This window comes from Camelus ferus, chromosome 1 (genome assembly GCF_009834535.1).
Source record: "Camelus ferus isolate YT-003-E chromosome 1, BCGSAC_Cfer_1.0, whole genome shotgun sequence".
In the NCBI taxonomy this organism is placed as follows: domain Eukaryota; kingdom Metazoa; phylum Chordata; class Mammalia; order Artiodactyla; family Camelidae; genus Camelus; species Camelus ferus.
In genome coordinates, this window is record NC_045696.1 from 92,598,922 (window position 1) to 92,703,506 (window position 104,585).

Consider the following 104,585-nt stretch of genomic DNA (forward strand, 5'->3'; position numbering starts at 1 on the left):
TTGTTCTTGGGCCCCAGGGGACTAAGAATGCAGTACAATTTGGCTGAATTTCTCAACCTCAAAGACTGAACTAGTAAAAAGTATTTGGAAATCCAAATGGTGAATGAAGGAAAGTGAAAAATCCAATAAATCCAGCCTGCTGGGAGGACCCCTGCTGCGAAGACAGGTGTCCCCTCCATTTCCGTCCTGCCTGCTTGTTCTCTCTAAATATCAGAGTTGCTGCAAAACTTTAATTTGGCAAAGGCCAGAAGGGACTTCCCAGACTCCACAGATGAAAGGCAGTGTGACTCTTTAGAGACCTAGATTTGGGCTTATCATTAACACAGTTCCTTGGAGGTGCTTCACACACTTAGCCAGATCGGCACGGAGAGGATTAATGTAAAAGCAGGCAGAAAATGAAGGCAGAGGGCGAAGGGGACTTGTAAAATCCAACCACCATCTGCCACTTCAAATTCAGCAGCACTAAAGTAGCTTAATTCGCAGGAATTTCCCTTCTGGTTTCTAGGAAAAAACATTGCTTAGGCCAAGGTGGCGTAGATCACCTGGCAGTTATGCACAGGAGGAGTTTATTGAGTGGAGATAAAAGAACACACAGAAAACAACAAAATAGGAGGATCACAAATGTGTGCCTGGATGACAGGAAATTGCAACCGCTATATTAGTGTTTTGCATTGGAGCTGCTCAAATCAGGCCAAACTCTGGAATTTATTCCATCTTTACAAATTAAAAAAAAAAAAATTAAAAGAGTTATCTTTGAACAAAATGTAAAGGAACAGTAACTCCTTCTGGTTAATGACTTTTATAACTTTAGGTTTACAGGTGAATGGATCATACTCTTCAGTTCATAGTGTGCTGTCTCGGTGGCACCTGCAAGGCTATCATATTCTATTTCAATTGGTTTTTTTTAATTCTCTTTATTCCCCATTCCAAGTCCCAATCTCTTCTCAGGTATTGACACCAACTCTAGTATATTTAAAGTTTGTTCTTTCAAACAATCTTTCATACGTATTTATTGAGATATATGTATACATATAATGATATGTAAATCTTATTTATTAAGCTTCTGCCTGCTGCATAGTATTTCATTAAATGCATTACCACATTTTACTTAGACATTCCCCTAGAGATAGACATCTATGCTATTTCTGACCTTTATTTGTTAGAACAAGTAATACTGCCACAAACATTCTCAGAAGTCTTTCTGAGGATATCTTTTTGCAAAACTATGCAAGTGGTTCTCTGGATGTTAACATTTCTCTGGGCGTGGAATTTCTAGGAACAGGACATACATATTCTTAATTTCACTCTGCATTGCCAAGCTTGCTTACTGGAATAGCTGTTTATACTTCCACTAGCAACACAGGAAGATTCTCACATCCCCACAAATTTGGTCAGTATTTGATGATATCTGACTTCCTAATTTTGTCAACTATATTGCTGGGAAATGGAGTCATGTTAGTCTAAATTGCATTTTTCTGATTATATTCACTTAAGCTATTTCATAGTTACACAATTTTTCCTTTCTATTAATTACTTATCAGTGTGTTTTCTGACTTTCCTTGCTATAAGTTAAAATTATGCTCAAGAATTCCTTGAATATTCTAAATATTAATTCTTTGTTTGTTTCATACATTTAAATTAGCTTATCCAAACTGCTTTCCTATAGGTTGCTTGTCTGATGATCACTGTTGAATAAGAATCCTTACTTTTGATAAAAAATAATTTTTAATGGATATGGTAGAAGATCTGGAGTCATTTTAAGAAATCTGTCCTCAAATAGTATGACAAAAACATTCTCCTGTGTTTTCTTCCATACACTCTATTTTTTAAAGTTTTATTTTTCATATTAAGGTCTTTAATCCCCCTAGATTCCATGCAGAGAACGGGAGATTCATGCTACTGCCCAAGGGGATGACAGCAATGCAGCTCCAGCCAACGTTATCAAATCCAGGAATGTCAGCAAAAATTGAAAATATTTCATTTTTCACAAGAAACCAGAAACCTGTATTCTTTCTATGTAAAATCTCTTGATATTTAAAACATAGTATCCCCCCCGACACACACACACACACACACACACAAACATGTAAAGGGCCCAGACGCATCCTTGTGAGCTGCCAGCCTGTGAACTTTAAGTCACAGAATTTCTCTTTAATATTTTGACCTGACTTTTGAAGCTTTGTACTCTAGTTATTGCCAGAACAGTTTTGGCTTTTACTGCTTTGCATTTTCTCTACCCATTTATTTCATACAGCTTACCTAACCCTAACCTGTTCCTAATTCTTCCCACTTATTAATTTTATCCCCATCTCTGTACAGATGAAGTAACTGACCATCATTCAGTCAACGTATTTCTTCATCATTACACGAATGCAACCTGACGGCAATAGGGGTAGCCACATGCTTCTCAAGATCCAAACTCTGATGTGGCATAAAAGAGGAATCATTTTTCCATTATGTCTCACAATGCAGATTCCAGGAATGTATGCTTACGTCAAGGACTGGCTGCAGAGTGCTGTTTTGTAAATGAGAGCAAGTGCTGAGCCTTCACTCCCACCCAACACCTAAAAGCCCCTCACAGAAGCATTTAACTGAGGATTCCTTTGTCTCCTCATCCTCTAGCAAGAGAATGTTACCAAAAAAAAAAAAAAAAAAAAAAAAAACTCACCTGCAAAGTAGGTATGAAGGAGGCCAATATAAACTTTGCACAGTAGTAAGCACAGTCCTAGAACAACTTAGGTAAGAGAATTCTAGTTGGCCAACTCAAAATAAACTAGAAAAGAATTTGGTAGGAACTATATGATAAATTGTATTAATACTCAAAATATCTGACATCCTTTCTGTAGGAAAATTTCACCTATCTTCCACCATACTGACATCATACGTGACTTTTCCCCTTTTATGGAGCCTACCTTATTGAACTCAGGAGTAGCCACATGACTTGCTTTGGCAAAGAAATGTGAACCGAGATTCTGTGTGCCTCTTGAACAACATCTTCTCTTTTCCTTTGACTGGCATGTTGCAGAGAGAGCCCATTCCTCCAACCTGGGTTATAAAATAAAGATGACATGGAGCAGCAAAGCTTCTGCTGAACTGCAGTGGAAATGCAGCATGAGTGAAAAAGAGACCTTTGTTGTCACAAGCTACGGAGATCTGGGGGCTGTTTGTTGCCACAGCATAACATAGTGTAAGGTGACAGATAAAATGTACAAAAACCAATTCATGATACTTTGCATTTAAGACATTTTTCTTCCAAACTATCCAAAGTGCTTCATGTTCCTTCACTAATTCCCCTAAAAACAGTGATTTTGTTTTGTTTTGAAATTATCTTTTAATAGACACAATTACTTTTATGCTACATCTGCCTCCTAACACCAAGTACTCTTTTCCCCAGACTACTAAGCACACTACTTAATGTCCCTGAAAAGTACTTTGAGAATTTAGGAATAAGTTAAAGTTTTTAATTTTAAAGACTTCTTTGACATACCAACTTCTACTTTCCAGTCTTAAAAGTACTTAAAAGTCTCTGCCAACAAGTAAAAAGCTGAACAAATGGAGAAACTAACTATTCTTCTTAGATCCACCAGAAAAGAGAGGTCACAGGGCAAATTGCTACTTCTCAAATTACAGAGATAGACAGGCAGATACATAGAACCACAACTTACAAGAGCAGAACCAGGCGGGCAGACACCTCCGCAGGAAACAGCTCCAGGGTAGGAAAAACCAGAACTGTAACTGATGAATTGCTTCAGGCTCAGTGTGGACAACTCTGAGAGCTAAAGCTCCGGGGGGCAGAGAGGGAGTCTCCACACTTTTGTGAGTTTTACCTCTTGAAGCTGAACTAGGTTCTCACAGTGAGTATCAGAGGAAAATCCTCTTCCAGCAAAGGGAAGAGCAACTGAACCATCTTGAAATATAGCAGAGATTCTATTCTTTTTAACAAAGCCAGCCCGCGAGACAATGTTTTACCAGAGCCTAATCTACTGGCGTTTAATCAGAGCCTAACTGGCCTGGGGGAAGGGAAATAGCCAAGTCTAGCTCACACCAGCCATCTCATCCCACCTAAGGGAGTGGGGAGTTGGGGGTGGGACAAGAAGCACTTGTGAAGTTCAGAGCCCTGGGCCACAGGCTCACTAAAACACTGAAACCTACTGACAGGAATAGGGAACATTGCTCTTACCCCACACCTTATCACCACATCACGAAAGGCATCTTTGTTAGAGTTCCTTTCACTCAGTACATCATGTCTGACTTTCAGCAAAATTACAAGTCATACCAAAAGGAAAAAAACACAGTTTGAAGAGGCAGAACAAGGATCAGAACCAGACTCAGATATGGCAGGGATGCTGGAATTACCCAATCATGAACTTGAAATATCTGTGATTAATATGCTGAGAGGTCTAGTGAAAAAAGTAGACAACATGCAAGAATAGATGGGTAAAGTAAGCAGAGAGATGGAAGTTCTAAGAAAGAATGGAAAAGAAACGCCACAGATCAAAAACACTGTAACGGAATGAAGGATGCCTCCCATGGGCTTATTAGTAGACTGAACATGGCTGAGGAAAGAATCTCTGTGCTTGAAGATATGGCAAGAGTTCTATTACTAGGGGCTTTAAATATAAAAATATAAATTAAAAAAAATAGAAATCTCTCCACTTGGAATCCTTGAGTTTCAAAACGTCATCTCTATAGGGCAGTTTCCCTTTGAACATCATTCAAAATTATGAGATGGAAGAATATGGGGGAAAAAAAAACACACAGCCAACACAGCTCTGAATAGTCCAACAACCATTTCTGCCAGTAGAAAAGTAAGGTTCTGCTTGCTATTGCATTTGTCACCCTCTAAGGTAGAGGAGCCAGTGGCATAGTGAAAATGAACCACTGAAACACCAGTAAAGTACCTTACAATACTCTCCCCAACATCTGTTTGGTCCTGAAGCTCTGGAGACAATCTTGCCAACAAACAAAGGTTTAGCTTCTTGTAGACATTTAGAGGAATACAGAGCACACACAAAGGAAATTCATAGATTTTATGGATTTTATGTCCATCTTTGAAAATTCTTCTTTATATCCCATCTGACTTCCTAGACAGAAAACATATCTTCTGGGCATCCAGTTGTTACAATCAGTATTTCAACATTCCATAGTTATTTTATAAGGATACTGAATCACACCTACACTTTGACACTGACATTTCTAAGGTTTATAATATTCTAAATTTATGATTCAAGTGGAAACATTGAGAAAATTTAGAACTTTGGATCATAGCCAGCAGCATCATTCAACAGTAAGTAACACCTGTTTTTTTTTTTTTTTAAGGATTATAAGCATATTATTTTTTCTAGCTTTTAACTTAATAGACTTTATCATTTGGGGATTTCTGAGAAGGAATTTGAGTTTGGGCATTATAGACCCACTGGCCTCATCACCGCATTATTCTCACAGTACCTGGGAATTACAACTATGTGACTCAACACAGTCTGGCACCTTAGGAATCGTGTCCTTTACCACTATACTACAATGCCTTTTCCAGAGAACAGAAAAAGAGGATATACTTCCCCAATTCATTCTATGAAGTTAGTATAAGCTCAAGATCAAATCAGACAAGTAGAATATGGGAAAGGAATATTACCCACTCATGAACACAAAGCCACTCATGAATATAAATGCAAATATCTTAAACAAAGCATTAACACAACACACCCATAAAAATTATAGTATAGTTGACCTTCGAACAACTTGGGGGTTGGAGCATCACCCCCCAATCCCAGATATTTAAAATCTGCTTGTAACTTTATAGTCAGCCCTTTGTATCTACCATTACACATCCATGGATTCAACCAACCTTAGATCATCTAGTACTGTAGTAGGTATTTATTGAAAAAAATCCATGTGTAGGTGGATCTGTGCAGTTCAAACCCATATTGTTCAAGGGTCAACTGTACATCTTGATCAAGTTGGGTTAATACCAGAATTGCAAGGACAGTTAAACTCTGTAAAATCTATGTATGTGTCTATCATGTTAATGGATTAACAGAGAAAAAACATACATATAATCATTTCAATAGAGGCATAAAAAGCATTTGATAAAATCCAATATGCAATCAGAATTTAACAACAACAAAAACCCTCTTACCAAACTAGGAATAAAAAGAAACTTGCTTACTTTGATAAAATACATCTAACAAAAACCAAGAGCAAACATAATTCTAAATGATAAAAGTATTCCCTTTAAAGACAAGAAAAAGATAAAGACACCCTCTGCTATAAACTGAACTGTGTCCCCCCAAAATTCATATGTCAAAGCCCTAACTCATAATGTGACTGTATATGGAGATAAGACCTATAAGGATGTAAAAAAAAGTTAGGTGATGTAATAAGGTTAGGGCCCTAATCCAACAGAACCAATGTTCTTATAAAAAGAGGAAGAAAGTTGTGGTATATTTATACAATGGAATACTATTCGGCCATTAAAAATAAAATAATGCCATTTGCAGCAACACGGATGGATCTGGAGATTGTCATTTTAAGTTAAGTAAGCCGGAAACAGAAAAAAAAAAATCACACGATGTCACTCATATGTGGAATTTTTAAAAGAACAGACACAAATGAATTTATTTACAAAGCAGAAACAGACTCACAGACATAGAAAACAAACTTATAGTTACCGGGGGAAAAGGGTGGGAAGGGATAAATTGGGAGTTTGAGATTTGCAGATACTAACTACTATATATAAAATAGATAAACAACAAGTTTTTACTGTATAGCACTTACAATGAAAAAGAAGATGAAAAGGAATATATGTATGTACGTGTATGACTGAAACATGATGCTGTACACCAAAAATTGACACAACATTGTAAACTGACTATAGTTCAATAAAAAAAATCAATTAAATTAAAAAAAGAGGAAGAGCTCACTCTCCCTTGATGTGCACAGAGAAGAAGCCATGTGAGGACACAGTGTAAAAATGGCCATCTGAAAGCCAGGAAGAGTCTCACCAGAAAACCTCCTGGCATCTCTGCCTGAGACTCCCAGCTTCCAGACCTATAAGAAAATTAATTTATGTTGCTTAAGCCACCCAGTGTGTGGTGTTTTGTTATGCAGCCCCAGCAGACTAATGACATTCTCAATAATTGTTTCAGTTCAACTCTGTATTGCAGGCCTCAGCCAGACAGATTAACAGGAGAACACTCTATGACTTCAGGATAGGGATGTAAGCAATACAAAAGAGTGCTATCCATAAAACAAAATATTGATAACTTTGAAACGGAAAAGACAAGCCACAAACTGGGAGAAGATATTAGCAACACATATATCGAACAAAAAATCAATACCAAGAATAAAAAGACTAGAAATCAATGAAAAAGGATACAATAGAAAAATGTACAAAAGAAAGCAACAAGTGTTTCAAGGAAGATGAAGCAAGAGTGGTGAATATAAATACAGAAAGATGTTCAATCTTCTCAAGGTAACAGAAAGTAAATAAGACACCATGGTATACCCACTGCTTTGTCTGACAATAGCAAGTATTGGGAAGGAGTAGATGAGTGGAGTTGTTTTTTTTTTTTTTTCACACATACACACACCCCTATAGACTATCTGGAACTATAAACTGGTACAGAAACTTTAAAAGATAATTTGACATAATCTTGTAAAGGTTAAGTATATGTGTATCTTACAACTCAGCAATCCCACCCCTAGTTACATACCCAAAAGAAAGTCTTATACATATGTAGCAGGAGACATGTATAACTATTTTTATACTAGCATTGTTCATGATAGCAAAAAACTTGGAACACTCAAAGGACCACTGACAAGAGAATGGATAAGTAAATTGTGGGGTATTCCTACAATGCAATACTATATAGCAATGAAAATCAATGGCTCACAGCCACAAGCAACATGAATGAATCTTAGAAACAAAGTTGACTGAAAAAAAAACATGTTTTAAAAGACTACATGCAGTATAAAAACCATTTTATAAAGCACTAAAATAAATGATTTAGTGATGTGTATGTGACAAAAATATTTTTTTTAAAAAGCAAGGGAATAATAAATCTAAAATGTAGGATAATGTCTACCTATGGTGGGAAAGGCAGAGGGATAGGCTAGAGAACACTGACAGGTTAAATAGCACTGGCAAAGCTCTTAAACTGGGTTGTGAACTTGCCAGTGCTCATTTTATTATTATGCCTTATAACTTTGTTGTATATATTTATATATAAATTAAATATTAAATAATTTTTAAAATTTTTAAATACTAAACTGACTTCTGACTGGAAAATTCAGGCTGAAGTTGAATTCTGAAATAGCCTTGTGAAGTAGGGCAGCTCCTTGGTCCTTCAGTATACGACTCCTTAAGAGCCTTATGTCTTACCTCTAAAGCAAGTCCTGTATAAGACATGTTATGTGCTATCTGTAATCTGAATTTTGATTGCTGAGGGTGTTACGATCTACTGCTAAGGCTTCAGAAGTTCTGATTTTTCCTTTAAACATTTTATTTCAATTGATCACATTTGCATGGATATAAAGTGATTTTGTAGACTCCTGTTTTGTGTGTTCAGAAGATTTTAATATATCTACTTTATACAGCACTGTAGCTCATCACATGTGTGTTACTGAGTTGAGTATCTGATAGATGCTTACTCTGGTTTTTGCTTTTTCCACTAGAAGAATAGTTCTTAAAATGTGGTTTGCAGATCCCTGGGAAGACCAAGACCCTTTCAAGAATTTCACAAGGTCAAAACTGCTTTCACAATAACACTAAAAAATTATTTGCATTTTTAAAGGATGTTAACACTTGCACTGATGATGCAAAAGCAATAGTAGGTAAAATGCAGGCTCTTCAGCATGAATCAGGACAGTGGCACCAAACTATGCTGGTGGTATTGCATTCTTCACCTCCACGTACGTGCAGGGTCTAGGGCCTGGTGGGGAGGAGCCAGGGCACTTATTAATGTCCTTGATGAAGCAGTAAAAGCAATTACATTTTATTATAGCCGACTTGAGCACATGTCTCTTACACACTCTGTGGCATGAAATGGGGAGTACACACAGAGCCCTTCTGCCTCATACCCATGTCTGGTAGCTGTCTCGAGGAAAGTACTTGCACAACTGTTTGATTTGCAAGCTGAACTGTTTTTCGCATGGAACACCACTTTTACTTGAAAAATAGCTGACAGATAAACTAGGTTATTCAGATTTGAGTCTGGTAGACATTTTCTCAGAAATGAACAAAGTGAGCCTGTCACCTCAAGGAAAACAATTGACAGCATTTGTTGCTAATAATAAAATTCAAGTTTTAAAGATGACATTAGAATTTTTGGAAACTTATGATCGCCACCACAAACTGGACAGTTAGTTTCCCAGTCCTCAAGGGCTTTTCTGATGAGATTGGTGGTGACGTTAACAACTATGATTTCCTTTTATTGTATGTGGAAATGCGCCACATTCAGAAGACCTGTATAACAGCAAGCCAATATTTTCCAAGTGACTAATGCGTGACATTACAAAATTATGCACGGGTCAAAGGTCAATTCATATTGCAAAATAGATTAATTCGAAAGTAAGACAGCAGGAAAAATAATAATCCTGTGAATATTACCAAATCAGACTATTTTAACAAGTTTAACAAAGTTATTTCCCTCTGTAACTGCAGAGGAGAGGGACCGTCTCTGCTTTCCTTTGGTTAATAATGAAGACTTGGGGGTTTTTGGGGGGTTTTTTGGTTTTTTTAGGATCTTAGCAGTTATAAACCAAAACAAAGCCTATGTAAAACTATAATGACATAAAGCAGATCAGTTGTTCCCTGGTCCTGGGGGCGGGGGACAGAGACGGGGGTTGACTGTAAGGAGCCAGGAGGAACCTTCTTAGAGTAAAGGATCTATGCTATACCTACATTATGGTGGTGTTACATGGCTTTGTGCAATTACCAAAATTCATCAAAATAATATCGTAAACAGTAAGAGGGGAATAACTAGCCAGTAGGGCTCAATTATACTGTCAGAAGTTGAGTAAGAGATGAATAGATTTTACTTAAAAAGATGAAATAACGCACATAGAGCTTTTTCTTTCTATGAAAAAGCTTTTTTTGCAGGCCCAGGTGTCTATCCTGGAGGTGGAATGCATAGTGGTTACAAATTCAGATGTTCTAGTTGGACAGTCCTGAGCTTGAAACCTGGTGTTGCCATGTACTATCCATGTGACCATGGGAAGGTCACTTTTTCTAAGTCTCACTTTATCTGTAAAGTGGGGATCAACATACTACGTAGCTCATTATTTTAAGAAGGTAACGTATATAAAATACCCAGCCCACAGGAAATGCTCAATAACATTTGTAATTACTTTACTGAACCATGTAGACACTTGATTGATGCATGCGTATCCCCTTAGATGCTATGGTTTGAACTGTGTCTCCCCACAAAAAGATGTTGAAGTCTTAACTCTAAGAATGTGACCTGATTTTTGGAAAGGAGGTATTTACAGAGGAAATCAAGTTAAAATGAGATGATTTAGGGGCAGGCCCTAATCCAATATGACTGGTATCTTTATGAAAAGGGGAAATTTGGACACAGATACAGACATGTACACAGCGAGAACACCATGTGACCTGAAGACAGACAGAGGATGCAGCTAAAGCAAAGGAACGCCAACGATTGCTAGCAAAACACCAGGAGCTGGGGGAGAGGCAGGAAATAGATTCTCCGTCACAGTCCTCAGAAGGAACTCATCCTGCCAACACCTTGATCTTGAACTTCCAGCCTCCAGAACCAACAGACAATTTGCTTCTGTCATTAAGCCACTCAGATTGTGGTACTCTGTTACAGCAGCCCTAGCAAAGTAATAAAAGTGCTAACTGTATAGAGGCCAACCCTTATTAACTCCGGGTCACCAAATAACTCAGAGAGACTGTACAATATGAACATATATAAGTCACTGCAGGCAGAGTGAAAGAAAGGAGAGGGGGAAGGGAAAGGAAGGAGAAGAAACACAGAAACAATGATTGGGACTCCAAAGGCAAAAGAGGAAAAGCTGAGAAGGGAGCAGTTTGCATTTACAAGAAAGGGGAAAAAAAAATAAAAGCACAGAATCTTACCCACTGCCTCTATAGGCTTCCAGGGGCACCTCATCATGGATCACAATCAGTGTCTGTATAACAACTCACCCCCAGCTGGAATCCATTTACTGGGTGAATCAGGATGTCTGAAGATCAGGTTTTTGCTTCTCTTTTCTGCTAGAATTTCTTCATGGGAGGAAGGTCTCAGCTCACTTCCCCTTTATTAAACCACCTTCTAACCCCTGTCACCAAGCTCTGACTAAAACAATTAGACCCAATGCTTCCAGCAAGTATGTCCTTTCCCTACAGACTCAGAGGGAAAGGTTTCCCAGCCAACCTTTATCACTGCACAGCAGTCACAAATCTCCACAATTCACTGGCTGCACAGATAATGGACTGTCTCCTAAGGTTTTTTTTAACAAGAAATATTCCTATTTTTGTTATAAATTGCCCTGCACCTTGAATTCAATTGAATAGGTCTGATTGAGGAAACTAGAATATCCACTTTCACAATTTTCTTAAAAACATGGCCTAGGAGAAACAGCCCTTTAAAATAATCTGGTTTAATTCGATCACCAAATATTTAAATTCTGGTCAAGAATACAGGAGTGATAGAGTCAGGACAAGGATTAAAGTCCACTCAAACTTTTAGTACAGTGATTTTTCCTATATATCATGCACTCCCTGTAACTTTACAGTAAAATAATTGGGTTTCACGATTAAATAGGGCCAGTCTGGATGCTGAAGTTGCCCTATTAAACAGAGTATAAACTCTCTCCTTTTACAAGAAAAGCTAGTTTTACATATACCTTTGCCTGTTGTATGAAAAGTAGGAAGCAAATGTTTGACAAATGTTCATACAGATGTTGGCAGCTATCTGTCCCTTTCTGTTATAAGAACTCCGAAGGCCAAGTCACCGTGCCTCCGGGCACCAAGGCAATCACAGAATGCACAGACCAGTGGCAGGGCTCGAAAATGCCCGTGGCATGCACTGTCTATAGGGTCGTGCCGAGAAATAGGTCAAGGAGAGACCAGAGGAAGAAAGATACATATTCAAGCAGAACCCTTACTCTCTGGCTATTGTTGGGACTAGGCCTCCAGCAGCTGAGACTCTGAGCTGTATTCATTCTAAGGTGAAAATATGAAATGACAATTAGCAAATCACTAGCTCCCACAGCATCTAAAAAGGTATCTGTGCTTTCTATGTACTACACCCTGTTCCAAGCACTTTACACATACTAACTTGTTTTCTCATCAACACTCTCCAGAGGTAAATATTATTATCCCTATTAAACTGATGAAGAAATTGAGGCACAGAAGGGTTAAGTAATTTGCCTGACATACCAAAGCTAGCAGCAGCAAACCCAGGATTCAGAGGCAGTCCGGCTCTGGGGTCCACATTCTACATTACCTTCCTATTACCCTTACCTCTCTCCTACCCGCAGTGGTGTGCTGGTAGATGTTTAACAACCAGTTCTCAGGGAAGGGGAGCTAATTTATAGCATTTGCCCGTTTCCACCATGTAGCTTCTCCCACTATGGCCAATTCCAAGCTACCAACATGATATCACTGAATATAAAATGGGTGAGAGCCAGCTCCAACACACCAGTGAGTTGAGCCAGAGAGTAAGTGAATGAATGAATGAAGATTGGGAGGCAGGGACTAGAATAATAAAGCATGCCTTCACCATGCTACCCCTCCTAGCAGCAAGGCCTGAGGAATTTGCAGCTATCACAGGGAGGATCCCATTGTTTCTGACACCTTATTCACTAATAGGTTCTTTCTCACCACCAGCCTGAGACATGGCAGTCTTGGGAATGTAACCAAAACATGCTGTTGCCAAACCATGAATAAAAGTTTGAAGGCAGCTGGGGGAAGGGTTTTTGAGGCAGTGGGAGAAGTGTAAAGCCATGGAAATGAGAAAATATCATGTTTTCAAAGAAAGTAAAGGGTATATACAAAACTGTATGGTTTATCATGTATTTTTCATATGCAATTTCTCATTTTTTCTTCCACAGATTACCTTCTCCATGGAACAGATAAAAAGCAAGTTATAGCAAGTTTGAATTCCCTGCTCAAAAACCCAGAGGACCTTAAATGCAGGAACATATCTATAATCCAAAAAAAGCTGGGTTTAGTGGAATATTTGCAAGCACAGAAAGCCATGGGCCGTCTCAGTAAGAGTTTCTTGGGAAAAGGTTATTATATGATTTGGGCTTGTGTTAGATGTTTGGGGGAAAATCAGATGAAGCATGGTTTTGTTCTGGATTGAGTGCTCCCAGGTAGTGGGGACAATTGTATACTTGGATATGTTGCTTATTTGTGTCTAGTAGGCAGAAGGAACACAGTGGGGAGAATGCTGTCATCGGTAGAGAAGCAATGGTCATTTGTCAGAGCCAGGTAAGGGGATGTTTGGTATTTTTGCATTTTGCACCACTTTCTTATTTTTGTCTGTGTTTAGACACGATTACAGAGTGGTCTTGTTTGTCTCCCTCTATTGCAGACACAGAAGGCCCTTGTCAGATACTCGTTTTGTAAAACTGTTAACATTCAACAGGAGAACACCACAGACTAGCAGTGCGGACCAGGCCAGCTCCCAGCAGCTGCTTGTATCTTTCTCATGTAGCTGGGCTCAAACCCCTATCTTGTCAAATTGGTACAGCCACTATGGAGGACAGTATGGAGGATCCTTAAAAAGCTAAAAATAGACTTACTATATGATCCAGCAATCCCACTCCTGGGCATATATCTGGAGAAAACTGTAATTTGAAAAGACACATACACCACAATGCTCATAGCAGCACTATTTACCATAGCTAAGACATGGAAACAACCTAAATGTCCATCGGCAGATGACTGGATAAGGAAGATGTGGTGTATTTATACGATGGGATATTACTCAGCCATAAAAAAGAATGAAATAATGCCATTTACAGCAACATGAATGGACTTAGAGATTATCACTTATATGGGGAATCTAAAAAAAAAGATACAAATTCTATTTACAAACCCAAAACAGACTCACAGACATAGAAAACAAACTATGGTTACCAAAGGGGAAAGAGAGGGAGGGATAAATTAGGGGTTGGGGATTTACAGACACACATTACTATATATAAAATAGATAAACAAGGAGTATATAGCACAGGAAACTATACACAATGTCTTGTAGTAACATATAATGGAAAAGACTCTGAAAGGAAAACATATCTGCATGTATAGGTATAACTGAATCAGTTTGCTGTACACCTGAAACTAACATTGTAAATCAACTACACTTCAATAAAAATTTTTAGAAGCAACCCTATCCTGTGGTGGCAGGCCCCCTGCTCCTCCTGCTTCACGCCCGCTCACCAGCCTCTCAGGTTTGCCGAGCTGCAGCAGTTACTGGGCCTTATTTGGCAGTTCTCCTAATCTCCCTTCTTTTCTGTTCCAGTTCCTTCTCCCACTTTTTTTTTCATTTCCACTTTCTGATTATACTGTATATATTTTGCACAAAAATGAAAAATTGTAACCACAAAGGAGAACAAATTTGTACAATACAATCACTTACGAACCCACCTCCCTAACAAACCGTATGGTTCAGTTTTGTATTCCCTTCCAGCTCTGGCCTACGAGCATCCACATTTCTATCCAGGCATGATGACAGGGTAAATATAATTCTGCATTTTGCTCTTTTCATTCAATGCTACATGAGAACTTTATTTTCCCAGTTACAAAATTACACAGCATAATGAAGAGCAGATTTGAATAACTGCCCTTTTAAAGTATCCACACATTTTGGTTGGCTGTCAGTGGGATTCCACACCCAGGATGAAAAACATGAGGTAGAAAGTACACAAGTGGGTCTAGTGGTGGGGCTAAGCAGAGCTGCTGACTGACTGAATGACATCCGAACCCCCAAGCTTTGGAAATCCCATAACTGGGTTCTTGAGCGTTGGAGCACCTTTGGAGATATGAGAGTTCCCTGGAGGCAAGGATAATCTGGGGATCTCTTCTCCTGGCTCAGAGAACAGTAAAAGGAAAGCTTAAAAGGAAACTTAAAAGATGATTGCTCCCTTAACACCAATCCAGAAGAGAATGAATAAACTCTCAGGAATTTGGATGAGGTCCACTGCCAGGGAACTTAGTAGGTGTTGCTCAGGCCATGGGACGGTAAAAGTGGAATTCAGAGTTGTAGGGCCTGCTGGAACCCAGTAGCCAGAGAAACACCGCACCCTGGGGACTGAAGACAGGCCTGTGTTTTAGAAACCAACTTCTCAAGGAGAAAGTCCTCCCACAGGGACTGCAAGGTGTTTGAGGGTTGGGTACCATGTGTCCTAGCCATCTTCTAGAACTGTGCTTAGTAGGGTCCCCTTAAATGATTGCTGAATGACTGAAACTGGCCCACAAGAGTGGCTACAAAGGGCAGCACCAAAAAAAAAGCTCTCCTGATAAACAAGCTGCTGCTCCCCAGCACCACCTGCCGAAGTCCTCGGGAACTGTGACAGGAGCCCCTGCCTAGAAACCCTGATGGGAAGCTCTAGGCTCTGCTCAGAAGCTAGGGAACTGTGGGCAGGAGAGCACTACCAGCTTCAGGACTGAAGCAGCACCGCTCTTGATTCCCAGTGAGCTCCCTGGCCATATTTCCTACTGGGAAAACGAGGGAGCAGAGACTACTGATTTCTTTATAATCAACAGATAATGGTGGGGAGGGCAGCACATCCAACTATGAAGTGCTCTGGGAGCTGGGCTGATCAAGGTGGTTGGAACTAGATGCGTGGCTGACACAGATCCACAGAGTAGATAAGTGTATAAGGACTGTTTCGGGGAAAGAGATTCATGAAAAATATTTAACTCATTGCAAGATATTGTAATTTCAATTCACTTCATAATCTGTGTATATGTACGTAATGGTCAGTTCCTTAACTAGCTAGTGACTTTGGCTCTGGCTGCTGTAAAAGACATTTATTTACCTTGGAGATCTGAGGTTTCTGGGTTCCTCTTCTTTACGCAGGAAAGAAATTTTCTGAGGATTGAGCTGGGTATTGAGATATAAAGAAAAATGAGACATAAAGAAAAATCACTGCACATGGTATAGTTAAGGAACTCCTCTCTTCTAGGAGAAAAACTGTTGCCAGCCTTAGGATATGACAGAGGATTGATGCTCCAGAACCTTAAGGTTTCTCTTAAGAAGGCAGAGTTTCTCAAGTGTCTGAGGGAGCTCTGTGGAATGGAGGGGCCACAGGATAATTGCAGATTCAGTAACAGTGGGCTGGGTTGGGAGGGGAGATGTAGTGTCTGTTTTTCCTTTGCTCATGATACAGAGAAGGTAAAGGTAGGGGCAGGGGATGGAAAAAAGGCACATGGCCATCAAAACCATATATTGAAGCATGAAGTGGTCCAAGACTAGCTTTTGGAGAACTAGCCACTTCTTTCTAAGTCTGGAATCAGATCATAAGAACGGCTCTGTTGAGTTTTAAGAGAGTAGCACTCACTTCACTCTAACAAGAAAGATTGTCTAAACCTATGTAGACAATGGGAAGGAAAGAGGTGAAGGTGTCAAAAAGCAATGAGATAAGAGGGTGCAAGGAAAGGGAGAAGCTATCAGACAATGGCTATGTCACAAGGGTTCTAGTTTTACCCCTTGAGTATCACCTCTGGGGCGATTGGGAGGATGTCCAGTTTGGAATCCAAACTAGATCTGGGAGCACTGGACTGACAAGTATCAACACTGGTGGGTTGGTTTCTGAGTATGGATGGGTAGGGGGGGATCTAAGGACAGAGGCTGTGGTGTTGCATGGGGAGTCCTCTTCAGCATGTAGAGAACTAGGATCTTAATTGGGCAAAGAATTGGGTCCTGGAGTTACCTCTTTATAAAAACAGTATGCTTGAATCCAGAGAGCCAGGTGGGGCCATGTTAGTGAGGACTGAACCCCAGAAAATGTCAGCTCCCTTGCTAATGATAATTGCAGGAGTCTAGGAGAGACTACAGAGGGAGGTAGAGTGAAACTTTGATATGACAAAATTTGGGTGACCAATCTTGGTTAACAGGGACAAGCCAGGGAGTGGTCATATTAGGTAAGGAAGTGGTGCTGGAAAATGTTAGCTCCTTTGTTGATGGTAATGGGAAGAGCTTTAAGGCAACGAAAGAGATTGAAGTCAATAGTAGGGAAAAACTTGGCCATTTATACGTAGGAACCAACTATTTAGTGCTCACATTAGGTGAGGAGCTGGGCTCCCAGAAACATTAGTTCCTTTGTTAATGATAATTGGACGAACTTTACGGTGATTACAGAGGAACCTAGAGAGAAACTGGGTTGGGATAAAACCTAGATATTCAAGTTGGGTTCAAAAGGATGAGACTGGGAAAGAACTAATTTCTTAAATCTACTGGGACAATGATCTCTGCCCTTATGGGTGGTCAAATGGGGAGGTTTCCCATGAGATCTGCTCCTTATAGTTTAAAATTTTTTTCTAAGATAATAAAGTGAGACAGACCAAGAGTTTGTCACACAGAAAGAAGCTTGAAACAAACAGTAGAGTTGAAGTTGATATTGAGAATAAAAAAAAGAAATGTAGATACAGGAAGAGAGAAGGAAAAAATGCATACTAGGAGAAAGAGTCACAGTATTGAAAAGATGCTGCTATCCAAGTGCCTTTAGACACAACTTCAAGAGGATCACTCAACGCTGCAGGGTGTAAGGGCAAATTTGCTACATCCATACTTGTGTCTAGGGTTTGGACTGGGCCAATTAGAGCATCACCAAACTTCAATCTGGGGCAACCTGAAGCAGACAGCTGAGAAAAGTTCACATTCTTAGCATTACCAGCTAATATATTATTCTTTAATATATTATTGATTGGTGCTCTATTTCCAAAAGGCTTTTGAGGTAGCTTCTGTTGGTACTGGCTTCCCATTGTCACTTAATAAGGAGGAATCCTCTCCAGGAGAAAGAGATGAAGACAGATACATTTTAATGGGAGCAAGTGGAACAATAAAGTTGGAGTGTTAACATCACAATGGAGGCTCTTCAGAGGCTACAGGCCACTGGAGAAGAGTGGCCCATGTACCAGATCACTGCTCAGAAAGAGGAATGGGAAAAAGGATTTCAAGAGCGAGAAAAACTTCTCTTCAGAGTCTTACAATATTCTATCCATCCACTCAAAAGATTAGGGAACACTGTATCCCTAGTGTGGACTTAAAAAAATAGTAATACAGAAATGGAAATAATACATTGAGTTATTCTCTTGAAAGGTTCTTGAATATAGAATACAAAGTAAAATGTTGAAGCCCTAATTTCCCCCTCCACTGACCTATCCCAAATGTAACTACTTTAGACAGTTTACAGTTCTTTTTTTATGCATTTACATAATTATATTTTTTCAAATGTAAGTATGATTAGCTATATGAGTTTTTCTAACAGTACATAGAGCTTGTTCTTTTTAGCAGCTACGTGAATACTAGACTATACATGAACCCTATTTTGTTGGCCATTCTCTGGATGGAAAATGAGTTTTTCCCTATCATATATTATTGAACACATTTCTGTCATGATAATCCTTATGTAAGTCAAGGATCTGTGTGTCTTAAATCATTACATAAACTTAAGGTGAATGTGAAATTAAAGCCAACTCAATAGTTTTCCTTTATAAAGAGAATTGTGAAAAGTCACAATAGAATTAAGCCCAAGAAACACACTTTTCATTAAATATTTATAAGTAATTTTTAAAATAGATATCATTTCTCTAGTATGCATAGAGAAGATAGTCCAACAAGGGAGAAATAGGGACAAGTAGTGAAGTAGAAAGGAAGAGACAGATAAAATCAGTACTCTTTCTGAAGCTCAGTGGGCCAGCTATTAATAACACACTTGGTCAACACATTTTCTAAAACAAAGCTTCTTAGCTTTTGAAAGTTCAAAAATATGGATAAATTTGCCAAGTTTTAAAATTCTTACTTAAAATAATGAGAGCAGAAACTTTCCTCAGACCCCCCATTTTCTGGATTTTCAATGAGAAATATAGCTCTGTGGACTAGAGAAAATGACTTTTCAGATTTTAGGAACCAGAAATTGAATTTCACAGAATACCACCCTTGTCCTACAATCCCCTAAATTCTAGAATATTGTTACAAAATACTTTGGAAAACTGCATTTTTGTCGACATACGTGGGCCAGCTCATATTAAAACCAAGGTAGAGATCATATGGGGGCTAATTTCTCCTCTCCTTCAGGCCTAGTCACCAAACTTGGAGTTCTTTCAAGACTGTGTTTACCAAGAATGTGTGATATTGAGTGATCAAGAAGCAACTGAGGATTTGAATTTTATTATTAGTCTGAACTTAATTCACTTTATTCTTTATTCTTCAGAGGCTGAAAGACAAAAAAGGTCACAGACACAATATGGTCTTAATCAACTCTAATATAGAACTTTCTACAGCCCAGGCTCTGATCAAGGGCTTTGTGCTATGCCTGTTCCTTGTCTGTAAACTAGGGATAATGATAATAATACCTACTTCGCAGAGCTGTCATGAGGTTATATGAGCTTGAGTAACTTGTCCGAGGCATATATCCAGTGTCATGCTTCACCACCTTTACAATTGGTTCAACTTCTGCTTCCATTCACTACTGGTGCATTCATTCTCCAATTTACTGCAAAGAATGATGGAGGTGAGATGTGACCTAAAAGTTCATTCAATACTCTTTTTACTCATCTGCAAGTTTTTTAGCATATGTTCTTAATGAGTGCTCAATTGCAACTAAGGATATAAAAAAAACTTTTTAATATTCATTTAAATCTTGATCTAAAAATCTCGTAGTGGGGAGGGTATAGCTCAGTGGTAGAGCGAATATTTAGCATGCTCGAGGTCCTGGGTTCAATCCCCAGTACCTCCATTAAATAAATAAACAAACCTAATTCCCTCCCCTCTACAAGAAAAAAGAAAAAAGAAAAAATCCTAAAAATCTCATCATAAATACAAAACCTAAATGAAAACCTAAATGAAAAAAAAAAAATAAGGAATCCTAAAATAATTTTGAGTAATTGGAATTTTTATGTAATTTTGAGTAATTATGAAAGCTTCCTCCCTTTCCTTTAACCTTTATGTGACAAGATTTGATACTTGGAATAGAAAAGGAGTTTGTGCGGGCTCTGGTTGATTTGGATCAACTGTAAACCAGTTTGGGTTTTCCTAAATAAACTTTCCTGGTTAGGGCAACTGTTAACCTCATGTTAATTAGTGACAGTGATTCAATACTAAAATTCAAAAAACCTAACCAAGAATAAAACAATGCATGTCCAAGTATGTCATTACATGTAAGTCCCCTACACTCATTCCTCTGTGTGCACCTCTCAAGAGCCACTGCTTACCTTCTATAGAATGGCATGAGCGTACTCCCCACTTATCCAGACCCCTGGCTGTGTGGCTTCTAGCTATGGATTTAATCACATTAAATAACAGGGAGCTCATTCCACTTCACAAGGTGCCCAGGGTCCCCAGGCACAATAGTTTCAGTTTCCAACAAATGTATCAGGCCAAAACACAAGGCTGGAAGTTTCCTGTTAGGCCACTGCTTTTCTGTTTTGTTTTTTGGTTTTTTTTTTTTCCCCCATCTTTTCTTGGGCTTTCAGAGAATTCATACTCCCTTACCAAGTACCAAAGTCTTTTATCAAGACATGTCCTTTCCCATATACCCCGAGGCTCTGAAAAATCTCTTTTAACCCATTAATTTCATCAAAAAGTCCTATTCCTGGTTTTCAGCTAACGGTTAAACAAAATTATAGTCTAATTAAAGTACCATTAGGCCTTCTTCTCAGAGGATTATCTACTTCTGTTTGGTGAGAATTTTTTTTTCTTACTGTAAAAGCATGTGTTAATTTTGGGTAATGTAGAAAATTCAAGCAAAAATGAGAAAATTTAGAGTTCCCTCTAATCTCCTTATCCTGAGGTAACACAGCATTAACATTTTAGTGAATATCCTTACAATTTTTCCATATGAACATTTTTGCAGAAATGGGTTCACTTAGCACATTTTGTATACAAAAACTACTTTCTTACAACAATGATTTTCTGTAATATCAATGATCATGAATGTGCTTTAATTCATTTAACCAATATGCTATTGTCCTCAGGTTACCAGACCCTGAGGACTTGCACCTAGAAGAGAATGGACATCAACTAAAGCCCCTGAGAATGGAAGCCCCATGGTGTGATGGCAGTTGTCTTCTGATGCAGAGGGAGAGTCCATCTGTGGTTAAATGTGGTTAAAAGTCATGTCCGGTGGAGAATTCTTTAGCCAATTCCACTTATGCAACAAACAGTTCCATCCTGTGCCAAGAAGCCATAGTGTTTAAACACTAAACCTTTCTTGAGGTGTTTGCCCATCTCACTGTGTATTTCTTTAAAAGTTGATCTTACTTCAAAGTCATGTTTCGTGTTAGACACAGACACTGAAATAATTATAGACACATATATATGCATGGGCACATACATGCATTTCCTAGCTTGTCCACTGAGAGCACCCAGAAACAGCAGCACAACACGCAGAAGCAACAAGCACACCCAGCACCCAGACCTTCTAATATCATTATTTAATGAAAGAACCCAGGCTCCTTGGAGAAATGGATAATTCTAGGGCTGGGGCAAGGAATATACAAGATGAGCCAGAAATATCTTACAGTGACAGGTAAAAAGGCTTTAAAAAGGGCAGGAGTGGGTGCACATGTCAAAAAGACACAACCCAGGAGCCAACCTAAAAGGGCTTCCAGTGGCTAAAACTGCAACACTCTGCATAACAAAATAAACAGCATGGCCCCAAAGTATAAAATCAATATCCATGAAATATCTAAGACATGAGGTAAATATACTAGTATAAATAAATGACCGAATGGGAGCAAACCAAATCTCCCACACAGAACTCCAAATAATTTATGTAAATACTCCCACCTTCCACTCCCCACCCCCACCCCAATTGCCTCCTAAAAGTAGGGTATGGAAAGAAGGGGAAAAGCAACTTTACAGTGAAAAAGCCTGGCAAACACTACCCTGACCAGGTAATCAAGATTAGTATCACCAGTGATAAGTCACACAGATAGCACGTACCCCTTGTTAGGATGTCATGAGGGTGCTTCACCCATGTGCTCTTCCTCCAAAAAAAAACAAACAAAAACCAAAAACAAAACTATAACTCCATTCTAAGTAGAAGAAAAAAACATCAGAAAAATCCAAATTAAGGAAATACTATTTGGCCATAAAAAGGAATGAAGAACAGATGAACCTTGAAAATACTATGCCAAATCAAAGAAGTCAGTTGTAAAAAGACTTATCGTATAATTCCATTTATACGAAGTGTCCAGAATAGGCAAATCCATAGAGACAGAAAGTAGATTAGTGTTTGCCTAGGGCAGGGGTGTTGGGGTGGGGGAGGGAGCACTGGGAATGACTACTGTTGAGTATGGGGTGTCTTTTTGGAGTAATGAAAATGTACTAAAACTGATTGTGGAAGTTGTTGCACAACTTTGTGAATATACTTAAAACCACTGAATTGTACACTTTAAATGGGTGGATATTATAGTGTAATTTCTATCACAGTAAGGCCATTACTAAAAGAAGAAAGAAAAAACAAACTGAGGCATACTGAACAAAATACCTGACCAGTACATCTCAAAGCCATCAGGTAATCAAGAACAAAATGTCTTAAACACTGTTACAGACAAGAGTGGGCTGAAGCGACATGACAGCTAAAAGTAAGGTAGTATTCTGGATAGGATCCTGGAACAGAAAAAAGATATGAGGGACAAACTCGTGAAATATGAATAAAATGTGTTTAGTTAACAGTAATGCACCAGTGTTAGCTCCTTAGCTGTGATAAATGTAGCTCAAAAAATGCACTCCAGTCTGACTCAAGTTGGTGTTTAATCCTTGAACACCTTGCCTCTCTCTCTTGCAGCCCAACCTGTGGGAGTTGAGCCTTGTTCCTGCTCAGGTACTGCTTCAGTTTGGGGCCACCCCCCCACACTGACGCTGGGATTCGTGGACAGTGGGGGTTGGAGATAGGCCTAAACCATCATAGGTAGCCAGCCTGACCCCAGCCTTGTTGGAAGCTTACCCCTCTCATCCAGGCCTACCACTGAGATTCCAGGGGTCCTCATCAAAAAATCCTCACGAGTTAAAAAAGGAAACATCACTTCCTTAGCTCTATCTAGAAAGAGATTAAAATACAAAGTAGAATCAAAGTATCTGAGAATCATACCATGATTCTCTTCTGTTTGAGTGTCATGAGATGATTCAAGCATGGAGTGAGCATTCAAATGCTGAATTATTAAATTAGCTTTTGAAGGCATTAAATATCCTTTTTCCAAACATAAAAAGTTAAAATTTTACCTTCTAAAAAGACCTCTAAAAATTGAAAAATCAGTCTCTATAATCTGATAAAAGTTAGCTTGAAAGAGATCTTGAGGTAGTGGTTCTCTCTCCGCTAAAAGGACTCTGGTCCTTCTTTCAAGAAGCAAGCAGGATGAGTTTCTTAGTTTTAAACTACACTTGACAGGGAGGCCCCAAATGATATGTCAGTGACCCAAGACATAGACTAATGGGAACAGACACCTGTTCTCAAGTGGGGTGGTAGGTGGTGGGAGGTGGGAGTCTCTCCCTGACCACTAGGTTCTACAGGGCTGAGAATCTCATGCAGAGAGAAGTGTTCCCTAGAATGGAGTTCTATGTGCAGCTCCACCTTTAACCAGCTGTGCAGTCTTCCTATCGCTAGACATGAGAACTTCCTTTGGGATAAAATACAACTCTTTTTCCTTACCAATTCTCTTTTAGAAATCTGAATGAACTCAATAAGCCTCGAATAACCTTGAGGTCAACAGTATTTCCTCCCCCACTAAAGTTCTTTATAGGTTAAAGTTATCAAGAAGTAAAATTTAGTGTTCCTATGGCTTTTCCTCTTCTTTCCTTCCCAGTGACCAAGAAGGTAACAGGCAGTTCAATAGCTAAAGACAGGCAGTAAGAAGACAGGGAGCAGAGGACATAAATAATTAGGCTTGCATAGCTGAGGGATAGATAGATATCAAAAAGCATTTTAAACAACTTATAATTGGACCAGGTCACACTATATGAGCACCAACAGCTTGTACCCACCAATCAATACACACTATTTTTGCTTTTCCTAGAAGCCAAAGGCTCCAAAAGAATGATAAAAATCCAATTGTTTAAAACAAAGAAAAACTGACTTCACATCACTTTTTTTTCAGGCATCTGGTAGCAAATGTGTTTTAAATTGAGACAGTCTGACTTCTGATGTTAAAGGATGAAAGGAAAAGGAACCAATTAAAATAGAAACTCTTTTGTAGGCTGAATCAGAAACTAAGCTGGTAAAGAGTTCTGTGTCTCAATCTGGGTGTGGCAGGAAGGAGACGGGGAGAAGGAGATACGGGGAGTGCTTAACCCTTCTTGTACAAAGAGAACACTTAGATAAATCTTAGCGTTACTTCTGAACTATCAGACCAGGATAGGTGGATTTTATTAGCCGAGAGTTTCACTGCCTAAACTGCAAGACTGAACTAAGATTTTTTTTCCCTTTGTTGCTCAAATTTTCAGCATTTGCAGTATCATTTTGATCATTCAACTTCAGCTACAAATTGCATAATCTGTGTACCACTGCTCTCCGGGTTTGGTTCCTTTGGATTCTAATGCCAAGCTTCTATCCATCATAGGAGTTGTGACTGGGTTCTAGCTGCCTGGCACCCTATACCCTGGTGCCCCAAATGACCATATTTGAGCCTCCCAGGGAACCAAGACTGCTCCTGTCATGAACCTCCAGTGCTGTAAGGACTGGGTCCCAAAGGCAAATGGACCAGAAGATCACATGCAGAAAATTCCTCAAAAACCCCGTCTAGAGTAGCACACCAGGCAGCAACTAGTAGAGCACAGCCTGGATATATGAAAGGGGCAGAAAGATGCCTAAAGTTTTAAGAGATCCATTGGCTGGAGGATAGAGTCTCAGAAGATGAAGATGGAAAAATAATTGTGTGTCAGGTAAAGCAGTCTGGGCATTATTCCACAGACACATGAGGTTACTGATGTGTTTTAAGCAGATGAATATGATGATCAAAACTTTTTTTAAAAAATTTTTTTAACATTTTTTATTGATTTATAATCATTTTACAATGCTGTGGACCAAAACTTTTTATGAGTCCATCATCTGTGTTTTGAAATGGAGATACCAATTTGGAAAGGGAAGAAACCAGGAGCAAAGAAAACCCGTAGGCTGCACTGCAGTGAGGTAGATCTGAGACAACCAAGGGCCTGGACTAGGGTGGAGGCTGCGAATGGAAAGAAGATGACTGAAGAGACATCTTGGAAGGAGGAGCAGTCATTTAAAAACAAACTAGATACAATGTGGAGGGTTGGGTATGATGAGGGAATCAGAGGAATCAAACATGACAAGATCTCCTTCAGGCGTGAAGCCTTGTTCTCTGGAATCTAGTGCAGTGCCAGGCAGGTACAGAACAAGTGCTCAACCAGTAGTTACTGCCATGAATGAACTCATGCTTGCTTCTTGAAGGATAATAAATGTCAAGTCACGTACACCTTCTCTTTACTGAATAAATGCAAAATGTTTAAATTATTATGATAGATAATAAAATCTCTTTTACTCTTCTACCACTAAGCCACAACATAAATGCAGCCTATAGTTGCCTCACATTTGCCAGGCCACCCAGCAGCACCCACTTTTGTGAGTAATGAACTTAGTATCCCCCTGCTGCCACAGAAGCTGAAATACTCTCAACATTAACTGCTTAAACTTCTTTTCCAAAATTCTTTTATCTTCTGAAAAAAGAGTGCTTATAAAATGTCCAGAGAACTAAAGAGCAAAACATTTTCTAAAGGAAACCTGGCCTGCCAACTGGCGTGTCTAACCATAAGCACCACGGAAATTGTTCAGACCACCTGAAGTCAGGCCCACCATCCCACTTCTTTGAATTCTGTAGTTTTCTGCTTCCCAGACAGGGAAGCCCTTAACCACCCAATCTCACTGAACAAATACTCAATAACTGAATGCTATTCTCCAAGGACTCATATTTTAATTTGTAATTCAAACAGAATTTGCCACCAAAAACAGACTGCCTAGAGTTTTTTTAAAAAAGCAACAAAAAAGGGTGAAGCTACATATATAGGGAAAAAATATAAGTGGTTTCCCATTTGGTGGTATCGGTGTGGAAGCAAGGGTGCAGGGTAGGCTACCTAACAGCCTAGCTTCTTCACTTAGGTGTCTGTTATCTGGAATTCTACTATTAGACATTTATTCCTTTAAGTAAGCTTTGTCTTCTTCTTGAAGGTCTTTTTTTTTTAATCATTTTTATGTTTTATGAACCAAGCTCTGAAAGTTCAAAGATGAGTAAATCACTAACCTGCCTTCAAAAGTTTGTATTTATTTTCTTCAGCCAGACTGTAAACAAGAGAGAAATAAGAAATAAAATATACACAAATAGTGATGGAATTCCTCAACAAGTAGTAGGAACTTGAGAAAGGATATTGCATCCTACAGATGTGAGGAGGGACTGTGAAGTTTCCACAGACGAGACCCCCATGAGTATTGGAAATTGTGGCTAAGTGCAGACATTAAGGGTCCTGGGGCTGCCACTCCAGGCAGAGGAGCAGTGGGGCAAAGGTGAGAAGTGGAACAAAAAGGGGCATGAAGGACCCACAAGTGGACCCACCTGGCTGCGGAAGGCAAAGTCAGGCCTGGCTGGTGGGCAAGAGTTAGGCTGCGGAGGGCCTTACAAGCCACACTAAGCACTTTTCTCAAAGATACAGCATGTCACTTGAACCACGTAAGTAGCATGGAAATAGTTCATGTGATTGACTAGACTGACTAGAGATTATCACAGACCACATTTACAGCAAAGGAAATGGGTCGATGCTACTTTCTTACAGAGTAGCTGGGCCATCAGTTCTCCACTCCTTCTGGCTTCTCCAGTACACACTCCCAAATGAACACAATTCAAACCCTTGACTCAATCACAGCCCTCCACAGTTTTACACCAGCTCTCCAGTTCTACCTCTTAAACAACACAGGCTGGTCAAAGTTTATTCACTTTTGGCTCCTTCTGGCCTCCACCCACGAGAATACTCAACACTTTCTACCTCTCCATAGCCTACCTCCGAGACTCAGCTCCAATCCAAAGGGTAACGTAAGGCACTTGAACATCATATGAGCTTCAGGTGTTCTCCCTCACCTCTCAACATCTTACGGAAATTATTGCTTGAATATTTTATTCTACAGCTACTCATATGCTGACTTACCACATCTATTATTGTCCCAAACTTCTCTCCCCAACCACAAGATTTATAGAGAGGACAAATGTTTCATTATTGCACACACCACTAGAATCAGAAGAGAAACTGGACATACAATTTTAGTACTTTTCAAGTACAAAATTGGAGATTAAAAGACGGACCTGTTCCCTTATGGCAGGGTTAATATCAGGTGGTATAAATTTCATAAAAATGAATATATAGCCCTTGTACAACTGAAAGCTATAACTCTCACCCCACCCTCAAAATCTGAAGACCTGGCATAGTGTAAATGTATCTGAATTGTCCCAGCTAATTGAGCACAATGGAATTATTAATCCATAGCATTTGTTTCATCTGCACTGCCATCTGTTTTAAATAACAGATCATGCTTATACTAGCATTTTACAGATAAAACATTTTCACACATAATGTATTCATTTTTTCATACTTAACCCAAACAGGTTTGAGTTAACAGGTATTTGAGTTAACTGTTGCCCAAGAGATTGGTGCCTTGCCCAAAGTAATATAGCTACATGGAGTTAGAGTCAGAAATAAATCAAGTTTATTAGATTTCAGGCTGATGTTGAATCAGCAGAGTTAGGAACAAGTATTATTTCTAAAATACATTCTCAAAATTATACCTAACAACTAAACTAGGAATCTTACTCTATGTCATCAATACTCTTAAGATTTCATGGTAGATTCTTATTCTCATGCCTCAGGAAATTTTTACATTTTCTACAAAGGTTCTCTTCTGAGATTTAAGGTTAAGAAAGCACACAAAGGTGAAACTATATACAAGAGAACTATGCTCCTTTAGTAAGTTTTAAGTTCAATCTATTCCCAAACTAATGTGAGCTGCGCTGATTCCCCGCTCTGCCTTTTCTTACAAAGAGAAATTAATGTAGTAACAAATGTGTAGATAGCACATTAGCACAGTCTAAATCCAGTAAATTAAAATATTCACTTCTGTAGCATACGATAGTTTTAAGCCTCTGTAGCAACAAGTTATCTGACAAAGCAAGCTCCAAGGTGAACAGCAGTATACATCCAACTTGGATCCAGGCACATTCTATACACGCATACTTTATGTAATATATGGCATGCCTGTTTCTACACTCCTAGGAAGATGCATTACGATTTTAAAGTATCTTTATTTTTGCAAAATACTTCAATTCTTAAATGTCAAAACCAAAGACAATTCTTTCAATATTAAAGACACAAGTATATTTTAGATGTACCCTTCGAAATTAAGGAAAAAAAAAAAAAACATTAAAGCACTGAGACCCATGGTTCTCAACCTGTTCACTGAAGCACTCCAAGCCACTGCAAACTCAGACACAAGAACTACTAGCGTACGGTAGTTACGGGACCATGCTACATTCCTTTCGATGATGCCGTATCTTTGCAAAGCCGGGTTTTTAGTGGTTGTTGTGATAAAAAGTACTATTCAAAAGTCAGCATGGAATGGAAAATGAAGACCGCAGTATTCAACCTATTCCAAGGTTTAGTAAGTTGTCCAATACCCAAGAAATACATACACCCCAATAAAGATTAACTCTAGTTACTTATGAAGTTTTTTTTTTTCTTTCAATGTATATATAATATATTTTTTCAAACAGCTACTATGTTGTTAGGACCTAAATACTTTTTATGTTGTTTGAACATTACTATCACTTTAAGAAATTTAACTGTTAGATACTTATTTTGGCCTAGGGTCATTATGAAAAAAAATTACCAGTAGAACTGTGAAAGGAGAAAGTTTGAGAACCTCTAAATTCACATCAGGTACTTTTAAGAGCTGAACTAGAAAAGAAAGAAAGAAGTAAAAATGATCTTTCAAAATGTTTCCTATTCAATGGTAAAGCCTTAACTGTTTCTCTTTAAGCACAAATCTGACAGAAAATAGGCTAGGAACGCAGCATAAATATTGAATTACTTAAGGAAAAAATAATCCAAGATACCTCACCTATTTAAAAATCTCTGGGTACTTATTACCAGCTTTTGGGAAGTCTCAACTATGTGCTGTATGTTTTTTTTCAGTCATTAAAGTATTATTCTAATTCTTGAATCTGAGTATTAGAAATATGGAAAAATGCTAAATGTTCTACTCTACGTTTGTGTATGCTTGAAAAACTTTAAGATTGTTGAAAACACAACGGTCATTTTATATATAATTCTTGGTACTTTTCTTTCCCCACAAAATAAAATCAGCACTATAAATTAGAGTTCAATTCATTACATCCTTACCACCCACATTGTAACAGAAGTTGCTTTCCAAAGAATCAGAAGATAGAATTTTCTTGCATTTTGCTAAATACTAAAATTTAGTCCATTGAGACTTTTCTTATTTAAAGCAAATATCAGTATCCTAATGTAATTAGGGAAAGGCATCTTGACAAAAGGCTCTCATGTTCTCTACTATTTAATGTAGCCACATTAAGTGGAGATTTTAAAATAGTTTTATCTATGGTGTTCATTTTTTTAGAAAGTATGTGTTGGCAGGTTACATATTGTCTAAAATGGTAATATACAACTACATATGGAACAGCATCCTAAAATATTTAAAAAGCATTTAATTAGAATTCAACACTATATTTGGATATCAGTGAGGTTTAAGTGGGATTCCTAACTGCTTTTCCTAGTATCTAATTTAATATAACTCATAACTCACTAAAATAATTCACTAACACTCTACCAAAAAAAAAAAAAAAAAACCTTAGCTATGGTGTGAAATATAGCTTTTGATAAAAGTAGAATTTTTTAAAAAGGCAAAATGACATATTTATGAGGATAAAAGATAAAACTCAGTAATATTTTTTGTTTTGAGTAATGTTAAAACAGTAAAAATTTACCAAATACAGTTGAATCAAGTACTGTCTTCCCAGACAGCAGAAGGCCAGACTAGGTCATTGATCTGAAAGGACTGAGCTACCAGAGGAATGTAGCTACCTGGAAGTAATTCCTGAATTCCGTTTCTGAACATTGCTATTTCCTCTAATCTTCATTAGTAACTCATTAATACAAACATCTATTTTGATGGGTTTGATCAACTCTGATAACATAGTTCCAAACAATGAAAAGGACCCAATTTTTGAATTAAATTAATAAGCAATTTATGTTTTAAGAAATTGAGAACAGTTTTGATCAAATATTAATGAATATTCAAGAAATCAAATAAGTATATGTGTACATACATATGACTTTAATTTTGGAAACACAAACATCTTTAGCTAGTCATTTAAGTATCTACCCAGTATTTTATATTCACTGTGTCCACTGTTAACACTCTGGGCAAAACACTGACACCCTCCTATATATCTAAGAGAAACAGGTTAATTTTATTACCCAGAACCCCCTGATAGCATATGCAATTTCTTATTTCCCACATCCTGATAGTGTCCACCCTATCTGCTCTTGCTTCTCTAATGAACACTGACATTTAATGACAAATTACAAAAGTCATCATTTCCTCCTTTATGAAGTTTAGTGAAGACAAAAAAAGCATTGAAGTCATTTGACATTAATTTAGCAAAGCTATTTTATGCCAACAATATTGCCACAACATACAATAGACATTTCAGTATACCATGAACAATTAGTGATTTCACAACTAGTTACTCCAATTAACAAAATATTTTATAAAAAATCTGTTCAAAAAGACATTACATTCACTTTTTCATTTAGTATAAGGTTGCAACAATGGTCATAGTAGATTCAAAACCAGAAAATTACTTACCTTGGACATTTGTATTCTCCAAAGGCATATACTCCACTTGAATTATTCAAGGTTCAGGTTTCCTGGAACACTCACTCAGAGGACTTTGGAGCTACTGAACTTAGCATACCCAAGAAATAGCCAAACTCCCCCCACAAAGTCTTGATTTTGCTAATCAATGGGCTTCTAGCAAGGTCAAAAGAAGCCACAGGATTCACCAGTGAACAAACACCCTAAATGAAAAAATTAAGATGGAGCTACTCAAAAGATTTTCATTCAGGAAACTCAGGTTACAGGTTGGTCATCTCTAGCTCTCTAGAGAATTATATCCAAATGGTACAGCTCCAGAAGCATTTCTAAGTAAGTGTAGTAATCGTTTCAGCTCCATAATCTGGCTTAAATCTGATCTGGAGACTTGGCTGCAGCCTAGGGGTCATTCCTCCTCTTTACAAAGGCAAAAAGCAGTAGGAAGAAAGAGATTCTCAAAGAAGCCTGTATAGTTGTTGCAGAGACTTCAAAGCAAGTACTATCTATGTCCACTGCACTATTACCAAACAAGCCCTTGGAGTGTCTCATCTACAACACAACACAGGTATTCCCTGGTTTGAAAGTTCACTTTACGCCACTTCACTTTTGCAAAGATCTACATTAATACCTGTTTTCACAAACCAAAAGAAATCCAGAAAGGATTTAAGCTTTTATGAAAAAGGACAAAATGTAAAAACAGCATTCAGCGTTTTGTTTTGCAGGTCAGTAGAGACAGCGTAAACCTCAAGCAGCAAGAGTGGAACAGCCAAGCTCCTTCCCCAGGGAACCACACTCAGCATCAAGCTGCCATAGCTTTGAACTATGTGTATAAACACCTGTTCTTTATCTAGATTTATTTTGTGCATCGTTAGCAAGATGTGTTCTAAAGTAATTGTTCCTTTGCTTTACATCATTTTGGCTTATGGAAGGGTTTCATAGGAATGCTCTACTTTCAGATATCAGGGAAAACCTGTATAGGTAGCATCATTCCAGAGTCTGGTCTGTAGCTTTAAACTAATTTAGCTACAAGATCTTTAGCAAATCAGTATCTTTGGCCACCTCTTTTCACCTATATGTTTGACTAAGATTTTAAGCTGTAACTAGAGAGGCCAGGTATGTCCCTCAGTAACAACTTATTCCAGCTGGGATATGGTTAACCATCAATGCTTGGGCCCCACCAAGATACTAGTTTAACTGACTTGATTGTAGGGTCTGAGCATTATACAGAATTAACCCAAGTGGTAATAACAGGTATTCCGGGTTGAGAACCGCTAGAAAAGTTAGAATTGGGTGGAATACCTGGGCCTCTTCAATATATAAGACTAGGATTGGGTGCTGGCATTTTGGTAATTTTGGGGAGATTCCAAATCTCTTCACTTGTCACTAAATGAAATATTTGGGAATATAAGAGCCAAGGATGCCACCATTACTGTTGTCAAAGCCCTACATTGGTAAAAAAGATTTCCTGGCTCCCAGTATCACCTGTGTGGCAGCTAAATTACCTAAGGACAAAAGGGGTGCTTTCCAAATGTAGAGACATCCACCTTGCATTCAGTTCCCTGTTAAAATCTAAACTGAGCCAATGAAAGGAACATCCACCATGGTAATGACTAAGATGTCTTCTCACCACATTCCAACGAGAATTCAGGAAATGGGGAGAGGGGGGTAAGAAAGCAGTAGGGGGAGTAGCAGAGGAGAGTTGTGTGGAAAGGTAGGAAGAAACAGAGGTGTAACATTGGGCATAAAATTATCAGAGGATTTCCGAGAGACAGTACTATCTCCAGAAACCACTCACTCACTTATTGTAACTAAGATGATTAATACTTTGGAAGCACATTTATCCCTGATGGTCAGTTACACACTGAGAACTTCTTGTTAAGCCTTGCCTTGAAGGGCTCTGGAGCATTGCCTCTTCAACACAGAGAGCACAAAGCCTGGATTCTGGCTCTGTCGACAGCTGTATATAACTGAGTATGGGAGAATTTTCATTAGTCTCAAAGTCAAAGCATATTCTCTGTCAACTTTTCCAAAAACACATAGTAAAGAGACTGCCACTGGGAACATGTTGACGAGTATCTTCCAAGTGTCATGGTCACAACAGAAGAAAGATTCTCAGGTGGTCAAACCTTGCTGATCCATGCCTCAGTTTCAAAAAAACGGGTAATTAATACCTGATTTTACAATGTATTTTGATGCTTACTGTTGACTGGGTCATATCTGATGCTAAAAGCACTTTAAGAAAGAAAACTATCCCATTTTTCAACTCATCTCCTGCCACGTTTTTTCTTGTTAATAAGAATTTAGGGCTGGATTTGGTGTAAATATAATTCAACTGCCTCATCTTACATGTAAAAAACAAAAAACAAAAGAAAACAAAAATTCTGAAATGACCAGTTTCATACAGCTGTTTAATGGCAAGACAAAGCACTAGAGATGAACAGCCCACCTACCTAACCTGAAAGCCCTCATTCTCTAGAGGTTTGATTCAAGTTACTCAATAAAACAGACTAACAGGAGATAAGCCCAAACACAGCAAGGAAATAAACTTTTATGACGCTTGTTTGGCTACATGCATGCAGCTACCTTAGGATAAAGGAGCGGCAAAAGATGGAAAAACTTGGATAACCCTATCTCCCAGATATATTTAAAGACCTGCTCTCAGAAATTATGCCAGGCTGTTACTTCTAACAGAGCTGACGATCATAGATGGGGCCATTAAGGTGAGACTAGGTATTTGGTTCTTGAAAACTTTTGCACCTACCAATCTTAGGAATAGATGATGCTTTCACTAACCTGTCTCCCTTCTTCTATAGGTACAAAGAAACAAAATACGTCTCTTAGATGGAGAGGTAAGTAGGTGAGGGGAATGCAGTCAAGAGCTGCCAAGGATAATCAATGATAAATGTTATTGGTCAGGGAGTCACTGTCTTAGACTTGGTCAAAAATAACCATTCCGTAATTTTATATAATTTTAGGTGCCAGAATTTACTTAAACAAAGGATAACTGGGAATACGGAAACCCTACGTTTAATTCTGAAACTCATTAGGTGACCATTACTAAGTTGACCTTGTTTTCTTAACTGTAAAAGGGGACTGCAATCTTAACTTTTCTCAGGTCCTCAGATAAAATACTGTGACGGTACAGAGTAAATGTCATATGGCACAAAGCAAAAAGTGCTTTGTAAAAAAAGAAAAGACACTAAACATTAGGAAATTTGAGTTCTGGAATTTTTTTTTTTACTATATTATATAAAGATATGTTTTGGAGAAACCATTTTTCAGTATTAAGATTATATAAAAGGGGTTTAGTGGACAAGTATGAGGAAAACAATAGGTTTAAAAAGTTTAACCATTATTTCTAACTTTAAAATTTCTCAGAGCTCTGAATATAATGTATACCATAAATGTCCAAGACGGAAGAACAAGTGAGCAGCACTTTCCAAACTTATATGACCACCCTACCTTGTATCTCTGTGGAATACTATTACACAGAACATACTTGATGGGAAAAAAAAATTCTAACTATATATTCTTCCCAGATTCCTATTATTTGCTTGAATACAAAATCGTAAGACACTTTTGCTAGAAGAATTCTTTGCACATAAATGCAAATGTTTCTAAGCCTTTTATAGGTTGTCTGTTTCACCTCTAAAATAAATTGACTCCAAATCTGTTAAGGCCAGGCCACTAACAAACATATCCTCTTTGCAAAAGGATCCTCTCTGCATTATGAGTATCTCATCATCGGGACAGAAAATGAACCCTTCAAGTTTTGTAGAAGTCAAATACTCCTTTGTCTCAGATACAAATATCTGTTACAGTACACAGAAGCTTCTCCGTTGCTGGCCAATCAACACAATTTTCTTATCCTCTAGGCCAACCAGAATGAAAGGAAGACTTCTGCCATGTGTATTTTATTGTTCAGCTAACACTGAATCCCAAACAAAATTGTGTACCTGATCCAATGCCAAAGATCCAGAAAATCAGGTAAGAGGCAGCAACCTGAGATGAAACTGGTATGAGAAATATATGGTAATGTTTTTAAATAGTAACATGAGCTAAAATACTGAGAGAGAAATGGTTGTAGAATTTAAATCCAGTGCTGTCTATTTTTATAGTGCTTACATGAATGTTATAAAAGCGTCTGTTAGAAACTGGCAGCAATGGCAGAGCCCTACACCAGTTCTTGGATCTTCTCTTACAGCTGGTAGAGAAAAGTACAAAGTTTGGCAATACTCTGCATGGACCCAGACTGGTCACAATCTTCAGAGCAGTAGGTAATAAGCTCGTCTACCGATTACATGTAAGAGTTCATCTTACAGCTCTTTACTAGAGCATGCAAACTGCAGGCATGCATTTGTAAGCTGTGCGCATGCATGATGGTTTCTGTGATCTCAGAGATATCCTCTGACCAAACAACATTAAAATGCTCAAATTTATCTATGCTAGACCACAGTCTCTTCTGGAGAGAGAACAGGTAACTTCCTCTGCAAGGCTATGGAAGTTGGCAATATAAGGCTGGGAAGATAAAGCTCCTTTACTAATGAACAGGTTGACAGCAATATGGAGCATGATTTGAAAACATTTTAAACTAAGACTACTCAGTTCCTTCCTCCCATGGCTGTGATGACATAAAATTCAAATTAACTCAACAAATTCCTGGTCTTTTCCATCTTAAGGTAGCTTACCACTTCATAGCCCCAGTGTCATGCAAAAGTGGCTGCAACAGATACACGTTTATCTGATATGTTGATCCCTTCCCAGAACCTTTGGAGGAATAAGGTTACTTAAAAGGAAACTCAGATTCTCCAAAAGGTATACATACTAATTCACACTGGTAGATAATGGGTGTTTCTACCATCACTTGGAAACTGGCAAGAGGACAGAAATCTATTACTAGATCGCAAACTCACCCACATCCACACATTTTCGTTGACAGACATTTCAACAGCAATAGTGAGTTTATACATAAAAAACAAGTGAGGCAAAGGCAAAAGCAGTGTCAATCTGAGTGTAGGCAATGGTGCTTTGATTATACCCGTACAAACTCTTCAGTCCCTTTTAGTTATCCCCAACTCAGCTCTTAAGCCATAGGTTTTTGCTGTGGAGAACTCAGATGTGATGTAGTCGTTTCAGTAACTCTTTCGACAGTACTGCACTTCAATACTGGGAATGGTTTCTAATCAATTTAAACTCACACGGTACTTTAGTAGAACAAGTTTATTACTCCCACTCAGTAGTTCCTGGGGGCTTTGATGTTAAGTCGTACATAATTCGAGAAATGCCAGGAATCTTCTTAATCTCAGTGACCATCTTTAACACCACCTGTTATAAAACAAAGATTATAAATACAGAGCCAGGGTCCACTGCATGTCCAACAGACCTAGAAGGCTTGCGTTTGTAATCTGAAATTAAAATGTGATCTATTTTTACTATAATCCTCTATGTATAGGAGATAATCCCGGATTAATTCATGTAGTGACCCTTTATAGATTTAAGTGACTTAAACTCAACACTACTCAAAGTGTAGTCAGCAAACTGGTGTCAGTCTGCAAATTATGTTTATTACTGGTCCATAACAAGTGCTTAGAAACATTTATAGCAGTTTGACATTGCTGTGGCATCCAAGCATGTGATTTTATGGGCGTAAGCCAATGCTTCACAAATGACCTGTGGCCTACAACTCCAAGGCCAACAAGATGGCACATGATGCACTATAGTAATAACCACTGCTGTGTGGACATAAGAAGGCCTGGTCACTTGACTGTCCAGAGAGACTTGGCAAATGTGAGCCTAAGGGAAAACAGACTCTAAGACACATTCCCCTACCCAGCTATCTAGCTATAATCAGAGCCTTGGAGCAGTGGTCCAACTAATAAAGTCTGACTTTGATTTTTATTTGCTATCATGCAAATAGCTCCTTTGAAATACTCTGGTTGAAGAATAACAGGAGAGGGAGACGGTGATCAAAAGTGCAACTGACAGTAACACGGGCATTAAGAAATTCAAGGGTGCTTGGCCATAATGCCGTCAAATCTCATCCTTGGGGGAAGGGTACAGCTCAGTGGTAGAGCGCATGCTGTCTGTACGAGGTCCTGGGTTCAATCCCCAGTACCTCTGTTAAATTAAAAAATAAATAAACAAACAAACCTAATTACCTTCCCTGCAAAAAACAAAAACAAAAAAATCTCATCCTTATTTCTGATAAACTCTTCTTCATTCCAAGGATTTTCTTTTTTACTTGGAGAATACTATTTATAAAGTAGAGGTTGGTAAGATTAGATAAAATGATAGATTAGAGTTGGTTACTCTCCACATAGTAATCAGAAATCTGGAGGGTTTTAATAAATGTAAGGCCTTTTCCTACTATAGTGCATTAAGTAATCAATTACGTGGAGATAAAGAAAAAAAAGAACCTGTCTTGTGAACAGAAGACCAACCTCAGAAACATCGACACTGTCACAGCCTATCCCATTCACCATTATTGTAAAATGTATAAGGTATTAAAAATGTACATTAAGAAAAAATACATAAATTACCTCCACAGGGATCTCATTGCCAGGGGTTGCAGGTATACCAGTCATGAAATCACTAGTAATAAAGGTTCTAATAACCACAGATCTCTGGCATGAAGGTTGCTTCTGAAGTGGGTCCCGATCAAAATGTAATGGTGTCAAAATCACCGGCATCTGGCTGATTTTCCCAGCATACCCTAGAGAAATGAAGGTAACATGCAGAACCAATCACTACATCATGGAAAAGCACTCTAACCTAGTTCAATTAAATCCTCCCGGACAATATCTAAAATTGCCTACATACACACACCACTTCTTCAGACTGTCATCATGTACTATTCTCAGTTACTCTCATAGCATTTTAAGTAAACTCAATCACAAATACAAGTAACAGAATCTGATAACAGCAGTGGTATGTGACAGTGATGTGAGATATATATATATATATACAGTCAATTCATTATTCATGGTAGTTATGTTCTGTACCGCAGACACTAAGTTAGGGAATACTGAACCACTACTCCTAGGGGAAACAGAGTTGGGTTCCTGCAGGCCTCTGGTCATAACATTTTCATCAACTGATCAATACACAACCTTGCTTAATGTGTGTTTCTGTTTAAAGACATCTTATTCAATATTTATTGTGGATTCATTAACATTGGACTCACAGCCAACAACACCATAACTCATGGCTGAATGAAGCTTATCTAACACACGTATTTTCTCAGTAAGGCACTGCACAGCCTTCCTGTGCTTATCCCAGACAGCACCTCAGCACTATGCTTGGGGAACATTTTAAAGTGAAATCACCAGCAAAAAGCACAAAAATGCAAAAAACATGACCTTAAATAGACTATAAAAAGGATACATGTTTATAGCAAGAGAGCTGAAACAAGAAGACAGAGGGTCGCCTTGTTCAGCCTCAGCTGGGAACATGCAAGTTGGGCAACTCAAATTTTCTGCCACTTTGTGCATGTCCACAAAAGACCACAAAGATGAATAAATTTTATATAGATAAGGCAGTATCAAAGAACTACCCAGAATTTAATAATAAAACTAAAAGCTGCATCTTCCTACTAGACATCATAATGCCATGCTTCCAAAACCTAGTTAGAACGTGCAGTGATAAACAAAATGGGCAACCTACCAGACTCCCTGAGAATGTTATGGGCCTCAAAATCAGCTTGGCGTAAAGTACTGAGCACCCCTGTTGTCAAGAAAGTGGGAGTAACGTCTGTAGGAGGTTCTTTAACTGGAGGGCCAAATATATAGACAACTCTAGAAGTGGGGGAGGTGAAAATTATACAGAAATTATGTTTTAGTATGAGAACCAAGACACATAAAGTAACATTCTTTCCATTTATTCTTAGGCCTCTCTCTTACCCACTTCAAATCCCCAAATGAGTAGGACAGGATCTAAGATTATAGAAGGTCTATATTCTATGCACCTTCTCAAAGTATATTCTCTGGTATACTCGTATCTCAGAATGTGCAAAGACTTTTGAGTATCACAATCATCTTTTCATATAATGTACTGGATTCAAGAGTATCCCCAGAACTTCATGTCCATCTGGAATCTGTGGATGGAAACAGGGTCTCTGCAAGGTCAAAAAAAGGTCATAATGGCTTGGGGGTAGGGAGGGCGTTAATCCAATGATTGGTGGGTGTCTTTCTAAGAAAAAGGAAATCTGGAAACACAGACACACAGAGAAAAGAGGGCCATGTGAAGACGGAGACAAAGACTGGACTTAAACTGTCACAAGTCAATGACTGCCAGCAAACACCAGAAACCAGGAAGAGGCAAGGAAGGATCCTTGCCTAGAGTTTTCAGAGAGAGCATAGCCCTGCTGACACCACCCTTGATTTCAGATTTCTGGCCTCCAGAAATGCCAGAGAATAAGTTTCTGTTGTTTTAAGCTTCCCAGTTTGTTGTAATTTGTTACAGTAGCCCTGGGAAATTAATCCACATAAGGCTGGGGAAACAATGAATAAACAGGTTTTATGACAAAACTTCAGAAACTGCAATATGCTAGTATGCACTGGAAACCTCCAATATGAGGCTACAGTGAATTGCCCAAACTTAGTTGGCTGTCAACTCAACCTTCTTTATCATTTTGGGAAACACTAATCCAAGAAAGATTCTTATTTCCACTTTATTAAAAATGTCACCAAAGTAAGATCCTTCCAAAAGGAATGACTGACTACTGCTTTAAGCAAATGTCTGTTTGAAAGATATGAAGATACACTGCAGGTGTTAATAAAAGTACAATTTGAAAGACAGCTTGAGGAAATTAGACTCAAATAATTACAACTTAAGGGGACTCCTGCCACTAGTTAGGGCAATCCGTTTCACAACCTTCTCCCAGAAAACAAGAGGCAGCAGGGGTAGAACTGAGTGCCACCTAGCTCTTCCCAATCCAACTCTAGCCAGCAGGCAACTGTCCCTTTTCCTTAGCCCTGTCTTTAGCAGAGAAAATAAACCCCCCCTGCAACTACCACAGTTGAGGTTTAGTAATGTTTTTTCTTTTTTCTTAATATGTATTTAGAATAAAACGTAAGAAAACAGCATCAGGTCAAAACCACCACTACCACCAACTACTTCATTGCCTCCTTCCAAACATATTGCAGCAGGAAGGTTTTTGTGTCATGCACAGAAAGCCACAATTTTAAACAATACAGTTCCTAGAGCTCATAAAAAATCCTTAGAGGAAAAAGCTACTAGGCAAAAAAAAAAAAAAAAAAAAAAAAAAAGCCATGAACTTATTCTTTTTATCTTATTTCTTTCAAACAAGAGTGACCAGATTGTACAGGGATAGGCAGTCTTCCACACTGTATAGAACAATAAAACTGCAACAGTTCTTCTCTGTACAAAGATTCAATCATACGAATTGGGGGGGGGGGGGGGGGGACGGTGCTGGCAAAAATTGAAAACTTTTAAAAAAGTTCTTTAAATTCCAAAAGGACTCTGGCAAAGAAATAGAAAATTCACCAAGACTCTTTAATGGCCTGCTAGGTTCATATCTTAAAATCTAGTTTTTTGTTTATTGGTTATTAGACTGTATTTTTTTTTCTCTTTTGGGGAGGAAGGAAGGGTTAAGAAAGGAGGGAGAGACAAACAGAGAAAAAAGAAAAGATAGGCAGAGAAACCAGCATATAAAAGGACAAAGATAAAGTGTAAGCATGAGTGAGTACGTTTAGCAAAAGAAAAAGAGAGAGATGAAACTATAAGAATGTTGTGAAATGAAAAACATACTAATTATACAGTAAAAGCAGTGGAGCCAAACTTAAGGAAAAGGAACTTTCTGTATGACCTATAAAGTTTATTTAGGTAGTAACATTTTTCAAAAGATGAATGATGAACTATTACTTTAACCATGACAGTTACCTCCATTCAAAATAGGCAATTACAAATCTACCATTATTCATTAATAAGTCACTTTTTTCAGTATATTAAACATGCTTCTGTATCTGAGGGCTTTGGATTCATCTGAGTAAGTTTTTTAAAGGGCGTGTTCCTATCAGTAAAAATGTGATTTTTCTTTAACTCTCTGTCTTAAAGGTCACACCAGCAGACAGGTATAAAATATACACACCCTGTTAGGTGAACATCAATAGGTAGATTTATAATTTCTGTAGCTAATTTGAGTAAACTGAAGTTTCAAATAATACTTTTTGGCTGTTATCTGCCTGATACTCATTAAGAAAATAGAAAAGAGTAAACAACTGTGAAATAAGAACATTTAATTAGCATCCGGTACTAAACAAGTATGATTTTTTTAACTATACATGAAACAATGCAACCATTACACACAGATTATAAATCAGCTGTTGATATACCCAACAGAAGAAATTAATGTGCAAATTAAAGGAAAACTGGATCTGAAAAACTAAATTCAACGTCAGTTATATATTTAATGCAGTTATTTTAATGATATCTGGCATATGTTTTTCTTTTGATTTACTCTAGGATTATTATTAAATTGACCAAGTCTCTAATGGTAATTCTATAACCTGTATAATTTTTTCAGTCCTTCTGGAATAAAACATGTTACCATTAAACAAATAGGTAGTCTAAGCTCCTAATCAGGAAGACATGTTTTAAAGCTGTTTTTTAATACTGTATACCAAAATGCAAGACTTTCGTATTTCTCCCTTAAACAACAAAAAATTTTAATAAGCAGATGACTGCACTGTAATGAGAAAACAAAATACAAGGTATTACCAAATACCTGCTGGATTGTGACCTCAGCACATACCTGTATCTACACTTGAGCCACTGGTCTCTCAACAGTGGGGAGACCTTAAAAAAACACATCCTTCCATTACATCTCTCCCCCACCCGCTGCAGAACACACCTGTTAATGTTGTGACACATGCGAGGTATAAGCCTAGCCAGAAAAATAAGGGATTCCCAGTCAGGCTCATCCTTACTGGAGATTCCACACACGTAACTGTAAGAACGACAGTCACCCTAAAAATAAAAATATAATTGATCACTTTTCATGGTTTTATAGAAGCCAAAAGGTGAATTGGAAAATACTTCATGCATGGTAACACCATTAATAGTAATTTAAAAAATCTTTTGAACAAAAACATACTTGAATAAAAGTATATATGGATAGTTTACTAATAATATAAATAAATCCTAAAATTAAATCCCCTAGTAAATCATACCTAAATCAGTTCAGACATAAAGAAAGTGTCAAAGTAATTTCAAGAATTTATTCAACATGCACCAGAGATCCATTGCGATTTCATTCCAAATACCTGCCCAACTGTAGGTGGCCAGCACACTTAATTTGGCAGACAAGATCTGCCCATGTTTATTAGGTGGATAAAGGATTTTCACGTCAGAGATAAAAATAATTTCATAAATATTTACTTATTAATTCCTTTAAAATGAGCAAAGAAAGTTAATTTTAAAGGAAGTGAATAAAACTGGTAATACTGATTCTCATTTCCTTTGTCCTGTTTAATCCAAATAATTTGCTTTAAAACAAAAAAAGCCAAAAAAATTAAACTGAAAAGCAACTGAAGAGTAAGAGTCATTAGATAACTACCTAATACCCAGTATACTGAGAATATGAGAATTCAGGCTATTTTAATGCTAATAGTATCTATCGAAGTTTAAAATGTATATGCTCTTTCATTAAGGAGATATTACTGAAACACATGAATAACTGCTTGAAGAAATAAGATATTTCTTATTTGTTACTTGCTGAAACACCTATAATAGTGAAAAAGTAAAAATTATTTACATGTCCGTTGGTAAAAAATGGTTAAACAAATTATGGTATAACCATACATGAAATGTAAGGCAGCAGTTAAGAATAAGAGTCTACTGGTAATGGCATGAAAAGATAAGAAGTTCATGATGCTCAGTTAAAAGAAAAAAGTGATGAACAATGTGTCCATAATTCCCTTTCATTTTCTTTCCAAAATGTTTCTAGAAAGAACATTTAACTGGTGAGCAGAAACAGAGAGAATCTTTTTAAATGTACTGCATTTTGAATTTTTTTCTTTACAAGTACAGTTTGATATTTAGAAAATAAACTTCACTGCTATCATAATCATGAATTATGATTTTTATCTGGGTTTATAAGGGTCTCAGCTTCAAGGGCCTAAGAGACTAGATAAAGTTAAATAACTAACAACAAAAGAAACTTTTATTTTGAAAGGAAAAGTAGTGGAAATTGAGTAAGTTTTATTTTTTAGAAAAAGAAATCCCTCATCCAACCAATTGTATTACCTCAAACATTTATTTATCTATGACATTATCTACGACACTTATCCAAAAAGGGGAGTGAAGAACTAGGTCAGTTCAACTCCCTGTCTAGCAGTATACAGAGCTGGAAGTTCTCTGTAATAGATCCATTTAGGACTGAGGAAAAAAAGAAAGAAAGAAAAAAAAAAAATCAACCTATCTGCTCTTCTATTTTTAAATAGTAGAGTAATTTCTGCCTGTAAATCTCGTATCTTGAACTTTAAAATGAATTTGTTTATGATAAATGAGATAATCTATACACCATTGAAAGAAAATTATTTCTACAATTCCGGGAAGGGTTATTTCAACAGTGATTTAAAAACAACATATGTAGCTTACACACAGGGCCTTTAAAAAGGGGAAGAAAGAGGGGGAAAGAGTTCTGTAAACAAAATAGCTGGCCCTATCATTTCCCTAAACCAAAATATTTTAGTTTAATTTTAAAATAATGAATTTTTATTGTCTTATTTATAGACAGAGCTACATGAATTCAGGAGGAGGAATTTAAATGGATAGCTCAGATTCAGATATTTAAGAAAAAGTATATTTATCAAGTTTTAGATGAATCTCTAAAACAGATTTAACTTCTTTCCACACATAATTTTACTATAATAGAACATTATAATATAAACATATTAACCCACTAACTGGCACTCATGCCATTTTGAGTTGAATTATTGACACGATTTCTAGTTTTCAAATTCTAAATCACAGAAAAGAAACCTTCCTCTTCCTTCGTCTCCCAAGCATCTTCCCCCTCAGAAACTCACTTGAGGGTCACATAAATAAAGGAGAACTTAATATAATCTATTTATGAATAGCATTTCAATAGTGAGAACTATATTATCCTCACATGCTTTAACACCTGGAAAGACAACAATAAATACAGAAAATGTTAGCTGTACATTATCACAGCTAAGAGAGCAAGCAAGGACACAATGAAAAGGCAGAGGGCACTGGTTTCAGGAATACACAATCTGAGAACAAGACCTAAACGGTTTAACGTGTTCATCCAGGGACCTTCTTGCAGTTAAAGACTTCTAAAGCCACAGACCATTTCATATCAAGAAAGATAAAATGAGGACATGACCTCTCGGTACCTGTCCTTCAAGGCAGAAGCAAGCAAGCCAATCCTATAGCAAATCATTCTTTGAATCTTTTTAACTACAGATGACATGTTTCAAAACTACAAAATCTCAGTCTGTATGTTTCATTCCTATTACCTTACTCACTTCATAAACATTCTTTAAATTTTGCCTTTTTACATCTAAATTTGGTGTATACACTTTCATATTTCATTTGCCTAAGTCATTCCTATTTTAATATGAGCAGAAACAGCAGCAGAAAGTTATGTCACAGGTCAATGAATTCACACAACTCACCTGCACACCCACAGTTTTAATTGGTAGCAGAAAGGCATTCAGTGAATGCAGGCTTGTAATTTGCATCAGCTTCTCCTGATCCTCTTCGGTCGTGCAGGCTTTGACTCTTTGTAATAATGTATGTGGCTGGGAAAACCAAAGACACACTTCTTGGGGTTTCAGGAAATAAAGTACTCACTCTTTTGGTACCTATTACTATTTTATGTGTCTATAATTACTGGTTTATAGCAATAGATCCTATTTGGCATTTCTCTCTGACTTGTGTGTGCTATACATTGTATCAGGCAAGTCAAACTTTCTCCTTATCTCTAATAAAACTTTCTGCCATAAAGTCAACTTTGTCTGAAATTATTATCTTCATCTATTTCCTTGTTTTCCCTGGTGTAGGTTTTCCTTTTCTTTTTTTTTTTTACCTTCACTCCTTCTATCCCTAGATAAACAAACTAGTTAGAGTTATTAGTCCTTTTTAATCGTGGGTTAATAATATAGTTGAATGCCATCCTACCATTTTATTCAGTAGCTTCTATTTGCCACACTTTTTGTTTCTTTCTCCTTTTTTATTTTCTTCTGAACTGATGATTTCTGACAGTTCATTTATTTCCCCTTTGCTAGTTTTGAAATTAAACTTTCTATTTTTATTCTTTAACAGTTCCCCTTCAATGTTATCAGGATTAAGTTATTAAGGATACTTAACAAAAGAGAATCAACCTCTCTGTCCACCTGGCGAACAATACAAAGCATCTTCGAATGCTTTAACTCCCATCAGCCCCCACTGTGACTTATACGTTACTTTAGCTATACAATGTTATACTGTTTTTAAAAATAAACATCAAAAATCAGACCATTATTTTATACAGTCCATGTCTGTTTAATTTTATCCACTTACCATTTTATTTGCTTACCACTCCATTTTGTATCTCAGACCTTTCAACCAGGATCCTTTTGATTCTCCTAAAGTCAGTTCTTTAAAACAGTGGTTCTTAACCCTAGCTGTACACAAATTACTTAGTATGCTCAGGTACCATCCCACATCAATTAAGTAAGAAATTCTAGAGAGAAGGGGCCCAAGCATGGATACTTCAAAAGCTCCCCCTGTTGAATCTAATACACAGCCAGGGTTGAGAACCACTGCCTTTATCCTTAAGTAACAGACTGCTCGTAATAAATTCTGTTTATCTGAAAATATCCTTATTTTGCCCTAGTTCTTTGAGACAGTTTATCTGTTCACTATTATTCATAATTATTTTCTCTTGGCACTTTGAAGTCTTTCTGCTTTTACTGTTGCTTTCAGTAATAGTCTTTCCTTTATGTGGAAATCAATCTTTTTTCTGCAGCTGCTTTGTCTTTCACATTCTGCAGTTTCCATAGGTAAGCCTACTGGATGCCAAATTCTTTTCCTTTATCCTGGTTGGGATGTTATTATGTTTCCTGAATCTGAGGCACGGTGCTTTCACCAATGTGGAAGAATTAAAATACTTTTGTCTATTATCTCCTTCTAGACACACATTAAAGTTGACATTCTCATTCTCTCTTAACCTCTTCTAACCATATTTTCTCTTTGATGCTTTGTTCCAATTTCCGGATAATTTAACATCTGTCTTCAAGTTCACTAATTCTCTCATTAGCTTTTTTTAATTCCAGTTATTTCTAGAACTTAATTTTTTTTCCAAAGCACCCTAGCCATTTTTTTATTCTCTTATCATACACTTTATTCTTATATCAATAGCTTCTTTTAATTCTATGTACTTTACACATTGTCAGTCTGCTAATTCCAATACCTGAAGTGCTTGAGGGTCTTCTGCTAGTTGTTCCCACTAGCTCTCATTCATGGTGCCTTACTTTTTATACATATTTTATAGTTTTTTATTGTAAGCTCATACTTGTTGGAACTCTATCTACAGGAATTCTTTGAGACCTAGTTGAAGATATTCCAAAGAGAATTTACACTGCTTCTTGCCTGACACCTGGAAGCACTACCAACCAAAGTTTAACACAGATAATAAATTTAGGCACCAAATATATAAAGAACTGGAGACTTTTCCATCATCCTCAATTTAGAACTAAAATGATTTCCCTTACTTTCTTGCAATACGTATGGAAAGGTGTTTTAAAATACTTTATATCTAGCATTTTTACCGATTGAAGGTATCTGTTAAAATATATGGAATGGCTGGAAAGAGAAGTCTGCATTTAAGAATCTCTGTAGAATACTTTCTTCATAGTCATTTCAAAGATTAAATTACTTAGAAATTTCAAATAATGAAACCCTAATCACTTCACTATAAAAACTGGAGTAAAACAAGAATCCATTCAATTCCTTGTACTGATTATCTGTGTCTGTTTAAAGCTCCTATAATATACATATTCAATGTAAATTACTACCTTTTTAACACTTGCAGAAAAATCAGCTACTATTTTCAAAATATTGTTGGTTTCAGGAAAATCCTTACAAATATAAGGTTCTTCAGCACATATTACTCTGATTGCCAGGCCAGGACCTATAGAGAACAGTTAACAGTGGTATTTAATTTAAAGGTTATGTTAAATATAAAAAACTGACTTAAAGTCACTATTCCCAAAATATATTTTTATATTGTATTTTTTACCAATCTTACTGAAATATAATTGACATATACAGTGTAGGTTTTTTCAAGTGTTTAATTTCAAATGTAGCTATTACTTTCCCATCCAACTCTTCATTTTTTAAGAATGCTTCAATTCTCTTTAAATCAATGATTTCTGTCTCCTATCCCGAAAGTTCATGTATTAAGTGTCACAGAATTCTCCAATAAATATTTTTAATTCACAATATGTATGTCAATCTGTTTAAAATTACTTATATACACAATCCTTTGCCAACATACATGTTAGGGACTGAGAAACTTAAATTACTAGAGTTTAAGTTAATAATGTAAACAAGTGCTAATATCCACATGGGTTATACCTTTGTGACATTGTTCATGGAGATAATACAGTAGCTAGGAGTAACAAGCTCTGAGGTGAGATTTTTGGGACTAGAATCCTATTTCCAAACCCAACCTGCATAACCCTTGGCAAACTATCCTCTGTCCCTAAATTTCCTCATCTGCAAAACAGATTCTATTGTGAGGATCAAATAAGACAATGTGTGTAAAATACTCAGCAGAATGCCTAGAACTTGTTAGTATGCAAGAAATGTTAACTATTATTATGTTTTTTAATTTAATTAGACCATTCTCTCAATTCATCACCTAATGACTATGTAGAGGCCTAGAAACTGAAGTGTAAGACTTGTCCAAGCTCAAGAACCATAACAAAAATATGTTTAAGACTCTCAATTCTAACTTTCAACAAATATTAACTCTAATTATCTATTTTTTTATACAGCAAAGTATTTTAAAAACTGACTATTTTTATTTGTTCATGAATTAGTTACATAAAGCACTGTTCAAAGAAATCGTTCCTCCATGTAGACAAGTCGGCCATGGGATAAGGGATTTCAGAGAACCAAGTTTTAACCCCATCTTCCATGGAATATGTCGTAGTATAGTAGAAGGAACATAAAAATCCCAGCTCTAACACTAAGAGCTGTGTAGCAGTGTTATTAAAATATCTCTATTTCTTGGTTTTCTCATCTGATGGCAACATTACATGCCAATCTATACAAAAATGGTTAGATGAGTATTTAATAAAAAATGAAATATATACAGTAGGCACTAAAAAGAATGTTTATTCCCTACCCATCCTTTCCTTTCTCTCAAGTTACATATGTCCTAAGATGATAAATTACTTCAAAAACTGTCTGAGTTGATTTTTCTTCAACATTAAGGCCTAATAACAAATCAAACAGAACTCAGTTCTGTTTTTTCACCTGGAAACGGATGCCTGGAAACTAACTCTTCTGGAAGTCCAAGTTCTCTGCCTAAAATTCTTACTTCATCTTTATGAAAATCTTTCAGAGGTTCTATTACTTTTCCCTACAAAGAAGAAAAAGGCCAATTAATACAAAGTAGTAACCAAAATGACATGGAAAACAAAAAGTAATTACTGGCTTTTCCTGTTGTCTTTTACCTTAAAAAATCATTTTTCAAAACTCGACCTTTTAAAGTATTTCCTCCTATATGCTTATAAAGAGTTAGATGAATATTTTAGTGATCTTCATATTTCTCTTTGAAACACATTTTAAACATAAACCTCTTAAATAGAAATAAATCAGAGCAAACATACCCACTCAACTCTGATCTAGTTCTCATCTGAAAACAAGGCAATTAGAAAATACCGTGCTAGTGCTTAAAAAACTCACCAAATGATACCATGAATAAGTGAAGACAATCCACAGAAGGCAAATCATATATCTAATAAAGGATGTGTAACCAGATTATACAAAAAACACGAATCAATAATAAAATGATAAATAAGCCAATCTAAAAATAGGCAAAAGATCTGAATAGGTATTTCTCCACAGAAGATATACAAATGACCAATAAGCACATAAAGATGACTGACATTACTAGCTACTAGGGAAATGTAAATCAAAACCACAACGAGATACCACTTCTCATCCACTAGGATGCCCAAAATAAAAAGGGACAGATAATCCTCAACCCTTAGAATGGCTACTCTCAAAACGAAAACAAAAACCAAGCAGAAAATAACAAGTGTTGGGCATGCTGTAGAGAAAGTGGAAGCTCTGTGCATTGTTTGGTGGGACTGTAATATGGTGTAACTGTTATGAAAACATTTAAGGAGGTTGCTCAAAAAATTAAAAATAGAACTACTGTAAGATTCAGAAATCCCACTTCTTGGTATATATCCAAGAAACTGAAAGCAGGGGCTCCAAGAGATATTTGCAAACCCATGTTCATAGCAGCACAATTCATAACAGCCAGAAAGTGGAAACAAACCAAATGTGCATTGACAGATAAATGAACAAAATATGTATATACATACAATAGAATATTATTCAATTAAAAAAGGAAGGAAATCCTGTCACAGGCTACAACATGGAAGAACCTTGAGGATCTATTATACTAAGTGAAATAAGCCAGTCACAAAAAGACAAACACTGATTTCACTTATATGAGGTATCCAAAGTAGTCAAATTCACTGAAACAAAGTAAAGTGGTAGGTTACTGGGGTCAAGGAGAAGGAGAAAAGGGTAGCTGTTGTTCAATAGGTATATAGTTTCAGTTTGGGAAGATGGAAAAGTTGTGGAGATCTGTTTCACAATACAAATATGCTTAACATTACTGAACTGTACACTTAAAAAATGATTAAGGGAGCGGGGAAGGGAGGGAGGATTTATGGCACAAGTTCTCATAAGCTCTTACCTCCTCTCTCAACTTTCTGATAAGCTCTGTGTCGTTGTGATGGGTTTTGATGAGTTCAGCTTTGCCACTTGCAACAAGGGATGCACTTTCAATTAGATCAGGCCGTAAAGTACCTTGGGCAAGGAAAACCTCCTCTGGTTTCAGGTTCATTTCTCCAATTACTTCATTGGCAATCTATAATCAACGGGAGTAAACAGCCTTTTAAGAAGTGAATTTTTTCTAAAAGACAACAGAAGTTTATACTTTCAGCTAAATTTTTCAACAGTCCTTTTGCAATACTGACCAGGAGATGAAATCCACCAGTCCCCAAAATAAACTCCTTTAGAACATATCCTTGACATGATTCAAAAAGTTATGCCAATATTCCCATCAAAAGCCTAAAAAAAAAACTAGCCACTGAAATACCCAAAGAACTAAAATATAATATCAAGTGAAAACACCTATCCTTAAACAATTAAACCAATAGCCTGACAAAATAAGTACACTTGTTTTTTAAAACATAAAACGCTTTCTACTGGTCAGTAGGATAGCAATACACAGTAAAACTCTTAGCTAACAAAGGAATTAACATTAGCCAGAAAATGTGGTTATCTGGTATAATGACAAGAAAAAAATACTAAAATTCACATCAAAAATAGTACACGTTGAGGATGTTAAAAAGGTACCTTAACAAAAGTATCCCCAATGATTTTTCTTTTCTCCTCAGGACTCGTAGTCATATTTAATGTTTTGCTTATTCTTTTTCGTGGAGTTCTGTCTTCATCTGATATTGGTAGAGTTGTTGTTCCATTATAAAAAGAATGAGCAGCATTTATCACTGGGGAAGAGGGGAAAAGCATGTTTTAAACTCATAGAAGATTGTTTTAAATCATAAATAATAGGTCAAACTACAAAAAGAAAACCTAGACAGATCCTCTGATCTCCCTTTAGTTTGCCTACATATTTCAGAACCACCAATAAACCATGAGTCCACACACAGGCACTCATTAAATTTTATTCTTTTGAGAATCCTGTCGCATTTAATGATCTTGGCCCATAATATCACAAATTATGCTAATTGCTTTCCCTCTATTCAGTGTTTCACCAGAGCAACAGCAAAAGCCCCAGCAAGAAGCAAAGCCCCAAAGGAATTAAAGCAGTAGCAGATATACAGGGATCAGAGTTCTCAGAATTTCATACTGACCAAGTCTCTTAAAAACTTGATGTCTATGAACATATATTCAGCGATCCTTGGCTGTCCTTTTATATTTAAGAGTGAAATATTTAAAAACAACTAACTAAAATCTCTATTTGGTAATAAAGCTGAACAACTGCTGGGCTTCGCTGTAAGATGCCAAGGCAGCTGGCTACTTCACTCGGGACCACCAGTGAATTTGCAGGTCTTTCTCTTAAGCTGGTCATTTATCCCAGAGAAGGTATCTCCAGTTTCCTGCCTATCAGCATTTTGGTAGTTGAACAGAGGAAGTTGTGGGAGGAGGGAGATACCAGGAAATTTTTACTTAATTTTACTGTTTTTAATGTAGAATATTACTTCCACCCTCAACTCTGCCTGGAATTAATATGCCCAAGTCCAGAGTTTCTCTTGTTTAGCCTCTCTTGATGAAAAGGGATAGCAGCAGTGTGTTCCTGTTTTAAGGAAAAAGATCTGCTCTCAGATTTTTAACAAATCAGTTTTAAAATGACTCAGTGAGCCAGGCCCAACAGGGAAGCCAATGTTCCAACTCCTGAGCTTCCCCAGAAGTGTTGCTTTTTGTTGGCTTCCTTCCCTTACTCCCCACACCAAGGTTGTGAAGTTTCTCCTATGTCAGTTAACAGGGACAGATGCAGGTTTTTGTGGGGCTGAAACATTTACAATTTGGAGGCTTCCTTCGAGAAAAAGAATTAACAAGAGACGCATTTTTTTAAATCACAAGTTAAGACTAGGATAGCTAACACAAACTATATACAGAAACAATTGCACATTGCATATATAGCACGAAACCCCAACTAAGTGTACCCCCAACTCAACTTTTCCTTAGCCTAATCTTAAAATGCCTACACCCCAAAACCACCCAAAAGAAAGCGAGTTAGATGGAAAGATTCAGTAAACTAAATTAATTACAAATTATTAAAATATCTTACTTGCGAATTTCATAAAATTTATGACCACGTGAAGGACACTACTAGGGTCTTTCCCCAGGTTTTAGAAAAGGCTTCGCTAATGAGGATCCTGAAATTTAAGTTTCATTAGCTTATCAGAGAAACTTTGCATTATCCGTCTACTTTCCACATTCCAACATTTTGTTGAAACCATTAGACTGCTATCACCTCCTCTCTATTCCTTATTATCCTTGTGGCATTACACTTGTTTTAATGCCTATACTGTTATTTTAGTGAAGTTTCAAAAGGGGAAAAGAAACAGATTCATCTTTACTTCATTTTTAACTCTGTCTTCATTTTATATTCGCATCTTTTAGCAACAATTCCAATTAAATCAATAATATGTAGTTTATATCATTAAACTATTGACTTAATTTCACTCTATTGATTATGTCTTGTCTTTAAAAAGTATACAAGATATCCACAAATGTAAATGCAGTTAAGGCTTAAAAAGTTTACTAGTGGCCCTAAAAAAAGTGACTTATAGACGCTTCACTCCTTTTCTCTATATAAGCTCTTTTATCTGTAAAATAATCTGTACATCTGTATCTGTAACAGGAAAGTTTGGATATTCTCATGCACAGATATTATGGGTGGGAAAACATAATTTAAAAAAGAATGAATAGAAAGAACAGAATGGTAGCTAGAAAATGGTAACTTGTTGATCCATATAAAACATTAGGAGTAATCAACAGTTTTAAAATTTACACTGGAACCCCTCTTGAACCAGAATTGTAATGTAAAATTAAGAAACATTTTCAACCATAAGCTTATTGGGAAAACTGTACTTGGTTAAGGTAATGCACTTACTTAAACCATAGGCTAGATTTGATTTAATAAGCCCTGACACGTAAACTAACTTTTCTGGAGTTCATCAATACCTTTCACTTGAATTCCAAGCTTTTTGAGGGCCTCTTCTACAGACTGACTTTCTCGTTTTCTCATAAATCCATTATCAATGTGCACAGCAATGACCTGATCTTGGTTCAAAGCACGATTCAACAAAGCTGTACAAACTGTTGAGTCTACTCCACCACTGAGTAAAACCTAAAAGGTGAAATGAAAAGAAAAACTGAGTAGAATAAGGAAAAAGATGACAAAAGCTATCATCTTAAATCACTACCTAAAAAACACTGTTATCAAAGGTAGGTACGGTAACTGGAAAAGCGCTCTGAAAGAGTGCAACTCACAAAGCACATGATCACGCAGCCAACATTTAAGGGCTATGTTGAGGAAGCCAATTCTGAGTTCCAACATTATTGACAAAAATTTAGACTTACAGGTGTAAATCGCTTACCAAAACTTTTGATGTGCCCACTCTCTCTTTGATCTCTCGAATGCACTCAAGTTCTCTGTTCTGCACAGTGAAGGTCCCACTGCACCCAGCTATATCATAGAGGAAATTCTTCAGTATTACTTTCCCATTTTCTGTAAGGCCAACTTCAGGGTGGAACTGTGCTCCATATAATTTTTTAGACTCATTTGCTATACCTTTATAGAGAAAAATAACAAATTAATTTTTTTTCGCATTGAAAGGACTCAGCCATCGCTTCTCGGCCTTTTGGCTAAGATCAAGTGTGAAAGGACTCAGCCAGTACCCACAGTAATTCCTCACAATTTCTTCCCCTATAAATGTGAAAACTGACACAAATTAGTCAACTTTTAGCTATAAGGGGAAAAAAACACAATACAAAGAAAGTCTACATTGTCATGATCTATCTTTATAAAAGTCTTTCTTTATGTAGTAATTAATGAACAGTATATATATGACAGTAAGAAAAGTTCTACAGAGATTATTTCATAGCACCCTCACTTCTCCACCCAGGTTACTGCAATTGTCTTGTCTATTTAATGCACTGATACTCAATTTTGGTTCTCAGTCCCATATGCTTCTCACATGCAATGTGCAGCTACCAATTTTCTATATTATAAGATCCTGAAACATTAAACCTATCAGAATAATCTAGTGTGTTTCTTCCTCAGATATTATTAACCACAAATATAACTTCAGGGACTTGATTAATGTTTCTGACAAATTATTATCTATAAAGCAGCAGATGTTAGGCTAGATGTTTTTACATACAGCCCCTGTTTATGGCTCTGAGATATCAAGAAACTTGCCTGAATTCCCAGCTAGTTAAGTAGTAAAATCAGGCCTGCCAGACTCCCAAACTTATACTCATCGTACTCTATCAGGGAACCTCACACTTTCTTTACTCAGCTTCTAGGACACCACTCTCTTGGTTCATTTCTTATCCCTTCTGAATCTTCTTTGCTAGCTCTTCATCTTATCCATCTCTACACATGAAAGTCACCAAGTACTCAGCCCTTACATCTCTTCTCAAAACACTTTGAGTGATCCCAAACTCTCATGACCTTAAATTCTGTCCATATGTTGGTATACCCCCCAATTTATTTCTCTAGCCCAGTTTTCTCTTCTACTGTCTTGACTCAAATATACAACTGCCTATTCATACCTTCATTTCAATGTTCAATAAGGCATCTAGAACCTCATAAGCTAGCTCAAACTCTTGCATTCCCTCCCATCAGATAAACAGAAATTCCATCCTTCTGATTGTTTAGGCTGAGAAATTTGGAAGTTAAAACTCAACTGTCTATCTCTCTTTCCCACACCACATGCAATCCAACAGCAGATCCTTTGCCTCTGCCTTCAAAGCATATCAGAATCAATAATCAAACACCTCCCCAAAACTGGCAGGACCAGATGGCTTCACCAGTGAATTCTACCAAACATTTAAAGAAATAATACCAACTCTTATCCAACTCTTCCAAAAAAATAAGAAAGACAAGAACACTTCCAAACTCATTCTATGAGGCAAGCAATACTCGGATATCAAAGCCAGACAAGAAAAGATGACAAGAAAAGAAAATCACAGGCCAATTATCTCTGATAAATATAGTTGTAAAAAGTCCTCAACAAAGTATTAGCAAACCAAATACAATATATTAAAAGGATCACATGACATAATCAAGTGGGATTTATTCCAGGGATGCAGAGATGGTTCAACATCTGCCAATCAAGTGATACACCACATTAACAAAATGAAGGATGAAAGTAATATGGTCATTTCAACAGATGCAGAAAGAGCAACAGATAAAATTCAACACCCATACATGACACAAACTCTCAACAAACTGGAGACAGAAGGAATGTACCTCAACATAACGAAGGCCATATACAACAAGCCCACAATTAACATCACACTCAATGGTGAAAAGCCTTTCCTCTAAGATCAGGAACAAGACAAGGATGCCCACTCTGGTCACTTTCATTCAACATAGTACTGGAAATCCTACCCAGACCAATCAGTTATGGAAAAGAAATAAAAGTGATCCAAACTGGAAATGAAGAAGTAAAACTGTCTATTTGTCTCTATTTGCAGATGATGTGACATTACATCTAGAAAACCCTAAAGACTCCACCAAAACACTATTATTACTAATAAATTATTTTAGCAAAGTTGCAGGATAGAAAAATCAACATATAGAAATCAACTGTGAATGCACCAACAACAAACTATCAGAAGGAGAAATAAGAAAACATTCCCATCAACAAAATTAAAAAGAATAAAACAGGAATAAATTTAACCAAAAAGGAGAAAAATCTGTACACAGAACACTCTAATACCTTGATGAAAGAAACTGGAGGCATAAATAAAAAGATATTTCATGTCCAAGGATTAGAATTAATATTGTTAAAATGTAAATTCTATCCAAAGTAATCTACAGATTCAATTCGATCTCTATCCAAATTCCAATAACTTTTTTCACAATATAAAAAACAATCCCAAAATGTGTATGGAATCGCAAAAGATCCCAAATAGCTAAATCAATCTTGAGAAAGAATAATAAATCTGGAAGCATCACATTTCAAAGTATACTACAAAGGTTGCGTCATCAAAACAGTATGGTATTGGGATAAAAACAGACCTATGGAACAGAATCAAAGGCCCAAAAATAAACCCACAGACATACAGTCAATTTATGACAAAGGAGCCAAGAATACATAATGAGCAAAGGATAGTCCCTTCAATAAATGGTGTTGGGAAAACTGGATAGCCACATGTAACAGAATGAAACTGGATCCCTGTCTTAAACCATACACAAAATTCAATTCAAAATGCATCACAGACTTTAATATGAAACCTGAAATCATAAAATTCCTAGAAAAAAACATAGGGGCAAAGTTCCTTGACAATGACCTTGGTAATGGTTTTTTGGATTTGACACCAAAAGAAAAGGCAACAAAAGCAAAAATAAACAAATCGGACCACCTCAAACTAAAAAGTCTTTGCACAGCAAAAACTATCAACAAAACAAAAAGACAAACTATGAAATGAGAGAAAATACTTGCAAACTATCCAGTAAGAAGTTAATACCTAAAACATACAAAGAATTCACACAATTCAATAGCAAAAAAAAAAAACCAAATAACCCAAATAAAAAGTGGGCAAAGGATCTGAATAGACATTTTTCCAAAGAAGGCCTACAAATGGCCAACAGGTACATAAAAAGGTCCTCAACACCACTAATCATTAAGGAAATGCAAATCAAGCCCACAATGACATATCACCTCACACCTGTTAGGATGTCTATTATAAAAAAGACAACATACCAAATGCTGGCAAAGATACGGAGGAAAGTGAATCCTTGTAGACTGTTGGTAGAAATGTATACTGTAAACTGGCAGAGCCACTATGAAAAACAATATGGAGATTCCACAAAAAATTAAAAATAGAACTACCATATGATCCAACAATCCCACTACTAGATATATATCCAAAGGAAATAAAGCAAAATCTCAAAGAAATATCTGTATGTTCACTGTAGCATTATTCACAATGGCCAAGGTGTAGAAACATACTAAGTGTTCACTGACAGATGAATGGATAAAGAAAATGTGATAGACAGACAGACAAACAGACAGAATACACACACACACTCTCTGGAATAGTACACAGCCTCAAAAAAGGAAATCCTGTCATTTGCAACAACATGGATGAACCTAGAGAGCTATAAACTAAGTAAGCCAGACAGAGAAAGACAAACAATGCATGATATCACTTAGTAGAATCTTTAAAAAAAAAAAAAAAAAAGCTGAATTCTAAACAGAAAATGGAAAAGTGGCAGCCAGGGGTTGGGGGATGGAGTGAATACAAAGAGGTTGGTAAAAGGGTACAAACTCTCAGAAGATAAAGTCTGAGGATCTAATGTATAATATGGTGACTATAGCTGATAACACTGTATTAGATGATGGAAACTTGCTAAGCCAGTAGAACTTAAATGTTCTCACCAAAAAAAAAAAAGAAAGAAAGAAAAAGAAAAGGAAATACAATTGACCCTTGAAAAATGAAAAATGTGGGGCTTAGGGGTCCCTAACCTTAGTGCAAACAAAAACCTACATACAACTTTACTGTTGGCCTTCTGTACCCACAATTTCAACCAACCACAGATTACACAGTACTGTGATTTAGTGAAAAAAATCCACATATAAATTGACCCACACAGTTAAAGCCTGTGCTGTGTAAGGATCAGCCATATGTGATGTGATGGATGGGTTAGATTAACTCAGTGGGGGAAAATCCTTTCACAATGTATATGTACATCAAATCATCACACTGTACACTTTAAATATCTTATAATTTTGTCAATTATAATTCAATAAAGCAGGAAAAGTTAAATTTTTTTTAAATGTTAGGAGAAAAAAAACCACCAACCCAGAAGTCTGTGCCCTGAGACATTATCCTTCAAAAGTACTGGAAAAATAAAAGATTTTCTCAAACAAAAATTGAGGCAATTTGTTGCCAGTAGACTGTCTTGCAAGAAATGTTAAAAGAAGTTCTTTAGAGAGAAGAAAAATGATAAAGATCAAAAACTTGGATCTACCTAAAAAAAGGAACATCAAAAAAGGAATGTAGGCAAAATAAAACCTTTTCCTTCCTAATTGATTTAACAGATAAGTTCATTCGAAATAATAGCAACAATGTATAGTTATGTATGCTTATATATACAGATAATCTTATTCATGCTTACTTCTAAGTGACATGAATGACAGCAATGTAAAGGGAATAAGAGGGAAGAATTAGTTTTATTTTGTTATTATAAGGTACACTACCTGTGAAGTGGTGTAACATTATTTGAAAGTGAACCTGGGTTAGTTGTAAATGTATATTGTAAAATCTAGGGCAACTTTTTCTGAGAAAAGTAAAAAAAAAAAAAAAAAGAAGTATAACTTACATGTTATGAAAAAAGAAAATGGAATCATACAAAATGCTCAATTAAAACCATAAAAGGCAGAAAAAGAACAGAAAAACAAAATAGGAACAAAGAACAAAAACAACAAATATAAGACAGTAACAGATAAGAAAGATATTAATCCAATCTTATCAACAATCACTTTAAACACCAATGGTCTAAATGCACCAATAAAATACAGAGATTGTTACCGTGGATCAAGAAGCAAAACCTAAATATGTATTGTCTACGAGAAATGCACTTTAAATATAAGAACACATACAGATTAAAAGACAATAGACAGAAAAAAGTATTATCATGGTAACACTAATTATAAGACAGCATGAGTAGCTATATTAATATCAGAGCAGACTTCAGCCAAGAAAAGTTATCAAGAATAGAGGCATATATACATATATATGTAAATATAAAGGAGTCGTCCATTCTCAAAGAAGAGATGAATCCATTACTGTATTACAAACAAAAAAACTAAACACCAATATCTTTCATAAACACAGATGTAAAAATCCTCCCCAAAAATGAAACTAACAATGTATAAAAAGAATTATACACCATGACCAAGCAGGATTTATCCCAGCAAGGCTAGTTCAACATTCAAAAATCAGTTAATGTAATCCATCACATCAGTAGGCTAAAAGAAACATTACATGATCATATCAACAGACGCAGAAAAAGCATCTGAAAAATATCCAAACACCCACTAATGATTAAAAACTCTCCACAGATTAGGAATAGAGGGGAACTTCTCCAACTAATGAAGAGTATCTTTTAAAAAACCTACAGCTAAACATCATACCTAACCATAGAAACTCAAAACTTTCCCACTAAGATCAAAAACGAAGCAAGCATGTTCCCTCTCACCACCGCTTTTCAACATACTAGAAGTCCTAGCTAATACAATAGGAGAAGAAAAGGAAATGAAAGATATACAGAATGGGAAAAAAGAAATAAAACAGACTTTGTTCACAGATGACATGATCGTCTACATATAAAATTTGAAAAAATCAACCAAAAACACTTGGAATCAGTAAGTGATTACAATTACATAAAAGTTCACTGCTTTCCCATGTACCAGCAATGAAAAAGTGGAATTTAAAATTAAAAATACAATTCAATTAATATTAGCACCTCCCCCCCAAAATGAAATACTTAGGTATCAGTCTAACAAAATATGTAAAATATCTGTATGAGAATTCAATCACCCCTGAGCACTTGCACCTCCACCACCCGGTTCCTTGCACATAGTCTCCTTTCCTGATTACTGTAATATATAATAGACTTCTAGCTGGTCTCTCTGCTTCTACATTTAACTCTGTCTCTTTTTTCCTCACTATAACCAGGGTAATCCTGAAATCAGATCATGTCTCTCCCTCCTTTGTTCAAAACTCCACCTTACTATGAGTAAAGCCAACATTTTCACAATGGCCTCAAAGGTCATGTTCTAACTTTCAAAATCTCTCTGACCTCAACTACCACACTCCCCTATGCTTACTCTGCTCTAACCACACGGTTTCCCTGCTGCTCCTCAAACATGGTCCCATTCCAGGAGCTTTGTACTGCCATATACTCTTTCCCCAAATATCCAGAGAGATCAGCACTTACTTCCTCCATGTCCAATATCGTCTAATAGAAACACCTTCTCAGAATATCCTATATAAAAGAGTAACTCAACCCTAATCATACATTTCACAACACTCCTCTCTTCTGTTTTTTCAATGAACTTCAACATTGTCTAACATCTGACATTCTGCATTTATCTGTGTACTGTCAGACCCATCCATAACCCACCCCTGCCCTCACCAACTAGCACATTAAACAGAGATTTTTGTCCATTTTGTTCATTGGCACCCGGAACTTTGCCTGGCATATGTGGGTACGCAAATATTTGCTGAGTGAATAAAAATAAATAAACCTACCTACCACTTTTGATCTTTCATATGAAATTAAAACCTGACAACATGAAAACCATTCTTGATAATTCTGATGCTAATATATTAGTCTATCATTGAATTGCAGGCAAATTACTCAATTCAATTTATTCACAAATCTTTTTTCCAATTTTTCAGGTGTGGCATTTCAAACAAGAACTTCACTGATAAACTCACTTTTTTATTTTACTGATATCCAGGATTACTGGTGATTATTTATGTTACAATTATTCAAGCAAGCAAGGGAAAAATCAGAAACTGTCAGAAAATCAACTCCTTTTCCTCAAAAAAAAAAAAAAAAAAAAAAAAAGAGAGAGAGAGAACAAAAAATGGTTTAGAACGTGAGTTGGCAAACTTCCTACAAAGGGCCAGATAGTATAAATTTTAAGCTTGGTGGGACACATACATACAAGTCCCTGTCTTTTATTACTACCTTTTAATAAGGTAAAAATCATTCTTAGTTCCTGGAAATAAACAAAAACAGACTACAGATAGATCTGACTCACAGGTAACAGTCTGCCAACCCTGGTTCAGAGAAATGTCCTGAATGCTTAGTCTGGTATATACATGCCTATATATACCTAAGAAAGTCATTAAAGGTGGGGGGGGGCAATTATGAATATAGCATGCTAGAAAGACAGTTCTCAAATTTTTCCTGAGTTGTAATAGCTGTATTTTATATCTGAAAAACATATCAGAATAAACATTTTTAAAAGTATTTTATAGCAAACTAGTGACTTCTAAATAATCCTTCTAATATTAAATAAATACCTTTCGTAAATTAATGGTTGACCTCATGACATTTACATTATCTTTACAAAATAAGAAACATCAAAAACTGTACCTCGTACAGAAACATAGCTTAGACTCTTCAGATAAACTTTTAAAAATTAAATTTGCAAAAGTTTTAGAATTTTCACCTGCCACAATGTTCCCAGAACGTGCCACAACCTTGAATCCATCAGCTACTTTGTCTACACTATCTCCATGGGTAAGCAAAACAATTTCTTCCTTCTGAAGGCCCCTAAACACATAAAAAATAAAACACAATACACAAATAGCTTAATTATAAGACAAGATTAATGGAATATTTTGCTTTGTTTCTAGCTTTATTGAGATATAAATGACATATAACATTATGTAAATATGCAATGTGATGATTTGATATACATAATGTAAAATGATTACCACAATAAAGGTTAGTTAACACATCCACCACCTCACATAGTTAGCATTTTTTGTGTGTGGTGGGAACATTTAAGATCTACTCTCTTAGCAACTTTCAAGTGTACAAATACAGTATTGTTAACTGCAGCCAACACATTGTACATTAGATTCCTAGAACTTATTCTTCTTATAATTAGAAGTTTTGGGCTTTAGAAATACTAGCTTGTTCTATGTATAAATCAAGAAAATAGAGAAAGTATGTAACAGTGCAACACTGATAGAATTTGTTTATTCTGTCCATTATAAAACCCATAATAATATGTAATCTCAAAAAAAGACAATCCATAAAAACTGAAAACTGAAACATATAAAGTTGGTGGTATAACCATACACATAGAAAAAGTTTCAAGAGGCCATAAAATTAATAATTTCAAAATTACATCTCTGTTGGGATTTATCTTAAGAACAGCCATCATTAATGGCATAGTTTAAAACGGATGTAAGTAACATCAAATGCAACTGTGTGAACTTTCTTTGGACTCAGATTCAAACCAATCAACCATAAAAAGGTATTTTCTACATTATGAAAAAGTCTGAACAAGAACTTGGTATCAAATAAGATTAAGAAATTAAAAATTAAAAATAAAACAAGAAGATAAAGTACATTAAAGACAAAAGGATATTTTGGGGTGGTTATTATCATTACCATTGTTAGGAAGGATTAGTGTAGGTTGTAACTGAGTACCAGAATTTTACAATTAGAAACACAGAAAAACTTTAAATCTTAGCCAGATCTTTACATTTAAAGCCTCTTGTAGTATCACATACCACCAGCAAGATTCCTGAAGCAGTTCTCACAAGCAGTCACTTGAAATACAGCTGAATGCAAGCAACACTTCTCCATTATGAAGTAGAAAAAGCATCGGATATCAAAATGTATTTTGGGAATGAGTAGCTTCAGTTCATAAAATTATTTTGAGCAACTTTTGCTTTTTTATTAATATTCCTTTGAAAAATGAGAATCTTTGAACACAGATACTTTTATCTTTGCTCCTTCTAATATTGAAGAAGAGCCAGCCACAGCCAATTTTGTGTAAAAACTGGGATCATATCTCCATTTCAAATAAAAACAAATTCTTAACTTGGACTTTAAAATTTCTGATATGTCTAATTTGGAGAAAACTATTCACTAAAAATTAACTTCGGCACAACTCAATAGAGCCTTAAGAATATCTGTAAATAAACAAATCTGTAACTAATAATAATTAGCACAGCTATAAGAAATGAAAATAAAAACTACATGTGCTCAGTCGTTGATATCAGCCTGCATTTTACAGATTTAATACAGTTAGGGGGAAATGTGATTTTTAAATAAAAATGAAATTTAGGTTAAAAAAAAAAAAAGTAACTCCACCAATACACCAGTACACCTAAATGGGCAATACTCAAAACATGGGAAAACCCAGAAAAGGAAAGCAAGTGACCAAAGCTTAAGTTTTCTAGTCTTTGAGAAAACTGAATGAAAACTCAGCCTTTTTATTTTTTTAAGTAAAGAAAATAAATGACTGTAAGAAGCTACTGAACAGCTCATTCACCAATTTTTAAATATATTAAAGCTACTGTACCTAATCGATTATCACCTAGCAATAAAAGCAATTAATGCACTTGCTGTATTTAAAAGAGAATATATCAGGTACAGTTATGCTCAGGTACAGTAGAGAAAGTGAAGAAGAGAGAAATAAAACACATGTTTAGTAATGAGTCCAGCAAATGGGTACCTTGCTAAGTACCGAGAGCAAGAACATGGAACAGAGGCAGAGGTACACAAGTGCAGGACAGTTTAACTTCCAGCTGCCACATGTGTCACTGTAATGTTTAGAACCACAATTCACAGGAGTGAAAAGGGAAAAACTACAAATGCTGGCATCACAATACGTAATCCCAAATGGGGGTCCAAGAAAGTAGTGCTTTTAAATTATATCATTAAGTGCTTTTCTTATTCCTTATTAGTATCACCATCCTCTGCCATCTTGACACTCAATTGGAAGACAAATATGACAATTAACACCTTTGGCCACTACTGTAGCCTTAATTTTGTCTCAGAACTACAGAATCTCCAATTTTGAAGAATAACATTCCCAGCTTTAAGTTAATCTACTAACATTCTTATTTATCTAAAAATATCTGTAATACCTGAATAACGAGCATGTGTTATCCACACTAACACTGAAGACTCCATCTTCTCTAACACTTTTTTTGTGCACAGTACCTCCAAATACCTTATTCATCATCTGTTCCAAAAGAAAATAAATTGATGTTAATATAAATCAAAAGAAAATTATCCAATTTATTTTGCTAATTTAATCATTTATATTTCTTGTTTTTAGAATAGCTGTTATTTTTGTGCCCAAAAAATAAAGGAAGTTTGTGAAATGTAGATAACTTGGAATTATTATATATAATTATACAGTTCTTAAAAGGCCTAGTTACAAAACAAAACTAGATTAGAAATTTGACCTGAGGTTAATTTCTATTAAACACTGGCAAATTTTCCACTTAATGTACTTTAAATTAATTCATCTGTTTAAAATAAAGATTTCTTTAATACTTACATCTGAGTTTAATTTAAAAGCATTTTAAAAGGTACTCTGAGCTTAGAAAGTACCTAAGTTGGTATTAAAACTAGGCAGATATAAATTCCTCCAAGCTTTGGCCCCAAAGGAATAGTCTGCAGAAAGCTGTGCTGTGGAGATAGGATATTAAAGCCAAAAGATGGGCAACAGAGAAAAGAGGTCAAGACAATTCACAAACAAATGAATCCATAATTACTATATTTATTTGGCTATTCTTATCATGGAAGAAAATTCTGAGTTGAAAAGAACTTGCTTCTGACACTAGAAAAAGCAAAATACTGTAACATGTCAATTAATAATAATACTATTTAACTCAGGGAATACTTTCCTAGCCAACTCAATTTCCAGATGATGTAGTTAAATAAGACACATTGTCAAAAATTATCTCAATTAGAAAATAATTTTGATTACAGGAACCAGGGATAACTTTTCTTAAATGTATTTATTTATATTGTCACCTCCTCAGTAAATAGATCTTACTGAATAAATCATTCTTTGATAAATGAGAAATCATCATGTTACTGGCTCAGTAAGATCTTTCTTACTCAATAATCACACTCATCTGATAAGCCTATAGTGCACTGTTTGAAAATGAAGGAAGCAGAAAAGGTATCAAAGTAGCCAAAACAGATTTCCAAACATTTAACTCATAGAAGACCGGCGTATATGAAGACTTCAATTAGTCTCTATTTAGTCTTGCTTTTGATACGACTCCAAGGAACATATACTTATTTTTTCCTTCCAGTTCTATTGAGATATTATAGAAGTTTAAGGTGTACAGCATAATGATTTGACCTTCATACGTCATGAAATGATTACCATGATAAGTTTAGTGAACATCCATCACCTCATATAGTTATGAAATTTTTAAAAAACAGAAAAAATATTTATCCTTCTGACAAGAACTCTTAGGATTTATTCTCTTAGCTTTTATATATAACATACAGCAGTGTTAACTGTATTTATACATGTTGTAGATTACATCTCTAGTACACATTTATCTTAAACCAGAAGTATGTACCTTTTGATTGCCTTCATCCAATTCCCCCTCTCCCTATACCCTGGGTCCAGGTAACCACAAATCTGATCTCTTTTCTGAGTTACTTTTTGAAGTATAATTGACCTACAAGACTGTATTAGTTCCTGTTACACAACACCCTGATTCAGTATTTCTAAACATTTCAAGGTCATCACCACAGTAAGTCTCATGACCATCCATCAGCATACTACCTAAGAATTGACTATTTTTCTCACTGTACACTTCATACTCATGACTTTTGCATCTGAAAGTTTGTACCTCTTAATTTACCTCACTTATTTCTCTCCTCTTCCCATCCTCTCCCCTCTGGCAAACACTTGCTTCTTCTCTGTAATAACTCTGTTTCTGCTTTGTTATGTTTGTTCATTTGTTTTGTTTTTTAGATTCCACATATCAATCTGATTCTGTCAGACTTATTAGCATAATACCCTCTAGGTCCATCCATGTTATGGCAAATGGCAAATGGCAGATTGCAATCTTTTTTATGACTGACTAACATTCCTCCGTGTGTTTGTGTGTGTGTGTGTGACATCTTATTTATCCACTCATCCGTTGATGGGCACTTAGGTTGCTTGGCTACTAATAATAATAGTAAATAATGCTACAATAAACATAAAGGTACACGTTTTCTAATTAGTATTTTTGTTTTCTTCAGATAAATATCCAGCAGCACACCCTGCTCTAGTCACCAGAGCTATATGTTCTAGGGGTGCCCCTGAAGTGGGTTGTACATGCTCTTCTGTTGTGCTCTTCTGCTGACTACTGTGTGCAGTCGGGCAGGCATGGCTCGTCCCCAGTCCTGTTGGTTGTTGCCAGGCCTTGCCCTGCATAGAGGCTGCTGGTGGGCAGGGACAGATATGAGGCAGCTGATTGCAGAGCCCCGGAGGTCCCAGGGCTAGTGCTGGTTGCAGAGCCAGGGGTACCAGATAGTGTCAGCCTGTTGGTGAGCCAGGCTGGCCCCTGACATGGCTGGCTATGGGGTTCAGGGTGTCCCAAAACTGATGTTGGCCTGCTAGTAAGTGGGGCTAGATCCCAGGGCAGCTGGTTAAGGGTCCCAAGTCGTCCCAGAGCTGTTTCAACCCCCTGGTAGGCGGGGCCAAGCCTTGGGCCCTCTGGTGGGTTGTCCAGATCCCAGGGTGCTGGGTGGTCAGGGGGTCCTAATCCCTGGCCCATTTGTGGGTGGAGCTGTGTTTCTGCCCAGCTAGCTGCTTGATCTGAGGCATTCTAGCACCGGTGCTCAGAGGCTGGTGGGTGGGGCCCATTCCCAGCACTAATAAGCTAGAGAGAGGATTCCAAAATGATCTTTGCCAACACCACTGTGCTCCTGGAAGAGTGAGCTCCTCAAAATGGCTTCCACCACCCCCACATTCCAGGAGTGTTCATCTACATGAGCTTTCCTGGAGGCTGACATCTTGATTGGATCATTAGCACCAAGACGCAGTCCCACCCAATAGCCTGTAGGGAAGCCTCAGGCCAAACAACACACAGGGTGGGAACACAGCCCCACCCATCAGCAGACTTCCTAAACCACAAAGGCCTCTAGACACAGCCCTATCCACCAGAGGTGCAGGACCAAGGTTCATCCAGCAGTGGCCAGGAAACCTATATAATCCTCTAGTTCAGCCTCATCCACCAGGAGCAGATACCAGAAATAAGAAAACAACAATCCCAAAGCCTGTGGAAGGAATCCACAAACACAGGCCAGACTCTAAACTGGGACTGGCTGGACCCTGGCCTGTGATAAGAGAGGAGTGTACTGCTGGGGGTATACCTCTCCAAGGTTAAGAAACGTAACTAATCTACCTAAAAATACAAATAGATAGACAATATGAGGTGGCAGAGGAATATTTCCCAGGCCAAGGCACAAGATAAAATCCCAGAAGAAGAAATAAGTGATGAGCAGATAGGCAATTTATCTGAGAAGTTTACAGTAATGATGGCAAAGATGTTCAGAGAACTCAGAAGGAGTACAGATGCACAGAGCGAAGTTTTTAGCAAAGAGTTGGAAAATATAAAGAATACCCAGAGCTGAAGAATAAAATCACTGAAATGAATAGCACACTAGAAGGAACCAAAAATAGACTAAATGAAGCAGAAGAAGACAGATTAGTGGAAATTTATACTGCAGAATAGAAAAAAGAAAGAATGAAAAGAAATGAGGCTAGTTTAAGAGAATTCTAGGACAACATGAAGTGCACTAATATTCACATTATAGGGGTCCCAGAAAGAAAAAAGAGAGAAAGAACCTGAGAACATATTTGGAGAGTTAACTGAAAACTTCCCCAACCTGGGAAAGGAAACAGTCACCCAAGTCCAGGAAGTGCAGAGAGTTCCACACAGGATCAACCCAAAGAGGAAAACACCAAGGCACATAGTCATCAAATTGACAAAAATTAAGGATAAGGAGAAAATATTAAAATTAGCAAGAGAAAAGCAACAAGTAACATACAAGGAAGCTCCCATAAGGTTATCAGCTGATTTTTCAGCAGAAACTCTAGACCAGAAAGTAGTGGCACAATATATTTAAAGTGATGAAAGGGGAAACCAACCAAGAACACTCTATCCAGCAAGTCTCTTGTTTAGATTTGATGGAGAAATCAAAAGCTTAACAGATAAACAAAAGCTAAAAGAATTCAGCACCACCAAACCAGCTTTTACAACAAATGCTAAAGGACCTTCTCTAGTCATCAAACCACAAGAAAAGATAACAAAAAGAAGAGGCAAAAAAAGACCTACAAAAGATTGCTTTGGCAGTTCAGGGTCTTTTATGGTAAATTTGGAATTGTTTGTTCTAGTTCTGTGAAGAATGCCAATAAGTATTTTGACAGGGGTTGCATTGGATCTGTAGATTGCTTTGGGTAAAATACGGCCATTTTGATAATGTTGATTCTTCCAAGAGCACAAGATATCTTTTCATTTCTCTGTATCATCTTCAATTTCCTTCATCAATGTTTTACAGTTTTCAGAGTATAGGTAACCTCCTCAGATAAGTTCACTTCTAGGTGTTTTGTTGTTTTTAATGCAATGGAAATGTTAATGCCAGTTATAAAATTCTGGTTTTTGAAGTAAAAAAAAGAAAGTGAATGAAGGGCTACAAATGGCAGAATATCCTTTTTTATGGGTGAGTCGTATTCCATTACATATATATGCTGCATCTTCTTTATCTATTCATCTATTGATGTGCACTTACGATGCTTCCATATCGTGGTAATTATAAATAATGCTGCTGTTAGTAGCGGGGTGTATGTATCTTTCTGAATTAACTCTTACTTTGTGGTTGGCTTAATTCTTTTGATAACTATGTAAGTTTAAAAAGATAAAGCTCTAAACATTCTTAGAAACAATGAACAGTACATATATATAAATTTTTTTAAATGTGCAGTATATTGTGTATATGTATTTACATGCAATATATTGTATATGTGCACTCAAATTATAACAATTCTACTTAAACTGAAAAATGAAAAAAATGGGGAAGAAAAAAAAAAAAAGGCCACCACCAGCGTCTGTGTCTCCATGGTGAGTTTCAGTTGCCTCCTGCCTCTCTGGGAAACTCTCTAAGATGTGCAGGTAGGTTTGACCCAGGCTCTTTTTAAATCACTGCTTCTGCCCTGGGTTTTGGATCTTTTAAAGATTGTGTTTGTACCCTTTAAGAGTGGAGTCTCCATTTCCCACAGCCCCCTGGCTCTCCTTAAAGTAAGCCCTATTGACCTTGAAAACCAAACATTGTGGGAGCTCATCTCCCCACTGCACGACCCAGGGCTGGGGAGTCCAATGTAGGGCTCCAAATTGTTGCTCCTTGGGGAGAATCTCTGCAGTGGTAATTAACCTCCCAGTCTGTGAGTTGCCCACCTAGGGGTATGTGTTTTGACTATACTGCAACTCTGCCCCTCCTACCCATCTTGTTGTGGTTCTTTCTTTATTTTATTTAGTTGTAGAAGATCTTTTCTGCTAGATTCTTGTCAACAGTTGCTCTATAAATAGTTGAAATTTTCATGTGCCCGTGAGAGGAGGTGGGCTTAGGGTTTTCCTACTTCACCATCTTGGCTACTCCCTAGATATAATTAATTAACTAACTTTACAGTGAAGACACCTGGCAAACACCATCTTAACCAAATGATGGAAATTAACATCACCTATCATGGTATTAATTGACATTTTGTGCCTCCTAAAGAGATGCTCTAACAGGAGCACAGCATCACTTCTGTGGCATTCCTGCCCCAAAATACATAACCTGAATCTAACAATAAGGAAACATCAAACAAACCAAAATTGAGAGCTATTCTACAAGGTCACTGAAATGTACTTCTTAAAAAACTGCCAAGGTCACAAAAGAGAAGGAAAGATTGAGGAATGATTCCAAACTAAAGGAATGCAAAGAGACATGACAACTAAAGACAATATACGTTCCTAGACTGAATTCATGACTTATAACAGACACTAATGAGACAACAGTAAAATGTGAATGGAGTCTGTGGATTAGACATTAACAATGAATCAATATTAAGTTCTTCATTCTGATAACTGTATTGTGGTTACATAGGAGAGAATCCTAGTGCTTAGATAATACAGGTAACAGAAATCATGTCTGCAATTTACTCTCAAAATGGTTAATAATGCCAACAATTGGGGAATTGAGTAAAAGTGTACAGGAGCTCTGTGTACTGTTTCTGCAACTTTTATGTATGTCTGAATGTCTAAATTTTGTTTGTTTGTTTTTTAATGGACAGTGTTTTGTTGTATGCAGTAATATAATTAGCTTCTTCTCTTAAAAATCCCCTCTCAGGTCAGTTCTGCCATACTAGTATTCATAAACAGTTGTAATATAAACAAATTACCTCATACAACTAAATATCCTAAATACTCTAAAGACAAAAAATACTAGTATGGTAGGAGTGATACAGAAAAAAATTAAGGCAACTCAAGGCAAATTCACAGATATATGTACCTGCATGCCATAGCAAATTCCAAGAACAGGCTTGCCAATGGTGAATATTGCTGGATCAAACCAAGGAGCATCTTCTGCATACACAGAATTAGGTCCTCCAGAAATGATAATGGCACTGTAGATTTAAGGAAGAGAATCAGTGAAGAATCTCTAGCTGCTCATTTTTATACAAAGTCTATGCCCTCTCCTGCATGTACCACTGAGAAAAAGACTCAATACAGGTTCTGAGATTTTGTTATGTTTCCAGTGTATTGTAGCAGATCCAGATTCAATCACAGCTAATTAACAGCCTCCTATACAGCTTAATTATGTTTACTTATTGCAATATGTGAAAGTTTATCAATTAAACAATCACCCGTTAATAAGCACAAACGTCCAAATATGTAACACCAATGTATCTATGAAGGTTAGCCTGAATTTGTTTTGTTTTCCTCATCAATGGAGAAAGTAAACAAGAATTCTCAAAGGAGACGGAGAAAACAGAGGTCTTCTGCAAGGTAAGGAGTAAAGTAGGTCACAGGAGGACAACTGACAGTATTATGAAGGCCCTGAAAGACTCAGAGCACAATACTTTACAATAAAGAATGGCAGAGAATGTGAAGAATTACCTAACTTTGCCTGTTTAAAACCTGTCCAACGTTCCCAACAGTTTTACCTGTGACCCAGGAATGGAAGCTAACATGATTTGCCTCACATGCCCTGCTCTCAGAGCCCAAGTCAAAATTATTACTTAGCTACATTATAATTTATGGAACATTCTATGGGTTAATTTGGGAATAGAACTATTATTATAAAGAAAGTTGAACACTGAGGCCTATATCTCTCAACCTCTGATACATCTAACTTTGGTCCTCAGCATTCAACCAAAAGAATTTTACAATACTTCAAATATTTTGAATTTTACATAAAAATTCAGATTTTGAGGTTTCCTTTAGGAAAAAGGAGGGGGGAAAACCTGTCAACACTGGACCTTCACCCTCACGTGGCTACAAATAACTGGAATCACAGGGAGACTTGCACCTTCAGACTACTCATGCTCTCCAGTTTGCCACACATGCCCAGTTACACAGTACAGGCATACTTATGCTCTTTACTCAATTTAAGGTATTTTCAAACTCTTTTTAAGTTTGAATTTGTAGAAATTCTAATTTATCTGTATTTCTAAAAGAAAATGCATTCCAAGATCTAACTAAAATCTACTTACAAATAAATTTGGACTACAATTCACTTTATAATCAGCAGTTGCTTGCCACATAAAAACATATAAACCAAAATGTTAGACTTATAATACATCCAGAAAAATAATGTAACTCAATTTCATAAAAATTACAAGCTAGCATATAGTTTTTTAATATATAACAATAATTTCAGGGAGCGCAAAAGCCCTAATCTTTGAACTTTGTACTGGTAACATGAATTATGGTACACATTACATCAGTTAGCTTATTTCCTGGCAAAAGAAACTGATAACAACCTACTCAGATGATAAATGGGACATCTTTAAGATAACAATTTTAAAGGGATGCGGGGTTAGCCCAAAGGGTAAATATATAACATAGCTCCTTAAAAATGCAGAAGATAGAATTCTATAAAACATGTTTAATAATCAAGATCTCTAGAATTTCAGTATGTTTTATTTAGTTTTATAAAGGATAAGCACCATGGGACTGCCCAGCATTCCTCATTAATCTGCTAAACAACTCAAGGCTGTAAGATTCTTAATACTATTAAAAAGAAAAGGCAATGGACTTAGTCAAGGATAAAACTCAAGCAGCACTTAAACCAATTATGAAAATTCTTATCTCAATAAGTCTTAAGATGAGCTAATTACCCATTCTGAGTTTTCTATTTCTATTGTGCTATTATTTTGAAATTAAATTGCAATTACCAGGCCCAGTAAGCCCCCCAAGGCATTCGATACCAATTTTATGTATTAGACAGATGAAGGTTCTGAAAACAGGTTAAGATGTCTCTCATGTCATAAACCTAAAACTTATTCTAGAAAAAGGGTGTCAAATAGCTATCTCAGCAAAAAGGATTATAGCAATGAAGGCCTCAGTACTATAGTTCCTACTCTTCTACACAGAGAAGAAGCTCTAGGCATGAGCAGGACCTAAGAACCATTTATGAACAGGTAATTAGGTGACAAGAAAAAAAAAAATTAGACTTCTATTACCACGAATTGGTTACCCTATTCTAAAACATCTGGTCTAGATTAGTTTGCTGGGGCTTTGTTTGTTTTGTTTGTTTGTGGTGGCGGGAATGAAGGAGCTTGGATTTAACATTCATATTTCTTGCAATTTTTTGATTCCCTTAAAACTGGTTCTCTCTGGCAAATCAAGACAGTTGAATTAGATGAACTCAAAGGATCCCTTCTTGCCCTAAAATTCTACAGTTTAAAAGGGATAGCTGTTTTAAATCTGCATCCTAAAACTAGAATAGGGTTAAATTTAAGCCTGCCTTTTCTGATTTCCAATTCACTCTATTTCAGAAATAAGAATCACAAGAAAATTTATACACGTCTATGGAGTTTTAAAGTTAACCATTTTTCTAATGGAAAAAAATGTGTTTTTAAAAAGAACACATTATATTTTGAAAGAAACATAGCATTAAGGTTTAAGAGCCATTTAAGGATATAAACTGCAGTTGCCTGCTTCTGAATAATGCTCTTTATAAAGAATGAACATTAATTCCATGAGAGAAGACACTGCATCAACCCGAAATAGTTGTTAAAGGAAAAAGCTATGTAAGTTAGATGTCGTTTTGACTAGATTTAAGAGTACATGCTGTGGAATTAGCCCTTATATTAGACTTAGGAAGTCTTCATACTAGAAACTAGTCTCTGGGGATAAGAAGCAGAGACATATTGTACACAGGATCTAATCCAGGTATTCTAGCTATTATATATGTTCCTTTGATCAAATGCACTGGGATCAATGAATGAGTGAATGACCATAATAGTAAATCTAAGCCTGACCGAGAAATCCTATAAAACATAAGATATTTAAAATATGATATGATAAATTCTTGTAACTGTGCATTTAAAATTAAGGTAATCTTTTCCTTTTTTTTTTTTAAATCAGAGCCATGAGAAATTTCTTGTAAAACCATTCCATGTCTTATTTTCATTAAAAAATTCAGCACCCTGGCAAATTAATAATAAAATATCCCACAATCTAAGCTCAACCTTCTCAGAAAAACGTAAGTGAAAAGTCTACCGGAACCCTTGCTCCTTTATGGCAAACGCTGGTGTTTCCAAGGGGAAGATTTCAGACTGCACAAACAGTTCCCTCACTCTTCGGTCTATGACTTTCCCGTATTGAGCACCCGCATCCAGAATGACAACAGCTCCTTCATAGTGGTGGTGGCCATCCTTAAGGTCTCCTCCGGCATTCTCCAGCTGCAAATATTAACACAAATGTCTACTTAATTATAAAAATTAGAGCTACTTTCAAAAATTGTGATCACAGCAGCTCCAAAAACACACAGAAACAAAAATGGTTAATTTAGGATTTTGAGTTGCCAACTCAAAATACTTCTTTTAAAGGAAAGAGTTTTACATATATTCATCCACAGGAATAAATAAAAGCTACCATCTATTGACTACATGATATAGTCACTTTATGTTTAAAGAATCTTCTGCACATTATCCAGTAATAGGGTAAGCATACAACCCAGCTAAGTCAAAATATAGTACTGGTTTATGCCATGCCTGTTATACTGGCATTATCATTAATAGTGCCTCCTTCAAATTTCAAAAGCATCCCAGTTTGGACAATAAATTATATGACCGCCCTATCTAATAGTCACAGCATCCCTGTGAGGGACATACTGATGAGGAACTGAAAGTTCCCTGCCAGAGTATAAGCATGCCCAAATTCACTTTACTAGCATTTTTATATTACCTGAGAAAAATTATACATATGCATCTAACCCACAAGAGTAAAATTTTAAAAACATTTTTTAATCTTATCTCTGACAAGTGTGCATTGAGAACATTTTTTTGGGAGAGCAATTCAGAAAAACGTAAAACCTTAACTCTGTGTGCTGAAATATTTAGCCGGAGTGTGCTAAAATATTTACCTGGAACTGGTTTCAAAATAAAGCAAAAGTAGGTAGGTATGGATGAAACAAGATTGCCTACGTACTGAAATCATTGAAACTGGGTGATACATACATTGTGTTTACTTTAGTCTCTCTCCTGTTTTTATAAATTTTACATGAGAAAAAGCTTTAAAATGTTTATGTACCCTGGAAAGTCACTTGGAGAAAGCATATACAATATGATCCCATTTCAAAACATTTTGTGTAAAAGTGCAAGAGTGTATATGTATGAGAAGAAAATGTATAGACAGATTACACACTAAAAGATTAACAGAGGCTGTATCTGAGTAACGAAACTAGTAAGCTATTTAAAATTTGTCTTTTAGACTCTTCAGTATGTTCTAAATGTTTACAACAGATGTATTTTTGGAGTTTTCCCCCCTCCAGTTGTAAAATTTGTACATTAGAAAACCTTATAAACCAGTTCTTAAAGGCACTTACACAATCCTTTCACCCTTCTTGCGTCTCCATTTATGTGAGATGCAGACCTCACACCACCACTCACCCTTCTGCAGTAAGCGAAAAAGCAACAATCATAGCCACATCTACAGAGGAGGATTTGTGAGAGGGACCTAACCACAGTCCAGAAGGAATTACTCAGATCACAAAAATGAAGGTTTTAATCACATGAACACTGAACAATGTAGAAAAATCTGATCATGGAAAACAGAAGTTTATAGAATATATTAGTTCAAGAAATGCTAAAACTTTCTCCTTTCATACCATTACCTTTAGTCTTTCTGTATACACACCCTTTAAGATTAAGGAATTTATCTAAAAATTCTTAATCTATTTTTAGTAAAGATTAAAGTATTTTTAAAAGATTACTATGTTATTGTGTAAGTTTCTGATACGGTTCCATTATCACCTTCAAAATTTTCATCAAATACAAGGACAACCTATTTTTTTCATATTACAAGCAGAGTTCTCACTATGTATAATTTTGAAATGCATGAATTTCATGCTATGTTTTATATCAAGGTTTAGTTAACGAAAAACAGTCCCTAACATCATGGTTCAAATTTCAGTTAACATATATTAACTGTAATTACATACAGTACAAACCTTGCTCATCAATCCACAAGTTATCAAGTAAACAGCAGGTGAACATCATGATCAGTGACCAAGCCCGTTCTTTCTTTCAAAGTCTGTTGGTGACTAGTCACTGCACAACAAACAGCCAAGAGTGTGGTAGTGTTGCCTCCTTGTTGTCCGGCGGTAAGTCCACATCACATTTTACACATATGGATAAACCAAAGAAGTGGTCTGACAAGCAAAATCAAAGTGCAGCAAAGAAATGAAAAGTGATATGCTGGAAGTGAAATTCGAGTCCAGCGTGAATGGAGTTATAGAAGAAATAGCTGGCCGCGGCAATGTTGGCACTGCTGCTGTGTGAGCCCCTCTAGATGTGCAGTCAGACCCACTTAGTGAAGGAAAACTTATCAACATCAATGAGGGAAGCAGTTGTGATAAAAAGGATGACAATGTCCCAGAGGAAATGACTCCAGGGAATTATTCCCAATTAAAGAAACTCTGAGATATTTCATGACATGCAAAGGATAAAATATTGAAAACCATCAAAGCACAGAAAAGATCTGAAGGGAAACACTGTGTAAAAAACTTATCAAGAGTAGTTTAAAAAGAAAAGCAATTCTCAGTGTTTCTAATGTTTTAAGTCATACCAAATAGTAGTTTCACTATTTTCCCTATCCTTTTATAATTAATAGTAAGACTTAATATGTCAACAAAGTTTTGTAAAAGTCACAAAACCATCGTAATTTTTCCATTGATTTTAAGATTGCTTTGCATGGTTTCAGCTGGTAAGATCATTTTTATGATCATTTTACTATTGTGCAGCAAGGACTGTCTATTTGTTTAAATCAACAAATTTTTACTTAAATAAATTGATTTTAAAAGAAAAGTTTTGTTTCCTTAGTATGTTTTAAAATGTTCAATCAAATGACACCAGAGATCACTGAGGAAACACGGTATCCTTGGCCTCATATCTTTCTACCTCAGCTATCAACTTGCCTATCCAGCACAAAGCTTCAACAACTCAGGGAAAAGCAAAAAGGTCACCAGTAATAAAAGCAAAAGTTTCTTTCTCTTTCCCTAAAAACCTTGAATCTATTTACTCCTACTTCACATAAAGTTGAAAGTTTGATCATTAGACTTACAAAACTTCACCAGATTAGAAAAAGTAGCCTAATGAGAAAAATAGCTCAGTAGTCACATCAATAGTAGAGACAAATGAAATTCCACATCGCAAGACAGAAAAACCTATTTTATCTATTTATAGCATCTATTAAAAAGTAAAAACGAAAGTCTAAAGGTTTAAGGTTAACCCCCCTCTCAAGTGACCTAGGTAATCACAATAAAGTAAGTGATGTTCATAAAGATATCTTTTAAGACAGCAAAAAAAAAAAACATTAAGGAAAAACTAAACCATATTCAGAACCCTATTGAAGAATAAAGCAAAAGAATCTTGCAGATTCTGTAGAGATGGAAATGGCACTGGGGAAGGGTATATATAGCTCAAGTAACAGAATGCATGCTAAGCATACATGAGGTCCTGGGTGCAGTCTTCAGTTATCTCCATTAAAAAAAAAAACCTAATTAATAAATAACTAGACCTAATGACCTCCCCACCTCCAAAAAAAAAAAAAAAAAAAAAAAGATGGAAATGGCATCATTTGGGGATCTTCTTGAATTCCCAAATATCACTGAACAACCAGACAGCAAACCAAAACCCAAGACATACATAACTAAATGACAAGTTATTCCCCCAAGAATCCCAAAATGCAAGCTGGTGGGAACTAAACAGTCACAATCCCTAGTGTTAACAGCAGCTGTGTGCCTCATGTAACAACCAGGTCTCATAAAAGAATCTGAGGATAGAATTCCAAAATAGCCAACAGGTACTAGCTAGAAAGCACAGGGGCCAATGTAAGAACAGTAGCTGCACTGGGAAGTGTGCCCACTCTTAACGGTGCACAGGTGGCAACAAACAGGCCAGAGCTCCCTTCCAGGTCAGAGCTCACAGTAAGGAGCAACTGCTGGGAGCAGAATCAAAATTAAGTAGGATAAGGACAAGGCAAAAGGAAAACAGAAGGGCCAGACTTAAGGAGAATGAATCAGTGCCAGGAATGCTCAGAAAACAAACTGCCATGATTTAACATAAGAGGGAACTCTATCAAAAGTTGCAGACATTATCTGAATATTCGTTCTAAAAATTCAAGAGATTAAATTTACATAAAAGAGAAACAATAAGCAGAGAAGTTAAATCCCATACAAAGTTACTAAAAGTAAAAAAGGAAATAAGGAATAAAATAATATTTCTAAAGAGAGTAAGTCAGAAAGACATACTCAACAGATCAAAACTGGAATGTATTATTTCTAAGTGAGCTAAAGACATTAAGCAAATTATGCAAAGCATGAAAGAATATGAATCAAAATTTGACTATGAACACAGAATGACCAATCCCAAGACATCCTCTTAATAGTATTATGGGGCTTTAAAGAAAAAATTTTTTAAATATTTTGGGTAAAAAGCACACAACTTCTAATTCACTCAACTGAACACTCGTTACGTGTAGATTTCCTTATCTATGTTTCATTTTACAATAAAGAAAAAGAAGGGAATTAATATTTAGTTTGTACCTATTATTTAAGGTGTTTTACATATTTTCTTATTCATAAAGTATTTCTGTTTTACAGACAAAGAAAATGTTACTTCCCTGGTAACAGGACTAAAATGGTAGGTCTTTTCAAACTCCAAGACAATTAGCACTACAGAAGGTAGTAATATAAATATGCATCGTATTTTTGGAAGACTACCTTCAAAGTTACTTTTTTAATATCTTGGTGCCTTATTAAAAGGGGTAAAGCGTTATTATTTTTAAGTTTGCTTACATGAGTGAAATAATGTTCTGCTGATGTCTGAGAAAATATATAAATGATTTTGGAAACTGAATTTCATCAACACTAAACTTACTTGGGTAGATGCCTTTGAAAGGCCTTTCAAAATAGAAGACTTCAATTGTTGAAACAAAATTAAAAGTTTCAGGATTAAAAAAGATTTTAAAAACACCTACCCACACACATTTTAGTGATCTGGGATTCTCAACTGCCCAAAATAATCCTTTCATTACCAAAAGGCTACTGGAAGATTGACCACAATACTTAATCCAATCTCACCACACCTGTAACTAAAAAAAACAGTACATTCACACCCATAACTAAAAAAATAGTACATTTCTTCACAAAATTATCCAACACCTCAGGTACTTTAGATGAATCAACTTCACTGAAGGTTTTTCACAAGAGACCATCACCTCACATACAACGTTGAAGTTTGAGCTTACAACCAAAGGATTAAATCAAAGAGTCAGACTCTAGCTCTTGACCTTATACTATGCTTGCTCTACCCTCCTTTGATTTTGAAAAATTACAAACCTACAAGAAGTTGAAAATCAAAAGCATCCTCTACCTAAATTTAACAATCAGTAACATTTTAGGGGGGTGGAGACAGCTTAGTGGTAGAGCTGCATGCTTAGTGTGCACGAGGTCCTGAGTTCAATCGCCAGTACCTCTATTAAAAAAAAAAAAAAACTAACATTTTGCTTCATTTGTTTTATTTATATTTATGTATACTTCCCCGCTCCCTGAAAAACTGGAGACTAAACTGTAAATACTTAGCTCCCCAAAAAAACTTTCCATCATGTAGCTCCTACAAAGAGGGATATTCTCCTACACAATTACAATACCATTATCACACCCAACAAATTAAACACTAATATTATGTATTTCCCCAAATGTCACAAATACCCTTATGGCTTTTTTAAAAATTCCAGGACCCTACCAAAGACAACTTTGCACACACATTAATCTAGAACTACTCACCTCTTCACCTTTTTATGGTCCTTCACAACATGGACATTTTTAAAAGTTCAGAGCAAGCTTTTTGCAGAATGACCCACAACCAGGATCTATTTGTTGCCTCAAGATTATACTCTAGATAAATCTTTTTTTTTTTTTTTGTAAAATTGGCAACAATTTTACATTGATGATGATTTTACATTGACTTCTCCTGATGTGATACAACGGCAAGGACACAATGCCATTTTGTTCCGCTACCAGGGATATCTACTTTGATCACTTGATTCACATGACTGTGTGCTTGAAAGAAAAAAAGAAAATCTGATTTAAGCCCTCCCCCTGCTTAAAATCCTATAGCAACTCTCCCTTAGAATAAAGTTCAATAAAGGCGAAAATACTTTCGAAGCCCTATGATGCCTTGGCCTACTCTTTTGCCTAAATTGTCATTTTAAACTTTCCACAGCCCTTCAGAGTCGTATGCTGTCCTCTCTGGCTGAAAAATCCCAACATGGATGAATCAATCTCAGATACGTCAACTGAAAGGAATCAGACATCTCTGAAATCATGCTATAACTTAAATTTTCCATTAGCCCAATGACAAAACTGTCATTGCCAAGGTCATAGTTACATACAATTTGACATAAAACCCCTTAGGGGAGAGTGATTCCCAGAATCTCTCAGTTAATTTTCCTTAGAGCAGAAAGATGCCCCAATAGTTCAGGGAAAGAAACACAGGTGAGCTTGGCTGAAAGTCATCTAGAATAGACATGCTGGAGCTTTCTGTAATTCATCAAGTATGTCATTTCCCTATTCATTCTATGCACAGTTGAGAAAGATCCCTGGAAAGTACAGTGGCTTGTTATTCCTACTGGTATCACTGAACAAGTGCAATCCCTTAACATTTCAGTCAGCAAAGCTTTTTACAAACCATTTGAAGAAGGACTGAGTTCTGGTTATTACCTGAAAAACTTCCATTGACATCTTCTGGTAAGATTAAGGAAGCACTAGTGTCAAAAATTCCAGAATGAGTTGTCAATGGCCTGGAAAAAAAATCCCAGAAATAATTGAGCATCCTCAAGAAATACTGAATCATCAAAATTCTTGATGGAATAAAAGATCTGTGGAAAAACAGGACCTGGACAACTCAAGTCAAAAAGTAATTCAGAAGAGGCTAAATGTGAATAAGGTTTAGAAACACTAAAACTATTTCATATAAATATAGAGATCTTTTATCTACATCTAGTTGGTATGTGATTCTTTAAAAAAAAAAAGTAAGTCTGCTACAATATATAAAAAAAATTCTAGGTGCAATTACTGAATACAGGTGACAGTGATTCAGTTGTTCATTTTATGTAACAAATGTATAAAATGCCTATAGTTATACACCTAAGAAAAATCTAGAAGTCATGCGACATCCCCTGATGCAATAATACACAACACTGAATATACATTTAGTCGTTTAAGCAATGCTTACTTATTACCGACCGTTTCACGTTACCTACATTATGATCACTGACTTTTGTTCCATTTGTCCTATAATTTCAACACATTTGTAGATATTAAATATTATAATTTTGATCACTCAATTTGTTTGAATTCATTCTCTCTCTCGTTTAATCCAAGTATGCAACCTACAGGCCTCAAATGGAATATCATCAATAAGTTACTATGTTTAAGTTTTCAGTGTTCAACAAGTTTGGGAAATACAAGTCCCTAGTGAAATATGGTGTTGACATAGCCGTTCAATGTTCTTGGTTAGTTAATGAGTTCATACATTGAGGAAACACTCTTCCCTAATGAGATTTCAAGCCTGTAGTTATTCATCACTCTTATTTTGTTTCTACATGTTATTTGGGGCCATGCTACTATCATTTCGGTATTATCTTTCTAATTTCTAATTAAATTATTTTTTCTCCTTTTCTGAACTAATCTGTAGTACTTCTGATTAGAACATCATCTTCTCTTGAGTAAACAACTGTAGCTTTTGATTCTTCAAAGTCATTATAAATCCTCTTCTCCCCTATCTACAAAGGTACGAACAGCTCCTTTCAAATTCAAATGGGCACCATTCCTGAACAGTCTGAACGTATTATCTAAATCAATGAATTAAAAAGCAGTTTAGCTCAGACTCAGATACTACTTTTAGCAGCCACTTAAAGACAGCCATAACCCATATACACAAACCCTAATCATGGAAGTGGTTGAGAAATTTCAGCTTCTCAGATAAAATATAGCATTAATGGGTTTAATTTATACATATGATCACTGGGTAATAAAATAAACACACAATTCTAAATTATCTTTCTTTTCTAACTTCAAGGGAAATAAAAAATTATTCCAGTGTCACAATTTCTAATTCTAATTTTTAAACCTTTTGAAATCAATGATCTATTTTCCCCTTTGATTTCAATGATCCTAAAAGAGGTCTTTTGAGAAAGTTATAGCAATGTTATTTGGTTGACAAACTATAACTAAGAAAACTTGGCACTGTTGATTAAAATTAAAGTACACTATTCTTTACCTCATTTTAAATCCTTAAAAAGTTTTATTATAGCTACTTTTCCCATTCAATGGTCAGCATTAGCCAACTGAGAAACAAGGTGATCTCTAGATAAATCAAAACTACTATTAATTAGCCCAAATCATTCTGGGTTTTTTTTTTCTGAAAGTTGGCAATATACACACCCAAACAGCATTCAGTAACTGTTGTCATACCACTAAAATATCAGAAGGAAAAGTTCTGAATTATGTTCAACCTGATTTTCTTAGTTACACTCCTCACAGGTTTTTTTCTTTATGTTAACCTTTAGTTTTCCTGACTGACTCTGCATTCTAATTGTGGCTGAGGTCTATTATTTTAACAAAAAATACTGCCTTGGATTGAATGGGCTACACGACACTATAGAACCAAAGGTTCCTTGCAAAGAAGCAAACAAAGAAACAGAAATACAGTTTTAGCCTCCCTTCAGTTCATCACCTCATACTATCAGTATGACCTCAGATGACAACACTTTTCAAGCAGAGATGAAAGATAATCAAAGGGCTATCTCTTTAAATATACTGAGTTTGTGAAGAGCTTCAATTTTGCCTCTCTTATAAAATCACTATTCCTAAAACACGTTTAAGAATTAGTTTTAGCTTAGAAGAGATCTATACTTTTTTCCGTAAGAAAAACTATAGTTTAAGCAGTAGAATGTCAGTTTTACAGGTATTCAGCACACAGTCCGTTTTTCAAGATGCTACTATTATACTTCATAATCCCAATCTCCATTCTATATCTTGCCCTTTCAACTGTCACATGTGCCTGAACTATACTTTATTGAAAATAATGATGAGTTAATAGAACTTGAAAAAACTATGAACCAAATTTGTGAAAGTTATGGGAAGGAATCAAGTATACATTCTGCTTTTTTAGTATCAACTCTGCCACAAGTAACCATAGGGTTAATGAGAGAAAGTTCTTTATAACAGTTCCAGAAAAAACAGAATTAGAATATCACCACTTTGCAATCTCTTATAAAATAATGGATCTAAGTTACTGTGGTCCACAAAAGGACCAGTGCTGGTCTGCAAACTGTCACCAGTCCATAATAGGAAAATGTACATAAGTTTTATATAAGCATTTATAAACTTATAAAACAAGTTGAGAGAGTAATTTTATTTCCTTGAATCTGTAATAAAAATTTAGGGCTTTTATTCTCTGCATTAGATTTTTTAATTATAAATATCTAAAAAGGTATTTTACAAAAACAGTAGTTATGGTGGATTGGAATTTTTTAAAAACTGGTTATTTATTGCAGATCTGTGAGAAGCACTGAATTAGATATTAGCTATTAAAATCATTAGGTAAAAGACTGATGAGGCATTTGACAATGGATGGATAAGACAGCAATGCCCTGAATCAAATGACCAATCTTAACCTACAAAAATAGATCAGACACATTTAACTTACTAAGGCACTAAGTAAACATATATGAAGGAATATTAACCACATGTTTGTAACTGCTAAGCTGAATGATGAGGACATTATAGTCTTTGCTCTATTTGTAGGTATTTTTAATTTTCCATATATAAGAGACTACACTATTCTTCACTGTTTCCTATGTACATGCCTTTTGTCAAGTCACTTTGCAGTTTGTCCTATTATAAGCAGAATATATTTCCTCACTCTTGACACTGGGCTCAACCATGAGACCTGCTATGACCAATGTAACGCAGGCAGAAGTGATACTGTGCCAAGTCTTAAGCCATCTTAATGCTTCCACTTGTCTCCTGTACTTCTGCCATTATTATGAAAGCACCATGAGCCTACTTACTCATTGAAAACGATGAGAGCGGTGGAGCTCAGCTGAGTTCAACCACAAACTCCTGGGCATGAAATTAGCATCACGTCTTTCTGAAAATGTTTCTAATACTACCTAAGTGAAAGTTCAAAGAACCATCTAACACCAAAGTATCCATGGCAGGTTATGAATCAATAACAAATTGTAATTCTGCTTTCTCTGGCCATATATAACAAATACATAAGAATGTAGGGCAGTGGGGGAGGGTATAGTTCAAGTGGTAGAGTGCATGCTTAGCATGTATGAGGTCCTGCGTTCAATCACCAGTATTGCCTCTATAAATACACATACATACACACACACACACACACACACACACACACACACACATACACACACAAATCTAATTACTTACCCCCCTCCAAAAAATAATGTAGGGCAAATTGTACAAAATGGTTATTATTATGCTTAGTTTTCTGTGACCTCCCTCAACTTCAAAATATACATTACACACAGGGGGAGGGTACAGCTCAAGTGCGAGAGCCCATGCCTGAGGTCCTGGTTTCAATTCCCAGTATCTCCTCTAAAAAATAAATAAATAAACCTAATTATCTCCTACCTCAAAAAATATATATATATATACATACACACAGTACACTGAATATTTAGCTTTAGTGATTAAAATATAATTGTATACTTACCTCTTTTTTTTAAGGAGGTAACTAATGAAGGAAAGACAACAGTGAAGAGAAACCACATAGGGGCACTACTAAATAAACTCTTGAAAAGCTAGGCCTGGTGAACTCAAGAGGCACCACAGGAGACAGGGTAATATGCCTCACAAACAAACTGATAGAAATTTTCTTACCAAATAACCTGAAAACAACTTTCATGTGAAGATACTGCACCAATGCTAAGGTTGTTCAAAACATCTAATGTTATTAAATCCAGAATGCTTCAAGTTCTATTTATTTTCATCAGTTTTATTGTCAAATTATTTTTTAATTTAAAATTCACAGATAAACAAGTTCATACCGCATAGCACAGGAAACTATATTCAATATCTCACAGTAATCTACAGTGAAAAAGGATATGAAAACAAACATATGTATGTATATGTATGACTGAAGCATCCTGTACATCAGAAACTGACACAACATTGTAAGCTGACTGTACTTCGATAAAAATATATATATACAAATTTAAAATTAAAATTGCTACTATCAAATAAAGTAGTGGTTCATTTCTCTTGGTTTTTATAAACCTATCTAAAAGGAGCTTATTTGTGTACAAACCATATACTATTTTCATTAAAATACAGCTGAGCAAGATACTTTTAAAAATATCCTTAAGCATAAAATATTATAATAGAACTTTTTATAAGTTTGTTCTACTACACCAAGGTTTATCTCTTCCAGGCATCAAGGAGCCTATTACTACAGTCTAAATATTCCAAGCTGGAGGAAATGGGAAATACCAAACCTATTAAGGATTATCCTCTGATCCAGCAATTTCACTCCTAGGTATTTATACAAGAGACATGAACACCTATGTCCACAAAAACTGAGAACAATCCAAATGGCCATCAACATGTGAATGCATAAATAAACTCTGGCATATCTATGTGGAACACTACATAACAATAAAAATGAACAACTGATACACACAACAACATGGATAAATCTCAAAAATACTGTGTTGAATAAAAGCCAAAATCATTGTGTGATTCTACTGATACATAATTCAAAAACAGACAAAACTGATGTATGGATATAGAAATCAGAACAGTGGTTGCTGCTGGAGAAGTGGAGGGGCCGACTGTCAAGGGGCATGATGGAAATTTGGGAGTGATGGAAATGTTCTATATCTTGATTGGGGTGGTGGTTACATGAGTTATATATATATATATATATTTGTCACAAGTCAAATTGTACACTTAAAGATCTGTGCACTTCACTATATGTAGATTTTACCTCTATACAAATAAGTAAAAAAAAAAAAATCACTTATTAGTGACTTTTTCAAACTACCATTTCTCTCCACAAACTAAAAGGCAATGCTACAATAAGTAACTGTTACCCTCAGCCTTCAGGAGCACTGGATGGTCATGGTCAGTAACACTGGATGGTCATGGTGTCAATAACAAAGCCAACACTCATTCAAACCTATGAGCCACTCTTGTTTCAAAACCAAAGTCCATCAAGTTAAATCCACTTAAATGGACTGATTAATCACCCATTAAAACTTTATTCCTAAAAATGTTCAGTCTAACTCAAGCTATATCCATTCAAAGTATAGCAACTACCTCCAAAAGAACTATCTTCTTCAGCCGAATGCTCTAAGTCTTGTGCAGCAATATGAAAATGGCCCACCAAAATGTAACCAAGGGTCTGACTCCAAAAACTGATCACATAAAGCAAATTTAGTAAAAAGTGAATGGTATCCCAATTCATTCTATGAGGTCAGAATTGTCCTGACACCAAAAACAAAGACATTATAAGAAAACTCCAAGCCATTATTGCCTATGAATGTAGACGTGAAAATCAACAAAATTAACAAGTCAAATTCAGCAACATATAAAAAAGGATTATACATCATTACCAAGAGAGATTTATCCCAGGAATGCAAATTTGACTTAATATCTAAAAATCAATTAATCTAATTTATCAATTAATACAATTAAGAACAAAAACCATATAATCATCTGAATATATGTAGAAAAAAGTATTTGTCAAAATCCAATATCTTTTCATAAAAGACAATCCACAAACTAAGAATGAAAGGAAACTCCCTCACTCTGATAAAGGGCATCTTTGAAAAACCCACAGCTAACATCACATTTAGTGATGAAAAACTAACTGCTTTTTCCCCACTAAGATCAGGAACAAGAATTTCTGCCTTTACCTAATTTCTATTCAGAAATGAAGTAGACATATTAGCCAGGGTAATTAAGCAAGAAAATGAAATTAGAAGTACCTAGAGTGGAAAGGAAAAAGTAAAACTATCTCTATTTGCAGATGACATGATCTTACATAAATAAAATCCTGTAAGTTCCATTAAAATACTACTAGAATAAATAAATTTAGTACGGTTGTAGGAAAACAACTTTGGAAAACAGTCTGACAATTCACCAAAGGTTAAACAAAGAATTAGAGCACATGACCCAGCAATTCTACTCCTAGCTATATACCCACAAGAAATGAAAATTTATCTCTATACAAACACCTATACAAGAAGGGAAGAGTATAGCTCAAGTGGTAGAGTGCATGCTTAACATGCACAAGATCCTGGGTTCAATCCTCAGTACCACCTCTAAAAATAAACAAGTAAATAAATAAATAACCATATCTCACCTCCCCCCAAAAAAACCTGTACAGGAATATTCATAGCAACATTATCCATAATAGCCAAAGAATGTAAACAATCCAATATCCATCAACTGATGAATGGATAAATAAAAGGTGCTATAGCCATACAATGGAATATTATTTGCCAATAAAAATGAGGTACTTATACATGCTACCGGTTTGATGAACTTTGAAAGCATTTATGCTAAGTAAAAAAAAGCTAGTCACAAGAGACCACATATTGTAAGATTATAGTTATATAAAATGTTCAAAATAGGCAAATCTAGAGAGACAGAAAAAGATTAGTATTGCCTAGGGCTGGGAGGGTGCAGCAGGTGGGGGACAATGAGGACTGATTGCTAAAGGGTACAGGATTTCTTCTAGGGGTAATGAGAATGCTCTAAAATTGACTGTGGTAATGGCTGTAGAAATCTGTGACTATACCAAGAACTGCTGAATTGTACCCTTTAAAAGGAGAATTTTATGGTATATGAATTACATCTCAATTAAGCTAATATAAAAATCTTTAGGAAAAGTGAATGGTAAAATCGAGGTGGTGAACACAGATGTTGACTAAAATTTCTTTTTAACTTGTCTGAAATTTTTCATAAAACGTTAAAGTGGGAAAAAAATCATAGCATAAAAAAAGTTTCACTATTATCAATAATGTATCAAAACAATGACCTACCTACAACTATTTTTATTCATCTAAAATCTCCCAAATTGATTAGGGATTGTTCACCCCAAATTTGTCCAAAGTGGATTTTAGAATTCTGGAGTCCTAGATTTACATTCACAATGAAACTCAGAAGATAAGGATTACTAATATTAGTTTTCCAAATTACAGACAAGGTGAAGTTAAATTTACATAATAAGTCTCCAAGAGTTTTGATAATAAAAAGGATTCTTTTTTTCCTGTTGACAAACAGGAGAAACAGAGAATTTTACACGTCCAGCCAGTTTTAAAGGTTTCAAAACATTCTCTGCAATTGTTATGGTAGACTAGGGCAGATTATATTACCTTTTGATCAATTTCAACACTGCTGGTTTTCAAACTTTGGAAAGCAACTAATTTGACACTCAACTTTTGAGAATTTTAAAATAACTCTCTTAGCACAGTTACTAATTTAAAAATAAAACTATTTTAATGTATACACATTAGGCTTGTATTTTAGCCAAATTTTAAATACACATCACTAGAGATGAAGATCGAAATGCAAAATAATACGTACTCTACAACTGGAGTGACCATATGGCCCAGTTGGCAAAGGACTGTCCTAATTTACAACTGTTATTCCCACATCCTACCCAACTTAACATTTGTCTCACGTTTTTCATTTTTTAACATATTATGAATAACTGCGTTAGAGTAAGATAAAATGGGCTTGTTACATTTCCACTTTATACTTTCACCTTCTACCATGGGTTTGCCTGGTACTCTGTGGAGTGCAGGTGTAGTGAAAGCCAACCAGAGAGAACCCATCTCTCTTTTGTGATCTTTTCCAGATAAAATGAAGTACACTTGGACACTGGCAATTAGGGTTAGCTACTCTATCCAGTCATGGGTGCTGACAGAAAAATGTTAGACGCTGCTGTCCAGGGCAGCCACTTGGTATACCAGCCAGTTGTGCCACAGCCATTCCTCAGCACAAAACCTCCAGGTCTTTATCTGCTGGGTTGGTGGGATATGTAAGGTGTTTGTGAAATACATACAGGAAAGAGATTGTGTGTTCCTGTGCATAATGTACGAAGAGAGTAATCTGAACACTCATGCTACATAAGTCCTGCCAAGTATTTGTTTGCTATATTGTATAAATCCAATTATGTATTTCGTTTGGTAGCATTTTACAGCAAATATAAATTTAAATTATTTTTAGCACCTCCTTTTATGCTTAAGTGCCCCAGTTTAGGCAAAGAGTACATGGTCACCGTACTATAACCAAACACCTTATTCCTATCAAGTTGTAGTGGACTATATTAAGGAGTGTATTGTCCTAACTACATAAAGCATCTCCTAGGTCCTCAAAACCATGAACCCAAAGGGATGGCAAGGGTTGGCCAACGAGAAAACCAACTAATATGAGACTATCATTATAGTAAAGCTATTTTTTGAACTGCTGTGACTCATAAACAAATACAAAAACTCTATTCCACAATAAGCATGGAAAAAAAAGAATATTCTACACAACCTAGAACTATATATGTGATACACAAAGATTCTAAATTCTCTGAAGCAATTACTTTTTTGTTGATTCACAAAGTACTTCAAAATCATGTATTAATCCTGAGGACTTCATTCATTTTGAGCATCTAAACAGAGTTTAAGTTAGAAAGAAGCATGAAAACAGCTCAAGTACCGTAACAGAGGAAAATTTCATCGTTGTGGATAGCAAATAATTATTCATTATTTCAAACAGCATCCTTTAAAATATAATTCATTAAATAGCTTTAGAAAAGTATCAAACACATATGAATGAGTATAGGACACATATGTACTTTTTTTAATTCTTAAAAGACAATTATTTTCCTTAAGTGACAAGTTGGACCATGCTAAAGACAAGGTCATCTGAGGCTCCCGGAAGAATTTCAAAACCTTTCAAGTCTAAGAACAGAAAACAATAAAAACCATTCCTTTTGTCTGTAACAGCTCTTCCATTCTAGATGAATATCTTAACAGATGGAACAAAATCTGGAGGGAAAAAAATTCATCTTTGACCTTTGGAAAAAAGGTACTATAGGGTTATCATAAAAGGACAGTTGTCAATTCTCAATGCATCCCTAAAAATCTCAGGTCATCTTTCCATTCAATTCAAAAATAAATTTTAAAATGGCAAATCTTGATTTTCAACATTAGATGTCATTAAAGATCCTATATCACATGTAATCAACAGGTATTTTTTTAAAAAACCTTTAATCCAAGTATGATATATCCTAGTCAACATCTCAGTGAAGGTGGTGGGGCAGGCAGGTCCTACCTCTACTCCAACCAAAAGCGTCTAAGGCTTAGATGGGGCCAAAGGTGGTAAACTTGACAAGTAGCCCAAAGAACATTACTCTCATAATCTTGCCTTAATAAAACTGAAAAAAGCCGGTATGTCTAATATTTGCTATATACATACAAAATACATCTAATAGTTGCTATATTCATACAAAATAATGAAAAGTTTCAAAATTTTTTTAAAGAAAACCTGTCTATGCTCTCTATATGAAGACTTTAACTAAATAACATCATTTCAGCTCTTTAAGGAAACAATAATCTCTACCTTAGATGGTTAACCAAAGTACTCCTGAAGAAAAAGAAAAGCCAGGTTCTAACACCAGCTGTTTTTCCAGCTTAGGAAGCAGAAACACATAAAGGTCCTTTCCAGATCTAAATGACACTCTGTGGATAAAACTAATGAAAACAACCCAAATGTTTTTACAGAATTTAGGTAGGTTTCTCCCTAATTTCTATCACACAGAAATGTCATTTCAGAAAATCCTGAAAAATACTGAAACATACGGAAATTCAAAATCAGCTCTTTCCTCACCTTAATTTATCAACTATAGGATTTACTACAACTGTCAGAGGCACAACAGATGTACAAAGTAATCTTGGGTCTGGTACTTGTATTTCACGCCAGAGGAAAAGGTGGCTCTGTGGTAAGGTATGGAAAACAGATGCCTACTCAGATTTCCAGGTGGACCTTTCATATCTTACTTCACCTACTTTACTCTGCATGTCCCATTTTAAACATCTCTTCACTTGGAATGCTTCTTGTAATTAATCATTGTTTAATCATAAGGTTTATTTTTCCTCCTTAGGAATACATGAAATATTCACAGATTTGACAAAATGTTATTTCCCTGTATTGCTTCTCTTGAAAATGCTTTCAGTTCGGTTTTCAATTATTAGTATGGTCAAAAAAAAGAGAGGCATGCTACAAAATAAAGGACCTTGAAATAAATATAAGTTAATCAGCAAATCACCTGAGGCTCAAATATATCAAACTGATGAAGATTCTCTTTAAAATTCAAGTCGAACAAACAAAAAAACTACCAACTATGGAAAACAGTATGTGTTCTATACGCCTGACTCATAAACTCAATCTGAGTTTTAAGATTCAGAAAACTGAATCTTTAACTTTCTGCTGTCATTTAATATGAAAACACTGTTTTCAAATCAGCACATATTTTTCAGTCTGTAAATTAGGTTTGAGCCCTCGTAATAACAAGGTCATTTCCTCTACCAGCACAAAGAGGAATCTTTTCAATGACTTTAAGGCTCCAAATTAAGGAAAGAAGAAAACAGCTTTGTAAGTTAACTAGTATACACGAAAGAGCTGTACACTGAGGTTTATGTAAGCTTCTGAGGTCAGAAACTAAAGGTTCAAGTATCTTCATTTACCTGTATAATCCCAAGAAAGAGCCCCAACTAGTCTTGAGCATCAGTTTCCTTGGTTTAAAAAGAGTTCATCTACTACCTTATAATCTTTACTCATTTGCTCAACAAATACTTTTTTAATGTTTACTAGAGACTGAGCCAATTACGCATGGAGAGGACCCACTAAGATGTGACTTAGGCACCACCTCTAAGACAATACTGTCTGAAAAGGCACTACTGCCTGACTCAGAACACCAGTTTCCACCTGACGTTTAAAAGTCCACACACCTGAATAAAACGTAATGCAGTAATTTCTTAAATCTAGGCCCAAACATCTCGCTTAAGTAGATCGCAATTCAAAACCGCGCAGTTTCCCGCTGACAAAACTGATTTTGCGCGGGTCTGAAAGAACTCCAGACCAACGAAAATTTTAACACAAGTGAAAGCGAAGGTGCTCAATACAGAAGCGAGACGAAGAAAAAGTGAGCTGGAGGTGAGGAGACGCGCAGCAGCGGCCCAAACGTGCTCTCCGCACTCGGCACACCAAGTTAACTTCTCCCGCACCCGGGACTCCAGACTTCCCCGGCCCTCGGGGCGCGGTGGCGGAGGCCAGCGGCCGGGACTGGGTCTCCCCGCGGCGGGGAGCGGGTCCCACCGCAAACCAAGGCGGAAAAGGAGAGAGCGGGATGGGGGCGGGGCTGGACACAAGCTTACCCCCTAGGAAAAGGATGGGGGGAGGGGAACGGAGTGAGCGACCCTCCGGCCACCGGCCCAGACTGGGGAGGGCGCCGACGGGGGCGGGAGTAGGGGGTGGGTGGTACAGTCAAGCGGCCTCCTCAAGGGCCGGCCTCGCCACCGCGGACCCAAAGGGCGCCATAGGGGAACCAGGAGAGCCTCGCCGAGGGCAGGCGGGAAACAGGGTGGCGGGAAGAGAGGAGGCCGGCGCAGCTCGAACGCCTCACGCGAGGCCCCGACCCTGCCCTGCCTTCGGCGGGCCCCGGCAGCTCCACAAAAGGCCCCAAGGATCCCGAAGGGACGGGGCGAGGGCTGAGGAAGCCCCCCCGCCCCGCCTCACTCTCTCTCACACTCACACACACACCCGCTCGCCTCCCTCCCCCCACCTCGGGCCGCGCTCCGCGGGCTCGGCGCCCCACAGCGGCGCGGGGGAGGCGGGGGCCAGGGCGCTGCGGCGGGAAGCTGACGCCCTCCCCGACGCCCGGAGCTCAGCGGGCGCAGGAACCCCGACACGCAGACAAAATCAACAAAGCACCTGCCGCTCCCGAGAAGAAAACATGCCACAGGCCCCGAGCCGGGGCTCTGCGACGCGCCGCTGCCCGGGCCGCAGGGCTGCGCTGGCGGGCTCGGGGGAGGAGGCGGGGAAGGGCCCCGCGCGGTGGCTCCCGGGCCACGGAGCCTCGCTTCCGCCCGGATGCGGTGAGGCAGGGACCCCCCACGCCAGAGACTGACCTTGGAGTCTCCGTTGCAAAGAGCCATCGGGGCTGGGGCCGCGGTGGCGGCAGCCAGAGATGAGACGGGGCGGGAAAGGGTCGGTGGGGTCGACGCCACGGGCCAGGACTGAGAAGGTGGCCTGGTCGAGTAGCTGGCGGGCGGGCGGGCGGCGCGGAGAAGAGCTGGCCGCCTGCGAAGCGCCGATTCGAGCAGCAGCCTCGGAGCGCGGGCCCCAGCGCCGCGGGAGAAGAGACCAGCAGCGCGCACGCTGCCCCCGCCTCCTGCTTCCGCCCCGGCCGGCCACTGGGAGGAGCCAGAGCCCGTTTGGCGAGGCTGCCGCGCCGCCGGCACTCCCCCAGCTGCCGCCGCCACCAAATAAGCCCGCCTCCGGAGGTGGGGACTTCGGCGACTGGCCCCGCCTCCAGGTCCGTCCCCACCGCCGCCGAGGCCTGCCCCCGGAGAAGAAACCCGCGCGTCCCCAGCCTGCCCGCCCCTGAGAGGAGGGTCCTGCGGCGTCTGGCCCCGCCCCACTCCTGTCATGCCGCCCCTGGCGGGGAGGAGACCGCACCGCCCAGCCTGGCTGCCCCTGTCCCGCCCCCGCACCCGGCAGCCCGGCGGGAGAGGAGGAGCCGGTGGCGCCCCGCCCCACCCTGGCCGCTAAAGTGGGCCTTGGCGAAAAACCGGAGCTGCGACCCGCGTGCCTTTGGCCCGCCGGCCCGCAGCCTTTGACTGCTGCGAGAGGCTGGTGACCCTGAGGAGGAGGCCTCCAGAGAGCTGGGTCACGGGGGGATCTCTTCGCCGGTGGTGCAGCCTCATCTCAGGTTGCGGGTCATGGGGGAGGCCAGGAGTGCTTTCAAGAGTTTCGTGGTGACATCGCCGTGGACTTAAAAGTGGTATCTGATCACTTAGGCCCCTCAAAAGTTCTACAGCGGATGCAGAATTTCCACGAGGAAGGGTTAGGGAGCGGCAGTCTGGTGGAAAACTAGACCGGAGGACTGCAGCTCTGTTTGCACAGCTATGTTTTTATTTGGATTGTTTGTGGGGAAGGAGCTGCAGTTTTTCCAGCTACTCCTTGGCACCCGTCAATGCAAAGTCTTTCAGTACCTTGAATTTGGTCACCTGGGGGGTCTAAATCACTGTTGGGAAATAAATAATAACACCTGAAATGGCCTTCCATTTACAAAGGCTTTTAACAAATGCTCAGTTGTTATAATACAGCCAACATTTGCTGAGTTCTTGCTATGTTTCAGGCTCTAGTCCTGGTATTAAGGAGCTAGAGAGACAACCCTAACTGCCAAAAACCCACTTTATTCTAACTAATCTCATGGAAGTGGTGTAGTAGGATTGATGGTCTTACCCACTTTTTACTAATGAGGGAATTGAGGCTCAGTGACATTATGTGCTTCTGCCTCTCTATATAGGAGGTGAGGGGCACCCGATCTGGGAAAGAATAGAAGTTGTTAGTAAACTATTTACAGGAACAAAAGGCCCAAGGCCCTCATGGGCCTCAGACTCAAATGAAGTATCTCACTTACCTTTCTCTGAAGTGAAAAATGGACACTTGAATCTTCTAAAGCCATGGAGACTGTGCTTTCTTGGTAGGTCTGGATGAACAATTGAGAGAACCATGTAGTAACCAATAGAATTGGTTCACCTGCAATGGAATGGAATGTGATGTGACGGCAATAAGGATTGGCTAAATTCTGTCTGTGTTAGATGATGCCCAGTTTAAATGTATTCTAGTGGTCACTTGTGTTTATGGCTAAGAATGTCAGCATTTACTGGCATCCTTCTAAGGCTTCTTCCTTTGACTCTATTCACCCCTTCCTCTTTCTTGAAACTGGATTCCCCTTACAGGGCCCCACAGGGGTGTCTTTTCACCTCCATGATTATTTTCCGCCACCTTTTCTTGTCCCTCTGCCTATGTCTGTCCTACAAGAGGAAACTTTGGTATTGGTTTTCTTCAGTATTTCCATTACTAGCCCTCTTCTTATCTTACTTTTCACCTTTGTTTCCCTGGGGCACTTATTTTAAAATATAGACTTGTTTAAAAACACCTTAATAGGTTCTATGTCATGACAGCTCTCTGGTCTGAGCTCTGGATCCATATTACAGCGTACATACCCAGTTAGACGTTCAATGTCATAGTGGGTCCCAAACTCAAGTCCAAAACACAACTTTGTTCAAGACTATTCTTGCTAATTTTCTGTTCATTTGTTCTATCAATTATTGAAAGAGAGGAGCTAAAATCTCCAACCATAATTGTGATTTTATCAATTTCTCCTTATAGTTCTGTCAGTTTTTGCTTTGTGTATTTTGAAGCTCTGTTTTTAGGGTCATAAATATTTAGAATCATTATTAATCCCTTTATAGTTATGAAATTATATTTTTTAGATTCCCAGTAATATTCTTCACTCTGACATTTACTTTGTCCAATATTATAATAGCATGCCTGCTTTTTCTGACTCATTCTTGAAGTAATATATCTTTTGCAACCCTTTATCCTGTTTGTGTCTTTATGTTTATAGTGTTTCTTGTAAACAGCACATAATTGGGTTTTACTTTTTATCCTATCTGCCAATTTCTGCCTTTTAATTGGAGTGTTTGGACCATTTACATTTAATGTGATTATTGATATGGTTAGGTTTATTTCTTTAATCTGAAGAATCTCAAGGCAATAAACTGGGACAATTGAAGGGTTCATCTCTTGTTTCCTGTCTCTCATGGATCACTGTCCTCTTTTGCTTGATATCCAGTATCTTGAAACCATTGTTGCACATATTTTGTCTTGAGTTTTTTGTTCTTATTGCAAGCAAGAGGGTACATCCAGTTCCTGTTACTCCATTTTTGACAGAAGTGGAAGTCTTTTAATGATTACTTGAGGCATCCTAAACCTATAAGGTCGTCCTTCTGTTACGTGTCCTATAATAGTTTTATATGCTTATAAAGATTAAGGGTGAAGATTGCCCTGACTTCAGAACAACTTAGGCAACATAGACTTGTGGTGCTGATTCTTATAAATGTAATTGTGTGGTTTCTGGGACCATTACATTTTAAAAGAAATATTTCATAAAATCACAGAGAGCAAATTTACATGACTTTTCAGATTTGGTGAGTAGTATGTCATGAAATATTTATTTCTGATATAATCCATGGTCATCTTAGTTCATCTTTCAAAACATTTAATATTTTAAATCTCCCACTAACAAAAAAATTAACTTTTAAACTTATGAAAAATATTAGGTGTTAACTTAAAACATAGAAGGAAGTACATAGTTTTTCAAAATCCTTTTAGGATGGTATGTGAGTTAAAAAAAAAATGAAGACAGCTGTTATAAATTTGATCATATATCCTTTGCTAAGAATCTTCTCAATGGCTCCCCTTTCCTCTCAGGATAAACTCCAAACTTCTAACATTGCTCACTTGGTACTTGGAGATTTGGCCAGCCCATTTTATATATTTACCTTGTAGCCTTCTCTTACCACTGCCCCACCTCACTCTACTCTCAAGCCATATTAAACTGCTTTCATTCCTTCAATATGGTATGTTCTCTCTTGACTTGGGCCTTTTGCACATGTCTTTTGCCTAGAATGATTCTGTTCCCCTCCCCACAACTCTGCAGTCTTGGGTTAGCTGCCTCTTCCTCTTTTGTGCGCCCATAACCCTTTCCCCTTCATTAGTACTCACCACCCTCTACAGTGTTTACCTGTTCACTTGTCTCTGTCTACAGAAAAGCTCTTGTAAAAGTATCATTCCAACAAGCAAATAAGGACCCAGATACTGGTTTCTAAATAAGTGATAGGAACCAGAACTTCTTGAAGAAATGACTGATTTCAGGACTGAGGCAGGGACAAGGTGACCAGGAACATCTTTTCGTGCCAAGAAGTAAGGAAGTGCTCAGAGAATGATGGGGACATTTCAAAGGGACACAGAAATCAGTATGAAAGGATTTTACTGGCCAAATCTAGGACAATATATCAAAACAGTGATGGTAAAGATTCTATCCTCTGATTAGGTTAGGGTTCCATCAGTCTATTATGATATAAATAAATGAGTAAATGGAAATAAAACCCTTCCTTATTATGATAGAATGTTAACTAATAAAGTTCAAAGGAATATTTGAGTTAGAAAATTATCATTAGGCAACCATCATAGAAATAATAAATTCAGACAAGAAACATCAGTGGATGGTAAAATTCATGGGTGAAAGTAGGATCAAGAACAGGATTTATTTACATTGTCTCAAAATATGTCTCTACAAAATAATTATTAATTATACAAGGAAAAAGAGTAACTTTACAGTGGAGAAACCTGAGGACACCTCCTAACTCAAGTGATGGAAGTTAGCATCAACAATAATGGAAAAAAAAAATGTGTTACCTGGTGGATGCAGTAAGCCGAGGATGGTATTACTTCAGCAGTGCTTGCCTAAAATGAATTACCTAAGGGTGAATAAACACCAGGCAAAGCCAAATGGAAGCACATTCCAAAGAATAACTGGAACAGTTACAGACCTGTTATCTATTGCTTTGCAACAAACACCCTAAAATCTAGTGGCTTAAAGCATTATTGATTTTGCTGCAATTTGGACAAGGTTCAGTAGGAGCAGCTCTTCCCTGCCCTAATGCGTCAGCTAGTGCAGCCCAGAGTGCAGCTCCACGAGACCTCACACAGGGGCTCAAAGGCTGGGAACCAGAATCACGAGAAGGCTTTCACACATCACACAAGCATGTACACATCTCTAACACCTAAATGGGAGGATCCAAACAGCTGAGAGCTGGAACAGCCACAGCCCACCTGGCATGTCTACCTCTACCTCTATGTGGTCTCTCCATTACCACAGCTTCACAGTGATTGGATTTCCTAAGTGTCAGCTCAGGATTCCCAGAGAGTGTGAGTGTGTGTATGAGAGACCGACACAGAGAGAACTAGTGAGAGCCAGGTAAAAGCTGTGTGGCCTTTTCTACCTAGCCTTGGAAGTCACACAGTGTTTTTTCTCTGCATTCTCATCATGGAATGAGTTGCAAGTCCTGTCCAGATTCAAGGAGAGGGTTCTGGAAGAGCACGTGGAACTGCAAATGTGGTGCAATGCTTGGAAAATACAACTAGCTACAGTGAAGTGAAGGTTAAGGGAGGACTGAGGAACTGTTCCAGATTGAAGGAGAATAAAGAGACATGACAGCTGAGTGAAATACACACACCTAGATTGAAACCTTTTGCTATAAAGGCTACCATTGGGTCAGTTGGCAAACTTTGAATGTTCTGTCTAAATGAAGTTTTTATGGGGGGGGGGGTTGTTATATTATTCCAACTTTGCAATAAGTTTGAAATAATAAATAATAATAAAAATGCACCATAAAAGCCTATTGTTTAAAAATCTTACAGTTAATCCTTTCATAAAGCAGCAGATAATTGTGTAATAAATTCACCACCTAAATATGATAAAATCATATTTACGTCACATTTTATTAAAGCAGATCATTGAATGTTATTATCATAATTATATTCTTGTTGATTACCCCTGCTATGCCCAACTTTGTCCCAACCGTTCTCTCAGATTTTGGTTACTTTCTCTTAAAGCCAAACTGACATCCTCCTGGTGAGGACTGATTCAGCCTTTGCCTTCTTCATCTCTAGGAAAAGCAGGAAAACAACTTTTGCTGTCTTGCCTTTGAAAAGTTTCTAAAACCGGTGATGAAGAAAGCCCTTAACAGTAATAGTAACAGTAGCAGCAGCACTTCCCGCGCCAAGGCACTGTTCTAAACTCCTTACGTACATCAGTCCATTTAATCCTCACAATAGTCCTATGGGGTGGGTACTATTATTATCTTCTTGTTTTCCCTTTATGATTGAGAAAAGTGAGAGTCAGACATTAATTAGTGGAAGGCTATACAGCCAGAAAACTACAGACCTGAGATTCAAACTAGCCTTTTACTGTTTATTAAACATTCAAAATATACATTGCCAAGCAATCTTTAAAGCCATAGGTATCACTAGGCACATTTTAAAGGAGAGCAATGTCCCTGTTACTACTGTTTCTTTCATCTGTTTGCAGTGCAATGATTTTGATGGATTTTTGAATTGGCTATCCTTAACAAAATTCATGGCACTGATTCACTGGGTATTTATATAACAGATTTAACTGTGGTTAAAAAAAATACATAATGTGAAATTTACCATCGTAACCATTTTTAAGTGTACAGTTCAGTAGTGCTAAGTATATTCACATTGTTGTGCAACAGACCTCCGTAACTTTTTCATTCTAGAAAACTGAAACTCTATACCCATGAACAACAGCATCTCATTTGCTCCTCCTCTCAGCCTCTGATTCTGTTTCTATGAATGTGACTACTTTAGATACCTCATAGAAGTGAAATCATACAATATCTGTCTTTTTGTGACTGGCTTACTTCACTTAGCATAATGTCCTCAAGTTTCATCCATGTTGTAGCATATGAAAGGATTTCCTTCCTTTTTAAGACTAAAAAAAAATTCTGTTATATATGAAATATATATGTATTGTTTATCCATTTAACTGTCCAAGGGCATTTAGTTTGCTTTCATATCTTGGCGACTGAAAAATGCTGCTGGTTTTGGAGTGTTCATAAATTAAAAACTGAAAATATAAGACTGAAACATGGTAATTCATAAAATAGCTTACAGTGAGGGTGAGGAAAATGAAGCTCTTTAGGTTTTTAATGTAGTTTGCTTTCTGTTCTTGTATAAGTAATGATAACACTTTTCAAGGAATTTTTTAACTTAGGACTTTAAGCTGTTTTCATATATCCAAATCACTTTTTGCATAATGTCCGTGAATTTAATATTCTGGCAGTCAGCACCATAATATTTATACATGTAAATGTTGGCAAACTGCGCTTGGGTCTAATTGCCCACAGCACAGCAAAGGCAATTTACTGACACCAGGTTGAAGTGAAGGAAAGTAGTATTTATTGCAGATGCAAAATGAGGAAAATGGGCAGCTTACACTCAAAAGACCTGAACTTCCCTATGGCTTTTAGGGAAGGTGTTTTTAAAGGCAATATTTGGGCAGAAGGCTGCAGGGTATGTGACTTTCTTCTGATTAGTTGGGGGTGAGGTAACAGGGTCATGTTTCAGGAATCTCAGTCATCAACCTTCTGGTTCCAACCAGTCTGAGGTCTAGTGCTCAGCATAAGCACCACCCTCCACCTGGTGGAGGGGGTTTAGTTCCTGCAGATCAACTCAAAGATACGTGTCAGATTTTATGCGTATCCCTTGAGGAGGAACTTGTTCTATAACTGAACAAACTGTTGTTTCTTGACTGTTTTTGTTACCTTCACTTCCTTAGATAGTAACTGCTAGAGTCTGCTCTTCAGAACTTGGAAAGACCTAGGAGACCAAAGCCTCTTGCTACAGAAGAAAAAAGCCTGGGAACTCAAGGATGTTTTGTGCCTGGGAGGGCCCCGTGGAGTCCTGCTCAGTTTCAGTCCCCTCTCTTCTTTGATATTTCTCAATCCTGAGGGGAACAGGGGCAGGACAAGAAAGGGAATCAAGTTTTGGGTAAAGTTAATCATAAATTGGGCAGGGAAAATTAGTTTTAGGGGGACTCAATTTCACACAGATTATGGGTCAATTTGAAACCACTAGCTTGATGTTTTTCAATTTCAACATCTTCTTAGTAATGAGCTCTACATTCAGAGCCTCAACCAAGATGCCACAAATGTGAGGTGGCTAAAAAAAAACAACATGGCCCAACTTTCCCTAAGCAGTGTTACAAGACTAGATATTTTTACCGAAAGGAGAAACTTCACAGTCTGCCTTTCCAAACCTACTCCCATTTTACCCAAGATTTCTTTCCCTAGTGGTAGTGTTAGTTGCCCAGAGTAAAATTCCTTCTCTAGGAACAACCTGTTGGAAAAGATAGGTAATCAGCATTTCAAAAGATTATTTAAAAATGTGAAAGTATATTGTAAAGATTCCCAAGGGAATGTTTACCCAATACTCATTGAATGGCCACTTCCCAGCCTCCCACTCACACATTTGTTACCTCTTTCTCCAACTGTCTCCATCCCTTAGTCATTCCACACATATTTGACTGTCCTTCTATTGCTTATTCTTACTACATTTCTCTCTGCTCTTTAACTGGCCACAATATATATGTAAAATGATTCTTTGGTTGTGGATGGTTGTGTTTCTTGTCTTTCAACTTTTTTTACACAGAACTAGAAATATATATGAAAACACTTTGTAAACGATAAAACACTATATGAAATATTAGTTATTTTCAGAATATATTCCAGTGCCTACCACATTGTGGGTACCCAATAGTTTAGTAAAGCGTTCTGTACTCTGTTCTAATTTTTAAAACTGTGTACCTTAGAACATGACAAGAGATGGGGAAATTTTAACAGCAAAAGAACAGATATGTTAATCTCTAAAATATATGGAACATCTTATAATAAATAAAAACAAAAATTACCAAGGCCCAAATCAGAAAGGGGTAGACAAAATTCACAAATTAGGCAGTACAAATAGTTAATTAACATGATATGCTATTTCAAATATTTTGGTGTCATTTCCCCAGCTTTCTGAAATCTCATAAAATGAGAGAAGAAAAAATTTAAAAGTAAAAGATGGCAATATTGGAAAGACAGGTAGGAGGTCATAAGCAGAGAAAAGTGTTTCTGGCAGGAGTGCAAAATGGCGTAACAGTTTAGAAAACATCTTGGCAGCTTCTTATAGAGTTAAATATACACATATCATACAACTGAGCAATCCTATCTTATAATTGCCCAAGAGAAATGAAACCTACGTTTACACAAAAACCTGCAGGCAAGTGTTTACAGTGACTTTATTCAGAATCACCAAAAACTAGAAATAATCCAAATGTTCCTGAACTCTTCAATGGATTAAAACATGCCGGTACATCCATACAAGGAAATGCTACGCAGCCAAAAAAAAGGAGGGGTTCATGGTGGAGGGGTGGGGTACTATCAATACAGGCGACAATATGGATGAATCTCAATGCATTATGCAGACTGAAAGAAGCCAGACTCAAAAACTACATATTGTATGATTCCATTTATATGACATTTTGGAAAAGACAAAACTATAGGGAAAGAAAATGTGTCAGTGGCTTCCAGGGGCTGGAGACTGAGTGGAGAGGCTGACTTCAAATAAGCCCAAGAGAATTTTTTGGAGTGATGAAACTATTCCATATCTTTGACTGTGGTGGTGGTTACACAACAATTTGTCAAAATGGTTGATATTTCTCAAAACTCATAGAACTCTACACTAAAATTTTACTATATGAAAATCATACCTCAATAAACCTACCCCCCAAGAAAGCAATTAAAAAATTCAGAGGAATATATAGATGATATCACTCAAATGATAGTGAACTGGAAAACCAGTCAAGAAATCTGCAACCACACGTAAGTTTAGAAAGCAGCCACTAGATGGCAGTATTAATCTTTGTAATAGAGCCCAGGAAAAGAAGCTCAGAGATCAAAGGCTTGGCAGTGGAGCATTTTTTTGAAAAATTTCCTATAAATCCATAGCTATAGCTATGACTCCTGCTGTCAAGTCTCAGGCTGCATTGGTTTCTGTGTTGTTGCTAAGCCAGGTCTCAGCCTTCCACTGATTCTGGGAGGCCATCAATATCCTTTCAATAAATTCTTTCTCCCTCTCTCTCTCTGCCTGCTTATGTTTTGTTTTTGTTTTCTAAAACAGACTGAATAGCAGAACCACTAATTGCTGTTAACCAATTTATTTTTTGTTTGTTTGTTTTGATTTTCTTCTTTTCATTACAGAGAATTTGGAACATGTACAAAATAAACAGAATGGTATAATGAATTCCAGTATCACCAAGCTTCAATAGTCATTGATAATCTGCCATTCTTAATTCATCAAACCTTCATCACCTCCAACCCCTGTGCAAATAGTTTTTTCTTTTACAGTCCTTTTTCTGAGATAAATTTACATTATTTTGAAATGCATAGATTTTTTTAAATAACATTTTTTTACAGCAAAATTGAGCCAAAGGTATAGCAAATTCCTATGTGCCCCTTGCCCCCAGATATAGCCTCCCCCCATAATCAGCATCCCCCACAAAGTGGTACATTTGTGATAACTGATGAACTTGCATTGACACATCATTATCACCCAATGCTCATAGTTTACATTGGTGTCATACATTCTACAGGTCTGAACAAATATATAACAACAGGTAACTACCATTACAGTATCATACAGAGTACTTTCACTTCCTTAAACATCACCTGTGTTCCCCTTGTTCATTCCTCCCTCTCCCTAAGCCCTGGCAAAATGCACAAATTTTAGCTACATAATCCCAATTTGTTTTTGACAGACCTAGTTTGGAAGTCTCTAATAACACAAAGCAAAAAGAAAAGCAAAAGTTGTGAGAGAAGACTAAAGCAATACATCTAGTAAGTAAACAAACTAAAATTTACTAGGATTTCCAGGAGGAGTTAATGAAGAGAAAAGAAAGAAATGAAAAATCAAATACATTATAAAAGAAAATTTCCCTAAACTCAAGAAAGATTTGGAATTTTGTTCAAAAAAGCCTAATAAATGTTGAATCAGATTAATAGAGAAACATACATGCACATACTTTCATACATTCTGGTGAAAATTCCGAACTCAAAAAATAAAGGAAAATTCCACAAGTTTTCAAATGGAAAAACAGGATACCAGTAAAGGAACAAAAATTGATAGTGTCAACTGAAAACAAACACAATGTGAGAGCTGTGAGTTCAGTTGTATTGGGGAACTTACTGAGCACTATAGCCCAGGAGACAGCCTCTCAAAGAGCTCTGAGGAATTTCTCTGAGGGGGGGGGGTGAAATCAGTATACATGTGATTTCAGCAAAGGGGGCACATGCAATCAAGCACACATCCCAGTAGAAGGCTGCTGCTAGTCTCGAAGAGCAGATGTCTCCAGTAATGATTCTAGTGCTTTTCTAGGCAAGAAATTGGGTTCAGAAAATTTTGTCCTGAAAATATCTATGACAAGGCCTGTTCTGCCAGTTTTCCCAGAGCATGGAGTGCCTCATCCCTGATCTCCACCCTGAACTTTGAGGGCGTGTTAAAAGTCAGCAACTACAGTGGCTAGTGACTTCATTCTTGTAGAGTCAGATGGCAAGTGACAGTTTTTTTTTGTCCATAGTAAATAACAACAATATAATATAAGTAACTTTCTCTGGTGTAATTCATATCTTGTTTGTTGTTGTTTGGGTTTTTTTTTTTTTTTTTTTTTTTGGGGGGGGAGGTAATTAGTTTTCATTTTTTTTCTGTTTTTTTGTTTTTAACAGGTAGTGGGGATTGAACCCAGAACCTCCCACATGCTAAGCATGCGCTCTACCACTGAGCTATACCCTCCCCTCCCATACGTTGTTTTTGAGACCTTCAGCCTCAAGTCATAGAAAAAGAGAAATAATTTTTTTTAATTTTTATATCATGAACATGAACATAAGCTTTTATCATTCATAGAATACAATTAAAATAATATCACATTTTTGTACTTTCATATTGGTGTAGATTGACAAGTTTGAAATACAGAGGGTTGATGAGGGGCAAGCAGATGCAATTAATCATAGTTAAACAGTATGCATTGGTATGAAACTTTTTGGAAAGTTATTTGGCAATATGTTACACTTTAAATATTTTCTTATCCAGAAATTTCACTTTTAAAATAAATATATGTGTATTTTATTTATATTTATATATAATAATATATATTTTATATATTATATATACATTTGTGGGGTATTAGGAAAAGACCATCAAACAAAAAAAAACCTAAATGGTCATCAGTATCATGAGACTGGTTGGTAAATTTTAGCAAATCCATGCAATGGACTCCTATAAGCCTAGTGCAGACCCTGTGTTCACTCTTACAGTCATTCGGATGTAGGCAATGGAGGATGGGGATGGGGCAACTGAAGGCAAAGCAGGATCATGGCTACCATCA

At 36.9% G+C, this 104,585-nt stretch overlaps 1 protein-coding gene across 3 annotated transcripts; it reads right to left on the reverse strand.

Moving 5' to 3' along the window:
• Positions 1-34,987: 34,987 nt before the first annotated feature.
• GMPS (guanine monophosphate synthase) lies at positions 34,988-93,168 on the reverse strand. 3 transcript variants are annotated; one of them, XM_032485750.1, is made up of 17 exons: positions 92,632-92,758; positions 80,132-80,211; positions 73,408-73,589; positions 70,190-70,304; positions 63,763-63,860; positions 61,323-61,426; positions 53,496-53,689; positions 53,080-53,245; positions 50,725-50,876; positions 50,060-50,233; positions 48,601-48,706; positions 47,133-47,248; positions 44,751-44,876; positions 41,960-42,075; positions 38,752-38,882; positions 37,629-37,801; positions 34,988-36,414 (listed from the first exon to the last, which is right to left on the reverse strand). In XM_032485750.1, the coding sequence occupies exons 2-17, from the start codon at positions 80,150-80,152 to the stop codon at positions 36,313-36,315; spliced, it is 2,076 nt and encodes a 691-aa protein (XP_032341641.1). In that variant the 5' UTR covers positions 80,153-80,211; positions 92,632-92,758; the 3' UTR covers positions 34,988-36,312. The 3 variants fall into 3 exon arrangements, with proteins under 3 accessions (XP_032341641.1, XP_032341626.1, XP_032341633.1); XM_032485735.1 differs by lacking the exon at positions 80,132-80,211 and having other exon boundaries at positions 92,632-93,168; XM_032485742.1 differs by lacking the exons at positions 80,132-80,211; positions 92,632-92,758 and adding an exon at positions 92,435-92,608.
• Between the last annotated feature and the right edge of the window lie 11,417 nt (positions 93,169-104,585).

Coding starts and splice junctions, on each gene's coding strand:
- GMPS (XM_032485735.1), bottom strand. CDS start 93,153: ATGACAGGAGTGGGGCGGGGCCAGACGCCGCAGGACCCTCCTCTCAGG. Junction 38,883..41,959: donor ATGTGTCACAACATTAACAG/GTGTGTTCTGCA, acceptor CCCCACTTCTAG/AGTTGTCTATATATTTGGCC. Junction 36,415..37,628: donor GCAATGAGATCCCTGTGGAG/GTAATTTATGTA, acceptor GTTTTATAACAG/GTGGTGTTAAAGATGGTCAC.